This window comes from Enhydra lutris, unplaced genomic scaffold, assembly GCF_002288905.1.
Source record: "Enhydra lutris kenyoni isolate GAN:26980312 unplaced genomic scaffold, ASM228890v2 scaffoldscaffold66, whole genome shotgun sequence".
In the NCBI taxonomy this organism is placed as follows: domain Eukaryota; kingdom Metazoa; phylum Chordata; class Mammalia; order Carnivora; family Mustelidae; genus Enhydra; species Enhydra lutris.
In genome coordinates this window covers 11,634,876-11,779,054 of record NW_019154150.1, presented here as the reverse complement: position 1 = coordinate 11,779,054, position 144,179 = coordinate 11,634,876, and the positions used below count along the sequence as shown (strand labels likewise).

The 144,179-nt window shown below is 42.8% G+C and overlaps 1 protein-coding gene across 3 annotated transcripts; it reads left to right on the top strand.

Annotated features, from left to right (window-relative positions):
- Positions 1 to 39,231: 39,231 nt before the first annotated feature.
- Positions 39,232 to 134,864, top strand: LOC111159039 (sodium voltage-gated channel alpha subunit 10). 3 transcript variants are annotated; one of them, XM_022521408.1, is made up of 27 exons: positions 39,232 to 39,501; positions 41,134 to 41,261; positions 44,241 to 44,321; positions 67,184 to 67,312; positions 67,857 to 67,948; positions 70,046 to 70,237; positions 70,661 to 70,727; positions 74,408 to 74,549; positions 74,690 to 74,887; positions 75,602 to 75,772; positions 78,923 to 79,216; positions 81,720 to 81,831; positions 91,394 to 91,632; positions 93,819 to 93,992; positions 106,128 to 106,487; positions 108,024 to 108,470; positions 109,822 to 109,959; positions 111,617 to 111,740; positions 112,792 to 112,946; positions 116,080 to 116,253; positions 120,362 to 120,484; positions 121,721 to 122,005; positions 122,720 to 122,773; positions 123,614 to 123,751; positions 126,048 to 126,152; positions 130,616 to 130,886; positions 133,651 to 134,864. In XM_022521408.1, the coding sequence occupies exons 1-27, from the start codon at positions 39,232 to 39,234 to the stop codon at positions 134,862 to 134,864; spliced, it is 5,877 nt and encodes a 1,958-aa protein (XP_022377116.1). The 3 variants fall into 3 exon arrangements, with proteins under 3 accessions (XP_022377116.1, XP_022377115.1, XP_022377117.1); XM_022521407.1 differs by having other exon boundaries at positions 109,819 to 109,959; XM_022521409.1 differs by lacking the exon at positions 78,923 to 79,216 and having other exon boundaries at positions 109,819 to 109,959.
- Positions 134,865 to 144,179: the final 9,315 nt, after the last annotated feature.

Genomic DNA, 144,179 nt, shown 5'->3' with positions numbered 1-144,179 from the left:
GTCTCAGTGAGATACCACCTCGCATTTATTAGAAAAATGAAAAGAGAAAGGAATGGGGAAAGTCAAATGTCCATTCATAGGCGAATGGATAAATAAATTGTGGTACATCCATCCAAAGCTGTACTACTCGATTCAAAGGAGTGAACTATTTATACAAGTGAGGACATGAATGATGCTCCAAGGATTATTCTAGGCAAAAGAAACTGGATAAAAGCAGATATGCACTGTATGTGTCCATTTATATAAAACTCTAAGAAACGGAAACTGAACAGTGGTGACAGAAAGTAAATCAGTAGCGACCTGGGACTGGGGAAAGGAAGGGTTGGTAAAAGGGTGGATAAAGGCGCATGAGGAAACTTTTGGGGGATCATAGATATGTTCACTATCTTGATTGTGGTGATGGTTGTACAAGTGAATAATACATATCAAATTTATCAAATTGTACACTCTAAAAATGCAATTCATGGTATGTCAATGATATGTCAATAAGTCTGTTTTAAAAAAAAACACAGCTGAGTTTTTTTAATCTAAGTGGAAATAAATCTCCACCGGCCTCTGGATCTTTATTTTAGCACTAAAGCCTGAAGGGAGTGGCTGCTGCTCTTCCAGCGGTGGCTGCTAAGCCTTGGCGCCCGCCCATCGGAAGTGACACCCTGACTGCAGGGGTATGAGCGGCTGCCTCAATACCTGGAAAGAAGCTCTTGGGATAAGAGCAGGGATAACCCCTCGTTAAGGAATGACAAAGCTCAAAAAACTTCTGGACATCATCTTGACCAATTGGTCATTACTGTGTGTAGATCAGAAAAGGTCATTATCCTGAGATTGGTAGTGATCCAACTCAAGGTCCATGACTGATGGTGGGACAGGTTTAGGGAAGAAATGGTGGGTGAGCATGGTCGGGGAGGGAGGGATTCTCCCCATGAGCAGGAGCTGAGTTACCGGTTTCTTCTCCCCTACCCCTGCTGTAGGCACCCATTGCACAGGCACGACTGTTGGAGGGCTGTTGGGTGGACACTTAGCTCCCATCCTCCCTTCCGCCCCTGGAGTTAATGAGAACCAGTTGGCCACTGAACCCTGTATCCTGGGTCCTCACCCCTTTTCTCCCTCCCAGGGGACGGCTCCATACTGCAGCCCTGAGCATGAGCTTTTCTGCACCCCAGACGCTGCCCCAAGAGGCAGGAAATGCCAGGCACTTTCCTTCTCCCTAAAGACCTTGTGAGATCATTCTGGTAAAAATTTAATGCCTAAAAGTCAATTACACTTAAGAATGCTCTGATGAGCCCCACGGCAGCCTTTTCTCAGAGCCACTGGGGCCTGCAGCTGCTTTCCCGCTCCCTCTACACGATGCTGAGAAAACCTCCCTGCCCTTCCTCACAATGCAGCAGGGTCCTGACCTCTGCTTTGCCTCCAAATCGCTACGTGAACTTGAGCAAGTAACTTTGTGGGCCTAACTTTGATGTGAGTAAAAACGAAGGGCTGCCTTGGATGCTCTCTGAGGCGTGTGCTCACCTGGTCATTCTCACAGTCCCCCATCACTGGGTGAGCAGAGAAGAACGGGAAGACACATCTGGTTAGAGATCGGGAAGGGAATGGCGAGGGGCAGAAATGCCACAAAACAGAAGTGTTGGGAAATGGGGAGAAATTCTGGATGGGTTTCTGTTCTTTTTGAGGATAAACACATTACAACTAATATGCAGAGATGTATGCAAAGCACAGTCCAGGTTACAGTGACCTGGCCACCTTTCCTCTATGGCATTCAACTCCCTGTGCCATCCCAGACATCTCATCAGCTGGCCCCAGGTGTGCCACAGCTGGTTTCAGGCACTGGCTACTCTCAGGCAGTCCCCAGGGCCTGGGTCTTCCTGTGCAGACCATGATGAGGAATTTACCTCTCATCTACCCACTCATTACGTCCTGTTTGTGCCCTGCCATCCCTCAGCTGGCCTTTTCATAATCCTGGTGGTTCCTGCCCCACACATCCTCTTCCCCTTCATCCTCTGCACTGGAATACCCTCCCCTTCTTGTTCCCTTCCAAAGCAGCTCTGGGCTCCACCTCAGAAAACTCTCTGTCTAACTTCAAGATGCCTTAGAAGATTCCTATCCTTACACTCTATATATGTCAACACTCTGCAGGGAACAGCTCGGACACAGTGTGGAGGAGGCTCTGTCCAGAAGCAGAGGCTTTTTCTGCTCTTCCATCACATCTCTGGGGCCCCACAATGGGTAAAATGCCCTGGTGGTCCTGAGAGATTCACTCCATGTGTTTAAAGCAGCTCTTTTGAGCCAGGGGAGCCCTTCCCCATGGGATTTGACAGCCTGATTCTGCTCTGGGTTCAGGCTGCTTCAGAAATGTGGGATAGTATGTGAACCGGAGGCTCCCCCTCCTCTAGACAGAACTCCCTCATTGAACTCTCCTTGGGCCATCATTCTCTGCTTTGGTTCCAGTTATTTCCTTTGCTGTCTGTTCTGATCAGAGGCGGTATTCAAAATATTTACACCAGTAAGACTTGGGCACTGACCAGACAGAGTGGATGTCACGAAGTCCTAGAGGGTCCTTGAGAATGGTCAGTGTGCGGGCAGTGAGTGTAGGGATTAGAGGTTTGGCCAACATAACCCTTGAACTGTTGGATCACAGGACATAACTGGGGTTGGGGGTCACAGGGAAGAAGCTGGGGCAGAGGCGGTAGCCAGAAAACACTTGGGGGGTGATGCTTAGAATCCATTTATCCACATGCTAACCTTAGATCACTCTCTGCCATCTTCTTTGGTCCTTTCAGGATGCATCAGCTGGACTCACTTGCCGCCTGACTTCCAGCTGGGTTCACTTCATCAAAGGTACCTGAAGGAGGCGAAGGGAAGGGAGAGGAAGAAGGCTATTTCCCCTGCTTCCTGCTTGCTCCAGGCTACGTTGCCAGCAGCGGCTGTGTCCTGCTATATGCTCCTTTCCACAGGTCTAGCTCCCCTTTACCCCTTTGGGTCTGGGGGTGGAAAAGCTTCCTGCCGTTGCGGGGCTCTGAGTGCTTCAACATCGTTAATGCCTGCAGACCCAGCCTCCAGGATGGCCCCATGGACCTTTCCCTTCTGGGACTCATTGCCTTGAGTACCCCCCACCCACCCTGTGCCATGTTTGTGTTGTATGGGCAATGGAATAAGCAGAAGTGATGTTATGCCTCTTTGGGGAATAGACCATGAAAGACTGCAGCCTTCTGTCTTGGGTACCCTCTGGCTTGCACTCTTTTGGTCACTCATTCGGGGGGTGGTAGGCCACCAGGTCATGAGCAACCCCAGGGAGAGGCCCACATCTAACTAATAGCCAGCAAGGAACTGTGGCTTGGCGACAGACAATCCCATGAGGTAGCCTAGCCATGGGCCCTGCAGCCCCAGACAAGTGTTGAGATGACATAGGCCTTGCAAACAGCTTGACTGCCCTCTCATGGGACACCCTGAGCCAGAACCTCCCAGCTAAGCCACTCCCAGGTTCTCACCCTTCAGAGACTCTGTGAGATCATGAATGTTCATTAGCTTAAGCTGCAAAATGTTGGGGTAATTTGTTACACAGCAGTAGATAACTAATACAAAGGCATCCATACCTCCATAAATGGTTGCTCTAATCATGTTTCCTGAACCATCTGAGGTGGATTCTGCTTTCTGGATAATAGAGAGGCTCAAGCCAGTAGCCACTTAACAACTGGCATGGAAAAAATTCAGTATCTTTTTTTTTTAGATTTTATTTATTTATTTGACAGGCAGAGATCACAAGTAGGCAGAGAGGCAGGCAGAGTGAGAGGGGGGAAGCAGGCTCCCCGCCGAGCAGAGAGCCCTATACGGGGCTCGATCCCAGGACCCTGAGATCATGATCTGAGCTGAAGGCAGAGGCTTTAACCCACTGAGCCACCCAGGTGCCCCAAAATTCAATATCTTAACAATGCTGTTGTTGTACCAGCATGTTCCATCTGAATATCTTCCTCTCCACCCACCACCTGAGACCCAGAAGTCTGGGGTGGAGCCGTGGTCCTCAGTGAGGATGTTGGACAAGGCAAGCCTAGGGATTGAGGCAGCAATAGGACAAGGGCAAGAAAGAATGATGAGGGAGGGGTAGATGACAGAATAGAAGATTCAGGCCTGAGTTAGTCCACAAGAAACCAGGAGAGTCATCTCCCTGTCTCCACCTGCTCATCAAATAGGATCAAGGTGACAGCCAAAGAGAGTCTACTACAGATAAGAGTGTGGGCTGGCAGCTTGATGTGGTTATTACAGCATTATTTCTAGGTGAGTTTTCTTGAACCAACAAATGCTGTGTGTGGGGGCTGTCAGCCTCACACGCTGCTCTGTCTCTGTGGACCAGCATGCCAGCAGTTCCCAGGTGCCACAGACAGACACAGCCTACAGAAGACAGCATGGGCATGGACACACACACACACACACACCCGTGGGCGGGCGGGGCACCTTCTTCCTGCAGCTGCCAGCAGCCTCACATTACTGCGCAGGGGGCCCCTTTGTAGAGTGGAGCTGCCTCGGGGTGCCCTCTGTGAGTCATTTCCTGTTATTCTCCTCGGAGAAGTCCTGCCATTCTTTAAAGCAAGATTTGACATTTTTACAGGACTAACTTCTGGGGCCTTCTGGTCGAGAAAAAAAGCAGGGATCCTTTCTTTTATATTTACAAAGCCATTAATCGGCTTCTTTATAAAATTAGACTCCATTATAAGCTCAATTGGAGTGGGAGCACAGCTTTATTTAGTCCCAAACACCAAACAGCCCTAAAGGATTCTTTTTAATAACCAAGTGTTGAGTGGCAAGAAGACTGGCAAGGTAGGCTCCACTTCCTTCTGCTGCTGAAAGCCAGTGGCGTTGACTCAGTGGTGTGCACGCTGCACACCCACGCCCTTTGGCTGTGCCCACCTGCCCTGGAAGAGAAAGGGAAGAGGGAGTCATGGTTCAGCGCCATCTCCAGAGCCCTACCTGCAGCTCCTGCCACAATCTCCAGGTACCCATCCAGCTCCAGAGGAGAAGTGCCAGATGAGGAACCCCCGGCTGAGCCTGCTCCTGACATAGCCTAGGAATCTATCTACAGTACCAGTGGTGGGGCTCCCTACACTCCCTGACCCTGTGATCTGCTGGTCACTGAGCTTTCAGAGAGAGTTTATCTGTGCTCAGCCCAAAATGTGGATGACCCACTTTGGCGTGGGACCAGAGATTCTGCATTCTGCATAGCGAAGGTGATGCTCTTGGTACAAGACCACGCCTCACAGAGCAAAGGTCTGATGTGTACTGCTGTTAAAACAGGCAGGAGGACTGAGCTCAGATATCTCTCAAGATAGTTAACTAGGCTTGAGGAAGTGTCCTGGGCGAGCTGACTTGTCTCTGGTCACCTGGCCTCCCTTAGGAGACAAACACTCAGCTCTTCAGAGAAGTGCTTCTTAAGCTTAAATATGCACCTGGATCACCTGGAACCTTGTTAAAATGCAAATTCTGGCCATTAGGGCTGGCATGGCGCTGAAAATTTTCATTTCTGGCAAGCTCTTGGTGGTGCCAATGCTGTTGGTTCTTAGACCCCATTTAGTAGTGCAGTCCTGGACAATGGCAGTACCATATTCTATGAGGTGCTGTTATGTGCATTAGTTCCCCTTAGACTCATAGCAGACAGGACTTAGCCAAACCAAACATATTTTTTCTTTTTTTTAAGATTTTTATTTATTTATTTGGCAGGGGAGAGAACATGAGTGTGTAGGAGGAGCAGAGGGAGAAGCAGACTCTGATGAGCTGGGAGCCTGATGCAGGGCTCATTTTTGGGACTCCAGGATCATGACCTTAGCCGAAGGCAGATGCTTAACCGACTGAGCCACCCAGGTGCCCCCCAAACATATTTTTCCCCCAAACCTAGGTGCTTTCCTACCTGAGGCCAGGCCACAGACAGCCTATGCTATTGAGGACGCTGCTAGAAAGAGTTTAGAACTGGCCACGCTCATCTCAAAGTTTCTGATGGTCAAGTCACTTAAAGTTTAATCTCTATAAAAAGGCTTCTGACGGCTGTCCTTAACCATTGTGACCTGAATCAGGCCAAGACAAAGTAAAGTTATAGCCGATGGTGTAAGGGGCTCACCCAATGTCCACTCTCTCCTTTCCTTAGTAAAATAAATCAGATCTTATTACTGGCACCGAACTGCCCACCTTAAAACAAATACAGTTCCAACCCACCCTTAAGCTAAGAGTGGACTTGCACTAAGTTCTGGCCACTGAGGTATAAGTGACCAATACTGGATGAGGCTTTTAGAAAAGCTCCTTTAAAAGGGGGTTAACTCAGTTGATATGTAATTTTTTTATCCTTTCCCACTTCCTCCTTCTTCCTGCCTGGAATACAGATGTGATGGTGTGGCTCTAATAGCCATCTTGTGACCTTGAGGCATGCTAAAGAATGGAACCCTAAGGATGGTAGAGCAGAAAGATGCAAAAAATGTGAGGCCCAATGGACTCATGCGTCTGCTGTGCTGGCTCAGAATCACCTACTTCTGCACATCACATTACAATAGAAAAAAAGATCCACACATTCTTCAAACCGCTCTTTAGTGAATCTCTGCTTCAAGCAATTGTGGGAATTTTCTAACTGATACAATGGTTCTGTCATCAGCCTTGAAGGGTAATACAACATTTCCTATGTATTCCATTCCCAGAACAAAATAATGGAGTTTAAATTGGATTTAAAATGACCAGATCCTGAAGCAAGGGAAACAAAAGCAAAAATAAACTATTGGGGCTACATCACAATAAAAAGCTCCTGCACAGTGAAGGAAATAACCAACAAAACTAAAAGGCAACCTACGGAATGGGAGAAGATATTTGCAAATGACATATCTGACAAGGGGTTGATATCTAAAATATACAAAGAGCTTATAAAACTCAACGCCCAAAAAGCAAATACTGCAATTAAAAAATGGTCAGGTGGTGGGTATTGGAGAGGGCACGGATTGCATGGAGCACTGGGTGTGGTGAAAAAACAATGAATACTGTTACGCTGAAAATAAATTTTAAAAATTTTAAAAAAAAGAAATTAACATCCCAAAAGATAGTATAAAACTGTATTCAAAGTACTAAAAGAAAAAAAAATGGTCAGAAGACATGAACAGACACTTCTCCAAAAAAAAAAATCCACGTGGTCAACAGGTACATGAAAGGATGCTCAACATCACTCATCATCAGGGAAACACAAATCCAAACTACAATGAGATACCACCTCACACCTGTCAGAATGGCTAAAGTCAAAAACACAAGAAATAACAAGTGTTGGCAAGGATGTGGAGAAAAAGGAACCCTCTTGTACTGTTGGTGGGAAAGCAAACTAGTGTAGCCACTGTGGAAAACAGTAGGGAGTTTCCTCAAGAAGTTAAAAATAGAACTTTATAATCCAGCAATTTCACTACTAGGTAGTTACCCAAAGAATACAAGAACTCTAATTCAAAGGTGTACACACATCCCTCTGTTTAGAGCAGCATTATTTACAATAGCAAGATATGGAAACAGCTCAAGTGTCCATTGATAGATGAATGGATAAAGAAAATGAATGGATAAAATACATACAGCGGAGTATTACTCAGCCATAAAAAAATAATGAAATCTTGCCATTTGCAACAACATGGATGGAGATGGAGAGCATAACGCTAAGCAAAATGCCAGTCAGAGAGGGACAAATGCCATATGATCTCACTCATATGTGGAATTTAAGAAACAAAACCAACAAACAGAGGAAAAAAAATAGAGACAAATCAAGAAACAGACTCTTAATTATAGAGAACAAACTGATGGTCAGCGGAGAGGGGAGCCTGGGGGACGGGGGAAGTCTGTGATGGAGTCTAAGGAGCGCACTTATTATGATGAGCACTGCTAATGAACTGGAATTAAAACAAAAACTTAAGGGCACCTGGGTGGCTCAGTGGGTTAAGCCTCTGCCTTCAGCTCAGGTCATGATCTCAGGGTCTTGGGATCGAGTCCTGCATCAGGCTCTCTGCTCAGCAGGGAGCCTGCTTCCCCCTCTCACTCTGCCTGCTGCTCTGCCTACTTGTGATCTCTCTCTCTGTCAAATGAATAAATAAAATATTTTTAAAAAATAAAAAATAAAATGACCACAAATGGTTAAATGTAGGTGGTGGGAGATAGAGAGGGTGCCACTGGGTCTGCAAGTGCAGTCTTCCCCCAACCCTACGCCATCCTCATTGCGAGGACTCTGTTTTCTCTTTGGCCCCAAACATGGCAGACCATGGAGGCTGCTTGGGTCTCATATCCACGCACCAAATAGCTGGGGTGAGCTTGGATCCATTCTACAATCTCTTTGAGGCTGCAATCATCTAAAAAATGGGGCTGATAATGACCACACCTACTTAGTGAGATATTTGTGATCCTTAGATGGGTATGGCTCAATTTTTATTATTATTACTACATATTATATTCATTGCATGTATATTTGCTAGATTTTAAAGAGTCAGAATGGGGGTACAAAGGTGACAAAAGGGTAGTCCCGTTTCCCTCAAGGAATTCCCAATCTCATGCCTTGAAGAGAATTGTTGTACGTTTTTGATTGTTAAGAAATCATTCAGATGCTGCCCAAGAGGTGACCCCCTGGGGGAACCTGTATCCTGGCGCCTGGTCCCCCAAGCCTCCAGACTCCCAGAATTCTGTAGCCAGCAGTCCCTTGGGACTCTGAAGGGTGAGTTCTAAATGGGTTTCTCCACTGCCCCGACAGTGCAGAGATCTTCAAGGAAGTGGCCACCTTAGTTATCCTGCCTGAACTCTCTCTTTGTGACTTGGAAAAATTTGCCCCTAACTCAGCCAGGTTGAGTGAGTGGCATTAAAATGGGAAAGATGAAACCTTTAGGCTCTCAGGCTACTGTCAGAGCTCAATGAGACTTGTAGGTGAGGAGGTTGGTCTGTGTCCATCGTCCCTCTGTGGAGTGTGGCCCCACTCGGATCTCCTTCTCTATTCCTCTCTATCTGAAGGGTCCGCCTGCCAGCCCCACCGGCTGCTTCCCTGCAGGCTGGCCATGGAGAACTGGAGTAGGCCCCTGGTGCTGGACCAGAGTTCAGGGGGAGCACGAGGAGGGGGAGCTGCCTAAGTAATTATAACAAACGGACACTGACACCACTAAGGGAGTTTATGCTCTGCAAGGCAGCGAAGGCAGCGGCTGCCTCTGACATCTGAGTCTCCTAGGTCTGTCTGACTAATACGAGCTGTACTCCAGAGAAACAACCGGACAGAGTGAGCCTTTCTTCCCCTCTTCTCCGAGAGCTGCCTCCTTCTGTCTCCTGCCTCCCACAGGCGGCCTTTCCTGGCAGCAGCTGGTCAGAAAGAAGCCAGTGGATACCAGGAGGAGGGAGAACATGGTTCCAGGGGCCAGAATTAGACAGGGTGGGGGTCCCAAGAACAGCGCCCTTTGCTTGCTCCCTTTCCACGCTTGCTGCAGAGCTGTGACTGGAAGGACACGGACGCACTTGCTTTCTCTACCAGGGGTCACTCCCAGGTAGTGGCTGAAGAGTTCAGGGCCAAGTTCAGGGGAAGACCCAGAACTCACTTAGCATATTTTATCAGAGGGGCTTTGGATCCTCCCTCTCCCTTCTGCTCTACTTGATCCCACAGCAAGCCCTGGCAATCCAGCCTTCCCAAAGGCACTCATCTAGTCCCCTCTCTTCATCTGCTGCTCCCCCACCTTGTCCACACTCATTCTGGGACTGAACTGAGATGATCCGTATGAGGCCCTTAATAAGCACCAGCAAGGGTCAGCCCATGGCATTGCTATAGTGTTAGTGCGGACCTCCCTTGCTCTCACCTTCCTTCATAGTCAGAACAGCTTGCTGCAGAGGGTCAGTGCTGATTAAGGAATGCGGAGCTGCACCCAGGCCCCCTTCCCACCCTGCCACAGTGGCAGCATGCCCAGATCAGGATCTCAAAGGCAGTAAGGGGCTCCCCACTTTCCTGATGGCTCATGGACTCTAGGCCAAGCATAGTGGGTTCTGCACTCCTCAAAGGGAGTCTCCGGATCTTCTCCCCGCCCTCTGTGGTCTGGTGGCCTTTTACAGACCATGTCCGTAGGGACCGTGTCCCTTTACAGACACCCATTCCCATTCTGAGCTCAGTGAAATCTGGCTGCAACCTCCACACTTCATTAGCGTGGGGAGCAAATGTGAAAGCTCTCTCCCCTAGCTGCCTGCCAGAGCTCTGAGCTGGGTGTTTTGCCCTTGTTCTGGGAAAACAAGTGTTCTTGTGCTAACGGGGATTACCTTGGAGCATGGAGAGTATGTGTATGTGAGTGCATGTTACATATGTGCCTGCATGGGCATGAATGCATGTGTCCCTAGGATTTCTAGAAGTACGACGGGTTTTCTGATGAAGTCCCTGGCAATGTTATGGTTAGCAGAACTATGTAAATTGTAAGACTAAGCTGGAGCAGAGGAATCAGGCCCACACCAGATGAGAAGAAGAGCTGGGCCAGAGTGAAGGTGGTCTCAGGGATCTGCTCCTTCCCTGGAACTTAGGCAGGTCCCTTCCCTTCTTTGGATCTCTGTTACTCGTTTGCAAAACAAGGAGACTGATGAGGCGAGCTCTCAGTCCTCTCTGGGCACTGATGTTCTATGATGTGCTCACTCTTGGGGAGACATTCTTGTGGATCTCTTTTGGCCACATTACTTTTCAGACAGGAGATATACCCCCTGATCTTCCCTGTCTTCCAGGCCTGGCTGATCTGCATATTGTGCTCCAGATTCCAGACACCCTGAACTCTCCAAGGAATCTGCTAGGGATGGGCCATTAAACACTGCAGAGTACCAAGTCATCAGCTTTCCCCTGTTCTTCCCTGCCCAATTCCAAAAGGAGGATCAGCTTTGCTCCATCTCAGGCCTGCTGGGCCTCTCCCACAGCAGGAAGGCATAGGGCGGTACACCCACTGCCTGGGTCTAGGGATGAAGTGGGCATTGCTTGGAACTAGGATGAGGATTTTCTTGCCTGCCAGAAACTCAACACTTTGGGCCTTTTAATTCAGTTTGGCTAGGGAGAAGGGTTTTATTTGACAGAGAAAGGGAGAGGTCAAAAGTAGGCAGAGTAGTAGGCAGAGAGAGAGAGGGGAAGCAGGCTCCCTGCTGAGCAGAGAGAGCCTGATGCGGGTCTTGATCTCAGGATCCCAAGACCATGACTTGAGCCGAAAGCAGAGGCTTTAACCCACTGAACCACCCAGGCGCCCCGTAGGGAGAAGTTTTGAGCTAGGAATAGTGTTGGTGTCCAGGAAAGATGACAGAACCAGAGCAAACTAGCCATGATACCACAGGGAAGCTGCATTCCAAGCCCTGGGTGCCTCAGCCCTGGCAGAAGATGTCCCAACAGGCAGAGCACCAAGCAACCACCTCTCACCTCTAAGAGACCATGCAGGTTTAGATGATAAGCATGGCTGCTGTGACAGGCGTGTCATCAAGGCTGGAGCACGTTCCCCAGGTGTTTCAGACATTGTAAGGAGGCCTGGAGAACTTCACTCTGTCCTGGAAGGATGTAGAGAGAGAGGAAGAGCCCCAGGGATGACTGAGATGGGGTTCTCATTTCCTGGATGGATAGGGGCTCACAGGGCATTGAATCCTAGAAAATTCTAGAAAACTAAATTAATGTAGCATTACTTGTCCCAAGCATTGTGGCGCACTAAGAGCCCTGCCTGCTGCACACAGTTTTTCTGGTGATCTGAGACAGGAAGCCTTGGCATTGGTCTCTCGCCTGCACAAGATCCTTCGCCAGAGTCTTGGCCCCTGTTACTGAGTGTCCTCCACCACCCTCTACCAGGTAGTCAGGCCCCACTATTCTATGGAGTGGCATCTGCTATGGACCAAATCGTGCCCTACCCCACCCTCTGATTCATAGTCTGAAACTCTGACTTCCCATGTGACTGTGTTTAGAGATAGAAGGTAATTAAGAAGATAATTAAAGTTAAATGAGGTCATAAGGATGGGGCCCTCACCTGATAGGACTGGATCTTTATAAGAAGAGCATAGGGCACCAGAGATTGTGTGTAGAGCGGAAAGGCCGTGTAAAGACACTGTGACAAGGTGGCTGAGGAAAAGCCAGGAAGAGAGGTCTCACCAGCAGCTCAACCCTGCCAGACGTAATCTGGGACCTACCAGCCTCCAGAACCACAAGAAAATACATTTCTGTTGTTTATGCCACCCGGTCTGTGGTATTTTATGACAGCCCACACTAATACACTACCCGAGATGTAATGTCCACATCCTGCTCCAGAATCATCCAGAGAATTTGGGGAAAATGCAGATTCTTGGAATCTACTCCAAACCTACAAAGAAAAGAAAAGAAAGAGAAAGGGAGAAAGGGAGAAAAAAGGAAAAAGAAAGGAAAAGAAAATATCTCTAGGAATGGGGTTCTGGACTATGCATTTAGGATCACCCAAAGCAATTCCTAAGGTTGACAGGGGCTTCTGGATAGGATTCTCCTGCCACTGACACTTGGCCACCCTCTGCCCAAACATTGTTGGGTCTTCGTCTGCTCTGCTCCCATCCTACCTGTCCACCCTCTCTGTATGGAGGAGCCCTGCCCCTTCCAGGTAGGCTCCAGCCCACCCTGACCCACCTCCAGTGAAATGCTCAGATGAAGTTTCTGCTCTGAGTGCCAGGAAGCATAGCCTTGGGAGACCTAAAATGGTTTACCATGTTGTAGTCTTTTCTGACCAGAGAAAGAAGTCATGGGCCAGGATGCACACTTCTCCTTTGCATTAATAGTAGTTTCTGAGTACACACAGTCTCTACCCACCTGCTAGGCGTCCTTCTTCAGCTTCAGACGGCACTGCCATCTTTAGTGGCCCCAAGCACAGATTGTTCTAGAATTACATGTGCCCAGTGCATGAACCTCCACAGCTCAAACCGTGGGCTTACTGAGGGACGGGCCATCTGAGTGTCCTCCCCTGAAATGCCAATTCTGTGCACAACTCCTGACACACACAGATTCGGGCCCAGCTGGTTCACTGCCCCAGTCTCGCTGCCCAGTGTCTGCGTTCATCTTTCACCCCGTGTTGGTTCATGGGAGAGAAGGGCCTGGCAGGGCAGACATCCCCCCAACCCTCTCAGGAAACTCTTACCTGAGAGAACAGGCTCTTGACCAGCCTCCCATCCCCGATTCTACCCTTATTCTAATGATCAAGCTAATATCTTTTCACTGTAGAAATCTTGGAAAGCACAGGAAATTAACTGCATTATTATAGTTCATTTTCAAGAACCTCTGACAATTTCGACTTCATTCATTCATTTAATCAATCCTTCATTCAGCCAATACTTGAGCTAAGTGTTCTCGCCCAAAATAAGCATTTGAGAGGGAGAAAATAAAGGTCACAGAGCAATTCCTATTCTGCGTGGAATTGCTAACATCATTTTGATTTAAGATATGTAGTTCATTTCAATTAAATATATATCATATTTAAATGCTCCTTGGACTCCTATTTCGTCTTGGATTGAGATCTCCATTAACAGCCATTCCATATTTCCTTTGTCCATTTAGATGAGGTTGTATTCCAAGCTCCTGATTCTCCTGGGCATGGCATAGCTCTTAGAGTGCACCCTGCTCCTTCCAGCCCATCTCTGAATTTTTCCTCCAGTCAAGGGCTAAGATAGTTGAGATCCCACATGTTTTCTCTTCTTCTAAATATCTCTTTGGCCAACTTCTCCTGAACCCACACCAGGCAATGCATTTCCCTTTGAAAGGCACTCTGTCCAATGAGATGCTATCATCTCACCATGGCACCTTCGGGTCTCTCTGCCACTGCTGATTTAGGCAACTTTTCTTCCATCTTTTTTTTTCTCTCACTTTGAAGTTATGAATACGGGTATCAATTATGACTCTAAAACAATTGTCATTTAAACAAATGTGCATCTATTTCAAAGATAATGTGAGTAATAGTGCCTCTCTCCTGCACCACCCCCATTCAGTCCTATTGTAACAAGGAGCTTGAGGTAGAAAATAAAAATCACATCTCTTTTAATATTCAAATTCATATAACTCTGCAAGCCCCATTCTGTTTCCTATAAGAATGTCATTCTTCCCTAGTGCTGCCTGTTCATGCACAGTTCCATGATGTTTATTATACTTGGTCCATCCGTGTCCTGGTGAGTTGGAACCACAAGGAGGAAAAGCCATGGTATCACTCCATCTCTTTCCAGATGGCCCCTTGACCACTGTGCAGAGTTCCTTTTTCACTCTAGTGACCTTCCTGTCTCAGGAGTTTGGGGTGGGAGGTGGTTCAATGAATCTCATGCCTAAAGAGCCCCAGGCCTCTAGAACAAATGTCTTTTTATATCCTTCCTGAGTGCAATGGGCATTCTAAGTCATGGTAGGTCTCGGATGAGTCCCTGTAGTGTCTATGCCTTATGCCCTCAGGTCTCGGCTAAGCTCCAGGATTTAATATTGGCTCTAACACTTGCAGGCTATGTAAACTCTGGGATCACCTCTCTGAACTCCAGGCTTACTACCTGTAAGTCGGCATCAAAAGCATCTACTCAATAGCAGCCACTCTCAATCATGACTCCTGAAGCAACAGGGGCCCCTTCTTCCCTGCCTGAGGCAGCAGCGGCCATCCTTAGGGAGAGGGAAGCTACTGGGGAAGCTCATTGCAGAGTTTTAGGAAGCTGGGAAGGCAGAGTTAACAGGACCCCACAGAGGCCACCACACCTGTGTTCCTCACAGTAGAGTCAGGATCTGCAGCATCAGCATCTGCTGCACTTGTTAGGAATGGGGACCCTCACCCAGCCCCCCCCCTTCCAATGTCTGGAGACAGGATCACTGCGTGGGTCCAGGAATCTGTTTTAACAAGCTCTCCAGGTGACGCTAATGCACACTGAAGTCTGAGCACCACTGTTCTAAACCATCCTATCTCATCTTTCCCCACCCTTCCTACCCTTCTGGTATTTTTGCATCAAGAAACCCAGAGACCCAGATGCGAGAGACCAGACACTCTACTTCCTGTGTGGAATGCCTCCTCTTTCACCACAGGACACAACCCAACCTCTGCAGCCTTCCACAGGGGAGGTCTGCACATTCCTCCAGCCCCACCTCCACCTTCCCCTCTTTCTACAGCATGCAAATTTTGTTATCCCATAGAGCATATTCTTTCTGTGCTTGGAATGCCTACTGCTTCTCCTCTGAAACTTCCCCAGAGTTGATCAGTCCCTCCTGTCTCTTGTTCCTAGTTCCACTGTTGCCGGGCCAAGATGCATTGTACTCACCAACCCCATGGGCCATTGTCCTTCCTTCCTAAAGGTGAGGACTGCGCCACTGCCATCTTAGTGCCCCTAGGTCCTGGCATGGGGGAATGCCCCATGCGTGACAGAGAAAGCCCCATTGTGTCATCTTCTTAAGTCTATCTACCTGTGGTTGGGGGACAAGGGCACCTGAAACTCAGTCTTTCTTCCAAAGGCTCTGAGCAGGAGCTGCTTGAACTGCAAGGCAGTTTTGATCTGGGGATCTGACCACAGGCAGCATGTGCCCACAGCCGTCCCCATGGGAACCATGTCAGGCAAAGCTCCAGCTCAGAATGAACAGCCTGCCTGGGGCCTGAACCCAGTGGGGGCTGATGTGGGCACAGGGCTTGCCTGGGCCACCCACAGCCCCCACCTCAAGGGCTGGAGAGGGGCTGCAGCTGCAGGGACCGGGTGGGCAGGTTGCCATGGAAACCAAGCTGCTCGCCTTTCCTGGTGCCTGGAGTTCTGACAAGGAGGCCAGACTCCACAGAGCACCCTCGCCCCAGGCTCCCCCTCGCCCACACAACCTGTGTCCAGGGCACATCACAGGCACAGAGATGGATGACAGGAGCTCAGAGGAGCAGGGAAAGCAGAGGAACCAAGAGCTTGGCAATGATTCTCTCCCTTCCACTCATCTGACCACTGCCATGATTCCAGGGGACAGTTACTGCCTGAAAAGAGTTGGCTTGCCCCAGGAGTAGTAATCAAAGGAGACAAGAGTCACATCGGGGATATCTATGTTGCCAAGAGCCTTGGAGCAGGAGACTTTGAGTTCTCCTCCTTGTCTTCATACTGCATGGCTGGGTGCTGCTCCTGAAGCTTCTCAACCACTCTCAGCCCAGTTTCCCCACATAATATAAAATGAGGACCATTTGCCCCACCAGACATTATCAGGTATCATTATGCAAAAGTGAAGTGTAAGCTTTAAAGCCCTTTTACAGATAAGGGATGGTTGCTACAGCAGTCTAAGACCATAACCTGTATTCAAGAGAATGAGATAAATGCATTCATGGCAAATAGTTGATGGATTAAAAAGAGCAATTCCTTTTAAGTGTTAGCTTGGTGCCTCTCTAGACAAGCATGGTGCCAGGTGCTGGTGACCCAGGTAAGTCATGGGTCCTTCCTGGGAGGAAGTCCCAGCAGCACAGGTTTCCTTCTTGGTGCACTGTGTACCTAGCACTATGAGGTGTGCCAGAATAGGCATAGACACGCTTTTCTCAAGAAGCACGAAAAGAACTTCTAAGGGAGATGAACACAAGACATATACCTACAAGACACAGAGGGCAGTTGTAACTTACTGGGGAGAAGACTTTCAGGGGTGTCTTTACTAGGGACAGGAAAGTCCCTAGGCTGAAGCACAGGTAGAGAAGTTTGGGTAAAAGGAAGTAAAATGGGTCTGCATCACCAAATAATTCTTTGTTGTCTGGGGCAGAAGAAATCTTCTCAAAATATGTTGCTTTCTGGAAAATTACTCTCTTCCTTTAATACGTTAAGGGTGTCCTGAGCTCCCGATTCCAACAACTGGGTGTGGGTGTGTTGGGGGGCTCCCTCACGTCCAAAAGGCAAGCCTCCAACACTAGCTGGGTGTCCCACAGTTCAGCTCAGTTCAACAGTAGCTGGGGTTGGCAGCAGATTCCACGGCTCAGGGGTCAGACCTCCAAGACTGATTTTAAAGGACAAAAGTTCAACTGAGTCAATTTAAAGATCTAATTGGCTTTATTCAACAGTTCATGAGTGTTATGCCCCAATAACGGGTCCGTGATTAAAGGAGTGAGACTGATATAAAGCGAAGGTCAAGCAAAGCTTTATTTCGCGCCAAGCATCAAGAATCTAACCGAACGTTCGGGGACGCACCTCTTACAAGAGAGTGCGACCCTTCTCTGTTTCATAGACTGGCTTTTAAGGGCAAAGGCCATGTGGTCGGGCCTGGCCACGCACAGGTGACCAATGAGATTGTAACATACACAAGAAACTCCACAGTGATGCTAGGTGACCAATTGAGTTACAATTTACCCTAGTAGACATTTGATTTAGTCTATCATACCTTGGTTAGGATTGGTGTCCAAAAGGCTCCCAAAGGGCGGGGCCCATACTCCTTGGTAACCAAGGAGATAGTATGCATCCCCCCACTGATCGGATGTCTCCACCTGGCCTGACCCATACTTGTATCTGGGCTTTGTTGCCTGGAGCTGGTTTCCGGGACAGTTTAACTTTAATGAAAGCCTCTTGCTAAGTAGGTCCTTACAATGAGTACTGCGGCATCCCATCTCACAAACAGAAAGGATCTCCACTGCCCTATCCTGCCACTTCCTCCACCGGAAAGGTTTTTAAAGGTAACAAGGGGCACAGGAAATGGAAATTATTAGCAAAGAATGCATTGCTTCAGGCAAGGTCAATTTCCTAAGGGGAACAGAGAGGTTCTACTTGGCAAATTCCTTACTAGTGCTGACCAGGTAACTCCATGTTGACTGGCTAAAGGTTGCACTCCCGAGGGGTTGAAGCTGCAGCGAGGTCAGGTGGTAAGTCTCGGCTTGCTGATGTGGGGTTTAACAAAAATGACCCATTGTGGACCTCCCTTCTCCTTATTAACACTGTCTTCTGCTTCAGATGCCAATCGTGAGCCCAGGTTGTCATCTGTCCTTCTGATGGACCAGCTATAAATCCAAGGTTCCTACAAACCCCTTCTTTTTAGAGTGGCTCACAGAACTCAGGAAAACTGTTTACTTTTTAGATTACCAGCTTATTATAAAAGGCTATTACTCAGGAACAGCCAGAAGGAAGAAGTGCCTGGGCAGAGTACATGGAAGCAGAAAAAAGCATGGAGCTCCCATATGCTCTCCTAGCACACCACTCTCCCCAAATCTCTACATGTTTGCCAATCCAAAAGGCTTTCAACCTCACCCCTTGGGTTTTATGGAGACTTCATTACACAGACATGACTGATCAAATCACTGGCCATTAAATCACTGGCAACTGGTTCGACCTCCAGATCCACCACCACCTCCCCAGAGGTCAGGGACAGAAATTGCCACCCTCCACTCATTGGCAAGTTCTCCCAGCAACCAGCTCCCACCCTTGGGGAGTTCCAAAAGACATGGTAACAGCTCATCACTGGAAACTCCAAGCCTTTCAGGAGCTCTGTGCCAGAAACAGGGGAAGGCCATGTATGTATTTCTTCTAAACCACATCATGCATGTGTTCAATTAATTTTTTTCTGAATACAATTTTTAATTTTTTTGAGCCTCCTGTTAATGATTGAAATAACTGTGGTAGTTGTCTGACACAAACACCGTAGTGTTTTGACTCTGCATTCGTTAATTTTTAAATTGCTTATTTTCTACTTCCCTTTCTAGAATGTAAGCTGCATGAGAGGGAAACTTCATCCTTTCCTTTTAGTATACTCAGCACTCAGCATAGACATGGAGTAGATTCTCCTAAGCCCTGGTTAAGTAAGTAAATAGTAGGGAAGATAGATATTAAACAAATGGCTTGAAGAAGAGTTTTATATCCTCAGTCGTTTAAGCAGCTTGTTCCCTTGGCTTTTTCCTATTACAACTGGTTGCACAGTAGAATCCCACCGTAATGACTTAAGTGAGGCCTCAAAAGTCCATTCGGGTCAGATGTGTGATGCATTATCATGAGGCTCATGAGCCAGCTGCTAAGAATGAGAGCCAACCCCTCATTGCTGTCTGAATTTGCATAATTATGGATATGTCATCACAGGACGCATTGTCATGGTCATTATCAGAACTATTTGTTCAATATCTCTTTCCCACACTGGACTGGGGGCTCTTGGCACACATAGATGGTTCTCAATAAAAATGTGTTGAATGACTGAAAGAATGAATTCATGGGAAGGTACAAGATGAGTATCTACTTATGAGTACCGACTTTGGAGGATCAGGCAATGTATCCTCCAGAGATGGATGTCTAGTCTAAGGACTGAAGGATAACCAGATATTGGTAAGTGAAGGAAAGGGGAGGAAATTAAATGCAAGGAAACAAGAGAGAACAACATCAGCTGGGACTCCTGAGTTCAAAGGCAGTGTTGTGTTCAAGCATCTAAGGGCAACCCAGCATCACTGGGGCACGGAGATGCGGTGGGCGGGCCACTTAGTTGTTGCCACTAAGCCAAGAGAATGCTAAAGAGCTCACAAGCTATGTCTGGGATCTGCGACTTCATTGTAACAGCCGTGGCCTGCCTTCAGGGGTTTCCTGCGGAGGTGATTTCTGATCAGATGTCTATTACAGAGAATGTTCTAGCTACTGTGTGGAGAGTGTACTGGAGGATGGGAAGAAGTAGTGGAGAAAATGAGGCCCAGAGAAATCGGGTGACTTGTCTAAGGACACAAAACATCCCTGACATCAACCCCAGGGCTGTTTCCCTTAAAGATGACACCCTTGAGAGTGCTGAAGATGCTCTCCCATAGTGATGACAGGGTTTAACAAACACCCTGGGGTGCTCAGGGAACACCCCCTAAGTGCAAGGACCTCCTTCTTCCAGCCAGCGTTCCCAGCAGCCCCTCCCTCCTACCCGCCAGACCAGGACTTGCAGAATAGAGACCCTGGGAGCTGGAACCCTAACCATGTTCTTTAAATATTGTCTTTAATTACCATATTCATTGTGGAAAAATTATACAAAGAGAGGTTTAAAAAAGGAAAAACTTAAATCACTCCTAATTCCACTGTGTGTGTGTGTGTGTGTGTGTGTGTGTGTGTATGTGTATACATATATCCAAATAAATAAACTTTTGTGTCTTTCCTTCCAGACAATATTTTTTGCAGATAGCTAGAGTATTTGTTCATAAAGTTTAGGATCACTATAGTATCATAATCCACTTTTCACATAGAAGCTTAGAGTTAATGCCTTTGCATGAGCATTGGCTTTAAAACCTTTTTTTTTTTTTTGTAAGGGTGCCTGGGTGGCTCAGTGGGTTAAGCCTCTGCCTTCGGCTCAGGTCATGGTCTCAGGGTCCTGGGATCAGGTCTGGGATCGGGTCCCGTATCAGGCTCTCTGCTGTGGGGGGAGCCTGCTTCCCCCTCTCTCTCTGCCTGCCACTCTGCCTACTTGTGATCTCTGTCTGTCAAATAAATAAATAAATAAAATCTTTAAAAAAAAACAAAAAACTTTTTTTTTGTAGAAATTCAAATACATACCAAACTGGTGAGAATAGTGTGGTAAGTCCCTACCTACTCCATTTCCCAATTATTTACACATGGCCAATCTTGTTTCCTTTTCACCCCACTATACCCACTCCCCTTAGATTATTTTGCAGCAAATCCCAGATAGCATTTCATTCCTTCCATAAATACAGGTGACACTTGATCAACACAGGTTTGAACTGCATGTGTCCCCTTATACACAGAATTTTTTTTAAAAAGAAATACAGTATAGTACTATAAATGTATTTTTCTTTTCCTTATGGCTTTCTTAATAAAATTTGCTTTTCTCTAGATTACTTTATTGTAAGAATATAGTATAGGACACATATAACTATGAAATATGTGTTAATGATCTGTTTATGCTATTGGGAAGGCTTCAAGTCAGGCTATTAATAGTTAAGTTTTGGGGGAGTCAAAATTTGCACCTAGCTTTCCACTTCAAGAGGGGTTGTCAAGCACCTTTAACCCTTTGCGTTGTTCAAGGATAACTGTATTTCAGAAGCATCCTCTTTGGGGGCACTGCAGATTCCATTGCTTGGGTGGACCACATGAAGAGGTGTCTTGAGGTTATTGCACTGAGCAGGTGGTAAGGGAGCACCATCGTCCTTCCTCTCCCTCCCATGATGTTGTCCCAGTGCCCAAACCCTCCAGCCTCCACCCTTTCTACCGAGCTCTGCCTTGGAGTAGGCGTGCTGGCTCTCCTTGGCCTGACCCTTTGAAAGTTGTGGTCCCTGCAGAGAGAGGTCAACATTTCATATGATCTGAATCCTGAACTGAAGAAGCTGCTTTTGGTTTGATTTGGGAGATTTTGAATAAATAAAGTTGTAATACAATAAAGCATCCATCGAGTTAGCATTCTGTGATACAAACGCATTGAGGGACACTCCCTGTGCCAGCCCACATTGTCTCACGCAGACACAGAGGGTCAGGACAGGCGGTGACCCTTTGCAGACCTTCCCTCCCTCCTGGTCCCATGGCCATGTGTACAGGTCATTTTCCTCTGCTCTTTTCTTCTATCAGATCTGGGGTTTGAGACCTTTTCTATAATTTCATTTCAAACTATTGTTTCATATGACCTGGTTTATTACTGAGTATGCATGAAGAATATGAAAATTACTCAAACTTTTTTAAATTAAATTTTTCCAAAATGCAAAAAAATGTATTTTTTTCAGGTTTCTGTTGGGGAAAGGGAAAAACAGTTTTAATAGACATGAGTGTTTGGAACAAGGACCCAGAGACAAGGAAGGCACTGTATGAATGGGTGCAGCTCTGTGCTCTCTCGGGTCAATGGTGGGAAACAGCCCATCCAGCTCTCTTAGGCAGCCCTGCTCTGGGCTGGTAGTCTATTGTGCATGCTGGAGGCATCCTTATCTAAGTGCAGCCTCTTTGCTTCCTCGGGTTTCAGCGTTTCCCACGAGACCATTTAAAATCACATTTGTTACTTTACCATCTAATTACACATAAGCTTCTCCCCACACCCCCTCCCCCACCCCCGCCCTGCTTCCGTCCAAGGAGTGCACTTTTGTGGAGCACCAGCAGCCAGGGTGGGACTCGTGACGGGAAATGGGAATGGCACCCAAGGAAGCATGAGTCTTTGCAGTTCCCTGAACACCAGGGAGGTTCTTATCAGACAGGCCGGAGCGCGTTCACTGAAGGCACAAACAAGTGTAAGTCTTTGCAGAGCTGCGGTGGGGGGGTCTCCGACTGACCTCCCCTACCAGAGCTACTCACTAGCCTCTCCGGCAGAAGAGGGGACAGACGGAGTTTCTTCTTGCTCTGCCTGAATGTTAAGCTGAATGTGTGTTCCAGGAGCTCATGGATTCCAGTAGAGGAGAGCTGGGATAGAAGAGAGGATCTCTTACCTAGAAGACAAGCAAGATTGAGCCAGCAAAGGTTTGGCTGTGGGACTTGGGGGCCAATCTATGGCTAATGGTGTAAAGACATATGCTTGGGGTTATATGGGAAGAATTAGAGGTTTTACCTGTGAGCCAAAGCACGGTTGTGGGCTGTTTTGAATATATGACCTTCCCGAAACACCCACAGTTCTTAGAAAACTAGTATTGTTAATCTATTTTTATAGAAGACTCCCATTATTTCCCATCCTCTGAAAGATAAGGGGGAAAATTATAGTCAAATCCAAAAACTAGCAATCTCTACATGCCAAATCAATGTCAAGTTTATGTTCTTCAAAGAGTCATATTGATACAAAGAAATGTTTTATTAGCAGTTGCTATTTCAGATAGTTTACCAAAGCTGTGGTAACAGAGGCCAAATATCCTAAAAGTATTGACGAAAATGTTATATCTAAGTAAAAATGGACATAGAAAGCACAGGTATGGTCTGTGGTAGTCCTCATAGTCTGCAGGTAGGAGGTGATACACTCCTTCAGAGATAAGTTTTGCTTCAAACTCAAGGCAAAAGTACTCTCATTAGAAAAGTGTGGATAAGAGTGAGTGCAGTGGTTCCCACTCTGGATTACACATTAGAATATATTGGAGAAGCTTTTAGAGACCCAGACTCTTGGACCCTACTCTAGGTCTCAACCTAAATCTAAATGTCCAGAGCTGACAGCCAAGAACTTATGTTTTATCAATGGTTTCCCAAAAACTCCAATGGGCAACAAGCTTGAGGGACACCTATTTAAAGATATTGTGATGAAACAAGAGAAATCCAGGTGACCAAGGGTATTTTCATCCTGCAGGGAGCATTGATACATGTCCAGAAAGGTGACAACAGGTAGGGCCAAAGTCATCTGTCCTTTGTTTTTAGCCTGACTCTGAAATCCAAAAGAATGATTGGTTGAGAGATGAGATTTCTGTGGTTCTGGCTTTTCCCCCATAACTCAAGTGCACTTAGTAGAAATTGATTCCTGATCATGATTTTGCTCTTTGAGATTACCTGACTGGATCAGTGCCAGAAAAAGAAAAGTATGCTATGATTTTTTAAATGTAGATTTAGTCACCTTCCCTGGACTTGCAAAATGAAGCAGGAAGAGTCAACTGCACTTATGTATTTTTGCGCAGTAGATGCCAAAAGTTGGGCTTTCTAGCCACATGGTGTGGAAAGAAGGTGGAAATGACGCAGAGAAATGAATTGCTTTTAGTCTGATGGAAAAATTTGTTTTGAAATGGCATAAACTTGGTTTGAAATGTTAGGAAGATTTTAGAGTGGTCTTAAAAAGCAATTTCCTAGTTTCCTGTTCACTCACTTAGCAGTCAGCTAATATTGATAATAATAATAATAAAAATAATGAATGGGCACTGAAAGTAAGCACCGTCACATGAAAGAACATACATGCAAAAAGATGGTTTTGAGAAAATCTTCATCAGAAGGAAATGGAAAAAGACCCTGAGGATATTCTGTAATCATAAATGGTGGAGAAAGAGTCTTTCATAATTAAATATTGCCAAGGTAATGCAGTTCTAGGAGGAGGAAAACCAGTGACCACTGACTCGAGGCAGGTGTCCGGCCATGCATTCCCTTATATCAGAAGCCTATCAGGTCCAAAAGATTCCTAGGACCATAGCTCCTTCAAGAGCAGCAGCCCCATGCTTCACATTCTCTCTCCTTCCCTCCCAGAGTCCCTGAGCCCAGGGTCCCATATACAAACAAATACCATGAGCTTAGAGTCCATGCCTCTTGAACCCATGAAAGACACACTTTCCCATCACCCTCTGGGGCTGCTGTATCCTTTTCCATACATCCTTCATCCACTGGGCTCACCTTTTCTGCATAGTCATTTCCTGCCCAGACCTTACCTGTCCTTCAAAGTCCTGAAGAGACCTCATTCTTCCACAAGACCTCATGCCCCCTCTCCCTTCTTTGCCCTGGCATCACTTTTTCATCTATGTTTGTGTGTATGAGCACGTCTCCAATTAGAGTGGTGTTTCTGCTGGTGTCTGCCCCCACCAAACTGAATTTATGAGTGACAGAGTCCCAGCCTCCTTGATTTTTATACCTCCATCAAAACTTTGTACATATTAGCAGTTCACTACATGCTTCCTAAGTAAAAATCATGGTTTTTTGTCCTGGATCATATGGGAAAGAGTTTCAGATATGACAAACAACACCTTCTTTCACCTCCCCTTCTTTCACCTCTCTTCCTCACTGGCAACAATTTTGGGAGGCTCATCTGAGTCAAGATGTCACTCTGGTTCATTTTGCTCATTAGAGCCCATGGTCATTCTTTTTACCTTGCTCCTAGCTGTTGAAGATGCCTTGTTCACATTCTGTAGGGAGGGGCCAAGACACAGAAGCCCTGCACGAATGTGTCAGCTATGAACTTGACCTTGCATTGGACACAATCCTAGGTGAAAGCAGGTGGAGTGAATTGTGATATTAGGATTATTATTAATTATCATGATTACTTTGAGGTCGTTTCAGAGATGACCAATAGGACAAATCAGAGGATCCTTCAGGGAAGACTTGAGCATGGGCTTTAGAGAGATGGAGAAGACAGGGGAGGTTGTTGTGCCCTGGGTGTGGTGACATGGGCAAAGGCTCAGAGACACCTAGAAAGTGCTGACTCTGTCGGCAGCAGTCACGATAATGATCATCTCAGGCAGGGCCAGAGCAGCCACTGGAAAGGCATCAAACTCCAAATTTCAGATTAGTGCACCTCATTTATTTTGTAGACATATATTCTCCCTTTATTTAAAAAAATCAGCAATAATTCTACTCCCCAAGAGTAATCTGTGTTAATATTTATATTGCTTACCTCTGGACAGAAGAGATAAGAATAATGACTTAGGCTATGACCTTGGCTAAGCCAGCCTCAAGGCTTTAGTGCTTAGTCTGTGGAAATGGGTTAATAATAGGGTAGACTATCTATGATCCTGTGAGGATTAAATGACACAATGTATGTGAAATACCCAGCACTGAGCCCCACATATACAAAGTAAACAAGAAAACATGTTTATTAATAAGACCATCATTTTTTTGTTCAATTTTTGAACAAATGAAGTTGTGATTAAGTTTTTTTTAAGTACTGGCTGGCTCAGTGGGTGATCACAGGTCAGGTGTGGGTCAGCGTCATTCAGAGGCTGCATTCAGAGTGCCTCAGAGCTTGTTGGCAGGCAGGCATGCACAGATCAGGGCGCTCAGAAAATATTAGCTGATTCTTGGCTCAGTGCCCAGCTGTAACCGAGTGAGGGGAGAGGAGGGACCCACCATGTCCTGCTTGGCCCACTGGCTCAGTGCTCATCCAGACACTGCACTGTCTGTCCTGCTCCAATGGATTCTGTTCCAGCTTTGTGGGAAATCAGGATGAGGGCAGGAGAAAGGGAATCTTGAGACAACTGATAGCATTGATATCGGAATATGGAAAGCACTAGGAAATCTGGGTTGTTGTCCCAACTCCGCCTTTTTCTAGCTGAAGTCCTTGAATAAGATCCATTATCCACCTGGGTCATAGATTCTTTATTGGTGGAGATGGTTGTAGTCCAGGAAGACTGTATGATGTGAAATCAGCCTGATTGTGTGATACCTCTGTGTCAGCTTCTTAAAACTATCACATTCCCTTGGGGAAAAATAACATTAGCAGCAAAATTAATATAACGTTTATAAAGTTGTAGGCATTGTTCAAAGCACTCATTTCTTTCTGATGACCACCTCATAGTACTATTATTATGCCTATTTTATGGATGAGAAGATCGAGGACAGAGAAGTTACATAAACTTCCCAATGTCCCACAGCTAGTAATGTGCACAGTGGTGATTTAAGCCCAGATCCAGAATCCAAGAACTTAACCATTACACTCTGTTGCCACTATACATTTTGATTTCTTAGCCAGTGGAAAGTAGTTTGTTATATTGGGTTAGAGATACGATAAGTGTAAAAATGTGTAAAAAAAAAATGTAGAGGACGCAAATATTAGATGCAATCACACAACGCATTTTGAAAGGTCTGAAACACAAGCATAGGCTACATGATCATGAAACATTTCACTGAGACCCCACTTTTACCTAAAGACATTTCATGCCGTACATGGTGCCAAACACTGGGGACACAGATTTATGGGCAGAAGAAAGTTGTTTCTGCCCTCACAGAACTGACAGTCTAGTGGTGCACACACATATTAAATAAACACACAAATAAATATAATTTAAACTGTGACAAGGGTCAGGAAAGACCAGGATTCTTTGGGAGATCATCTTAAAGGCTCCTAATTTAGAAAGGCAAGATCAAGGAAGGCCTCTCTGAGGAAGTGACATTTACGTGGCAGCCTAAAACGAGCTAAACTATTTTTGTCAGAATTTGCCATTTGGAAGCAGCAATTGAGGACCAAATCACAATGTGATTTGTGGACAAAAGACGAATTCCTTCAATGTCAGGAGCTGGGCAGCAGCAACGGATTTTCTGAGTACCCTTTGCTTCCCTGGAATAAACTGATGGGCTGCATTATATTGGTTGGCATTTACATAATATTCACAGTGCTCTTGCCTTAGAACTTTGTCCAAAACCCATTTCTACCTGTCAGAATTTGCATATTTTTTCTTTAGAAACTTAGCAAAGAAAAAGGAGGATTATTGTTCATGAGAAACATATTTGGCTCTAAAATAATTAATGTTTAAGAAGATTAACAGCCATAGAATTTCCTCATGAAAAGAAGTCTCATACAGGTGCCTCTGCTTTTAAAAGGTGTTTAGCCAAGGCCAGAAAGTGCCCCAGAGGGAGCATTCAGCACACCCAGTGGGTAAGCAGTTGCATATTCTTCAGGATTCCAGACCCAGCGCATACTTAACGCCTCTCAAGCTAGACATGGAGATTCATATTGTGAAACATATGAGCAACATAAAGATGATCTACAAATAACTTCCTCCAGGAAGACTTCACTGAGCTTCTCTTGCCTATTTTGGCACCTCCCTTCTTTAAAACTTTGAGACATTTGTCTATCTTTTTAAAACCCCATGGCCAGAACCACCCATTGGAACCCTTATTTATTTTTCTAATTATTTCCTTTTCTTTTTTTTTTTTTTTGAGAGAGAGAGAGAGCATGCACAGGCATGCATGGGCATGGTGGAGGGACAGTGAGAGCAGGAGAGAGAATCTCAAGCAGGCTTCATGCCCAGCACAGAGCCCAACATGGGGCTCAATCTCATCTCATCTCATGACCCTGAGATGATGATCTGAGCTGAAATCAAGAGTTGGACATTTAACCGACTGCCTCTCTCATAAAGGCAGCTCTCTCAAGGTTTCTTTTCTCCCTGAGAAGACTCAAAGGCCTCCAAAACAAGAAACTTGGTTTCTTGTCAAAATGAAAGGAACTCAATATACTGCTAGACCAATCCCCTCCTTGGGCAGATGAACAAACTGAAGTCCAGAGATGGAAAATACCCAAAGACTAAACATGGTTTATTACAGGCTGGTGACTAGGACTCCAGTCTTGTGACTTCTGTCCACTGCTCTTCTTTCTACACCACACCATCTTCCACAATATCTAGTAGTGCTAAATTCACAGTAAGCCCTCAACAATTACTGAGAATGAAAGAATTTGTGACTATTTGACAAAATGAGGGAGAGCTAAGTGTTCCTGACTCACCCCGCAACCTCTGGCAGCTCAACTGGACACTTCCAGGCTGTGGCAGTTTGAAAAGAGAAGCCTCTGAAACTTATAGGCATATATTTGAATGTAGCTAAGAGAACACTGTTCTGTTGCTTCTCCTTTCCTAGGCAGTCAAGAATTGAAATAAAGATGAAGGACAATTCTCTTATCCCTCTAGGAGTTGCAACAAGAAGGCAACTGAAGGGACCAATCCTGTGAGGGAGAAATACTTGTGCCAGGTCATGATCAAACCCAGTCCTGCTGCTAGGAAGTTAATTTGTCTTCTTCTTTTTTTTTTTTTTTTAAGATTTTATTTATTTGACAGAGAGAGATCACAAGTAGGCAGAGAGGCAGGCAGAGAGAGAGGGAAGCATGGCCCCTGCTAAGCAGAGAGCCCGATGTGGGGCTCGATCCCAGGACCCTGAGACCATGACCGGAGCCAAAGGCAGAGGCTTTAACCCACTGAGCCACCCAGGCGCCCCTTAATCTGTCTTCTTGAAAACTACCTAGTCCTTCATCAAGCAAAATCTTAGTTTCCTCACAAAATCAGAACCAGAACAAATCAAAGCCAGAGCATTACTTCCATGTTCATAAGGTACCAGATATCACAAAGGAAGCGTCCGAGCACTTCCTCATCTTCCTGTATGGTAATTGCTTCTCAAATACAAACAAACAAAACATATTCAACATGAGAAAGCAAATCAATAGAAGGACCAAGGGTGAACCCGGTTCTCCTCACTCCCCAGTCATAGTTCTTCCCATTGCATCACAAGGACTCCCTCTTAGTACATTCACTGAATTCTCCTTCAGTCATCTTCTCCCCCATTTCAGTTTTCTTGCATCCATGGACAGCTCCAGGATTATTTTTCCTACACCAGAGAAGCTTAGTCACTGGAGGACAATGAGAAAAATCTCTTTACTCTAAGGTCAAATCAGGTACACTGACAACAGAAACATTAGACTGAACAATCATAGATCATATTCATGATGCTCTTCTAACATAGTTTGTCTCTGAGAGCCACCACCATTCATTCATCTATTCCTTTACTCAACAAATATTTATCGAACACTTACATGTGTCATAAAGGAAAGTAAAGGCTTCTGTGCAAATGAACAACAAAGCAAACTCGTCTAGTCCAGAGGGTCAGGAAAGACTGCTCCGAGAAAGTGATATTTAAAATAAACTGATGGAAAAATGGAAGCCAATCAGGGGAAAAGGATAGAAAAGGCATTAATGAGAGGAAAAAATGCATGTGTGAAGCTACCAAAGCAGAAAGGAATATGGTGAATTTGAGAAACTGAAAGAAAACCAGGGTAACTACTGGGGGAAAAGCTAGGGAAAGTGAGATATAGATGGAGGAGATGGGCATGGACCAGATCCTGCCAAGACTTATGTGCCACAGGAATGAATTTAGACATTGTCTGAAGGACTTGGGAAACCATTGAAAAGTATAATCAGAGGAATGATATGAGATTTACATTTTAAAAAGATTGTGTTGGTTGGTATGTGTATAGAGAAAACAGAATGTACAGAGAGACCTGTTAATGAACAAGCACAGAAGCCAGATAAGAGATGGCTGAGGCTTGGTGTTTGAGGCACATGTGAACAGTGAAGGAGAGGGAGGGTCTATGGGTTTATGATGGCAGTAGCCATAAAGGTGTTTGATGGTGCCATTTAACAAAAGAGGGAACTGGAAATAAGCTAGTTTAGATGAAGGAAATTAAAAAAACAACAGCAACAGGCAGGTAGTCAGGTCTGGCGCAGAAGAGAGGTTTGAGTGGAAGTTAAAACCATGGGAAAGGATTAGATTTCCATGAGTGGGGATGTAGAACAGAGTTAGGACAGAATCCAAAGAAGCTCAGTATTTAGCAGCCATATAGAAAAGAAGCCTTCGATAATGTCTCAGATGTGACAAAGAGAGAGGATTTCAAGAAAAATGGAAGGGTCAACTGTGTCGAATCCTGCTAAGAAGTCAAGTAAGTAGAAATCTAAAAGTTTGTATGAATTTGGCATCCCAGAGGTCATTTACAACTAAGTAAAAACTTTTATGAAAGGGGCTGGAAGAGACATATTAGAGTGTGTTGAGGTGTAATGACATGTAGTAAAGAATGCATCTGTTATGCATGTCTTTTGTGATATTATGTCATCTAGCTAAATCTAATGCTAGGAATTTCCAGAATCCCTAAAAATATTAAGCAATTATAAAATTCACTGTCCAGGACGCCTGCGTGGCTCAGTTGGTTGGACGACTGCCTTCGGCTCAGGTCATGATCCCGGAATCCCAGGATCGAGTCCCACATCAGGCTCCTAGCTCCACGGGGAGTCTACTTCTCCCTCTGACCTTCTCCTTGCTCATGCTCTCTCTCACTGTCTCTCTCTCAAATAAATAAATAAAATCTAAAATAAAATAAAATAAAATAAAATAAAATAAAATTCACTGTCCAAATTCTACTGTCCACCAGGATTTTGCAATGGCAAAAAATTGTCTTTATGGTGATTTCCATATTCTTGTTAAATCAAGCTTGGACTTTATCCTTAGAATACATTGGATTATTTAAATATGCTTGGGCACAGTTAAGACACAGTTTTAAAAATTATAAGAAACTCACTTGCCAGACACCCTTCTTTAAAAAAAAAAAAAAGATTTTATTTATTTATTTGACAGAGAGAGATCACAAGTAGGCAGAGAGGCAGACAGAGAGAGAGGGGGAAGCAGGCTCCCCTCTGAGCAGAGAGCCTGATATGGGGCTCGATCCCAGGACCCTGAGATCATGACCTGAGCCGAAGGCAGAGGCTTTAACCCACTGAGCCACCTAGGGGCCCCACCAGACACCCTTCTGCAAGAATTCTGAAGGTTTGTTAGTGATATATTCCGATAGGGTCCTTTTGAATAGGACAGGAATTCTGTTAGGGAAGAGAATTAAGAATGGGGGAAAGAAGTAGATTTTATATGTTTTACATAAAAAATTATATCCACATCATAAATCCCCTTCAAATTCTTGAGTCTATTGTAATTTGTATTACCCCCATTAAATAAACACTTTTATTTAGGGCAGCAGAACTATATTCAAAATATTCACACATTAAAGTTGGGAGATAGAGAAATAAAGTGGCAACATTATGAGTTCTTTATACCGCTTAATTGTAAATGATCCAACATGTTTATTTCATTTATATGCTGAGAGCTAGTGGTGTCGAATTGAAAGAGGCTAAGTGGCTACTGGCCATTAAATAGCATGTGTAATGGGAAATATTAAAGTCTATATTGTGCATTTGTACAGCACTTAGCTTACAAAATGCTTTCACATACATTATTTGATTCTCCCAACAACAGTGTCAAATTAGCAGAGCAGATGTTATCATCACCAGTTTACAAATCATAGAAATGAGAGAGATAATTCAGAAGACCTACTCAGTATCAGAACTAAAGTTTTCTGTTTCCAAGCCCAGTGTTGTTGTGACAAAACCACACCACTTCTCTGGGTTTCTTGAGTAATTATAGCTCGAAGTCTCTAAAGCTGACTCAACTCACCATCCTGAGTTTCGAAGTCCGCAACACTGCCAGGAACTTGTGATGTGATAAGAAATTTGTTTTCTTCCTTAGTGATGAAAATATTTTTCCTCCTTTCAATCTCATTTTCAGTGGGTTGGGGGAAATGGTAAGGAAGCAAAGACCATTCATAAAATAATATTTTCCTCCTCTCAAACTTCATTTGGATATCAATTTTGTTGAGTAGAGATGTTATTACTTAAATGCCTTTTGGGCACTTTCTTCCTGAAACTCCCAGCTTTCTTTCTTCCTTTAATTATTCCTTTCTTCTATTTTAGCCCCCACAGAAACTCACTTATTCTCAGCACTTCAGCCTGGCACACTGATTCAGCATTACAAACATATCAGTTATTCACCACACCTCACAGAAAACCATTCCCACTCAGCTCTTACCCATCCCCAGAGTTCTTCTTCAGAACCATGGACAGCTCAAGACCACAGCAGACAGGCTTGCTCTTTCAGAACCATGGATAGTGCATGCCCCCCCCCCCCCCCCCCCGCCCGCCCAAAATACTCCATCCCTGGACAACAGATTAGCTAGCTATTATCTCGAATTATTTGGAGGTAAATTACATTCAGCAAGGATTTCCATAACTCCATTCATTTAGCACCAGGGGCAACTCAGGACTATTCAACTTCAAAGATGTCTTAGTGATATTTTCCTGGGCCACAGATAGCTGAGGCTCAATTTTTGACTACTGGGCAGGATCACAGATAATGTGGTCTCACTTTCTTCATTGAGAACAGCTTATTACACTTTCCCAGTGGCATAGCTACTTCAAATTCTATCTCTTCCCTGGCCAACTTGCTCCCCTGTCCAGTGCCCTGTTGCTCCAATTAGGTGCCTAGTGATTAAAATTTTCAGGGAAATGGGTAGCTTAGATAGGCACATGTCAGCATCACTGATGATCTAAAATTCTGACATCTCAGGAACATTTCTAAGTCTTGACTACTCTGGCCACATCTTCCCAAAAAGGGACATTTAATTCTATGCTCCCATTAGCTTAGAGAGTCCAGAGATAGCACCAATGCCAAAGCTAAGTTGTTTGCTCATTCCATGAGCTAGAGAGCTTAACCACACTCTGAGCACCATGTGTGACACCACGTGCAACACAGTTTCACTCAAATGTGTCAGTAGAGTGGTTACTATTTCTCACCACCAATTCATCTTTCTCTCAATCTAGTGGTATGAAAGGTCCAACTATAATCTCAGTCTTAGTGACATCCTGACAACATGCTTGCTGTTCCATCAGGCAGCCAAATCATGGCATCAGAACATGGAGCAGTTCATTTTCATGTTCCTGTTCTTTGGGTAATGTAATTAGTTTATTCAACTTTGCAGTTATTCCCATACCCAAATCTGTCTCTTTCAACAACTCAAACGATCTAGTCATATCCTCTCCACTCCATGGTACTTATTCACACTCTCCCTGACTAAAAACCATTGCCACTATTAGAACAAAGCTCAGCAGTTTTTAAAACTTGTCTTCCTACTATTTCTATGACACCAAGATTTCCCTATTTTTCTTCCTTTTTGGGTACAGCATCTCTATAATGTTCAGTGCTTCTCTGCTTCCCACAGCCCTCCAGGTTCCCACCTTAATTTCTCTCCTCTCACCTTAGTGATCAAATTTTATTCAAATCAGGGTGGGTTTTAGGAATCTTAAACCTTAAGTTGTTATTGAACAGACAACCTTTGATCTTTTTTCCCTGCAACATGGGAAATGGTTAGTTTCTACCCACTCTGGTCTCATGGTTTAAGTACTTGTGTTTGTTTCCCCCAAACCCAATTCTGCTTGCAGATAAAAATTTAGCAATATTCTGTAAGTATCTGATACCCATTCAGGATCCCTCGAGTTTATTCACTCATGTAACCCACAAATGTTTGTTATCATCTAGTATGTGCTGAGCATTGTTCTGAGTGTTAAGGATTCAACAGTTAAACAAACAGAAAAATCCAAACTTTCATGAAAGGAAAAGTACTAGTTTAAGGAGATAATAAATAAATAAGTGTTAATTAGTTAAAAGTGCTTTGAGGAAAAGTGAAGGGAGGTAAAAGTGTAGAGACTGGCCAAAGGCCTTCATTTGGAATGGTCAGGCGAGGCTTCCCTAACAGGTGATATTCAAATGAGCCCTGTGGTTATAAATGGGAAGAGAATAGTATGCAGAAAGAATAACAAGTTCAAACACCTTGAGGCAAGAGTGTACTTGTTGTGTCCAATAAACATCTAGGTGGTCTGTGGGCCTGGGTTTCAGTGAGTAAGGAAGAGAATGATATGAGTTGAGCTCAGAGATGAAGTTTACGGCAATACACTTCAAAGGATCATTCCTGTTGCTTCTAGAAGTGTAGGCTGCAAAGACTTGAAACAATCCTAGCAGTGAGACATTTTGAAAAGACGGATTAGTGACACAAGCAGGACGTGACAATGCTTTGGTCTATGGAGGTAGCAGCAGTTCAGTGACAGTAGTTTAGACCGTAACAGGAGCAGTAGAGGAGGATAGTAGTGATTTGGGCCATCGATGTAGCAGTGGATAAGTGTGCCAGTGGTTGGACCAGGGGAGTAGCAGTGGAGGTAGGTGGTAGTGGTTTGAACTATGGAGGTGGTGGCAGATGATAGTGATTTGGGCTATAGAAGTAGCATTGAAAGTGGGTCACAGTGGTTGGACCATGGCAGTAGCCATGGAGGTAGATGATAGTGGTTTGAGCTATGCAGGTAGCAGTGGCTGTGATAAGAAGTAGACAGCTGAACTTCCAATGCAAGGTAATTAGAGTTTTCTGGTCATCTAAATGTGAGATTTGGGAGAGAGAAAGTGAAGTAATGGATAATTCCAAAGTTTCAAGACTCAGGGTTTGAGCCCTTGGAAGGATGATGTCTCAATTTATTGAAATGATCATGACAAAGGGAAAAGCATATTTATTTAGGGTAAGGATGTCAGTAGTTAGGCTTTATACATCTATCAGGCATCTTTATGAAGGATAATCAATGGTTAGCTAAATATAATTTGGAATGTAGGTGAAAGGTCTTGACTAGAGATATAAATTTAGATTTATGTTTCAAATGTGACTCCAGACTTCCAATGATGTCATCATAATTTCAATATTTTCTGGAAAGTCTCTCTCTAGGAAGCTGGCCTAAGTTGGCTGAGACCCAGAGCTACATTTAAGCTCCCAAAGTCTATAGTTTTTTTCATTGCTGTATCTGAGGAGTTGAAAACATAAGGGAGGAAGACTTGTGGGAGAAAGACACAAAGAGGAGCCCCTAAGCCTCCATTTTCAAAAATGGTTATGTAATTTACTGATATAGGGAACAAGGAGGCAGAAAAGTTGGGGTGGAGAGAGGATAGAGAGATCATGGAGGACAATGACTTTGAGGTGTCTATGGAGTATTCAAAGAGCTATATGTCAAAGATATTGGATTAGTGGGTCCAGAGTTCAGAAGAAAGTTTCCAGATTTAGGACTCACATGCAAGAAAATGATCATTTTCATTGTACGTAAATGGATAAGAACAACCATAAGATGCATGAGAAGATGCAATCCTACGTGGGATGGGGGCTGATATATTCACCTACTAATCAGGTCCTGGAAAAATTATAATTATCTGTTTGCTTACATCATAACTGCCTTACAGAGGCAAAAAGCTACATTAGTGGGGAAAATCCTCCATCGATTTCTTAACAGCATTAATGAACAATATAACACAAAGAGGCTGTTCTGAGACCCCTTGAAACTTCATCAAATCTGAATGCATTCAGATCAATCCATACCTTTCAAGTCCTAGAGAGCCCTTCGATAATACCCCAGTCAGTAGGATTCCAGAACTGCTCCAGCAAGTGGGACCCATCCCAGAAATGAGAGCACTGGGTATGGAGTCAAAAAACTCAGAGACGATCTTGTTTAGTTCAATAATATCTTTATAACCTATAATAATCACTGATTATTAATTCTCTTATATGTAAGAAAATGCCTTCTACCTACTCTATAGGATTTCTTTGGGGATTAAAAGAGATCATTGTGGGTGTGACTGGGTGGCTCAGTCAGTTAAGCATTGGACTCTTGATTTCAGCTCAGGTCATGATCTTGGGGTCATGAGATGCAGCCCCATTTTGCTGAAGATTCTTTCTCCCCCTCTCCTTCTGCCTCTCTCCCCACCATGCATGTGCTCACGCTCTCTCTTTCTCTCCCCAAAAAGGGAGAGAGATAATTGTGCCCACTCTTGTTGTCACTGTGGATTGATAATTTAAGTAAGTCTTCTCATGATGCTCAGCCATCTTTGTGAGCAACTCAGACTTGCTGCAAGACCATAGAAACATTTGTTCCACTAATAACAACAGAGGCTAAAAGAAAGAACCCTTTGTCCTGCTAAGATGTTCTAATTATCAATTCTAATGCGTGTGTGGGGGGGGGGTTCCCACGCCACCAAGGTGCAATTTTCCAGACACAAGCTGGGTGTTCAATAGTTCAATTAGCATCAGGTCCCACAGGTTAAGGGCTCAGTTTTACAAGACTGACCCTTGCCCACATATACAAAACTTCAGATGCCAATTGCAAGCCCAGATTTTTCCCTGTGCTTCTGAACAATTTAGAAACCTCTAAACTAGAGGTTTCCATGACCTCCTCCTTGGGTTTGATTAATTTGCTAGGATGACTCACAGAACTTAGAGAAACATTTTACTTACTAGATTACAGGTCTTTATAAAAAGATATAACTCAGGGACAGCGAGATGGAAGAGATGCATAGGCAGAATATGGGGAAAGGAGTGCAGAATTTTCATATCCTCTCTGAGGTGATCTCTCTCCCCAATCTCGATGTATTCAACAACCCAGAAGCTCTCCAAATTCTGTCCTTTTGGATTCTTATGAAGGCTTTATGACATAAGCATGATTGATTAAACCATTGACCGTTGGTTATTGAATTCAACTTCCAGCCTCTTTCCTCTCCCTGGAGGTCAGAGGTGAGATGGGGAACCTAAAGTTTCAATCTTCTAATAGTTGGTTCTGCTGGCAATCAGTCCCCATCCTTAGGTGACTTTCAAAATATACCTCAATATCATACAAAACACATCACTTAGGAAATTCCAAGGGTTTTAAGAGCTCTGTGCCAGAAATGGGGACAAAAACTAAACATATATTTCTTAAAATAAATCACAATATCACACCTGCCCTGTCCACTGTCATTTCAAGGAAACCTTCCTTTGTACCCTTATTTACATCCACCTCCATTTAGCAACCCTGAGTCAGCTGGCTTGCCTAGATTATAAATCTTGATTAAAGACCAACCAGTTATTTCCATCACAAGTGAAATGACAAATGTGAAACTCTTGTTATCTATTCAATCACCTTCGGTCCTTCTTAGAAACTGCCTACTACCAGAGCTCAGAAATCTAAGTTAAGACGCCTGCCTTTATGGTCCATCCAGAGGAGATCCAGTAGGTCCTTTTGTAGCCCAGAAATTCCAGATACAGGGCAAATACCTACAGAAACTTAATCCTCAGAAACAACCAAATTTCACTCTTTGTTCCAATCCCCTGAGTATAAGCTCCCTGAGGTTTCTGGCCAAAAGTTGCCCTAATTCTGATTGCAGAAGGGAGGAGGTCCCAAAGTCTGCCCCACCAAAATCTCTGAGGAGTAGGTTTCTTAGGATGGTCACTCAACAAGAGTGACCACTTGATGCCAGGTCTCTTCTCTAATCCAACCAACACTGGCTTCTGACTTCCCTTTAGAATCCAGGAAGACTTTCCTCCAGATTCTAGAGCTGTGGGAGCAGGCCGCCAGATCCTACTTTGATTTTATAACCCTAATCTTCACTCCATCTCACATCCACAGTTGCAGTAGCTTCCGCTGCCTCTCAAAGATAGAACACTTCAACAGTTCAGCTATGAACCTGTAAAATGCAGCTTCCTAGATCTCACCTTAGACCTATTGATTGAGAATCTTTGTAGGCAGAGGTCCAGCAATCTGTATCTTAACTCACACCCCCAGTGAAAATGACACAGTTGGTGTAGCACCACATTGTGCACTGGCATTTGAAGATCTCTGCACTAGAGTAGGTGGGAAAACTACATTATCCACAGATCCAGTGTTGACTGCAGAGAACTAAGAGGATGGATGCCTGTTGCAGGGCTTCAGATGTAGCTTCCCTAGAGTAAGTCAGGAGAATGCCACATAGATAATGCTCTATCCTTCTGTGATAGCAAGCCATCTTATTTGCTTCTAGGCTAGTGCTAGGGGTGATAAACTTCCTGAGAATATTGTAGCTCATATAAAACCTAGTCATAAGCCATAAGAGACTCTTAATCTCAGGAAACGTACTGAGGGTTGCTGGGGGGGTACGGGGTAGGGATGGGGGGCTGGGTGATGGACTTTGGGGAGGGTATGTGCTATGATGAGTGCTGTGGATTGTGTAAGACTGATGATTCACAGACCTGTACCCCTGGGGCTAATAATACATTATGTGTTAATTTAAAAAAAAAAAAAAGAAGGGAAATCTAGTCATTGGAGTGCCTTCCAGGCTTTTTATGGACCATGGTGGACCCAGAGTCCCAAAGACCGAGTCTGACAGTATTAGAGACCATGAATTAGATCAGGATTTTATAAACTTATGAACAATTTTTAAATCATCATGGTGTGTTAAATCATCGATACACTGTCAGGAAATGTGGGTGCACTTAGATTAAAATAAATAGCAAAAATGGGCTCATGAATCAATCATTTGAAGAAAGAATCAAAATCTTATTCATATGATTTTTTAAAGAAAAACTTTACATTAGAAGAAAAAAACAACGCAATAGGAAAATTAAATAATGTACCTTATTAAGAATAAAAAATGTGGGGCACCTGGGTGGCTCAGTGGGTTAAGCCTCTGCCTTCGGCTCAGGTCATGATCTCAGGGTCCTGGGATCGAGTTCCGCATCGGGCTCTCTGCTCAGTGGAGAACCTGCTTCCTCCTCTATCTCTCTCTCTGCCTGCCTCTCTGCCTACTTGTGATCTCTCTCTGTGAAATAAATAAATAAAATCTTTAAAAAAAAAAGAATAAAAAATGCAAATATGCTGCCAAGCTTAGAGCATTAGGCACACAGCACACTCTTGGCTGGCAAGTGCAGCCATGTGCTCAAGGTCGTGGGCCTCCTCCTCTCTCTTGTCATGTCCAGGAACGGCTGTCACTTCTTAAAAGCATATCATTGCATAATAAAAGAACAACAAAAAATGTTAATGCCTTCCATGCTTTTTAACAAATGCTTTTCAATGGGGAAAATTTTACTAGCATTGTTTTTGCCACAGACCACATGAACCAGTATTTGATGAATGCAGGTGAGAACCTGTTGCTCAGTGGTCATAGAATTGAGAAGAGAGGGCAGTGTGGCTAAATCTGGTGGTAGTGGTGGTGGTGGTGGTGGTGAAGGAGCAACGGATGAAGGAGCCATGTCTTAGAAGCTCATGGAGAACATAGCTCAACCCCGAGGTGCCTGGAGGAGGATTGAATAAACACCCTCCCCAGAGAATGCCACAGGGACAATGAGACTCTGGGGAAAGCTCTGGAGAGAGCTCAGTGTGAGTTAAGGAAGGAACTGAGTTGGGGCGGGGGGTTGCTGTTCCAACGAGGAAGTGTGAGTTAAGGAAAGAAATGGAGGGAGAGGGCCAATGGGCAAGCTGTTACCTCTCTGTTGTGATGTCCACTCTCATAAGAGTATAATTCTTCCTGAAGAAGAATGAGAAGATGGCATTCCCCTTTGGGTCCCTGGAAACTACCAACTTCCGTCGATTCACTCCGGAGTCCCTGGTGGAGATTGAAAAGCGAATTGCTGCCACGCAGGCAGCAAAGAAAGCCAAAGATAAGCACAGGGAGCAGAAGGACCAAGAAGAGAAGCCTCGGCCCCAGCTAGACTTGAAAGCTTGCAACCAGCTGCCCAAGTTCTATGGTGAGCTCCCAGCAGAGCTGATTGGGGAGCCCCTGGAGGATCTGGACCCTTTCTACAGCACACACCGGGTAAGGGTGATTGACTGGGAGGCTGTTCTCAGCTCTGGGAGAGGAAGCCTCTGCTCCACCCAGCCTAGGGAGTTCTCCTGACCTGGGTGATGTGGCTGTGAGCTAGACTCAGTTAATGACAAATGTATCCAACTCCCTCTTTGGTACTGTCTTCGCATTTTTATTTTTATGGTGGAGACTAATTAAACTCAAATCCTCAAAAGCAACAACAGCTGCTATGAAATTTTAAGAGGAAGTTGGCTGTTCTCTTGGATGACCACTGCCCTAGGATCTCCCATGATGTTGGCTGTCTTTGCAAATGGGAGCAGGAATCCTGAGTCTTGGGTTGGGGGTAGAGTAGAGAAGGGGATCAGAAATCAGGATGATTTAATGAGTGGTCCTCAAAGTTTGATCTCAGAATCCCTGGGGTTCCTTAAACCCTTTTAGTGGGTTCAGGAGGTCTTATATACTCTCTCTGTCTCACACACACAGTATAAGCAAAAGGGCATAAATAGTAACAAAAACTCTCTGGGGTCCTCAATAATTTTTTTTAACTTTATTTTTTCAGTGTTCCAAGATTCATTGTTTATGCACCACATCCAGTGCTCCGTGCAATACGTGCCCTCCTTAATACCCGCCACCAGGTTCACCCATCCTCTCACCCCTACCCCTCTAAAACCCTCAGTTTGTTTCTCAGAGTCCACGGTCTCTCATGGTTTGTCTCCCCCTCCAATTTCCCCCAAAGACCTTCTTTCTCCTCTCCTTCACCCAATGTCCTCCATGTTATTCCTTATGCTCCACAAGTAAGTGAAACCATATGATAATTGACTCTCTCTGCTGAATTTATTCACTCAGCATAATCTCCTCCAGTCCCAGTCCACGTTGATACAAAAGTTGCATATTCATCCTTTCTGATGGAGGCATAATAGTCCATAGAGTATAAAAGTCTCCTGAAATCAAAACATTTGAGAACCACTAGTTTAAATGAGAGCTGCCTCATGACAATTCCCCTCTTTGTATTGTGTCTTAGATGTTCCACACAGCAACCTCCCGCCCCAAAAATGATGTGTGCATGTTTGGGAGTTGGAAAGGACAGGAATCAGCCATCTCAAATATGGTTTATAGAGAAAATAAAAAGACACTAAAATGTCTTTCTCCCTCCTCTCACAGGCCAAGAACCCTCACCTTCCTAGATGCTCAGAGGCAAGCAGTAGAGAGAGGGCTTTACAGGGGAGACCTAGGAGGCAGAGAGCAGGGGGAGCATCCCCGCACCAGGGATGATCCGCTAATCAGTAGAGGAATTTAATGCAGCCAGAACCATATCCTCCAGTTGCCAGAATCCTGGCCCTGGGGCTGAAGCATCCCACCAGCCCCAGGTCAGACTCCTGCCCACTGGGCACTCTCCGTGGGCTCATCTTGATGCACAGTCACTGACAGGGCCTGAGGTCTTGCTAGGAGGGTGAGAATGTGGCCCTCAGTCCTTGATCCCCACTACCTCTGTCCCTCCACTTGGCTCTCCACTAATGGATGCATGGTTCCCAGACCTCGTCTTGCTCATAAGCCTGAAATGATACCATTCGTGCTCCAAACCATGATTGTGTGAGGATGCATACTTCTCACTTCAGGTCCACCTTCTGCTTTGTTTTGTTGTAGACGTTTATGGTGCTCAACAAAGGGAGGACCATTTCACGGTTTAGTGCCACTCGGGCCCTGTGGTTATTCAGTCCTTTCAACCTGATCAGAAGAACAGCCATCAAAGTGTCTGTCCACTCATATCCTTTGCACTGTTGTTTCTTCCACATGACTCCTTTAAAATCAGGCTTTGCCCACTGTGTCCAGCACCTTCTTTAGAGGTTAGCAATATGGGTGTCCTCTAATTGAATCCTGAAACAACAAAATCATTGCATTGAGAGAAAAATGTCTGTGGCTTTAATATGTCCAACACCTGAAAGCTGTCCCAAGACAGAGGAGGTGCTCGTGCAAGCCACAGGTGGGTTTAGACTAGTCTGGACACACCTGGGCATGTACCACCTAAAAAAATGTCCTACTTATGAATGAGCTTTGCTGATATACAGAGCACATTCTTACCATGTGAGACGGTCTCATCTCACAATATAATAACCAATAAGAGGGCCCCAAAGCTTCTTTGGCTTTTGAAATAGGCATGGGTTGTTACTCTGTGCCCTAGCCATGGTGAGGACCGGCTGTTCATTGGGCAAAAGAGCAGCACCTGCCAGAGGACAAAGAGGACAGACCACAATGGGCAGAGCATAGATTGTCTCAGTGGGACCACACCGGTCACAGACACTGCCAATATCCCAAGTTACCCCCAAACTACTAGCAGGCTACTAAGTTCCGTAGTCCAAAAAAATGTTAATAGTTCAAGGTTCATGCCATTGGGGGATATAGTAATGATTAGAGAAAAATCGGTCAAATGTCTGTATTATAATAACAGCTTTAGGTACCTTCAGAATCTGCCTCCAGTTTTTGTTTTGTTTTGTTTTGTTTTTCAAGGCAAGCCAAACTAGGACAAAAAAGAGACTTTGGCTTCGTTTCCAAGGATCTTCCCTGGTGACTGTCCAAATTGCAAGTTCCTAATGACAAATTCAGCCCTGGCTTCCAGGAGGTTGATTTGCAAGAACAGCCTTGCCTCAGCTGCCTGACAGATGGTAGCCAGCCTCTTCTTGGGAGGCTCCAGTAAAAGGATCTCTCTCCCCTCACTCTGGGGCAGCTTGCTGGATTGCTGGACAGCATTCAGTGAGCTGATAGCTCTGGCCAAGAGTCATCTCAAAAATGAAACTGCACTGCTCCATGCAGTTGCACTACATTTTCCTTTTACATGTTTTAGCTTTATGGCCAAGCAGTGGGAGTTATATTTTCTTAATTCAATCTTGAATTTTCTGATCTTATAGAAAGATATTTAGTGGTAATAGTAGGCTACCATTCGCTAAATACCTCCTAAATGCCATCACTGTCATAGGTACAGAAAACTTTGAAGACGAGATTTGCGTCCCCATCTTACAGATGATGAAACTGTTACTCAAAGGAATTAAATAAATTGTCCAAAGTCACAAATTCAGTTAAGAGGCCCAGCCTGTACCCCGCTTAGAACAGTATCAGCAATAAGGAAATAGGCAGTTAAGGGAAATGAACTGAGGTAATTCATTCTCTCAGTATGTCATCTCTACTTGGGTTTTTTTTTTAATATATCCAATTACATAAAAATTACCAATAAAGAAAAACAGCAAATATACAAACTCCTCTCCACACATCCTGGTTCAGTTACATCTTAATTATCTGTAAGAAACAGCTAATTAGAAATGAAATCCCTTTGAAGAATCAAGTGACCGGTGAATATTCTTTTCATCTTGAGATTTGATGAATCATAATTGCTGGATGGAGTCATAGCTGGACAGAAAAGCTCTTAGGTGTCTCCTTCTCACAAAGCCTGTATTTATATATTTAAATCTTATGAACTTGGTAGCTCCGCTCCAAAAGATATTCTTCAAGGTATGGAATTCTAAGTGTCCTATTATTAATATTTCACCAAAATTATAATTCTAATCAAATTTGCTATGAATGTTTCCACAAGTAATAGTGTATGTAATACATTACCTTTAAAGGTTTGTGAAGTTGGAGATATGATTTTAATTTAATCCTTGGTTTAGCATTTTCCCCCATGTGAACACATTTCTTAATTTAATTGCAAGTCAACAGGAAAATGTGGTTTAATTAGCAGAATTTCCCTTTTCAAAATAGATGTGTTCCTAAGTAACTGTAAAACAGGGCACACTAAAGACATTTACAGAAAACTAAAATAGATTTAAATACTTCTGCTCAAACTGAAATTATGAAAAATGAGTGGTTCACTCTTCTCTGTAGGTCAAGCTTATCTTCAGGCTTTGTTTTTCTTTAGGACGTAATTGTTAGGAACCCAAGCTGGTCCTGAGAAAAATGTCCTATGGGGGAAATTTTTCTTTGGGTTTTCTCCGCCAACATTTCTTCCCATCAGGTTTCCACTCACCTTCTTCAGTGTCACCTTCCCCTTGTGGTAATCCCGTGGTTCAACCTTGAATATTCTCATCTCTGGTTAGAAAGAATTCTCCATCCCAGCCTAATTCTATCTGGAATTTTCTCCTTGAAGCAGCATTTTACATCCCTGTGCCTGCCCCCACCATTTCTAGCCAGGGGCCCATTTCCTCAGTGCAACTGATCTCAGCTAAATGGGGAAAACCATCTGACTCAACTAATTCCCATGACAGCTGGTAACCCTCCCTTTACCTCTAACTTCCTAGAAGTAGTCTCTTTGTCTTTTAGGAAAAAAGAGACACTTCCTGGACAAAATTTCAGGCTACATTGTATCAGAAAGTGAAGGTGTCAGGGCAGAAGGACATTTTGGAGAAAGGATTCTTGTTTTCTTCCATCTTGCTGAGGGTTCTGTTGGTAAAGGGGGTCACATCTCAGCACCATATAGCTAACTAACTTGTATGGCCTTGGAAAAATTATTTAAGTTTTCCAGCCTGTTTTACAAAGTATAGATAAAATATTTACATACAAGTTCGGTTGTATTAGAAATAATGTGAATGAAGTAACCAGCCCGGCATAGGCACTCAGTAAATGTTAGCAGCTGTTATGTGATAAGATCGAAAAGCTGATCCTAGGTAAAAGCTAGGAATTTAATCATTCAGCATCAAGGTGATTAGAGGTGACATCAGAGAAACATGGCAACTCTCAGCTTTTCCTTAACACAGTCTGCTCAGGTGGTTCAGTCTATTTATTACCATCACTATTTTGGTCAACTGTGTGGGCATGACCCAAACTGAGCTTCCAGAAAGAATCGAGTAAGTAGACTTGCTGTCGCTGTCATACCTGGGCCTCCTCTTTCTGTCCTTCTCTTCCTTCACTTAACTGCTTTTTTCTTTTATTTTTCCTGCCGGTCTCATTTGAGTATTGCACGCTTTGGGGTGGTTAGATATTTCCTTTTCTGTGGACTTTGGTGCATAAACACACATGTGATTTTCAACTGCGGAGAACTGTCAGTTGTCAGTTCTCAACCTTGGAATCCCCTGGGGAGATTTTAAAAACATTAATGCCTGGGTCTCAGTCCCAGAGAGTCTGATTTCATGGGTCTGGGGTGGTCTGAGCAAACGAGCTTCCCCATTAGCCTGCTGCATTCGCCTGCTAGGTGCACACATGAACCAAGTTTAGAGATGGCCTACTCTGAGAGGCAGGCGCAAAACCGAGACAGAAAGAAGAACAAATGGTTCTGGAACATATTCAGAAAATTACCCATGAATAAAGCTGTTTATGTTATCATGGCTCATATACTTCAAAGTGACCTTAATATTCCTGAGAGTATTCTCTTTCCCTGGGTTTGCAGATGGAACCTCTGCAGTTTGGGAACATAGGAACTTTCCATAAACTCCTGCACCAACAAATCCGGGAGGGGTGCCCCCAGCTCAGCATAAGACTGACGTACATTTGCCTCAATAATAAAAGTTTTTTAAACTCAAAATTTGCCTCAAAAAATAAAAGTTTTTGAACTTCTAAATTTTTTTAAAAAATTTTTGCTGGTCATAACATTAATACATGCCACAATAGAAAATACACTTGACCCTTGGGCAATATAGGTTTACACTGTGTGGATCCACTTTTACATGAATTTTATAAAAATAAGTTTACTACAGTACTATCAATGTATTTTCTCTTCCTTGGAATTTTCTTAGTAACATTTTCTTTTTCTAGCTTATTTTACTGTAAGAAGACAGTATATAATACATATAACATACAAAATATGTGCTAATTGACTGTTGATGTTATTGAAAGGCTTCCTGTCAACAGTATGCTGTTAATAGTTAAGTTTTGGGGGAGGCAAAACTTATATGTGGGTTTTTACTGTATGGGAGGTGTCAGTACCTTTAACCTCTAAGTTGTTCAAGGGTCCACCATATGTTGTATTTCTATTAATAGATTAAAGAAGGCTAATCAGGTGGTCACCTTAACTGATGCTAACAAATCATTTGATAAAGTTTAATATCTGCTTATAATTAGAAATACCAAGAAAAGAAGGAATAGAAGGGAATTGCTGCACTCTGATAAAGGGTAATTACTTTGAAGGAAGTAACAAACAGCATGCTTAATTGTGAAACATGGCCAGCTTTCCCTTTGAGATCAGAAACAAAAAGAAAGAAAGGGAAGATGTCAATTTCATCAGTCCTATTTAACTTTGTAAATGAGAGCCCAGCCAGCATAGTAAGGGAAGGAAAAGAAAAAAATATATATAAGAATAAGAAAAGTAGCAAAGATGCCATGATCTACAGATAATACAACTGCATGATACAACAGCCAATATAATCTAGAGATAAACTATTAAAGTTAACAAGACAGTATAGAAAGGTAGCTGGGTACAAGTTAATATACATAAATTAATTACATATTTATATACTAGCAACAAACAGAAAATAACCAGGTTTTTAAAAATATCAGTTACACTGCTGTTTTAAAATATCAAGTATCTAGAAAGAGGATTATCAAAGTATGAATAAGATCTCTACAAAGAAAATTACGAAAAATATTGAGTAATATTACAGAAAACCCAATAAATGGAGAGATGTATTATATTCCTGGATTTGAAGTCACAATATTTTAAGACTCCCCAAAATAGCTAATAAATTTAATATGAGCCCAATCAAAATCCCAATAGGCTTTTTTTTTTTGTATTACTCAACAACCTGACTCAAAGATTTATATAAAATTGCAAAGAGCAAATTATAACCAAGATACTTCTGAGGAAGAAAAACAAGGTGGGAAAAGAGAACTGGCCCTCAGGATGTTAGAATGTATTGTAAAGGTCTAATCATTGAAAATGTGTGTGACTGGGGTTGGATTAGTCAGACTAGCGGGACAGAATTGTTGGCTCATCAACAGGCCAGTGCATATACAGACATTGAATTTGTGCTGAAGGTGGCACTGTGGAACAGTGGGGAAAAGGCAGTTCTCAATAAATGATGCTGAAGAATTAGGAATCTTAATAGAAAAATTACTTTGCTCATCACAGCAAGTGTCCTCTTTAATGCCCATAACCCATTAAGCCCTTCTCCCCATGCACCTCCCCTCCAGCAACCCTCAGTTTGTTTCCTAGAGTTCAGCATCTCTTATGGTTTGCCTCCCTCTCATTTTTTATCTTATTTTATTTTTCCTTCCCTTCCCCCTTGTTCATCTGTTTTGTTTCTTAAATTCCACATATGAATGAAACCATATGATATTTGTCTTCCTGTGACTGACTTATTGCTTAACATAATACCCTCTAGTTCCAGCCATATTGTTTCAAATGGCAAGATTTCTTTCTTTTTGATGGCTGAGTAATATTCCATTATATATATGTGTGTGTGTGTGTGGTGTGTGCAATTAACACACACACCACACACACACACACATATCTCGTCTTCTTTATCCATTCATCTGTCACTGGACATCTGGGCTCTTTCCATATTTTGGCTATTGTGGACGTTGCTGTTATAAACATTGGGGTGCCTGTGCCTATTTGAATCACTATTTTTGTATCCTTTGGATAAATACCTAATAATGCAATTGTTGGGTCATAAGGTAACTTTATTTGCAACTTTTTTGAGGAAACTCTATGCTGTTTTCCACAGTGGCTACACCAGTTTGCATTCCCACCAACAGTGTAAGAAGGTTTGTCCTTTTTCTGCATCCTCACCAACATCTGTTGTTTCCTGAGTTGTTAGTTTTAGCCCTTCTGACCAGTGTGAGGCAGTATCTTATTGTGATTTTGATTTGTATTTCCCTGATACAAGTGATGTTGAACTTTTTTTTGTGTGTCTGTTAGTCATTTTTATGTCTTCTTTGGAGAAACATCTGATGAATCACTAAATTCTATCCCCAAAACTAATAATATACTATATGTTAATTAAATTGAATTTAAATTTTTTAAAAAAGAAAAATTACTTTGAACATCCAACTTTATGCCACATACAAGAATCAATTCTAGGTAGATTAAAATCTAAGTTTCTTTGTGAAAGATGAAAACATAAATATTTTAGGGGAAAAATGAGAATTTCTGATGACCTCAGTTTAGAGAGAGATTTATTACATGTGGCACAAGAAGCAGTAACCATAGAGGAAAAAACTGATACATTTTTGCACACTAAAATTAAGTACTTACGTTCATCAGGAGACAACTTTGTAAGAGCGAGAAAGCAAGCCTACTGAGGAGGAGATATTTGCAACACGTGTACCTAAAAATTGTTTATATCCAGAAGACAATCCCTACAAATCAGTTAGAAACACATCAGAGCAACCAATTTTGAAACAAGCAAAAAATTTGTATAGATATTTCACAAAAGCAGAAACCCAAATGGTCAATTAACATAAAAATTTTCTTAATCTTTTTCTTAATCAAGGAAATGTGATTTAAAATTACACAGAGAGATTATTTTAAATGCATCAGATGAGGGAAATTTAAAATTTTGACAATATCAAGTATTAAGAAAGATATGAAATAACAGAAACTCATATACTGCTGGTGGGAATGTAAATTTGTCCAACCTCTTTGGAGATCAATGGATATCATCAAATACAGGTGCAGACACACATAGACTGTGATTATTAATTAAACTCTTAGATACATAAAATGCTCAACAGAAATATGTGTGGGCACCAAGATAGAGTTATGAGAAAGTTTATGAACACTGCCCATAGAAAGCCCCAATTGGAAACAACCTAAATGTCCAAAAATTTTGGAAAATGTTAAACATCTCTCTTACATTCTTAAAATGGGGTAATGTACAGCAATGAAAATGAATAAACTATAGTTCCACAAAACAGAGATGAAAAAGGCCAGACACAAAAGAGTGCATAAGTATGACTCCATTTATGCAAAATTCAAAAACAAGCAGAAATTAACTATTCTGTTTAGACATGCTTACTTAGAAGCTCAAAAATATAAATAAAACCTCTAAGGCAGAGGAAGGAGGACATAATTGGGAAGGGGCTTGTGGGGTGTTTACAATGTTCCATTTAGTGACATGAGTAGTTATCTCACGGCCACTGTGGACTGGATTATGTCTACCTGAATCCACACTTGGAAGGCCTAACCCACGTGATATACTGGAGAAAGGGCCTTTAAGGACAGTGCTATGGTTCAAAGAGGTCAGGAGGGTAGAGCCATGACCCAGTAGAACTGGTGTCCTTGTGTGAAGGGGAATGGAGCCCAGAACTCTCTCTGCCATATGAGGACACAGTAAGAAATCAATCCTTAGCAAGCCAAGAAGAGGGTTCTCACCAGAGCCTCTCCAGGAGGCACCCTCATCTCCAATTTCCAGCCACTAGAATCGTGAGAAGTCAATTTCTGTACTTTAACCACTCTGTCTATGGTACATTGTTATGGTAGACCGAGCTAATACACAAGTGTTCATTTTATAATGAATTTATAATTCATGTGCATTTCTATTATGCACATTACATATCACAATAAATAGCTTAAAAACAAAATGATTTTTTTAAAAATGGCCATTGCATAAAATGCAGACTACTGAAAAATATAAATCAGAAGAGAGGAGGTAGAGAAATCACTGTCGGTATTTCAGGTTATTATCTTCTCTCCCTCTCTTAGTCTTTCTCTCTCTCTCTTTCTATTGTGTGTGTGTGTGTGTATACATATATATACATATATATATGTACATATATCTATTTGAAGATCTAATTGGCTTTATCAAATGATTCATGCACCAGGCAGCAGCCCATCTAGCAAGCAGAGAGGCACTGAGAGGAGTTGTACAAAATGGAAGTTTTCATAGGTAGGAGGGTGGAGGCAAGAAAGTTATTAGCAAAAGAAAAAGATTCTTCCAGAGGGGGCAGTTTGCTAGGGGGAAAAAACAAGGTGTCTTCTCATGCAGGATACCTCATCTTTCTTTGGGGGATGAAGAGGACCCGAGTGGCAGACTCTTAGATGCCAATGGAAAGAACAATTTCCTGATTGACCAGTCAAGGCCCTATTTCCAGGGGAGGCTGAAACTGCCAATAGATTGGGTTTTAAGCCCCCATTTGGGAACTCAGTCTAAGTGGCACCCTTTTGGGTCTGCAGTTTTCTTAACTATATATAGGCTGAGATTGTATAGCATGTAAAATCTCTATCCTTATTTTGAACTTTTAATGCAAAGCATTTTCTCTCAAAAGTAAGAGTTATTTGGGGATTATGGTTAAATATGGAAGATAGCATGCATATGTTTTACCCCAACCCTCTCAGAATGCCAATAAAATGACAGCATGGGAAAAGAACGGTATAAATATACAAGAACAAAGAGAAGGAGAAAGAAAAGCGCAGAGGACAAAGATGTCATAACAATCTCGGAGGGCCAAAAGTGGCCGGAGGCCTGGTAAATGACTCAGCACATCGGTGCTTGTTAACCAAGGTGACTACAAAGAGGGATAAAAATGACGACCAAGGCATTTTACCCCTAAAACCTCAGAGGCCCTGAAAATGTGAACATGATACAAATAGCAATAAGAGGAAAGAGGAAAGAACGTGGGAGCAGAGTATGTTCACTTACTGCTGCTTCTGTAATAGCAAGGAGTTAAAGAGTATTCTTTAAAGTAGATAAATCAAGGAATGAAAAATAATTATATTTGACAGTACAAAGGTTAGCACAAAAAAAAAATACAACTAAGTACAATCGGATGATGCATAAAACAGAGGGGAAAAGAAAATTGCCAAATGGAATGTAAAGAGATAGCATACTAAGGGTGATAGATCATACCCGTTTCAGTTATAATTATGAATTTACAAAGGCAACTGCTAGATTTAAAATAAAAACTGTTCTAAGTTTCGAATCACACACACAAAAAGCAAATAAAACATACCAGACAATGAAATATTTTTTAAAACTATTAAATACATAACTTAAAGTTACATAAACAAAGATCAAACAACTCTGTCATGTTAATAAATATAAATGGATTGGACTTATCTGTTGTCTTCACACATATTCATATACAACAAAGCAATAGCCAATTTTATGTTGAATAAAATATACTGCTCCAGGTGTTGCAGAAAGGTCAAAATTAATGAATGGACAAAGATATAAGCCAAGGCACACAAAAAGAGCAGGAAGTCAGATGTGAATATCAAAAAAGGTGGTATTTAGGCCCACAGTCATTAAACAGGATAAAAATGACACTTCGTAACGCTAAATAATCCAAAACAGTAACCTATACCTTTGCAATAAGTAATATGGCAACAATGTTCATAAATTGAAAATTATGACACTATAAGGGAAATAAAAACATTATAAGGCTTAGAAAGTATAATTAATTCTTTCAGCCCATGACACATCAAGTGTATAAAAAAGTATGTAAAGATCTAGATGACCTGAATAATTATTAAGACACATCTGATTCATATATATCAAGCTGTATTCCCTAAAAAATAGAGAATATACCTCCAAACAAATTGGCCAAATATTAAATCACAACAAAACCTCAAATAGCTCCAAAAAGTAAAAAGATTAGAAACATCCTCTGATGACACAGCAATAAAGTAAAAACAAAATTAGGGGAAAAAAAGACCTTTCCATTTAGAAATGTTAAAAACCTTTCAACTCTCAGGTTTAAAAAAAAATAGTACAAACTAAAGTTATAGAATTTCTAGGGAAGAAAAAATTTAAAAAGCACTTTATTTAGAACCTATAGAGTACAGTTAAAGATATTCAGGGGATAATCCATAGAATTAAAGCAGAGAATATTTATTTCAGTACAAAATGAAAAGAATTATTTAAGCACCTAATATAAAACCAGAAAAAGAACAATAAATGAAAGGAAAATTGGAAGAAAAATTAATAATTTCAAAGAAAAACTTAACGAGTTAAGAAATAGTAAAACAGGGGCACCTGGGTGGCTCCGTCAGTTATACATCTGTTTTTTTTATTTCAGCTCAGGTCATGATCTCAGGATCCTGGGATCAAACCCCACCTTGGCCTCCATGCTCATTATGGAGTCTGCTTGGGATTCTCTCTCAGCCTCTCCCTCTACCCCTCCCCCAGCTCATGCTCTCTCTCTCTATTTCTCTCTAAAATAAATAAATAAAATCTTTGGGGAAAAAAAAGAAATAGAAAAACAGTAGAAATAATGAATCCAAAAGCTGTTAAAAAATATGTGTGTGAGATCTTTATACTGAAGGATAACAAAACACAACTGAGAGAAATTTTAAAGTATCAAATAAATTTAGCAATATCTTATGTTCAAGGATTAGACAACTCACCAGCTGTTAAAATGCCAGTGTTGCCTAAATTAACCTATAGATCTATGATCCATAATCTATAGATTCCATAAAGTCCCAATGAAAATCCTAGCAGTTCTATAGGAACTGAATAGATTTTGCTTACATGGATGAAGCAAAATTTACTTAACTATTATCCTATTGATAGGCACTTATGTGACCCTAATCAACATAATCTCCATATTCTGCAATCTTGATTCTTCAGTGAGTATCCTTCCTTACACACACATCTTTGAACACATAACACTGGTACCTGTGAGAGATGAATTCTCAGAAGTGGAGTTGCTGGGTTAATTTTGAAATATTACCAAATTGTTTTTCAAAGCTGTGCCAATTTCCATTCCCACTATTATTAAATTCACTCTTTATCATATTTCGTATGAACTGCATTGTTGACAAAACTTCCTTTATAATCACACTTCGAAAAAAAGTCTCATTTCTAGAAATGTCTGCGGCAAGGATGGGATGATGTTCAGTATCTTTGGCCCCATTAAGATGATCAGATTCCAGATTTTATTTTTGAGAGGCAAACTGATAACAGCCACTGGTTGTTTACTATGTTGCTGGGAGCCCAAAGGAAAAGGGTAAATGTTCCTGGCATAGCCTGGGACTACAAAGATCGTGCTGTGTATTCTTGAGTAGAAATGAGATCATAGCCAGTGAGGAATCAGAAGTCGGTCCTATCACCATGTTCTTGATACAGTGTTTTGGACACAAGCAGTTCCCATCCCTTATCTCCCCTCCCAGCCATGATAGCTCCCTGAAACATTAGCTTTGCACTGCTACCTGCTGGTAAAGATAGGCTCCTGCCTCTCTGCCTGCCTGCCTGCCTATCTGTCTGCCTGTGGGAAGATTTCATATACATATTTCATTTTTAAATCCCTTCTTGGGCTCTGAAAGAAACTAGAGATTCACTGCAGCCAAAGAGGGGGAGGATATATCAGATTGGGCCCCAGATTGCTGGAGATAAAAAATGCAGAAGGATGTCCCACCATCTTCACCCTCTGAGCTCACGTAGAATCACTGAAGGGGTCCTTTGATAGCCCTGGGACACCCATCACTAACCATACTGAGAATCTGGAGAAACAGTTGACAAAATACAGCAATTTGGTTGCAGGAAAAAGCACAGTGGAAAGATAAATGTTTTCTCACCCAGAAAAAACACATGAAATGAAACGGAACCTGTGGTGAACAGGGGAAGTTACATGCGTGAAGTACAGTTTTGTGATTTTCAGGTGTACACGAATAACATCACATTGTATGCACACTCTAGTTGATACTTTTTAAATCAACCTTATGTTTTCGAGATGGGTTTAAGTGGATACATGTAGACCTAGTTCATTCATTTTTTACTGCTATATAATATTCCATAAAGGTTTTCTGTATTTTCTTCTAAAAGTCCTAGTATTTCTTTTTACATTTAGATATTTCATCCCCTGCTAGACTTTAATGTGTATGCACATGGCTTGAGATAGGCTTCTGAGATTTTTCTGTATGGATTATCCCAACACCATTTTTAATGGATCATCATTCCCTGAGTGATTCCTTTTACTCCCTCTGTCATGCACCAGATTCTTGTGCATGCTCAGGTCTGTTTCTCCTGGGCATTGATTTGTTACTCCATCAGGAGTAACCTGATTGATTTGTTACTCCCTCAGGAGACCACACAGGTCTAAATGTTTGATAATAAAATTTGACCTATTGATGAGAACTCCCCTCCTTTTTTACCTTCTTGAAAATTATTAGTCCTTCTCTTTACTTTTCTATAATTTAAGGGTCATATTTTCAAGCTTTTTCCTTACAAGTCTGTTGTAACTTTGATTGTAAATCCGCTGAATTTATTGATTACCACTGGAAGAACTGCCACATTTATGATATCAAGACTTCCCTCATATCAGCGTGGGGTATCTCCCAATTTACACAGGCCTTATTTTATATTCTTCTGTAACATGGTCTTATGTAAAGTTCTTACGTTTCTTATCCTTAGGTATATTATTATCACTTTGGTCATCCTTTTGAATATTTATTTTTATTTTAGCAATAAAATAATGTCTGCATACTGGTTTAATGTCTACATACTGGTTTTGCATCCAGCAACCTCGTTGAACTGAACAAGTTCAACATTTTTCTATAGATTAGCTTCAGTTTTCTATTTAAACAATTACATTATCTGCAAATAATGATGAACTTTTTTCTTTATGAGTCTTATATGACTTGTTTGTTTTTCCTATCTTTTCAAACTGGCTGCACATTCAGCACATTGCTGAACTGAAGCTACAATAGTGAGCATATTTCTTTTGCCATTGATTTTAAAGAGTATGCTTCTAATTTTCACTAATATCAGGGTGACTATAGGATTCTCATAATTAGCCTTTATCAAGTTAGGGGAATTTCTTTTCACTCTTGATTTCTTAAAAGTTTCTTTATGAATGGTTTCTATCAATATTTCTATTTCATTAAGATTATCTTTCATTTGTTAATATAGTAGGTTACATTAATAAATTTTCCAATCTAGTTTTAATAGTTCCAGCTTGATCATTGCTGGATTCAACTTGCCAGTATTTCATTTGATCTGTCTTGGTAAATGAGGCTGATTTATAATCTTCTCTCGTAAGTTGTCCCTTTGGGCTGCTTTTCCACATCTCCGCCTCACTATTTTCCTTCTGTATTGTCCCTGGGAACTCCAAAGTCTTCTCACTGTTTTGCATAGTAATTCAGGTATCTTCCTCCCCTACAATGTTCCTTAGCAAGTTACCCAAGGATCTCTGTTGGTCACTAGTCTCTCAGGAGCCTCTAAATCATTTCACAGATAAAAAGGAAAAGCAATGCAGTTCTTTCATGCATAATTTAAAAATCTGAAATGTATGTTAGATATAATTTTCATAGAATTTCTGACTTTTTTATGTTCTTAAAAGCAGTGTATGTGTTTCATAGACTGACAGTTCATGCTGGTTAACATGAAGTTAATCATGTGTAGTTTATCCCAACTAATGTGCTTTATTGTCACCCAACAGTTCCTGTTTACATTTGTTAAACTTGCATTTGTCACTGTTACCCTTGCATTGCATAATATCACAGTTCAAAAAAAAAATGAATCATTTCAAAAGTGGTTTGCAGAAATAAAACAGTGGTGATGAAAATAAAAAAGTACACCTCACAATATGAAGTAAGTTCACCGATATAAATTATGAATAGACTCTGTCATAAATACAAAGTTTGAATCTGAGGCAAGTCATGAGACAAGTGGACAGTTTTATTTTATTATTTACTAATAACATTTTCATCAAATAATAATACACTACTGAAAGTTCCATATTATTTTCCAAATTACTGAAAGTTCCATATTATTTTCCAACAAATCTTATCAACCTCACTTTTAAACCAGTTGACTATTCCTAGTACAAAAACAAAATTAGATGTGCTGTGGTAACTGCTGTGAATTGTATAAGACTGATGAGTCACAGACCTGTACCTCTGGAACAAATAATACATTATATGTTAATAAAAATAATAAATAAAATAATCACTAAGAAGAAAAAAAACCAAGAAACTAAATTAGGCTTTCCACTAAAAATGATCAACACTTGATGTTAAAGGTTGAAAAGACATGATAACTGTAGTGTCCTCATTCCTCCTTGCAGTAAAAACAAGTACAACTATAACCTTGCTGGTAAGACATGAAACCAGCTTCCAAATCAATGACAAATATTGTAGTTGGAAAGAAAGCAGCAAGCAATTGGTGGAATAGCTTTATCAGAACTACTGGGTTTCTTATAATGCGACTGGCATTTAAAATCAATGACTGTTACGTATATAAACAAGCAGACATTCCACTTTGTAGTTTTTTTTTTAAAAGATTTTATTTATTTATTTCACAGAGAAAGATCACAAGTAGGCAGAGAGAGGAAAGGAAGCAGGCTCCCCGCTGAGCAGAGAGCCCGATGCAGGGCTCGATCCTAGGACCCTGAGACCATGACCTGAGCCAAAGGCAGAGGCTTAACCCACTGAGCCACCCAGGTGCCCCTCCACTTTGTAGTTTAATGAAACTATGGATATACCAGTTTTCAGTATACATTCACCATATATGTGAGAAAGAAGTGATCAATGACCTTTGTCTTATTTATCATGCAGCTTATTTTAAAAGAGGAGATTTCTGGTTTAATTCATTAAAGATTAGCTTGTAAACTTAAAAACGCATGTTAGGGTGTGCACCAAAGTTCATAACAGCATTATTCACAAGAACCAAAAGATGGAAACTGTCTGAATGTCTGTCAATGGCTGAAAAGATAACAAAATGTGATAGATTTATTGATGGACAATGAAATATTATTCAGCATGAAAAATGAATGAGATTCACAGACCTGTACCCCTGAAACAAACAATACATTGTATGTTAATTTAAAAAAAAAGAATGAGATTCTGACACATGCTTCAACACGGATGGACCTTAAAAAACATTATGCTGAGTAAAATTAGCCAGATACAAAAGGACAAATTGTATGACTTGTCTGATTCCACTTATGTGAGTTACATAGAATAGGAATTTATGGAGATAGAAAGTAGAATCGAAGTTGCCAGGGACTAACCGGGGGAGGACTGAGGAGTTGTTTGATGAGTACTGAGTTTCCTTTTGGGATTCTAAAAAAGTTTTGGAGACGGATAGTGGCCGTGGTTGCTCAATGTTGTGAAGACACTTAATGCCACTGAATTGCATACTTAAAATGGTGATGGCAGTAAATTTTATGTTATGTATGTTTCACCACAGTTGCTTGGGGTGGGTGGGGGGTCAAGACCCACGGAACTTCTTTCTCAATACCCAGTGATTTTCTTCCTCCATTAGGAGTGTCTTTTGCATATTAAAAATCACATCCAAACATGGCAACAGAACATAAAGAAATACTTTGTGAGCCAAATGCCACCAGAAAGAGGGTGCGACTCTGTCAGCTACTGTCCCCCGAGTTGAGACCTTTAACCCTCCAGCTTCTGGTGGTGTTAAAGCCTCAGCTTGTGTCCTCTGGTGAAACACTGAAATTAGTCTTCAGAACTCTCTCCATAATTTCTGGATCTGCATTTGATCTGAAAAGCCAGAAATAATCGGTCAAAGCTTCCCAACAACCTATAATTCTGAGTTAAGATTTTCTAATTTAGAAAACATAAAGAGTTGGGGGCGGGGGACCAACAAGATATGAAAGCTGACAGCTCAAGCAGCCATCCAGCCAGATATAGATTTCTTCGTGAATAATTTCAAACACTATTTCCCTCTCACAGATATGAAAAGACATTACCGCTATTCTCTTTTTCATGTGATTTTTACTTTTACATAAAATACAGAGATTTACGGTTTAAAAGGTCACAGAGTTCTACAAAAATTCTAACAAAACAATAATTTCATGCTTCTCATCTCCTTGTCCCTAATCCTGTATTTCCAGAGGCGAGCGCTGTCAGCTTTTTTACCTTTTTATCCTGATACTTCCCTCTCTACGATAAGATACTTGTACTGTATTTTTTATTTTTCCACTTTAGATGTTATCTATTGGCTTTCTGTTATGGAAAAAAAAAAAAGAATTAAGTGTACGCACCCACACATAATTCCTCTCACGCTTATTTTCATATCGTAGTTAGGTTATCATCTGGGGTTAGGTAATCAGACGATACATACGTCACCTGACTACAGACGCGATTGTGTAATAGTATTGCCAAGCAAATGGCATGACAGCTGTGTCGTGCAGTGTCCTTTGATTACATGCTCCTTTTCGCTTTCTCTAGAGTTAACACAGATTTCATTACTTCATTTGCTCTGCTTTCTATGTCTTTACCCTAATTTTTTCCCAAACTCTTCTCCAGAGGTTTATTCATTGCTTCAATTTAGTCAAACGTATCAGGCTATCCATCAGTTTCCTGGAGTCCTCCATCTCCTGACTCAGTGTGGCCTAGGTGTTCTCAAGGCATGATGCACAGACCTTTTCTGGAGATTTTCCCTTCTCCATTTTCTTTTAGAATCTGTATTTCTCTCCCCTGCATCCCCAGATCTTCCTCTTTGTTGGTTACTTTCTTATTTGGGTGGAGCATCTTATGGTAGCTTTCTTAGAAGGGTAGATGAAAGTACATTTTCTGAGACTTGGTATATCTGTAATTATCTTTATTTTGCCCTAATAATAACAGTTCAGCTGGGGAAGAAATTCCATATCAGAAATTATTTTCCTAAAAATTTTGAATGTATTTGTTTCATTGTCTGATACCCTCCAAGGTTGCCATTGATAAATCTGATGATATTTTGATTCTTTTTTTTTTTAAAGATTTTATTTATTTATCAGAGAGAGAGAGGAAGAGAGAGCGAGCACAGGCATACAGAATGGCAGGCAGAGGCAGAGGGAGAAGCAGGCTCCCTGCCGAGCAAGGAGCCCGATGTGGGACTCGATCCCAGGACTCTGGGATCATGACCCGAGCCGAAGGCAGCTGTTTAACCAACTGAGCCACCCAGGCGTCCCGATATTTTGATTCTTAATCTTCTGGATGTAACCTGTGATTTTCACTCCCTCAAAAAAAGTTAGGGTCTTCTGTCTGTGTACGATGTTCTGAAATTTGGTGATGTTATGCCTTGACATTCATTCATTTTCCTGAGCACTTCTAGGTGTTTCCAACTGAATACTTAGATCCTTCAGTTTTCAGAAATATTCTTGAATTATTTCTTTGATAACTTTCTCTAGTCTCTTTGTCTATTTCTAGACCTCCTATTGGTCAACATTGTACTTACTGCTCTGACTCTAATTTTCATGCTTATAAACCACCTCTCGTCATTTCTTTTGGTCCTACTTCCTGTGAGATCTCTTTAATTTTATTTCCACCTCTTCTATTAATGTTTTACTTTTGCTATCATGTTTTTATTTTCAAGTTCTATTCTGTTCTTTGAATCATCTTTACAGCCTTCTGTTCTTGTTCTAAGTATCCCATATCTTTTAATCTCTTAACTCTCTAAAAATATTCATGATAACTTTTTCCTAACTTTTCTTCTGCTCCTGTATTGCCTCTCTTTATTTATTTATTTATTTATTTATTTATTTATTTTTAACATATAATGTATTATTTCCCCCAGGAGTACAGGTCTGTGAATCATCAGACCTTACACATTTCACAGCACTCACCATAGCACATACCCTCCCCAATGTCTATAACCCAGTCACCCCCTCCCTACCCCCCTACTCCCCAGCAACCCTCAGTTTGTTCCATGAGATTCAGAGTCTCTTATGGTTCGTCTCCCTCCTGATCCCATCTTGTTTCATTTTTTCCCTCCCTACCCGCCATAACCCCCTGCCCTACCTCTCATATTAGAGAGATCATATGATAATTGTCTTTCTCTGATTGACTTATTTCGCTCAGCATAATACCCTCTAGTTCCATCCATATTGGTGCAATTGGCAAGATTTCATTTCTCTTGATGGTTGCATAGTATTTCATCATATATATATACCACATCTTCTTTATCCATTCATCTGTTGATGGACATCTAGATTCTATCTGTAGTTTGCCTATTGTGGACATTGCTGCTATAAACATTTGGGAGCACATGCCCCTTCTGATCACTACATTTGTATCTTTGGGGTAAATACCCAGTAGTGCAAATGCTGGGTCATAGGGTAGCTCTATTTTCAACTTTTTGAGGAACCTCGGTACCATTTTCCAGAGTTGCTGCACTAGCTTGCATTCCCACCAACAGTGTAGGAGGGTTCCCCTTTCTCCACATCCTTGCCAACATCTGTCATTTCCTGACTTGTTAAATTTAGCCATTCTGACTGGTGTGAGGTGGTATCTCATTGTGGTTTTGATTTGTATTTCCCTGGTGGTGAGTGCTGTTGAGCACTTTTTCATGTGTCTATCAGCCATTTGGATGTCTTCTTTGCAGAAATGTCTGTTCATGACGTCTGTCCATTTCTTTTTTTTAGATTATTTATTTGTTTGACAGACAGAGATCACAAGTAGGCAGAGAGGCAGGCAGAGAGAGAGAGAGGAGAAAACAGGCTCCCCGCTGAGCAGAGAGCCCAATGTGGGGCTCGATCCCAGGACCCTGAGATCATGACCTGAGCCGAAGGCAGAGGCTTTAACCCACTGAGCCACCCAGGCGCCCCACTTCTGTCCATTTCTTAATTGGATTATTTGTTCTTTGGGTGTTGAGTTTGATAAGTTCTTTATAGATTTAGCCCTTTATCTGATAATGTCATTTGCAAACAATCTTCTCCCATTCTGACAGTTAGTTGTCTTTTGGTTTTGTTGACTGTTTCCTTTGCTGTGCAAAGGCTTTTGATCTTGAAGTCCTAGTAGTTCATTTTTGTCCTTGCTTCCCTTGCCTTTGGTGATGTTTCTAGGAAGGTGCTATAGCTGAGGTAGAAGAGGTTGCTGCCTGTGTTCTCCTCAAGGATTTTGATGGATTCCTTTCTCACATTGAGGTCTTTCATCCATTTTGAGTCTATTTTTCTGTGTGGTGTAAGGAAATGGTCCGGTTTCATTCTTCTGCATATGGCTGTCCAATTTTCCCAACACCATTTGTTGAAGAGACAGTCTTTTTTCCATTAGATATTCTTTCCTGTTTTGTCACAGATTAGTTGACCATAGAGTTGAGGGTCCATTTCTGGGCTCTCTATTCTGTTCCATTGATCTATGTGTCTGTTTTTGTGCCAGTACCATACCATCTTGATGACCACAGCTTTATAATAGAGCTTGAAGTCTGGAATTGTGATGCCACCAACTTTGGATTTCTTTTTCAACATTTCTCTGGCTATTCAGGGTCTTTTCTGGTTCCATATAAATTTTAGGATTATTTGTTCCATTTCTTTGAAAAAAATTGATGGTATTTTGATAGGGATTGCATTAAATGTGTAGATTGCTTTAGATAGCATAGACATTTTCACAATATTTGTTCTTCCAATCCATAAGCATGGAATGTTTTTCCATTTCTTTGTGTCTTCCTCAATTTCTTTCATAAGTACTTTATAGTTTTCTGAGTACAGATTCTTTGACTCTTTGGTTAGGTTTGTTCATAGGTATCTTATGGTTTGGGGTGCAATTGTAAATGGGATCAACTCCTTAATTTCTCTTTCTTCTGTATTGCTGTTGGTGTATAGAAATGCAACTGATTTCTGTGGATTGATTTTATATTCTGACACTTCACTGAATTTCTGTATGAGTTCTATCAGTTTTGGAGTGGAGTCTTTTGGGTTTTCCACATAAAGTATCATATCATCTGCAAAGAGTGAAAATTTTGCTTCTTCTTTGCTGATGCAGATGCCCTGTATTTCTTTTTGTTGTCTGATTGTTTAGGCTAGGACTTCTAGTACTGTGTTGAATAGCAGTGGAGATAGTGGACCTCCCTGCTGTGTTCCTGATCTTAGGGGAAAAGTTCTCAGTTTTTCCTCATTGAGAATGATATTCGCTGTGTGTTTTTCATAGATGGCTTTGATGATATTGAGGCATATACCCTCTATGCTTATACTGTGGAGAGTTTTGATTAAGAAAGAATGCTATATTTTGTCAAATGCTTTTTCAGCATCTATTGAGAGTATCATATGGTCCTTGTTCTTTCTTTCATTAATGTATTGTATCACATTGATTGATTTGCCGATGTTGGACCTACATTGTAGCCCAGGAATAAATCCCACTTGTTTGTGGTGAATAATCTTTTTAATGTACTGTTGGATCTTATTGGCTAGTATTTTGGTGAGAATTTTTGCATCTGTGTTCATCAAGGATATTGGTCTGTAATTCTCCATTTTGATGGGGTCTTTGTCTGGTTTTGGGATCAAGGTAATGCTGGCCTCATAAAATGAGTTTGGATGTTTTCTTTCCATTTCTATATTTTTGGAACAATTTTAGGAGAATAGGTATTAATTCTTCTTTAAATGTTTGGTAGAATTCCCCTGGGAAGCTCTCTGGCCCTGGGCTCTTGGGAGATTTTTGATGATTGCTTCAATCTCCTTACTGGTTATGGGTCAGTTCAGGTTTTCTATTTCTTCCTGGTTCAGTTTTGGTAGGTTATATGTGGGCAGGAATGCATGCATTTCTTCCAGATTGTCAAATTTGCTGGTATATAGCTGGTCATAATATGTTCTTATAATTGTTTGTATTTCTTTGGTGTTGGTTGTGATCTCTCTTCTTTCATTCATGATTTTATTAATTTGGGGCCTTTCTCTTTTCTTTTTGATAAGTCTGGCCAGGGGTTTATCAATCTTATTAATTCTTTCAAAGAACCAGCTCCTAGTTTCATTGATCTACTCTACTGCTCCTTTGGTTTCTATTTCATTGATTTCTGCTCTGATCTTTATGATTTCTCTTCTCCAGCTGGGTTTAGGCTTTCTTTGCTGTTTTTTCTCCAATTCCTTTAGGTATAGGGTTAGGTTGTGTACATGAGAACTTTCTTGTTTCTTGAGAAAGTCTTGTATTGCTATACTTTCCTCTCAGGACTGCCTTTGGTGTGTCCCAAAGATTTTGAATGGTTGTTTTCATTTTCATTTGTTTCCATGATTTTTTTCAATTCTTCTTTAATTTCCTGGTTGACCCATTTATTCTTTAGTAGGGTGCTCTTTAGCCTCCATGTACTTGAGTTCCCAACTTTCCTCTTGTGATTGAGTTCTAGCTTCAGAGCATTGTGGTCTGAAAATATTCAGGAATGATCCCAATCTTTTGGTACTAGTTGAAACCTGACTTGTGACCCAGGATGTGATCTATTCTGGAGAATGTTCCATGTGCACTAGAGAAGAATGTGTATTTTGTTGCTTTGGGATGGAATGTTCTGAATATATCTGTGATGTCCATCTGGTCCAGTGTGTTATTTAAAGCCTTTATTTCCTTGTTGATCCTTTGCTTGGATGATCTGTCCATTTCAGTAAGGGGGTTGTTAAAGTCCCCTACTATTATTGTATTATTTTTGATATGTTTCTTTGATTTTGCTATTAATTGTTTTATATAATTGGCTGCTCCCATATTAGGAGCATAGATATTTAAAATTGTTAGGTCTTGTGGGACAGACCCTTTAAGTATGATATAGTGTCCTTCCTCATCTCTTATTACAGTCTTTGGCTTAAAATGATATAAGGATTGCCACCCCAGCTTTCTTTTGATGTCCCTTAGCATGATAAATTGTTTTCCACCCCCTCACTTTAAATCTGGAGGTGTCTTTGGGTCTAAAATGCATTTCTTATAGATAGCATATGGATGGGTCTTGTTTTTTCATCCATTCTGATACCCTGTGTCTTTTGATTGGGGCATTTAGCCCATTTGCATTCAGGGTAACTAATGAAAAATAGGAATTTAGTGCCATTGTATTGCCTGTAAGGTGACTGTTACTGCATATTGTCTTTATTCCTTTCTGGTCTAGGTTACTTTGAAGCTCTCTCTTTGCTTAGAGGACCCCTTTCAATATTTTCTGTAGGGCTGGTTTGGTGTTTGCAAATTCTTTTAGCTTTTGTTTGTCCTGGAAACTTTTTATCTCTCCTATTTTCAATGACAACCTAGCTGGATATAATATTCTTGGCTGCATATTATTCTCATTTAGTGCTCTGAATATATCATGCCTGTCCTTTCTGGCCTGCCAGGTCTCTGTGGATAAGTCTGCTGCCAATCTAATATTTCTACCATTGTATGTTAAGGCCTCTTGTCCAGAGCTGCTTTCAGGATTTTCTCTTTGTCATAAGACTTGTAAGTTTTACTATTAGATGATGGGGTGTGGACCTATATTTGTTTATTTTGAGGGTGGTTCTCTGCCTCCTGGATTTTGATGTTGTTCCCTTCACCAAATTAGGGAAATTCTCTACTATAATTTGCTCAAATATACCTTCTGCCCCTCTCTCTCTTCTTCTGGGGTTCAAATTATTCTAATATTGTTTCATCTTATGGTATCACTTATCTCTCAAATTCTCCCCTCATGGCCTAGTAGTTGTTTGTCTCTCTTTTGCTCAGCCTCTTTATTCTCCATCATTTGGTCTTCTGTATCATTAATTCTCTCTTCTACTTCATTTATCCTAGCAACAAGAGTCTCCATTTTTGATTGCACCTCATTTATAGCTTTTTTTAATTTCAACTGGACTAGATTTTAGTTCTTTTATTTCTCCGGAAAGAGATTCTCTAATATCTTCCATGTTTTTTTGAGCCCAGCCAGAACCTTGATAATCATCATTCTGAACTCTAGTTTTGACATATTACTAATGTCGGTATTGATTAGATCCCTAGCTGTCGATGTTGCCTCTTGTTCTTTTTTTGTGGTGAGTTTTTCCACCTTGTCATTTTATCTAGATATGAATAGATGAATGAGAGAACAAAATACTAAAAGGGTAGCAATGACCCCAGAAAAATATACACTAACCAAATCAGAAGAGACCCAAAACTGGAGGGAGAAGAAAGGAGAAAAAAAAAGCATATATATATATATATATATATATATATATATATATATATGTGTGTGTGTGTGTGTGTGTGTGTGTGTGTGTGTGTGTGTGTGTGTAGATAAATACACACACGTACATATGACTGGTGAATAGAACAGAGACACACACTTGATTTTGAGTGTATTTTATACTGTTAGAAGAAACTACCTCCCAAAATTTTAAAGAAAGAAAAACATATATACAAAAATAAGGGTAAACATGATGAAGGGATGGAATACACTATAAAGATGAAAATTAAAAGAGATTCTAAAAAAGGAATTGATAAGAAGTTAACTGAAAAAAAAAAAGAAGAAAGAATGTAATCAGGCTGGAGACTAGAACAAAGCCTCTCTTCTGGGGGAGGGGCCTGTTGTAGTGATTCTCAAATGTCTTTGCCTGAGGCAGAATTGCACCACCCTTGCCAGGGGCCCAGCTAAGTAATCCGTTTGGGTTCACTCTCTGGGGCTTTTGTTCCCTGAACGCTTTCCACACCTCTTCGAAGGACGGGAATGAAGATGGTGGCCTCCCAATCTCCAGCCCTGTAGAAGCGGAGAGCTCGGGCCCCACTCCTCAGTGCGCCCTCAAAGAGAAGCAGTCACTCCCGTCTCCCTGGTCTCCAGCCACACTCTGAGCTCACTCAGCCTGTGACTGAGCATTTCTATCTCTGGTGCACAGCCCCGTTTGGAGTCTTCAAACCCAGCTGATTCCTGCAGTGCACTCCTGCGCTGCTCCTCCCAGAGGAGGAAGGAAGGGGGGGTCTCTCCAGATCTGCCACTTGTGGGGTCCTTGCTCAAAGAACAATGGTCTGAGTGTGCCTTGGATCATGGTTTAAGGTAACCCTGAGCTGAGAGCCCATTGCTTGGCTCCGTCTCTGTAGTTGGCTTTCCCACTCTGATACCTGGGAGCTCTGCCACCCTCAGACACCCCTGGTGTTTTTGTGTCCCCGCAGGCCCTGAGACTACACTGTCCCTGCAAGGGCTCTACACCCCCTCCCCACACTTAGCTTCTGGAATGACATCCCTCAGTGGAACCGACTTCTAAAAGTTCTGATTTTGTGCTCTGCTGCTTTCTCACTTGCTGGGAGCAGGGCCCACCCCTGGCGGTCTATCTTTCTGTCACTTTGGATTCACTTCTCCACACATCCTACCTTCTGGAAGGTGGTCGATTTTCTCTTCCTAGAATTGCTGCTCTTCTTCTTTTCTATCTCCTGTTAATTTTGTAGGTATTCAGAATGGTTTAATAACTATCTAGTTGAACTCCTGGGATCTGATGATATTTCAATCTCCTACTCCTCTGCCATCTTGCTCCTCCTCCTCTTGCTTTTCTTTCTTTCCTCTTTGGTCGCTTTAGTCTTTGATGTTAGAAGCATCCTTCAAATTCCTGATGCTTGTTCCCTAGTGGTTCACATTAAAAATATCATCTTCTTGGGCTATTAACCTGACTGCCAGGCTTCTAGAAACTAACTGAAAGGCAGAAGAGAGTAGGTGGGTGGGAGGGTTGCCTGATTTTCAGTGTATGAAGTGTCCTTTATCCTGTTTCAGCATGCAACTCTCTCTCCCTCTTGTTCAACTCTTGAAAGAATGAACATCCAATCTCTTTCTGGAACAGAGGAAGCAATTCTTCACTGAAGGGGTTCCTCACTGAATAGCTGTTTCTTATAAAGACTTTCAAGCTGTATCCAGCTCCACCTGACCACCTCTCCCCAAACCCTACTTTCAGAGGTATTTAGTGTCTCTAAGCCCTAAGCAGTCCTGCAGTGTGGTTTGGCTCACTTCTGGGAACTCCCCGCTTCCCAGCTCAGGTTTTAGCTTTCTTGAGTCTGCTCTGTCAGTTACTACCCATCCATCTGCTCCCTAGTTTCCAAAATGCTGTTGTTGTGTTCTCCATTATCTTCCTCCTACTGGGTTTATGCTTTAAAAAAAAAAAAAAAAAGGAAAGAAAAAAGAAAAATCCTTCTACTAACATTTAAGAAATGTTAGAATTTCTGAAAAAGAATTTCAGAAAGGATAGAGGTAAATACATATGTTCAATCTGTCATATGTAATCATGTCTTTCCATTTTTAATAACAGTGTTTATGTTTATCATTTTACAATTTAAAAAATTGACTGTACCCAAAATTTTGTGTGTATCTGAATCTCTTTGGTTCTGGAAGGGTAATTCTCTCTGGCTAGTAGCATTAGCATCAGCTGGGAATGTGTTAGAAATACACATTCTTAGGCCTTATGCTTGATTTACTAAATAAGAGACCCTGGAGGTAGAACCCAGAAATCTATGTTTGAACAAGCCCTCCAGGTGTTCAGATGCTTGCTAGAGTTTGAAAATGTCTGCCGTCAGTGACTGAGTGATTCTGAACATTTGAGAAACACTACCTTACTCTCAGCCTCAGCTCTAGATCCATCTCTTCACCTACAAACCCACAAAGTGCCCAGCAAACTCAAATGGCTATTTGATATGACTTCCCCAGGCAAGACCCAACCTCCAGAGAAAATGTTTATGTTAGGTGCTTTTCTTCCATGACACCTAGTTGTTTCCTGCCTTAAAAGGCTCTTTGGGATTCCTGGGCTGAGAAACACTTGCAGACCAAAGATTGTGGGAGAAGAAAAGACAGTTGGAAGTGGAGGAAATTTGGAGAGGAGAGACATAGAAGGGCCTCCACCTCTTCTACATGTCAGCCGACAACAGGTTGGGAGAGGAGCCTTGAGCTTCCCTCTGGACACCTCAACAAAGAGGAGCATCCTTGTTCTGAACCTTCTGGTGGTTCTGCACCTCCCATTGCCCTCTGCTCACCTTTCAAGCCAAAGATGCTGCCAACCTTCTCAGCTGCACACATCAGTCCCCATTTGTGTGACTTCTCTGAGTTCCCCAATCTTGCTTCCTTACCTTACTTCTTCCTTTTCCCCACCTTGCTGATGATTTTTGCACATTTCCCTATGGAGCCATCCTAATAGCTCCCTTCTGAGCTCTCTCTATGGCACTCCTTTCCACCTTCTCTCCCAGATATGTCTTCACTGTAATTTACACCTTTGAAGCCTTGATAAAGATACTGGCAAGAGGATTTTTTCTAAATGAGTTTGCTTACCTGCGAGATCCTTGGAACTGGCTGGATTTTAGCGTCATTACCCTGGCGTGAGTATTTCTCCGTGCTGATGTGTTTGTCTGCATGGGCTTCTGGGTAGCTCACACTCTGGGGATGTTTCCTTGTCTCTATCCAGCTTCCTCATATGAAACTGCATGGCCTGGGGTTTCCCTGCTTCTAAGTGTTATGCCGACAGTTACTTTAGGATTAGTCCCATACCTTCAGGTAGAAGTCAGAGACTTCAACTATGAGCTAATAACTGGCCTGTCAAAGTGAGCAGACAAGGCTCAGCCTTGTATCTACCTGACTTGAAGGACTTTGTCTGAGGAACCAGTATATGAGGTTGGCCAAGCCCACATGCTTGAATACCCACCCACACAGAGCCCTCAGAATCATAATACACCTTCTCAAAGGAGCCATTTTAAAGGCTATTGCAATAGTTAAGTCAGTCTATATGTGGAAATGCCATTAGATTTTTGTGTCCACTCTGGGTCCTTCTTAGACTCTTGTTACCCAAAATTGTCCTTATTTTTGCTACATACATTCCCAGGACCCTGTCTTTGCAGAGATACTGACCAACTTCTGGTCCTACAGATACATTGGTGAAGCAACAGATCTCCGAGGAATCTCAGGTCTACGGACATTCAGAGTTCTTAGAGCCTTAAAGACAGTTTCTGTGATCCCAGGTGAGTTGCTTTTTACCACTACCTATATTCATAGAGCATATGCTGGTTTACACAGTCTAATGTCCTACTTTGATTTTTGCAAGAGTCCTATAAAGCTCCAGGGCATGGACTGTTGTCCCCATTTAAAAGACCAAGAAACTGAGGACCAGAGAGTAGAAAACACAATACCAAGTCCCCACCACTAATGAGGCAAAGTGTGACCTGGAGACCTAGTATCCCAATTCCTAGGCCAATGCTCTGTGCATAATACCTCATAACATCGCCATCAATAAATGACCAAAAGGTCATGTCCTCATTTTATGTTCTTGTTGTGGGGTTCAGGCAAGCTTCCAATTGGAGCTTCTCCTTTCTACACTAAACTAAATGTATAAACTTGGAAATAGGGAGGAAGGGAGTAGGAAGTCCTAGGCTCTAGTGAGTGTCTTTGCCATTTCCATGTATCTGAAAGCTTGAGCCTCAGTCCTGTCTTTGGACCCAGAGAGGAGAAAATATTTGGGCATTCTTGATTACAGAGAATTCAGAAACAAAAGTGTTTCACTAGAGCTTATCTTATTGGGCCTTCAAGACTTCTGTTGTCACCAGTATCTCAAGGATACACCTTACCCCACAATGGGATGGTGGAAAGAATGGTGAGGCCAGAGACCAGGCAAACCATTGTGACTTCCACCTTGTGGCCTGATGGATTATCTCCCTTGCCTCACCCCTGAGAATCCATTCTCTCATCTGGAAAACAGAAACACTCAAGCCATGGAGGAAGTCCTTTCAACCATTCTATGTCTGGCTCTGCAGGGAAAGATTAGAAAGTCTTTGCCAACTTCCACTATATAAGCTTCCTCATGAAGAGAGTCATAGCAAGAAGGTAGTCAATGCTGCCATTTGATATCTCTTACCTAGTCTTAGCCAGGAAGACCCTGAGTCTTGTTTATAAGACCTGTCCAGTCTAGACTCCCTCTCCAATCTCATCTCTCTCCTCTACCTGTCTTGCATCATGTTCTAGAATCTACCTGTGATTCTACAAATAATTCCTGCCTTTTCTCATCTCCCAGCATTTGGCCAGGCTGCTTCTCTATCAAGAGAGTCCTTCCTCTCTTCATTCAACTCATACTCATTCTTCAGGGTTCTGCTAAGGTTTGACCTTCTCAAGGAGACTCCCTGTTCTCTCCCAACTTCCCCACACTCCACCCCATCCCATCCCCGCCCTAGGCTTCATTTAGGAGTTGCTCCTGTATACACCTACCTGCTCGATAATGCAATAGCATTTCCTCTCAGTTGTTAAACAACCCCACCACATGCCCTTGCCTTAGCCCCCTGCTCAGTTCCCAGCCCAGGGACCAACACAGCTAGTACTCAATAGGTTATTTGTTAACCAAAATGACAAGACAAGGATGGGTTCCACACTGCTTCCCTGTTTGGAACTCTTTCTGCTTATCTGTGAATCTGCTCTCTGAAAGAAGCTAATATCATTCTCCACAGCCACAAATCCTCTCTCCTTAAACAAGCAGAGACTGCCAGTTGTACTTGTCCCAGTGTCTCTCATGGTCTCATTCTATTGCTGTGTTTGTCTCTCCGTGTCTTTGTGTTTCTGTCTTTCTTTCTCTGTCTCATTGTATCTCCTTTGCATCTCTCTCTCTCTCTGTCTCTCAACACACACACTGAGGTCCATGTGTTTCCATCCTCAGGCTGCCTCCCAGGACTGAAGTAAGTATAGAAAAACAGATGTCAAATTACTAGAATCAAGTTAGTAGCCTTATATCTAACAAAGTGCCTGAAACATAACAGGTACTCAAGAATTATATTTTAAATTGAATTGCTACTATCAGAAGTTTATTAGCTTTACAATGATAAAAAAAAAATGCATCACCTGTGTCTCAGGTGTCTCATCCTTACAATGGAACAATAATTTCTGCCTCCATCTCAGGGTTTTTACAAGGTTCAAATGGGGAACTGCACTTGGAACTGCCCTAAAGTTTGTAAAGTACCTCACACCTATATGTAGTGAAAGGATAGGACAGTTAAGATGCAGGACATCAGGCATATGTGTGTGCTCTGTGGCTGGTACCTCATACACATGGGAGTGTTGCTGTCATCTTCCCACAGGACTGAAGGTCATTGTGGGAGCTCTGATCCACTCAGTGAGGAAACTGGCAGATGTGACCATCCTCACTGTCTTCTGCTTGAGTGTCTTTGCCTTGGTGGGTCTACAGCTCTTCAAGGGCAACCTCAAGAACAAATGTGTCAAGAATTGTGCAGCTCTCAATGAAACGGGCAACTATTCCTTTTACAGAAAGCAAGAGTGGAATTACTGCCATAGTGACACAGGTCTGGTTGGCCAGGGATGTAAAGCCCCCGCATACCTATATGGAAATATATTTTCATTCCTCTTTCCTGCGAAAATGCTTCTCCTGATCTATGTTTTATTTTGGGTCCCCATTTTCTGTTGTCCAATATCCCTTTTACAAGGAAATGAGCTATAAATCTAGGGGCAAGTCATCCTGCTGGGGGAGGCTCAGAGTTAAAGTCACTGCTTGGCTTTTCTCTTCCCAGATGGGACTTCACCCTTCCAAAAGTCCCAGCATGCCTACTGAGAGCACATAGCTAAAAGAACACGCCTTGCTCAGGCAGAAGACTGAGGAGGTGATGCCTCCACTGCATAAAGCTTGAGCTAGAGGGTTCAGAGCTATATTCATGGCTTTAATTTCTTCCTTTCTCCTGCAGATTTCTACTATTATAAGCCAGGCACTTCAGATCCCTTACTGTGTGGCAATGGATCTGATGCAGGGTGAGTGCCCAACCCATGACGATGCACCAATGCCCAGCCGTCCTTTCTCTTTTGCCATTATCATTTTCTGGGTAGCGACTGGTTTGCAGACCCCAAGGGATGATGTAGAAATGAATTAGTCATAGCTTTAGCCATCCCCAGGCTCATGGGGAAGGAGTGTAGGAGTTAGTTTTTGTTATGTAACCAACAGCCCCAGGATTTTGTGGCTTAAAACACTAGCCGTTTATTTAGCTCAGGATTCTGCACATTAGCATATTGAACTGAGATCAGCCTGGTGTTCTGGTATTGCCTGAGCTTATTCATACATCTGCAAACAATGGACAGATTAGCAAGGGGCCAGCTAATCTAGGACAGTCTCAGCTGGGGCAGCTTTTCTGTTCCATGTGGTATCATCTCCCAGCAGGCTAGCCTGGTCTTGTTCTCAAGGGCAGAGAGAGGGTTCCAAGAGAAAGAGTGAAAGTGTGTAAGATCTCTTGAGACCTAGGTTCAGAACTGGCACAATGTCACTTCTACTGCATTCTATTGACAAAAGCCAAGTCACAGACCAGTGCAAATCTAAGGAACTTGGAGATAAACTCTACCTCTTGACTGGAGGAGCTATGGCAATTTTATGGCAAATGGGTATTATGGATACAGGTAGAACAGTTGTGGCCATTTTGGCAATCTACCCCAGGAAGGAACTAATATATATTAAATATGTTCCATGTCAAATGTTCTACATTTGATCACCACAACTCCGTCACATGGGTTTTGTTATCCACACATGACATAGGAAGAAACACGTGCATCCGTCTTTGCCATTTCAAATTCTTACAGAGGCTTGATACATAACAAATGAGAGGATTAGGCTGGGGGGGCAACTGGGTGATGGCAGTTTGTACCCCCATTTAAAAGGGCCAGTCCACTGCTCAGCCTAGCTTTTGGTTGCCACATGGAAATGTGAGTCCACTGCTTCCAGCTCTTCTAACTTTTAAAAAAAGAAAGATAAGAATTCAGATTTTTATGTGAAATCTCCCAACTACAAACATTGGCTACCAATTCTAAAAAATGTCTACATATTGTGGGCCAAACAAAATGTTTCTGCAAGCCAAATTCAGCCTGCAAGCTGCCAGTTTGTGAGCTCGGATGCATATACATAAAGATGCTTCCCTGTAAAGAAGAAGTGCTCTGCTAGAGGCTCCATGGGCTGAGAAGACACAGTGAGGTGATGGTGGGAGACAGGGCAGGAGGTCAGGGAAGGTTCCTGGAGGTGGTGGTTGAGGTGAGCATTGAAGGACAGGCAGGATGTCACCAGTTTTGTTGAATAAGAGATGGTTTGGATGGGGGCCATCCCAGGGGGCAGAACAGAATGTGAGACAAAGCAAAGGGGTAGCTGTCTCCTCAAGCTTGCCTGCTGCTTTGACCACTGGAGCAGGCATGAACAGAAAGTTCAGGCAACAGATCAGCAAGGCTCATCTTTCCAATCTCCATGTTTGGGGATCTGGAACCCCAAACCCATATGACCTCATTCCCTGAATGGCTAACAACCCCAGATTACCCAAGTGGAGCTGGGTGGGACCTGTATGGAGCTTTGCCTTAATCAGCTCATTAGCCAGACAATCTCAGATAGAGCTGAGAATTTGATCAACATGGGCTCCTTTTCCTCTTTCTTCACAAATGCACTTGGCATTTGGTTCTTTGGTTCAGAGATAGGACTGTTCTGATGTCAGTTTGTCTTTGACTTAAATCTAAACCAAAGGCCCCCTCAATGTCTTTTTTCCTATCTGGATAATGGCATTTCTCATGGCAATGGCTCCAGAGTAGCTTAAGGACTATCTGTGGTAAAGTTATGGTGTCCACCCATGGCCCCACAACCCACAACCCAGCTGTAAAAGAGGTCAGACATCCTACTGGGCAGGTCTTGGCCAGAAAATAAAGAAGTGGGTAGGGCTGGGATGGCAAGAGAGGCCAACTCAGGATGATGGGCAGAGTAAGTCCTGAAGGGCATACTGTGAAGATGAAAACTGGGTCCTGTGCTGGGCCACAGAGAATCCAGAGACCTGAGACCCTCACTGACCAGTGGCACTATAGTAGGAAAGTCCAGGGTCTCAAGGTAGAAAACAAGTACTAGGAAACACGTAATGATTTTCAGCATTCTTTCACATGTACTCTTCTAGTCCATTCTTTTGGTCACTTCAGGTTAAAAACAGCAGAAATTTTAATTTACAATTTACATATAATATTTACTATGCTGAAGGCACCATGCAAGAAGTGTTGTAGTGTGATCTCATTTAATTCTTAGAGCAATTCATTATTGATGTGTAGCAACTGTAGTGGGATTTAATGGAAGACATGGAAATTAGGCTACCCTTGGAGTTAACTAGAAAACCTATGGGTTAACTAGCTCCTTTGGCAAGCAAATCAAAAGATTGTCTGTCTTTAAATGTGGGTCTAGAGAGGCTAGGAACTCACAACTCTCCAATCAAGATTGAAGATAGAATTAGGATTAATTATAGTCAAGTTGCTGGCACCCTAATCAATTGTATGGGTCCCAGAATTGTGTGTTTCCATGGATGTCTGGAATAAGGACAGCCCCAGAGATTGGTGTTAGTGGAGGTGTGCTGGAGTAGTAGAATCCTAGACTACAAATAAGATATTAATGTTTTCTCAGCAAAGCCATCCCACTGAGGTAAGTGAGAACACCTCGTGCTTTTAGCTTAGAGATACTTCTTGACATCAACTTATTCCCTTATTATGAGAAAGTGAAGAGTCAGTCCTGCACTGCCCACCCCAATGCTCACCATGTGTGGTCATCTTCAATTTGGCCTTCCATCATAAGTCAGTCTTCACAGGCTATTTGACATTTATATTTCTCCTTTTGAATAAATACATTGACATCTGTATGGTTTTAGCAACTGACCTCTTTTCCCTGAACCTCAGCTTCCACATCTGTAAGAAAGGATGGGTCAAATGATTAATTTATAGCATTTATAAAGTGCTTAGGAAGAGAGAGGCACACATAAGTGCCCAGTAAGTGGAAAGTGTTGTTTTTATTGTTATATATAATTGGTGAGTGAAGTTGACTAATGTGAGTCCTCCTTTGATGGACAGGTTGGCAGATGTCGCCAAAAGCCTCGGGTTTTCAGTCTGCATTATTGATACTGACTCTCCTTCCCCTGGTATGAACCTGCAAAGAGTTTGCCACCTTATGGAATCTTGTCTGGACAGTCAGCTGTCAGGCCACCCCCTCTGCATGAAACTCTGAAGTGAAAGTATTATCATCTCCATTTAAATGGGCAAGAGAGGGGCGCCTGGGTGGCTCAGTCGGTTAAGTGTCTGCCTTCTGCTTGGGTCATGATCCCAGAGCCCTGTATTGAGCCCCTTGTAAGGCTCCCCACTCAATGGGGAGTCCGTTTCTCCCTCTAACCCTCCTCCCTCTCATTCTCTCTCTCTCTCTCTCTCTCTCTCTCTCTCTCTCAAATAAATAAATAAAATATTTAGAAAAATAAAATAAAAAATAAATGGGCAAGAAGAACTGAACCTTAAAGGAATGAAGATCATCCAGTTAACAAGAGGGAGGCCAGGTCTTAAACTCTAATCTTTGACTTCAAACCCTATGGTCTTCCTATAGCCCTGGGCTGTCTTGCCCCCAAGGAGCAGAGAGACTATGCAATTGATGACCTTCTCTATTCTTGCTGCAGCCACTGCCCTCAAGGTTATCTCTGTCTTAAGACATCTGACAACCCAGATTTTAACTACACCAGCTTTGATTCCTTTGCTTGGGCTTTCCTGTCACTGTTCCGCCTGATGACACAGGATTCCTGGGAACGCCTCTACCAGCAGGTATTGATCTGCATGTCTCCCTACAGACTGGTTTGGAAGCTAGGGAGTCAGATGCATGCCTACCTTTTCCCTAGAGGAAGCTGGCAACATCAGGGGCCCTCAAACTCTGGATACAGATGTCCTTTCTCTTGAATCTGCAGACCCTGAGGGCTTCTGGGAAAATGTATATGGTCTTTTTCGTGCTTGTCATCTTCTTGGGGTCTTTCTACCTGGTCAACTTGATCTTGGCTGTGGTCACCATGGCATATGAGGAGCAGAACCAGGCAACCATTGATGAAATTGAAGCCAAGGAGAAGAAGTTCCAAGAGGCCCTTGAGATGGTCCGGAAGGAGCAGGAGGTCTGTGAGGGGTGGATGCTTTGTGAAGTCCATTACAAGCTGCACATTCTTGGGCAGAGTTCTGGATGAGCCACTTAGATTAAGTCTGTCATTCCAGGGAACTGTAAGAAGATTCACTGTACCTTAAGGACAATTTTAGGTCAGGTGTTCTTAAAAAAGAACCTGATGAAGATCTTGTGCCAGTGATTTATTGAGGGGTGCTCTCAGGAAAATGAAAGAGAAGGAAGTAGGATGGGACAGGAGAAGAATTAAACAAGAAGGTGGCCTCAGCTAGAGATGACCTTCACCCTGATCCCATGGGGAGCTCTGTGGTATGCTTGTATCACAAAGTTAACTGTGCCTCAAGGCAAGAGGGCTGGCCTTCTACACCCCCATACCGGCCCCAGCCAAATGTACAGTCAAAGGAAATACTCACAGAATAGTGTAGCTGTGATCCATTAGCAGCTAACACTCAAGCAGCTGAAGATGAGTATACTGACCTGGAAAATGGATTTGGGCAGGACATCAGCAGGTCATACTAAGGGGTGTGAATGAAAGGGATGACCCAGAGCTGGCTCTTCCTGCCATGCCTCAATCCCACTACCACCCAGGTTCTAATCCTGACCTCCTTTGTTTTAGATACCATCACCTCTGTGACACCGCATGGGTAAGGGACACATTCATGCTAAGCTCAATCACATGTTGTTGGCTGCAGCTGCTGTTCTCTCTCTTCAGGTGCTGGCAGCACTGGGGATTGACACAGCATCTCTCCAGTCCCACAATGGATCACCTTTAGCTTCCAAAACTGCCAGTGAGAGAAAGCACAGAATGAAACCAAAGGTGTCAGAGGGCTCTACAGATGACAACAAATCACCCCAATCTGATCCTTACAACCAACGCAGAATGGTAAAGTGCTCAAGTTCTATAAGAATTAGCCACCTTTGCAGCCGCCATGAACAATGATTGGAGTAGGAAGACATTTGTAGCAGGGAGACAGCTAGAGGCACAAAGATTAGGAGGATGTTATAGTAATCCAGACAACACACCACCCCGCCCCCAACCAAATAGTGGCCTAAACTAGGACAGGGGCATTGTGGACATGAAAAGGGAGTGAATTGTGACTTTTATTGGGGGTAGGGGACAATAAGACTGGAACTTCAGAATGTGGAAAAAGGAGATAGGAGTCCAAAATGACTCCCAGTTTCCAGAATTGCATAGTTAGATGGGTGATGATTCTAAGGCAGGAACACTGGAGGAAGAACTAAGTTTGTAGGGGAAAGTGGTGAGCCCATATTGGATGCTGACCTTGAGTTGTCCAAGGACCTGTGGACATCGAGGGTTAGCTTCCTTATAACTTTTTGATCTGTAATTCTGTCCGAGGTGCTGAAATCATTTATAAGCTTCTTTCTGACCTTGGAAAGGATTCCAGACCCATCTCTGTGATGCAGTCCAGCCTAAGAATAACTTCAGTACCTCACTTCAGACCCTGTAACAATTCCGTTCACCACCAAACCTTCTACATCCCACTCCAAGATTCCCTATACTCACCAAGTTTCCTCCCACCACTTCACTCTCCCTTGAAAGTCCTGTGTACCCCAAATATGCCCTTTCCAGAGACCTAAGAGATAATAACCCCTTTGTGGAAGAGCAGCTCCCACATTAACAGTATGAGAAAGGGGATAAACACGGCTATTTTTCAGGCCTCTTGAACTTCACTTCCCTCTCAGTCTCTCTTCCTGTGTTCATCTGAAGGATGTTCTACTTCTTATAACACAGTCTCTATAGTCCCCAGACTTATGGTGTGCCTATATGTACATAGACATGCTCACACGCACACTGGTCTCAGGGACATACACACCTCAGCGTTGATCAGATTCTGGGCCCTTCCCTTCCTTGCTCTGCCTCTTTTGAGCAGCATGCACAAAGTACAGATCAGAAGATGTTTGAGAGGGGATTTGACCAGGATGAATCACAGCTTCCATGGAAATGTCAGTGATACTGTGCATGGGGCTTTAATTCCCCTCATTCAGTCAGCCCCACGTAGATTAGCACCTGGATGTCCAGTAATTGTTTGGTGTGTATGTGCTCATCTCTCCAAATTGATTTACCTTCAGATGGACAAAAGAGGAACTCATCTTGGTAATGCAATAATACTAAGTAGAGTGGTGTAAAGAGATGACTAAAACGTGGTCCATTTCCCAAGGACATCTATTTGGTGGAGGAGACAAATAGAAAAACAGCTTATGTGCTACATACTATATTAGGGAAACACACATGTTGTTTTGGGGATATTAGAGGCACCCTCTCTTATGGGGGTAGAGGTGTATTAGGAAAGGCTTCATGGAGGAGGAGATATTTGAAATGAATTGAAAATAGTAAGTACGGGTTCCTCCAGTAATTGAAGACTGCAGAGGAGGGGAAGATGAGTATTTTTCAGGCCTAAAAGAGAACATGTATGTGCAAGGGCAGGGAAGCACTATTTGGATACTTCTTTACTGTTCACTAATGGATTGGAATTCGCTCAAGAGGGCTTCCTCTTCCTCTTTTCCCAGGTGTGCTCTTGTAGTAAAGCGACTATAAGCAGTTTTTACATAAAGCCATTTTCTAACTAGCAACTGTGAGTGAGAGGTTGAGGGTAGCAATGAGGAGAGACACAGCAAGGGTTTCAGGGAAACCACAGGACTCCAGCTGGTCTGCTTGGGTGATGCATTTTAAGGCAACTCTAGCTCTTAGATTCAGAGGTCATTGCCCACCATTTGTCAAATAAGTCAATTCTGAAATATTAACTGGTGGCCAGGGAAGCACTACATGTCCAATATGGGACCAAAATCTTCTTAGTTTCTTCATTGGTTTGCTTAGTGCCCAACCGCAAGTAACTCAGTCATCCCATTTTTAATAAAGATTTGCCAGATCTGCTCCTTTACTTCAAAAGTGGGAAGGATTTGTGGATTTTTTTTTATGAGTTCCATAATCCTTGGACATATATTCTAGGTAAAGAGTGCCCTGTTTAAATTACTGAGATTACAGTGATAGTTGCTGAACAGAACTGGGCTCCAAATAATCCAGAAAGGAAACTTCAGTTCTGTGGTATAGGGGAGTAAGTAAGGAGGACTCTAATGGACAAGATGTCCCAACTTCAGTAGTTTTATTACCAGAAGGAATTAAGGATAGGGGAAACATGCAGAAGTATGATCAGAGTTTACTGGGAAGTCAGTGTGTAGATCTTCAGAAATACTTCAGACGGTCTAGGACAGAACTGATAACTTGTTATGGTCAAGTTCCGACGGGGTCAAGGGTACTACCCAACCCAGGCTCCAGGGGCTCTGGGCCTGTGAATTAGCTCCTTTCTTGGGCAACTCTAAGCCTCACAGTTCCCTCAGTGGTAGATTTTGATGGAAAATGTTTATTGATTTGGAGGAATGGCATTATTCTTCCAGGAAATTAGGCTGTAACTCTCCCTTCAATCTCCCCATTGTAGACTATTCAAAGTTAGCCTCAAGGGATCCTTGAAACTCATTACATTACAAAGCTCTTGTCTCCTTTGCAACACAAACTCTCAGGTTTATATATGCTGGATCTAATGAATTGCAGAACCTAATTTTCAGACAATAAAGTGCCCTTGTTCATTCAACAGCCATTTACCAGGCTTGCATAATAGTCTCCTCAGGTCTCAGCTTTACATGTGGAATAAGGAATTTAAGACAGCTTTGTCCAGCCCCATGGCAAATGCTGGTAAAGACTAATCCCTTTGGGTGACAAGGTTGTCTTCTGACATTCTTGGCTGTCATGACCTATTTGCTGGTCTTAAGCAGCCTATAATCTCTCATCTCTCCTGGCCTTTTCCCAGGCTATGTCAAAAATATTCTTCTCCCTCATTCTCTTCCCATGTTTACCTTGACTATGCCTTAGATCTGTGTCTTTAGTTTTCTTCTGGAAGTTCATGAGAATAAGGGCAGGGGAATGGGAGTGGGTGGAGGAAGTGTTGGGCTCCAGATTTGCCAGCAAGCTGAGCTTCCAGCCTGCCTTTATTTCTTGCTCCTTTGGGGCAATACCCAGTCTTTCCTAGGCCTCACCTCTGGGAGACGCCGGGCTAGCCATGGGAGTGTGTTCCATTTCCGTGCCCCTTGCCCAGATACCTCATTCCCTGATGGGATCACAGAAGATGGAGTTTTTCCTGGAGACCGTGAAAGTCATCGGGGCTCCCTGCTGCTGGGTGGGGGTGTTGGCCAGCAAGGCCCCCTCCTTAGGAGTCCACTGCCTCAACCCTCTAACCCTGGGCCAGGACATGGAGAAGACGGACACTCCACACTGTCCACTGGTGAGCTTGCCCCAGGGGGCATCGAAGTCTCGGTAAGTTTGTCAATGCTCCAGACTCTTGGGCTGCCCTCCAGGTAGAGGCCAAGAAACCCTGAGTGTCACCCATGGAAGGGTCCCTTAGGCAACACTCTGTCCAACATTTCCCAGCTACCCTCATTTTACAGGCAGGGCAGGTGAGAGCCAGAGGGGTTGGGTTTACCTGAGGTCAAACAGGTTCTCTGGTTTACTCAGCTGTACATAAATACAAATTACTTCCCGATTGATACCCCCCTTTTTTTTTCAGTGTTCCTCTGCCCCCACTCACTATCACTGCTTTAGAGACATGAATATGAGAAAAATGGAAAGTTCTCTTTCTGCCTGTATTACTATGCTGGGCTTAGCACATGGGATCCAGTGAAATTCTGGGAGGTTCCCTGCACAGATATTAGCAAAAGCAAAGTATCCCTTGCTTTACTCAGAGAAACAATAACTTGCCAAAATGTCCAAACTAGGCAACAGCGACTAACTGGCAAGCACTCTTAATAGAATGATGGCAGAGTAAAATAGCAAACCAGGGACTCCTTATTAAATTGAGAGCTGTGATTTAATTTGAACTCTCCCTTTAGTTTCAGTAATGATGCTTCTAGTGTTTTTCATTTGCCCTCCCTGTCTAGCCAGAGACACAGAGAAGTCTGCAAATAGACTTGTAAACTGACCATGTATGGCTCTGCAACTTGGATAAGTCCTACCAGGTTACCTTAGCTCCATCTCTGACTGGATGCCATGTGATCCCAGCTAGAAACAGATGAACCATTCCAATGGGCAAGTGGGGAGAGTTTATTGAAGCATTTACAGAGGTGTGTGCTGGGCTCAGAACTAAGGAGGGACAGGGAAACACCTAGAGATGAGCAATAAGGGGGAGCTGTTACATGCTCAGGCTGAAGAGGTGAGATGAAGGACCAGCAAGAGCTGGGTGGCCCAGCAAAACTTGTGAACCAGGTGGAAGATCACAGCCACTACCCAGCCACAGCTCAGCAAGGAAGAAGCCAGGTGACAGCCTACTCCTCTCTCCTTCCAAACTCTGATCTTCTGTGTGTGCCTCCCATTGGACAAGCCTGACCAGAACAGGAGGGCCAGGGTGATGCTGCTTGTACAGAAAGCACCTCATTAAAGAATTTCTCCCTAGATTACTAACTCTCTGAGATATTCTAGCTTTTGATTCATTTTAATTAAATTGCTTGGCTAGTGCAAGATTAACTCTTTAGGCTCTTCTGTGTCACATGGATGTGGGTTTCAATGACAGGTGTGCCACTTACCAGCTGAGACACCTGTAACAAGTCCCTTAAATTCTTCAATCCCCCATGTCTCCCATTTAAAAAGTTTCTAAGTAGCTGAAGGGTTAAATAGAATCATAAAGTGCCTGCATTGGTACACAGGTGTCTGACAAATAACAATAGTTTTAACATCTCTTATTGAGCTTTCATCATTGAAAACTTTCTGAACGTTCTTTATATGTATTAAGGCACTTTCTACTGTATACCTATGAGCTTCATCTATGGGAGGTGCTCAATAAATGCTTGTCAGATTTGGATTCAGAATGGGTGTGCAGCGCTGAATCAGCTGCTGTGGGCACAGGATTCCCCATATCCAGGGTAGTGTGCGACTAAACTCAGGGGCACAGAACCCAGATGGAACTTCCAGTGAAGACCCGAAGAGGAAAGGCTCAAAGGATTGTGTCAGACAAGGAACACTGAAGAATCAAGACACACAAATGTTCCCTTAGAAAGAAAAGGACTGGGGACGCCTGGGTGGCTCAGTGGGTTAAGCCGCTGCCTTCGGCTCGGGTCATGATCCCAGGGTACTGGGATCGAGTCCCACATCGGGCTCCTTGCTCAGCAGGGAGCCTGCCTCTCTCTCTGCCTCTGCCTGCCTCTCTGCCTGCTTGTGTGCTTTCTCTCTCTAAAAAAAAAAAAGAAAAGAAAAGAAAAGAAAGAAAGAAAAGGACTGTGTGGAGTTTGGAACTGGGTTGTATGCTGGGAGAGTAATGAGCCTATTAGAAAGGAGGTCAAGAAAGCCTGTCCTGGAGAGGAATTCTTTGTGAACCGCATATGCACAGCAGAGACTAAGTCTTGGAATGACTGCCCGGTCCACCACTCAGGCAGCTCTCACTTACCTTGGGTAGATACCTCAGAGACACTTGAGACAACCCTATCTCCCACTCTGGCGCCCAAGGACCTGTCCTCAGGCAGGAGTTTGCAGAGCCTCAGGTGAGCCCATGTTATAGTGTTAGTTAAAAACCCAGACTCTGCTTGCACCTAGCTTCAGGTGAGCCCATATTATAGTGTTAGCTACAAACCTAGACTCTGATCTTCATGCCTAAGCTCTTATCCCAAGTTCAAGAAGCAGCCCCATTTCCCAAAGCATAACTGTAGAGGATCATAGCTTCACCAGGCAACTTGTGACCACAAAAGACTGGCCAGTAAGAGGCTGAGTGACCTATCTTTGCCACTGATGACTTCAGGTTGGGGGAGTATCCTGACTGTTTGTGTCCCAGCAGGCATTTGATGCAGGACAGAAGAAGACTTTCTTATCAGCAGAATACTTGGATGAACCTTTCAGAGCCAAAAGGGCAATGAGTGTTGTCAGCATCATGACCTCTGTCCTCGAGGGTAAGTATCACTCATTGGAACATCCATCCATGGTGCTACAGTGAGTCTGCATTTGAGCAGCAGAGGAGATGTTCCAAACCTGTGTCAAAGATATCACGCATCTGTGTCCTGGGATCCTAAATACTATTCCTTTTCATGCCCTTCATCCCATCATCTTTTATCAATGTGTGTTTTTTTAAAAATATGGACAATTTTTTCAAAAACAATAGAATCCAATGAGTTTTTAATGCCCTAGTTTCAACTCTTGTTCAAATTTACATCTGCTTCATTTGCATTCACAAAACTAAATTTGAGAAAGTGATCTGGCAGGCACCAGAGAATTTCAAGCTACCTCAGGTATGCAAGAAAATTTACAGTCCTTAATTTTTAAATACAGCAAAATTATCCTGTCATTTTTCATGGTTGTAACTTTTATGGTTATAACTTAATTTTTATCTCAAACCCCCATTATGCTAAGCATTGGAAGATGACTTAAGTAAATTAATCAGTCAATTTAACTAAATTCTTGTTAATTCAGGGCTCCATCAATCAGATGGGAATCCACTTAGCCTCCTCAGGGTTATATTCCAATTGCTTACACCAAAACAGAAGCTGGAGGAAAAGTGGCACTTGTTCACGACCACCTGACGCTCAAGTTCTCAAAAAGCATGACTGCATCCTCCTGACCCTGACTATAAGGCCTGTCTTCTTATCCACCCTTTATTTTGCCTCAGGGTATGGAAAATATGGCCTTCGTCCTGTCCAGTTACTTGCCTCCCCTAGACAAATTTAACATGTACTGGGCTGAAGGAGGGAGAGGAAGCTTGGATGCTGGTGTGTTTCTGAGAAAGGGCTCTCTGTGTGCTCCCCTTCCAGTCCTAGACTGAATCCTAACTGTGAGGAAGGGCATGATGAAACAAAAAAAGAAACAAAACAAAAGTTTGAGGGATTTGAAAAACAGAACCAATCTATACCTTACCTTCTAGGTGAAGCGAGGAGTGGCAAGTCTTAGGAAAAGACCCACATACCCAGCATGGCATAGAAACTGTACAGTAGAACAGGCAGATAACCCACTTGGGTAGAGAGGGCCTGAGGCAGCCCCAGAGAATGCTCTGTGGCCTGCATGGCAGGAGAGTGGCTGGAGGGCTGGAGAAAGAGGTGAGCGAGAGGCAAAGAAGGAACGGCCATCTTGGTGACTCTCCCACCAGAGACCACATGGGAACTACAATGACTTGTAAAATACACCTGGCAATGACCAAGGACCAGCTCAGCAGTTCCGCTTCTGGTGAACCCTGGGCCCTCCAGAACTCAGACACAACTTCAGATAGTGAAGTAGTAGCAGATATTGAATTAACTAAAACAAGATTCCCAGGTTGGGGACTTGCAGTATATACTGAATTCAGTTATGAAGGGGGAACCTTTAAGTTACATTTCTTGAATACATGAGTTTGTGTTTTGGGAAATGTGTACATATTTCAGTAAAAACCATGTGTACATATTGTACATATTCTTTCTTGTTCTTTTCCCTCATAGATCATTATTTTAAAATCACTTTTCTTTTTTTTTAATTTTTATTTATTTTTTAAATTTGTTTTCAGTGTTCCAGAATTCATTGTTTATGCACCACACCTAGTGCTCCATGCAATATGTGCCCTCCTTAATACCTACTACCAGGTTCACCCAACCTCCCACCTCCTGCCCCTCCAAAATCACTTTTCACTGTAATAGTGTCTGTATGCCTAGCATTTTTCATGGCTGTGTAGAATGTTAACATGCTGCTATGCCTGTGATTTTTTGTTGGCCTGGTGAGTTGCTTCGATTCTTTTTTCTTTTTGCTATTAGCCATCAAACAGTTAATGTTAAATACAAACAGCTTGCTTTTTCATTTATTTCCCAGAAATTTCAAGCTTCCTCTTCCTCTTTTTTTTTTTTTTTTCATTTATTTACTCTTCAACGAGCATTTGTTCAGCACCTGCTTTATGTCTGGCATTATTCTGGTGCTGGGAAATCAGTGGTGAACGAGATAGAAGCCAGCGCACATGGAATTTACATTCTGGGAGCCAGAGCATACAGAAAATTAAAAAAAAAATAGATTTTCAGGTAATGATAAGAAGTAGGGGAAAAAATAAAGTAGGGAAGGAGATGGGAAAGACAGGACTACAGAGGGGCTATTTCAGATAAGGTGGACGCAAAAAGCTATTCTCCCTAAGGAGACCAGAAATCTGAATGAAGTAAGGGATTCAGACTTAAGAAAAAGTAGGGGAGAGAGTTCCAGACAGATGAATGGCACATGCAATGTATTTTGCAGGAAAGAGACAAGAATTAACAAAAAAAGTGTTCCAAACACATCCCAACCCAGGTTAGAACAAAAGAGGTCTCAGAATTGATGAGAAGCAACAGAGCATGATAGTTCAGAACACAGACCCTGGAGCTAGACTGCCTGGGTTTGCTTCCTGGCTCTGCCATGCACGGTAGGCTGTGCAACTTTGGATCTCCATTAACTGTTCTATGCTTCAATTGCCTCACTTGTAAAATAGTGAAAATGTACTTATCTTGTAATGTTTTTTGAGGATTAAGTGAGTTAGCATAAGTAAAGGGTCTAGATCCACAACTGGCACTTAGTAAATGTTCAGCAGATGTTGGCTATTCTTATTTACTCCGTAGTAAACGAGGGCAGAGATGTACCTGTTTCATTCATGGTTAGATTCCAGAACCTGAAAGAGCAGTGCTTGGCATATGGTAGACATTCAACAAACAGTTGTTGAATGAATGGTGAATGAGAGTGACACACAAAGGTGACATTTGGGGGTGATGCTTATTATAATGACCTGAACTGATAGATAGGAAGAGAATAAGGAATGATCAGATATCCTGAGGTAGGACAGACTTCCTCTAGAGGAAGAATAGACTAGGAAAAGCAGGAGACACACTGATATTTTTAAGACAATCTGGGTAAAGACAACTTCAGATTAGGGCAAAGAGGTCAAAGTTGTTTGAGCATAGGGAAGATGACTTCTAATCTTCTCTGGTTGGACATTATATCCACAACACAGTATATGAAGGGTACTTGGCATTGTCCAAGTTGTGTTGGAATTTACAGAGGCCACCTCTTTGGGAGTGATTGTGCCTGAGAAAGTTTGGCCCAACCCAATAAGAACTTGGCAATTCACTGAGCTCAGGGCACACGAACCATCTATGCTTAGCACACAAGCTAAGATTGGACAGTTGTCCAGACCAGACCAAAAGCAAGGGCATAGCAGTCAACACAACCCAGTCTCTACCCTCATGCTGAGTAGGAGACAGGGACTTGGAATAAGTTATTACCAGTGTGCTCAGTGTCTTGAAGGAGAAGTACAGGATGCTAAAGGAAATATGGTAAGTTTAGCCTGGAGTTAGGGAAGTATTCCAAGCAGAAAGGACAGCAAAATCTCTGAAGCAGAAGAGAGCTTAGTATTTAAAGAAATGAAAAAGCCTGATGTGGTTGGTGGGAGCACAGAGAGCAAGGAGGAGAGGGGCTCAAAATAAGGCTGGAGAGATGGACTGGGGCCAAACCCACAGAATTTCCTATACCAAATTAAGGATTTGGGGCTTCATCTTAAGAGCAGTAAGGTGCCATTAAAGGATTGGAGGCAAGGGAGCTACATTTGCATTTTGTAAAGATTACTCTGAATTCGTGTAGGGAATGGAATTAAAAGGGGAAGAGTGTTGGCAAGGAAACCAGTTGGGAGGAAACCAGCTGAGAGATGGCAGTGCCTGGACTCTGTGGTGGTAACAGTAAGAGTGGTAGGAATTGGGAGGATTAAGAGCTATCCCAGGGACCTAAGATTCAGGACTTGGTGGCTCACATGGTTCTGGCATAAGCAACTGAAGGGATACTGGTGCAACAGCTTGTAAAAGGAATACTTTAGTGGGATTCACTGGGGAAAGATGAGAGGGAAGATCATGAGTTGAGTCTGGGACATAGCAGGTTTCAGGTATCCTTGGGGCATTCAGGTAAGAATTTCCAGGAGGAAGTCAGATTTGCAATAAATGGGTCTAGAACTTAGAAGATGAGGACGACCTAGAAATACATATTTGAAAGCTGTTTGAATGTAGATGATAATTTTGGAAAGGTGCAGGTGGATAAGATGACAGGGGAATTGAGTAAGAAGAGAAGACCTGGGACAGAGTTCTAAGGAAACTATAATGTTTAGTGATTGAGCAGAAGAGACAAAGTCAGCAGACGAAGCTGAGAAGGAATGTCCAGAAATAGGAGAAGACCCAGAAGAATACAACACAGACCTGGGGTCTGAATTCCTTCAGGAAGAATAGAAAAGACAAAAGCAGCAAAAGATGCTGTAGAAAAATCGAGTAAGATTAAGTCTGAGAAGAGTCCAGGGGCTTTAGTTATAGGGATGTCTTCGGTGATCTAAGAAGTGAGGATTTGCAGAGTACAGGAGGAGGTTGAAGAAGGGAGGTGTGGTGGGAGGAGAAGGATATATTGTATATAGACAACGTTTTCAGAAGTTTGCCTGCGAAAGGGAGGAGATAGTAAAACATCACCAGGGTGTAAGTAGCATTGTTTATTTATTTTCTTGTATGGAGTTTTTAAAAAGTATATTTACATGCTAATGGGGAGGATCTGTGAGAATGGGAAAGACTGAAGATAAAGGAAAGAGAGAATATTCAATAGATTCCTGAAGTGACAGGAAAGGATGCACAAGTGAAGAATGTTAATAGGAGAAATGGCATTGTGAATTGTAGCCGAAGGAAGGGAAGGACGTTCCTTCTGGCTTAAATTTCTGTAGGAGCCTTTCAGGGAAAGAGCTGTAATCATGTTCCAAGCTAGCAAGTGCATGATTCGCTTAGACTCTGGGTCTCCCCAGACATTCAAGATCAGCAACAGTTAAGGCTGTTTACAAGGCAGAGTTTTTTCCTGTCTTGCCTCACAGACATGCACTTCCTGACACAATGGCGCATCTGCAAGATTTTTAATGCAACACGGCTTCCTGTGCTTTTTAGTGCCGGAATAGGTCCAGGGAAGTGCTTGCTTTTGTTTCAGCTAGAGATCATTGATTTTGCCTCCAGGGTATGCAAACTGCTTTAGAAAACATATTTTGCCAGTTTATATTGCTGCCATTCCAAGTGTCCTTTCAGAGCATTCTCCTGTACTCTGATTGACCTATGCTGTATTTGCTAGCCTTTGCACATAACTTATGATTTGATTTTTACAAATGTTTCCTAGTTTCATTAAAAATAGAGTTTGCATTTCTGTCTCTCAGGTTTGATGCCTTTAGTGGTTTCTGGAAGTAGAGGGGCAACACATCCTTTTTTTTTATATTATCTTTATTTTGGAAGATTTTTTTCAGTTTTCGAGGTATAATTGACAGAACTGTAAAATATTGAAAGTGTACATTGTGATGATTTGATACATGTATACATTGTGAAAGGCTTTCCCTATCTAGGTTATGAATACATCCCTCACACCTCACACGTTCATCTCTTTTTTTTAAATATTCCACATAGAAGTGATACTGTGTAGCATCAGTATTTACCTTGCTCTGACTTACTTCACTTGGCATAATGTCCTCAAGTTTAAGGGTAAACACCAATATTTCCTTCTTTCTTGTGGCTGAATAATATTCCTGTTTTTGGAGGAGGGTGTATGGGCAGGTGGATGTGTCTCACATCGTCTGTATCCATCCATCTATTGATGGACACTTAGATTGTTCCATATCTTGGCTATTGTGAATAGTGCATCAATAAATATGGGGAGAACAGATGTCTCTTTGAGATACTGATTTCATGTCCTTTGGAACTAACATAGTAATTTTATTTTTAAATAAAAATATTTTAATGAATATATTCTGAAAATATTGAGGAATCTCCATACTGTTTTCCACAGTGGCTGCACTAATTTACATCCCCACCAGCAGTACACTAGGGTTCCCTTTTCTCCACATCCTTGCCAACACTTATTGTCTCTTATCTTCTTGATGATAGCCATTCTATCAGGTGTGAGGTGGTATCTCATTGCGTTTTTAATTGCATTTCCCTGCTGATTTGTGATATAAGCACCTTTTCATGTACCTGTTGGCCATTTGTACATCTTCTTTGGAAAAAAAAAGTCTACTTAGTTCCTCTGCCCACTTAAAATCAAATTATTTGGGGGGTTTTTTGCTACTGATATGTAGGAGTTTTTTATATATTTTGAATATTAATTCCTTATCAGATGAATGGCTTGCAATTTTCTCTCATTCCATAAGTTGCCTTTTCCTTTTGTTGATGGTTTCCTTTGCAGAAGCTTTTTAGTTGATGTCATCTTGTGTCTTTACTTTTGCTTTAGTGGACTTTGCTTTTGGTATCAAATCCACAAAATCATTGCCAAGAATTTGCATTTCTATTTCTCAGTCTCCTGGATGCTTTCATTGATTTCTGGAAGTGGAAAGAGCAACACATTCTTTGCTCCATTATTTTAAATAAAATCTGTTTATCAAATTTTTATTTAGAACATTTTTGTTTGAATGGGCAATATGTTATACAGGATTTAAAACACGCCAAAGGGCATATTTAAAAAAAGAGAAATATTTCTGTCTACCCATCTCTCCTTTCCAGAAAAAATGTCCAAACCAGTTGTCCTGTGTTTCCTCCCAAAAATATTTTGTTATGCTCAATTAAAAATATATAGTCCTTCTTCTCCCTTGAAAATGGTAGCATATCACATACGTTATTCTGTGTCATAATTTTTTAATGAATATATTCTGAAAATCATTCCATGTAAGTACTCTTACATTTTCCAATAACTGTTAGTATTACGTTATATAGAAGTGCCATAATTTAATTAGCCATTCCCTTCTTGATGGGAAGTAAATTCTGCGATCACTACATCACTTTCTACATGCACTATAGGTTAAATGCCTCAAAGTGAAATTGCTTTGTCATGGGGTAAGCATTTTTAGTTTTGAACAACAAAGGAGGCTCTGTTTTAAATATATCAACTTGCACCCACCCAAGCAATGGATGATACTGGCTTTCAACCCACACCCTCCAAAACATAATTATCAAACTGTCTTATCTTTGCAAATCTGATCCGTGAAATAATATTTTAGTATACCTTTATTTTGCATTTCTTTCATTTTGAGGATTATTGGATATCTTTTCAAATATTTATAAACCACTTGAATTTTCCTTTTAGAAACTGTCTAATCATTTTTCTATTGGTTTGGTCTTTTTCTCATTGATTTTTAAGAGTTCGTACATATTAATGAAATGAGCATTTTGTCTATGATATGAAGCACAATTATTTTTCTCAGTTTTTTTTTATTTTATTTGACAAAATGTTTGGAAGATTTTAAAGGCTTACAAGGATTATAAGTCATTACAACAACATGGTAGTGAAAATAGTTTGATCTATGGAACAGAAATGGACACTTGCATATGAAAGTATATGGGCATAGATAGAAATAATTTATGACCAAAATGAAATTTCAAATCCTTTGGAAAATTAGATATTATGCAATAAACAGTGTTTTTATAAATAGCCAGAGGTTGGAAAAAATAAACTGGATTAATATCTTAATCCTTACTCAAAATAAACTCCAAATGCACTAAAATTTTAAGGGAAAGGTAAAGCTACAAAAGAACTAGGAGAAAATGTGAATAAGTGTTTTTTTAATCTTGTGATGAGAATGGCTTATAATGCAAGGCATGAAAACAAGTAAACATAAAGACCAACACGGCTAAATTTGACTACACATAATTTTTTAATTTATGTATAGGAAAATGAAACTTAGTAAAATTTGGGAGCATATATTATTTCTATAAGTTCCTTTCTTTTGAAAAATATATATAGCAAAAAAATTCAAATACTACAGATGCATATACAAAGAAAACTATGTCTTTCTCATGCTAAAGAGACTTGATGCTCTCCAGTGTCCCAGTGCACTCTCTCAGTTTCTCATGTATCCTTCAGGCTACATTCCATGCATTCACACACACACACACACACACACACACACTCACACAGGTCACATATATATGAAGTTTTTTTTTTTTTTCATCTCTGTAGGTAAATCTAACTCACTGTTTTTCAAAATGGATTTTATCAGTTGTTTCTAATAGTAGTAGTAGTAGTAGTAGTAGTAGTAATATAATCAATGGACAGCATCTTTCCTTGCCATGTGGGCTGGCATTTCTGCAGAGTGTGTATCTTACAGGAGAATTTATAGATAGACCTCTAGAGTTGCTCTCTGTTGAAGTGGCCCAGTTGCACATCCACATGGAGATTTAATGGAAGCAGCTAGAGATGAGCCTGTTGCTTAAGGAAAAGATCAGAAACTCAACATATAATCTGGGGGAAGATAACATAGCGATGGTTTTTTAAGACCATGGGGCTCAGGGAGATTACCTAGAGAGGGGAAAAAAGAAATATCAAGGAGAGAATGCTTGAGATCTCCAACATTCAGAGGCAGGAAATGGAGAGACAGGAACTAAAGTTGAGAAGAAGTCACTGACAAGGGAGAAAAACCAAGAAGTTATGATGTCCTGGAAGGGATTTCGAGGAGAACATTACAAATTCTGTCAAATGCTGTGAGAGGCAGAGTAAGGGGATAACTAGAAATTGATTATTTGAATGTGGAAGAGGTAAAAGCCTGATTCCAGGGGTCAGGGAGGAAATAGAAGTGAGATATTAGAGAAAGTTAAATGCAGAAAACTCTTACAAGGAATTTTGTTGCTAAGGGGACAGTAGATGAAGAATTACAAGGGCCCCAGGGATATCTTTTGAAAAGTGTAGATACACTTAAAGCATGTTCACATGCTGATGGGAATAGTCTGGAGGGCAGAGAAAGGGGATGACACAGGCCTTGAGCAGGTAGACAAATAGGAGTAGAGTGAGCTCGTGTGCTGGATAGGGTACAGAACATGGTGATAAACTTGTAGATTCCTTGGAAACTCAGTGAAAAGGGAAGAAGGGGAAGTTCTTTTGTGAGTGATTTTATATTCTGAGGGAAATCAAAAGATGCTGGTCAGCAACGAATAAGTAGCCAAGGGAAGGTTGGAGGAGAGAGGGGAAGTGAGAAATGTTAGCCTGGAAGACTGAGGGAGTAGACTGAAATGGAGAAACATGGCAGGATTTCTGGACTGTGACAAACTGGGACTCATGACTCTTTAGTGGGACCAGTCAGCATACTTGTATAGTTTTTCTAACCAGGTTTACCTGGTTGGTATAGATGCAGAAGAATCTGCATGTTCAGGGAAAGAGAGGAGTGGAGAAGGGGAAGAGAACTAAGGGTGTCTGCAAGGGGGTTTATAGAGGGCTGGACATGAAATCTAAGCTAGGTAAATGGAGAACCAAGAACATGACTTGGGGCTTGGGCAATTAAAAAGTGTAGGGTCCATGCTCTGGGGGACTGAATGGGGACAGAGATTGGACTGCATTTCCTGGACTGAAGGAGTTCAGAAAACAGGAGAAGGTCATCAGCAGGGTGCTGAGGCAGAAACTGCCAGTGGTATTAGTATTGACAAGGTCTAGGGGATGACCAGGGGATGGGAGTATGAGAGGATACATGGCTGACAGCTGTCACTGACCACACCTGTGATACAGAATTGGAGGAATCCGAACGGAGGTGCCCACCCTGCTTGACCACTTTGGCTCAGAAGTATTTGATCTGGGAGTGCTGCCCCATGTGGGTGAAGCTCAAGACACTTCTCTTTGGGATTGTGACAGACCCCTTTGCAGAGCTCACCATCACCTTGTGCATTGTGGTGAACACAGTCTTCATGGCCATGGAGCACCACGGAATGAGTGCCACCTTCGAAGCCATGCTCCAGATAGGCAACATTGTGAGTGTGCTGGCAGCCTTTGCCCAGATGTCGTGGTGGGGGGCTTTGGGTGGGATGGCAGCATGTCTTCGTTCAATGGAGTGTTGATGGAGAGAGGGGAGGTGTTGGAGATGTGGTGGCACTGAGAGAGGAAGTCAAGCCTGGAGAGCCAGGCTGAGCTGGTGCAAATTTCTTTCAGATAAACCAGCACAGGGAAACAGACCTGGAGAGTCCTGACCAAAAGGCAGCTAGCTCCCTGTTTATAGAACTTAGGTCAGGCGCTTGAATTCTCTGGATCACAGCTGCCATCTCCATTGAAGTTAAGATAAATGTCACTTTCACATCTAAAGACAGCCTATGGACTTGCAAAGTTTCCTCCTACTTCTGTTGCTTTTATGACTGCAAAACACAGTGGTGGTGGATTTTCAGTGGCATTGTTTAAGGGCAGACAGAGTGGGGGAGGAGCGGGGAAGGCAATGGGAGGGAGGGAACATAGAAATGTGGTTGCTGTTGTAACCAAAGCACCAGGGAATCAGAACTTTCCTTTTGTATCTGGTTTGGACAGGATGTTACTTTGAGTTGTCCTCCATTATTTCTTTTTAGTATTATTTGCTTTTAACAAGATAAAATCCATACTGGACTTCACTACACGGTAAGCAGAAGGTAAGAAGCTCAGGATCCTGCCTCCATGTTCACTGCAATATCTACCCCACTAGAGGTAGCCTATTTGGTCTGCCGGGATCGTCCCGCTCCTCCAACTCCTCATGGGCTGCAGACTTAAGTAGAAAGGAAGAGTCTCTGGGAAATGTGACTACTCTTCCTTAGAAACCTCCCCTTCTCCCAGAATCCAGTGATGTGAAAAGGATTCCAGCAGGTTCTGGGATGCTATGGAACCAGCATGGCTTGCCATTATATTTTGACAGCACCTGGGTTGAGAAGCCACAGTCTACTTAAGGTTGATATGAAGAGGGGAAGTGGAAAGAGAAGGAAAATCCTATTTCCGAGAAGTCAGCACAAACCACAGAAGGTCTTTCAGAAGAGACCTCAGAGCCCACACTCTCATTTTGCAGCTGGAGAAGTTGTAACAAGAAATGAAAAAGGTCTTCACCATTGGGACAGAGCATAGTGCCATGTTTTAAAAAGAAAGCAAGAGAGGCAGGCAGAGTTTGGTGCTTTGTCAGTGTTATCTCTACAACACAACAATGCTGTGAGGCTATCACCACCCTCACAGCCCCAAAGAAGGTACTGAGACTAAGAGAGATTGAGTATACTGCCCAAGATGGCACAGCCCGTGAGGATGGAACCCATTGACCCAGTCTCAGTAGGACACAGGACCTTAGCCCACCCCACCATGCCTCACTTGTCTGCAAAATGCACTCAGTGCATGCGCTTTGAATTACAGAGTTGCAGTCTATGGTATCAGGCAGATCACTTAAACTCCCAGACTTTCCTTCTGTGTAAAGACGATGCAAACACCTCTTTCCCAGGCCAGTGAGAGGCTTTGCTAAGAGCAAATGAGAGAATAGCACCCGATCTTTCTTCCCTACTTATCTCCCTTTCCTGCTGCTTTTCCCATGACCTGAGCCTGGGCTTGACCTTTCTCAGTGTCAGAATACTGCCCTTTTTATGACAACTAAAGAAACCCAGAGCTGAAAGACTTTTAGGACTTATTATTATTGCTCTAGTTTAACAGCTATTATTTATTAATGAGGTAATATTGGCCAGGACCTTTGCTGAGAATTGTGTATGTATTTTCTCATTTTATGCCCATTATACAGATGAGGAAATTGACTCTGTCTGCTTTCACAAGCTGGGACATGGCTAAGTTGGATTTTTCTCTGGGTCTGTGTTGCTCCACAATCCCAGCTTTTAACTAACTGAACCAGATTGACTTCTCATTTAGATAATTATATAATAATTATTATCCTAATGATCCTCCTCCTCTACCATCATTCATATGAAAACACTAAAGCCTAGGTTCTAATGCATATCTCCTGAGCACTGGTCCAGAGTCTCTCTGTGCTGTCACACTGAGTGTTTCCATCCCCAGTCGTTCAAGAGCCCACAGAGTATTAGGAACCTAAATGAAAACAAAGTCAAGTAATTTGTTACTTTATTTTAAACTAGACATTTCCCTGTTGCCCTACTTGTCATTGCCCCCTAACTCCACAGACTCTGCTGAGATGGATTCTTCTTTCCAACCACAGGTCTTTACTGTGTTTTTTACTGCTGAAATGGTCTTCAAAATCATTGCCTTTGACCCCTACTACTACTTCCAGAAGAGGTGGAACATCTTTGACTGCATCATTGTCACTGTGAGCCTGATAGAGCTGGGTGCGGCCAAGAAGGGGAGCCTGTCAGTGCTGCGGACCTTCCGCTTGGTAATGTTCTCTCTTGGCGACTTGGGGAGACTCCCTCCACATTCAGGGAGCCACACCTCTGGGAACAGATGCTGTCATTCGGGGACCTCAGCAACCAGCAATCTCTTTCTCTCCTGTCCCTGTGTGGAGGACGCAGGGCATGGTTCCAGGGAGCTGAAGACTTGGTCCTTTCTATTTACTCAAAAGTGGGGCATGACTTCTCATCTCTGGGCCTGGGCCCCCTCAACTGTACCCTCTTGCTCTCTTATCAAATAACAATAACAGTGATAATCATAGCAGCTACTGTTTCTTGAGCACTGATAATGTGTCAGGCACAGAGCTAACCCCTTGACATAACATGGCATGTTAGCATGGGCTAATTACCATCCTCAGTATTCTCTTAGAGCCAACTAGGGTCCAGTATCCATCTTTGGAGAGAAGGAGGACAGAGTGAAAGAGAGAATGTCCAGCAATCTCACAACATCCACTTCTAGGACAGAAGGTCTGCTTGGGGCCTTAGCATGGGAGCCAGCAAAGCAGCACTGAGCTCCCTGCCTTGGTTTATCTGCAGTGGGACGGCAAACTCAAAGGCCTGCAGGAATCAAGCAGATGATGACATAAAGGTGGCCAAGCAAGAGATCTTGGCACTGAATAGTTGTCCCACATACACAGGTAGGCAGACCCAACACAGTGCTTGACTCCAGGGAGGGACATTTACATAGGAGTCAGGGAGATTTATGCCAAGGAAGTGTCCCTATCCATTATTGTCCTAGTCTGCAGCTTTTCATAAGAAACAAGAAATCCATACTCTAATGTGGGCTACTAATCCACTTTTTAAAAAGGCACTCTAAAAGTCAAATGAAGCATATCCTGGGACACATTTGTGTCATATACCACCAGTTAGTGACATCTGTCTGAAATGACGTCTTTCATTGTCCTATGGAAAGAAGGGCATAGTGGGCCTACAGAGCCCTGTACTCATAATGTGGAAACTTGAGAAGTTAGGAATTAAAACAATTTTTTTAGTGATTTAGAAGGACAGATTTTTTAGAAGGACAGATTTTTTAGAAAGATGGAATTTTAGAAGGACAGATTTCTCTAAGTACCTAGAAAATGATGTCAAGAGGCAGGCACCCATTAATGGTCCATGTAAGATCCCCCATGTACAAACATTGAGGGAGCAAGAGTCCATACTCCCTATGCCCTGGGAGGGCCTGAAGTTAGTTTTCTACTAAAATATGAACATTTTTGGCACACTTGGGGGAATGTAAGCTTGGTATTTTCAAATCTACGTGCTTCTTTTGCTGACTCCATGAAGCCTATATTCTCAAACAACCAAAAATAGGCAGGTTTATTCCATAGCCTTGGCCTACAGAATTCTCCAGGAACCAGCCTCTCTGGTCCCATCTTCCTCCTGATCCTGACATGCTGCTCACCTCACCATTCCCTAACCACGGCCACCACCCCCATGCTTTTCTGGGGGCCATTAGTCCTCCTCCTCCACCACCTTCCCATTCCTCATTAAATGACTGATACCATGGTCCATCAGTATTATGATACGCTTGAAAGAAACTCAAACACCTTTTGGCTCTAGCCCTTCACATTTTTGTATTTGGCAAAACCCTATCAAATATTGAAGCTGAAACCAAATATTCCCTCTGCTGTGCCTAACCCTGAGCTGTGGACATTACCGTAGAAAATTCACACAGCCCATATCATCAGTTTCATCATTTTTATTAATAGATTTTATTTCTTAGAAAAGTTTTAGATTGTTCATAAAAATTGAACAGACGGCACACAGAGTTCCTATATACCTCCCCTGGCCAACCACAGGCACACAGTTTATCCTAGTATTATCATCTTTTGTTGCTTACAAGTAAGTCTTCAGTGGTTTCCCATTGCTCTGAGGACAAAATCCAGAGTCCTTTCGATGGTCTCCGAAGTTGGCAAAATCAAGACTTGCTTACCTCTGCAAACAATCTCCTTTTGCCCACTTTGCTCCAGCCAGAGAGACCTCCTCTCCCTTTGTCACACTTAACAGAACTATTCCTGCCTCCGGTCCTTTGCACGTTCACTCCCTCGGCCCAGGATGCTTTCCCCTGTCTTTACTTAGATCATTCATTCTCCTTTCTCCTGGCTCAACCCACACATCACGTCCTCAGAGAGGTTCTTCCTGACCACATTATCTTAGGTTGGATTCTCCCAGCAAATTAATCTGTTTTACACAGTTTGCAATCATCTGTGAGACAAAAACCAGGGTTTCCTTGTCTACTATTCTATCACAACATCCATCACATAGTAGGAACTCAATAAACACTTGTTGATTGAAAGAAAGGAGGCAAATAAGGACAGAAGGAAGAAATGAAAATGCTGTGTCTTCCTTTTTGCTTTTTGCTCCCTCTCAAAGTAGCATTGCCTCCCTTCCCATCACTGATATCCTGGCTCCATGCATCCACTGGTCTGTCCTTGTAGCAATACCACATGGCTTAAGTCCTGCAGTTGCCTTGAGCATGTCTGTGTCTATAAGGCAAGTCACCTACCTCGTCTTATTTCTTCAAGAATATCTCAGCCCCTGCACCTCTGTATTCATTTTAGAATCAACTTGCCAAATTACATCCCCACATACACACAAAACTGTTGTTTTTTTCTACTGGGACCGTAATAATTTATACATCAATTTGGGAAGAAATGCAACCTTTACATTATGTAGTCTTCTGACCTATGAAAACAGTACACTCTCCATTTTTTTCAATCTTTCAATAGTTGTATAATCTCTCCCTAGAGTTTTATAATTTTTTTCCATTAGGAATTTTCTCCATCTTTTGTTAGATTTATTCCTAGATATTCCCTAGTTCATTATGCTATTATAAATGAAATCTCTTTTTAAATGTCTTTTTCTGAGTGTTTTTTTTTATTAATATTTTGCTATATAGTACTTTTGTATCCAGGAATTTCTTATTAATTCTGATTTATCTATACAGTCTTTCAAATTTTTTAACACAATCATATCATATGCAAATAATGAGTTTTGTTTCTTTTTTTCTAATGCTGATACCATTTGGTTCTTTTTTTTTTCTTTTTTTAAAATTTTTTCTTTCTTTTCAGCATAACAGTATTCATTGTTTTTGCACCACACCCAGTGCCCCATGCAATCCATGCCCTCCTAATACCCGCCACCTGGTTCCCCCAACCTCGCACCCCCCGCCCTCAGATTGTTTTTTTTTAATTGTTTTAAAACCCTCAGATTGTTTTTCAGAGTCCATAGTCTCTCATGGTTCACCTCCCCTTCCAATTTCCCTCAATTCCCTTCTCCTCTCCATCTCCCCTTGTCCTCCATGTTATTTGTTATGCTCCACAAATAAGTGAAACCATATGATAACTGACTCTCTCTGCTTGACTTATTTCACTCAGCATAATCTCTTCCAGTCCAGTCCATGTTGCTACAAAAGTTGGGTATTTATCCTTTCTGATGGAGGCATAATACTCCATCGTTTATATGGACCACATCTTCTTTATCCATTCGTCCGTTGAAGGGCATCTTGGTTTTTTCCACAGTTTGGCGACCATGGCCATTGCTGCTATAAACATTGGGGTACAGATGGCCCTTCTTTTCACTACATCTGTATCTTTGGGGTAAATACCCAGTAGTGCAATTGCAAGGTCATAGGGAAGCTTTATTTTTAATTTCTTGAGGAATCTCCACACTGTTCTCCAAAGTGGCTACACCAACTTGCATTCCCACTAACAGTGTAAGAGGGTTCCCCTTTCTCCACATCCTCTCCATTTAGTTCTTTTAACTACACTATTGTGATGATTAAGATGCCCCATATACTGTTGAAAGGACGTGTTAATAGCAGACATCCTTGCTGTTTTCCTGATCTCAAAGAGATTGCTTTCAATATTTCACCAAGTGTAATGTTTATTTTTTTTTAAAGATAAAGAAGAAACTTTTATGGGTTTAGGAAGTTCTCTTTTGTTAAGTATACTTATCATGAATGGATGTTTAATTTTATCAGACAACTGTCCTCCATGTATTAAGATAATCAAATGATTTTTATCCTTTAATGCATTGAAGTGGTGAATTATATTAATTGATTTTCTGCTGTAAAATCAACATTGCCTTCCTTGGATGAATGCAACTTGATTATGATACATTTTTCAGTACAATGGAAATTTCAGTTTGCTTATAATTTGCTTAAAATTTTTGCATCCTTATTGATGAGTAATATTTGGTCTGTAATTTTCCTTCCTACATTGCACTTGCCAGATGTTAGCAACTAGCTATCAAGGTTGCACTAATTTCCATAAAAAGAGGTGAGAAATAGTCCTCTTCCTCTATACCCAGTCTTTGGATAATATTGAAATTACTTACTCCTTATAGGGTTGGTAGAATTCACCAATGAGGCCATTTGAGGTCAAAATTTTTCATGACTGACTTAATTTTCTTACTGGCTGTGCGACTACTCAGGTTTTCTGTTTCTCAAATTGGTTTTGGTAAGTTATAGTTTTCTAAAAATTTCCCTTATCTAAATTTTCAAGTTTTTTGGCATAAAGTCGTGTGTGCTATGCCATTATATTTTAAGGGTCTATATTTTAAAGGTCTCACCTGCACTTATGTTACCTTTTTCTTTCTTTAAAAATGGTGATTTGTGCTTTCTCTCATCTGTTATATATTAGCCTTGCCAAAGGTCCTCAATTTAATTAGTCTTTTCAAAGAACCAACTTTTAGCTCATTGGTCTCTTCTCCTTCATTGATGTTTTCTATTTCAAGTAATCCTGCATCTTATCTTAATTACATCCTCCGTCCTACATGTTTTACACTTTTCTAACTTCTTAAGATGGAATTTTCAACCTATTTTCCTTTCCAATATATTCAATGAAGACTTCATTTCCTTCTAAGAACTGCTTTAATATATAGAATTTTCCTTATTATTTGGCTTTCAATATTTTCTAATTTCAAATTTGATTTCTTCTTTGACTCAAAGGTTAATTAGAAGCACAGTTCTTAATTTCTAGTTATCTTCATGCCATCAAGTTTTAGCTCAATTGTATTACACTTAAGAGAACATACACGGCTTGTTCAATGCTTTGAAATTTATTGTAATTTTCTTTTGGCCCAGCATGTTGAAAATGTTCCTTATTCACTTGAAAAGGTGTCTTCTGCGGTTGTAGGGTACAATACTCTGCATATATCCATTGGGTAGAGAAAGTTCATTGTGTGGTCCAAATATTCTACATCCCTGCTTATTTTTGTCTGCCTGTTCTAGCAATTACTGAGATGGTAGTGTATAAAAATATCTCCCACTATGATTATGGAATGGTCTGTTTCTCCTTATGGTTCTATCTTGAAGCTGTGTTATTAAATGCATACATATTTTAAGTTGTTATATCTTCCCTGTAAAGTGAAACTTTTATCAGTAAGAATTGACCTTCTTTCTCCCTAAAAAATGTTTTTTGCCTAAGAAAAAAACACCTCATCTGCCTCATATTAAAATTAAAAGACTCTGTTTTCCTTTGATATAGAATTTGCATGATGTATCTTTACCCATCCTTTTTTCTACGACTTTTGTATACCTTTAGGGTTTTTGTATGAGTCTCATAAATAGAATACAGTTGGATTTTGGATTCTTATTTACCTCTGACAATCCAATCTTTGTCTTTTAACCAAAACATTTAGCCCACTTACTTTATCGTGCATACTGATATGTTTGAATTTGTGCTTATCATATTTTGGGTTTTCTGTTTGCTTCATCTGTCCTAGTATTTTTGTTCCCCGTATTCCTCAATTCTTTCTTTAAGATTTTATTTATTTATTTGAGAGAGAGCACATGAGCCGTGGGGGAGGGAGGGACAGAGAGATGGGGAGAAGCAGGCTCCTTGCTGGGCTTGGTCCCAAGAACACAGAATCATGAAATGAACCAAAGGCAGACACTTAACCAACTGAGTCACCCAGGCACACCCTCTCTTCCTCAATTTTTTATTTATTTTGGACTGTTTATTTTTTCCTGTTCCATTTTCCTCCTTCATTAGTTTGCAAACCTCTCTGTTTTTATTCTTTGAGTGGTTACCTTAGGAATTATTTAATTAAAGTCAAAAGTTAGCTAAAACCTCTACTTTCCAAGACCACTTTTCACTCCATATACCCCTTCCCAACTTACCACTGTGCTAAGCATTTTATCTTGTTTTTAAAAAGCTATATGATTCAATCAATCATAAATAATTCCCAACTTACTATTATTATTTATTTTAGTTTTATCTTGTTTAAAAAGAAGCTATGTGACTTAATCAATGATAAATAATTCTATCTATTGTACAAACAATCCCCAAAACCCCATAGCTTAACCCAGTCAAGGTTCGTTTCTCACTCATGTCATCTTCTGATGCAAGCCAGTCAGCTCCAGGTGGGACTCCTTCAAGAAGTGACGTTACCACATCCAAGGAAGGTCAGTACAATCTTCAAAACTTGCCTCCTATTTGTGGAAACATGGCCAAGCCTTTTTTTCAGCTTTAAACAGTCAAAGGTTTTTCAATCAGGGTTCATGGCTTCTTTTACAATGCAATTCCTTCAAAAGTTAGGTGGCTTCAAACCTCTCTGTGGCCTGTGGCGAAGTTCTCAATTCCCCTTTATTTCTTTCTTTCTCACCCCCATGCCTTTCTCTCTCAAATGGTGGCTCTCAAACGGTGGCCACAGCATTTGGAGAATCTTTGCGGAGATTTGCTTCATTTCATTGAAAAATTTAACTGGTCTTCAATACTTAAAAGACTTGATCCTATTGCTTAACTGATTAGGATCTAAAACAGTGTACTTTCCTGAAACTTCAAGGTTCTAAATTTCTGGATTCTATTTCCTTTTACTTCTTTTTAATCAGCCCGATATTCTCCAAGCTCATCCCTTTCCTATAATAGCTTGACAGATGCAACCTTCTACATCTGACCCACAATACTAAGGTTTTGTTTTATAAACCTTTCCCCTAGGGCTACTGGCCATGAGGCTCATGATCTGCCCCACCCACATTATTGCAGGCAATGTTTCTGCCATTGCCACACAGATCAGGACCTTTGGAGCCTTCTCATATCAGTTTTCTTGTTGTCCTCAACATGACCACTAAGCTAGTGCCACACATTTGCTATCTTGAAATGGCAAGAGCTCTTTTCAGTGTACCAGTTTCTACATAACTCAAGGTAGTACATCTAGTTACTGTGACAATCTCTACATCTGTGAGTTAACATAACAGAAGTTTCTGTATCACAACATATTCAGTGCTGTTTGGGAAGTTCTCCTGGCGTGTCTGCTTTGAGGAGTTACTCAGGTATCCAGTATGATATGATGTCACCATCTTCAATGGGTGACCTCTACAGTGGCCATGGGAGAGGATGAGAAAGTGCGTTGGTGTTTTATGGTTATGCCTGAAAGTAGCATACACTACTTCTGTCTCCATCTGCATTCCATTAGCCAGAATCCAATAACATGATGTCAACTATTTGCAATTGAAGTTGGAAAGCAGTCTTCCTTTGTGTCTGAGAGGAGCAGAAGTGCGTGGTGACTATATAGCCAGTCTCTGTCATGCCCCATAAGACTTTATTATTGTATCGACTCAATGCTCATTTAGATTCACCCTCAGGCTTAGCACATCCTTGTTCTTTTTACATTCTTGCATATGATACTTTCCTTCTGCCTGAAGATTTTTTAGAATTTCTTTAAGTGGATGTCTTCTGGCAAGAACTTCTCTCAGTTTTATTTATCTGAAATTTGCCATTCAGTTTACCCTTGTCTTTAAGTGCAATTTTTAATGAATGTAAAGAAAGTTGATAATTAATAGTTACTTTTTCTCAGTTCATTGAAGATTTATTTATTCCATAGTGTGAGTAGTTCCTCAGTGATGAGTAGTAAGCTTTCAATTTTAACTGTTGTTCCTTTCTCTCTGGGTACTTTTAAAATATTCTCTTTGTCTTTGCTGTTCTGTAATCTCATTAGTATGTGTTTAGCTATGCATTTATTTATTTTTTCATTTATAATGCTTAAGATTCTTTGATTTCGTGAATCTACAGATTTGTGATTTTCTTCAGTTCCAGAAAGTTCCAAGACAATATATGGGCAAATCTAGCCTCCACACCACTCTTTCTTCTCTTGGACTTTTATTAGATGTATTAAACTCTCCCACTCTATTCCCTGTGTTCTTATGGCTTTTTGAAATTTTCCATCTATGTCTTTCTGACTACTTCTAGATAATTTCTTCTGTATATCTGCAATTAATTAATTCTTTTCTAAACTGTATTACATCTTATGTGAAACTCCTCCATAGATTTTTTTTTAAAGATTTTTACTTATTTATTTGACAGAGAGAGATCACAAGTAGGCAGAGAGGCAGGCAGAGAGAGAGAGAGGGAGAAGCAGGCTCCCCACTGAGCAGAGAGCCCGAAGCGGGACTCGAGCCCAGGACCCTGGGATTGTGACCTGAGCAAAAGGCAGAGTCTTAACCCACTGAACCACCCAGGTGCCCACCCTTCTAGAGTTTTTTTTTTTTTAAAGATTTTATCTATTTATTTGTTAGAGAGAGAGAGAAAGAGAGAGAGCACGAGCACAGGCAGAGTGGCAGGCAGAGGCAGAGGGAGAAGCAGGCTCCCCGCCAAGCAAGGAGCCCGATGTGGGACTCGATCCCAGGACGCTGGGACCATGACCCGAGCCGAAGGCAGCCGCTTAACCAACTGAGCCACCCAGGCGTCCCCCTTCTAGAGTTTTTTAATGTTGTGTTATATTTTTCATTTCTAGAAGTTCCATGTGGTTATTTTTCAAAACTTATTATTTATAATTTATTGTTCTATTCCCATATCTTCCAGTTTGTGTTTTATTTCTTTAAGCATATTATATCTACTTATACTGTTATCTCTGGCTAATAATTTTATTACCTAAGGAAATTGAGCGGCAGTTTCCACATACACATCCTGGATCTCTCTCCCTCATGATGCCTCATTATTATGTATTTGTTTGTTTTACTGCAACTCTTAGACACTTTTGGATGGGGATGCTTTGAGACCTGGGATGCAGGCTGGTTTCTTCAGAAAGTATTTGCATTCACTTTGTAGGTTTTGTAGGTTTTTTGTAGGTTTTCTCTAAATTAAATTCTCAGGTTGAATCAACTTAGTAATGTGAATTCTAGCCAAAATCCTGTGTGAGCACCACTTTGGGGATCTAAATTCTCAGTGTCAGTTTCCCTCTCTCTACCTGGACTAGACATTTAATTTCCCTGGCATTCTCCTGGGTTTATTTCTGGTTTGTCCTTACATGGAAGTTAGAGCTCTTTGGGATCTAGTCTTAAAAGGGGGAAGAAATGCCTGTTAGACCTTCTACATTAGACAGGCTCTGAGATAAGTTTTCTGCTCTCCATGCTTCATTAGACCATTAAAACCTATGCTAGATTCACTCGGTTTTGCAAAATCTTCAGAGAAAAAGCTAACTTCAACAATCTGTTTCTATATCTGAATTCCCATATTTATTTAATTTTTGGCTAAAGAATTTACTTACATTACTGATAGACCATCAACACAATTTAGATTTTATTATCCAGCATTTTTAAAGATTTTATTTATTCATTTGAGAGAGAGAAAACCAGAGATAGAGCAGGAGCAGAGGGGGAGGGGCAAAAAGAGAGAGAGAAGCAGACTCCCTGCTGAGCAGGGAGCCTGATGCGGGACTCCATCCCAGGACCTTGGAATCATCACCCAAACCAAAAGTAGACACTTAACTGACTGAGCCACCCAGGCATCCCTATCCAGCATACTAAAGAACTTTTTGATGGAAAGGAAAACCCAAGGGGGATCCAGTGTAGTCTACCATATTACCTTGTCTATTGATATTTGTCATAAGGTCCACTTTATCACCAAGTGGTGACCTCCCCAGTAGAGGACAGACTTACCTTTAGACTTACTTTTCATTCTATTCTAAAAGTAAAGCATCCTAATTAAAGTAAATTGAAAATATAGAGAAAAATTTAACTCTAAGATCCAAGATATTTGGATATATTTCCATACAAATATGCCTATGTTACCAACTTGGTTTATTTCCTTCTTGTCTTTTCCCCTCTAAATAGATGTTTTTATATTATGAGATTAACTAGAGAATTGGTTAATTAAATGTGAAGCAATATTCAGCAGCATTTAAAAGCAATAATTTATAAATCTTATGTGATATTATAAAGAAATTCTTTTTGAGGGACACCTGTATGGCTCAGTCAATTAAGTGTCTGCCTTCGGCTCAGGCCATGATCCCAGGGTCCTGGGATGGAGCTCTGCCTCAGGGTTCCTGCTCAGCAGGGAGTCTGCTTCTTCCTCTCTCTCAAATAAAGAAAATCTTTAAAAAAAAATTCTTTTTGATGTATTGCTAAGCTGGGCAAAGTGCAGAGAAAGCATTTGCATGGAGGTAGAGGTGAGATTCTTGGGAATCGTGGACACATGTGGGGCTGCTTTCCTGGACCCCTCACTCTAGACACCAGCAAGAGCCAGCCAGCTCATTCAGGGGCTCTACAGCAGGCACTCTGTAAATGTGTGTTGACTGATAGCTAACACTAGGGGCCCCCAAGCTCAGATATCTCTAGAACAGCAAGTAAAGGGCTCTTGTTCTCTTGCCTTCCATAAAGACAATAAAAGAATTCATAGAGGACCACTCGATTCATGCCCCCTAATTACAATTACACACGATTTGCTTGCAGTTTAACAAAAGGTTAATTATGGACAACAAATTGCTACCTAACAGGATTCTAATATTAATTTCTAAACTCCCTACCCCCACCGCAACTAACTAAGGAACCAGTGGAAACTTCTATTAGATTAAGGCAAGAGTCATGTCTGGTCCTTAGCTTATGGCCAGTGAGCATACCCGTGTGTCCCTCACTGTCCCCAGTCGTGCCCCACAAGGGCCCTACTCCAGTCTCTGCCTTTGCACTTGTCCAGAGTTTACTGTGAGAGTAGAGATCTGTGGCAATGATGTTGCTAAGGAAACTTGGCATTCTCCCAATACCCTCTGCAAAACGGCTCCATCTAGTTTCCAGTGCTCAATGTTTGTTTGAGCTTATATGCTGCCTCTGTGTTTAGTCTACAAAACTGGTGTTTTAGGCTCTGCTTCCAGTATGAGGAGCATAACTTTCAGGTTGGGTCTAAGGTGAACATAGGCCATTGCACGCCCCTCCCCCATAGGAATGGAACTTCCTGCATAAGAGGATTAAACCTCCCTTGGGCCTTACTGCTGTGTGGCTGCTGAAATTATTGTTGCACTGTTCTGATTGGCATTGCATCTTAACCCCTACGCCAGAGTCCGACTTTTACTAGGTGCTCCATAAATACCTATGACAGTAGAACCCAAATATTTCTTTCTAACAAATTAAAGAAACACACAAATATATTTTTTAAAAGTCTACATATCTATATTCATAGTGTTTATGCTCCCTTGTGGGACTTAGCATGTTTGGGTTTACAATGAAATCTTTTTGGGTCTTTGCCTATTTTTCATAACTAAGCCACTAGTTCCATGAGGGCAAGAGCGCACATACCTCTCTCTGTATACCCCACAAGTTCACACAGCGCCATGCACACGCATGGCTAGCATTCAATGATGTGAAACAAGCAAACATGTAAATGCTGGGTCCATGAAATCACATACTTGCCATTTCAGAGCTGGTGGTGGTAGCAGATGCTGTCCGTGGCCCCAAGATGAGAACTGCCCTAAGATATGATTCACCAGTACTTCTCAAATACAGTGGGTCCTGACCTCCCTGCAAAAGGCTAAGCTTACATCAGGTCGGAAATGGGTCATTATCACTTATTTGTGAGCTCCATCGTGCCACATAGAATAGGTCAACATTCAGGAAGCCTGTGGCTACAGAATAGAATACGTATGATAAGACCATCGCCTCAGTATAAAACTCCTAACTGCCACAGTTGCTGAAGCATGTTGATACATAAGGACCCATGGAAGGCTGGTCATATTTTTAAGTAACTGATGACAGAAAGAACGGTCTCTAAAAGCAGCTTCCTGGGAGCACCCCCATCTTAATGAAATGAGCTGCCTTGCGCTTTTCCCTGACCTTTGGTTTCAGGTCAAAGCTTGAGATGAAAAGGGATGAGAACAGTAGCCTGGACCTGACAGTCTCTGTTTCTCTGCAGCTTCGGGTCTTCAAACTGGCCAAGTCCTGGCCAACCCTAAATACACTCATCAAGATCATCGGGAACTCGGTGGGGGCACTGGGGAATCTCACCATCATCCTGGCCATCATTGTCTTTGTCTTCGCTTTGGTTGGCAAGCAGCTACTGGGGGATAATTACCGCGACAATCGGCATAATATCTCTGCGCCCAATGAAGAATGGCCACGCTGGCACATGTATGACTTCTTCCACTCCTTCCTCATCGTCTTCCGGATCCTGTGTGGGGAGTGGATCGAGAACATGTGGGCCTGCATGGAAGTTGGCCAGAAATCCATATGCCTCATCCTTTTCTTGACAGTGATGGTGCTGGGGAACCTGGTGGTAAGTGCTGAGCCTCCCTGGGGGCACTGTCTTGGGGACAATGGAGAAGACTTCTGGGTTATCCTAAGAAGCTTTGAAGTTGCCCATTTTTATGCCCCCATCATACCTCCCTGACTGTAAGTCTTCAAACTTTGCAAAGTCATGTGGGGCATGTTCTCAGAACTGTCCACAGGAAGGTAATCTGACTTACTGGCATGAGCACATAGGAGAGGGATGGAAAGACCTGTTTAGAATCCCAGCTCTATGACTAGTAAAGCTGGATGACCCAGCACAAGAGACAATCTCCTCAAGCTTTAATTTCCTTCAAATCAAGAAGATAGTGCTTATTCATAGGCTTACCCAGGGAATTAAACTACAGGAGATGACATATGCAAATTGCCTAGTGCAGTGTCTAGGCCACAACAAGAACTCAGTAATTGTTAGCTGTTTGTTGAAGAAAAATTTCCTTCTCCACTCTAGTGGGTCTCAGGAGATATTTTTCTCTAGGGCCATGAGAGCTGACTGATTTCTCTGAGCTACACTGATCCTAGCTATGAGCAGGAGGGCGGGCACGATGAGACAAGGGGAAAGGGAGAAGCTGGGTCATGGACAACAACCAATGCCATAATGTCAATAACAAAATCCACTCCCACATTTGGGAGCACCTCACTGAAGACCTTTCTGCCAATTGCCCCCCCCCTTCTTTATCCTAGTTGGCCCCATGACCTCAGCTTATCCCCACCCACTGTGGTTCTGGGCACCCTTGCTGTACCAGTGCTGGCTGTTGTAGGGGGACATGTGAACACTCAGAAGCCCCTTTCTTACTGCCCTGAAAGTCAACCAATTTGGATTCTTTTCTATGAGGGTCTTACAGACACAAGAAAGCTAAACCAGAAGAGATGAAACAACAAACCCAAACTTTTCAGTCTTTCCCACCTGGGTCCTGGAGCCAAAGATGTCTTCCCCCCCAGTTCCCAAGATAGGGGGTTGGCTGAAGATCCTTTCTTCCAGGCTGAGCTCAGCATGCCTGCAGAGCTACAGGGGCCCTAACCCTCAGGCAGGAATTTTCTCTTTCTGAGCACTCTTAGAGCTCTCAAGTAGTTTCCTCTTCACGACCATTCCAGAAGGATGGGAGTCCCCACTCTCTGCTCATGGGAGAAGAACATGAAGTTAGAAACAGCAAGGAGATTACCCAGGACCCCAAGGCAAGGAAAAGAACCCAGGGCTTTGGCAGATGACAGTAGTCCCAGGGCAGACCCATACGTGTTCCTTTCTGCTATGCCTGAATGTCCCTTGGTTCAGCAGGGCTGATCCTTCTCCATGGCAGACAATGTGTTTCCAAGCCTTGTCCACATGAGGCAGGTTGCTTGGGACATCCCCAGGACTCCCCTCAATGGCTCTCAAACTGTCCATCCCCCCAGAAGGAAAGCACATTGGGTGGGCAGAGAGAGGCCCAGGTGTGGCTGTCTTGCCCTCTGGCTGGTTGCCAACCTGGCAGACTATGGAGGAACTCAGCTTGTTGGTCAAGCCATCATTGCTTCCACTCCTACTCTCCAGGTGCTCAACTTGTTCATCGCCCTGCTGCTGAACTCCTTCAGTGCTGACAACCTTGCAGCTCCAGATGAAGATGGGGAGGTGAACAATCTACAGGTTGCTCTGGCACGGATCCAGGCATTTGGCCATCGTACCAGGAAGGCCATCTGCAGCTTCTGCACCAGGCCCTGCCTGCTGCCCTGGCCCAAGACAGAGCCCCAGCTGGTGGTGAAACTCCCACTCTCCAGCTCCAAAGCTGAGAACCACATCACTGCTGATGCAGCTGTGGGGAGCCCCAGAGGGCTTCCAGTGTCCAGAGGCCCCAAAGATGACTACAACGACTTCATCACCAACCCCAACATATGGGTCTCTGTGCCTATTGCTGAAGGAGAATCTGACCTTGATGACCTGGAGGAGGATGGTGAGGAGGATGCTCGGAGCTCCCAGCAGGAAGTGATCCCTCAAGGGCAGGTGAGAGTCCTCCCACGGGACAGCCTGAGGGCCGGAGTGACGGGGCAGAAGGGAAATTTGAATAAGGAGGTTGTCCAACATCAGGACTGGCACAGACTTGATGAGCCCCGGGCAAATCAAGTCTATGGGCACCCAACGTCAGGAAGCAAATACCATGCCAAGTTTCTGAAGGAGGTGGCCTTTGAGCAGAGCCTGGAAAAAAGGGTCAGAATTCCCCAGGCAAGTGAGAGCAGGGGCAGGACCTTAGTCTCAGACCACTTTCAGGTTCTTGGGATTATCTTTTGCACAACTGCCCCTCTTAACTTTGCCCAACTCAGGCTCTGTGCCTAAGACGCTAATGAGACTTCTCTAAGAACTAACAAGACTCCCCAAAGAACAGATGTTGTCCAAGAGCGAGAATCATCTGATCTTCATCAGATAGGAGTCCTGATCATCATGGGACTCATTTATCCAGATTTATCCAGATTTTCCAAACAAAGGATGTCACAGGGAAATGACACCTTTTCTTTTTGGCCCCAAAGAATTCAAAGCACATTTAAGCCTTTTGGCAATGTATATAATTTTAAATACTTTGCACAGTTCCCTACTACCTTAAGCTGATGTATCAACCCTCGTTGACCTCTTCTCAGTGACTTTGGCACGGTATGGAAGGCAGGGGTCCCTGTGGGGTCTGGAGGCAGGCAGGGCGGCTGGCCAGGCCACTAAGTGGCCTCAGACAGCTGTGCTTTGAGTCTGTAGCTCTACCACAGCCTTCTTCCCCTGCAGCTGTCACTTCTCTTGTGTTCCAGCAGCTGCTATTATCAGCTGCCATATTTTACATGCCTTTGTGTGGGTGACAGCCGAGGGCAGGGCATCACCATCCCCGGAATAAAGGACATGAACTTCATGATGACTGTGTCCACTCAGAGGCATTTTCAGATACTTTGGGGTCCTTGGGGGACTTCAGATGGCCAAGGTCTCGATCTCTCTGACTTCTGGACAAGTAGTAATGGTCGTGGTTAACATCTATTGAGCCAAACGCTTCATGCCAAGTGTTTTCCAAGCATTCACAGATTTAGTCAGTAAAATCACTGAATAAAGTAGATCTTGCCTTCTCAATTTTGCAGGTGGGAGAAATGGAGATCAGGTTGATACATGGCTTGTAAGTAATGGAGCCAAGAGTTTAAAAGATCTGGTTATAGAGACTCCAGGCTGACTTCACACAAGCGTGTGTGTAAGAATGCTGGTATTTTTGCTACAGAGATTAGGTCCTTATCTCTGGCAGACTATGAGGGAGAGATCTCTTCAAACTGAGAAGCAATCAGCTGAGGGTGGACCCAGGTGCCCAGATGGGACCCTCTCTCACTAGCAGGAGCAGTTGCAGCAAGTCGGGAGATGCAAGGGTCACATAGCACCCGGGAGCCCAGGCTCTGGAATGTCCTCTGAGGACCTGGCTTCCCATGAGGGTGAGAAGTGGAAAGACAAGGCTGCTACCCAGGTCCCTGCAGAGGTAGGTATGTGAACTTCCGGGAGGTTGAACAGCCCGCCAGACACTGACCGGTGGGATGGTAGGGGCCAGAGGATGGGGCAGCTCGGGAAGTGGTGTTTCAGACTGCAGTCAGCACATAACCTCACGTCTCAACGTGAGAATTCTTAAGGTCTGTCCTCACCTCCAGGCTGGTCGGCATGATTTCAGTGGAAAGAAGGGGGGTTCCACAGTTAGGAGGTAGGCGGTGATGAGGATGAGATCTTCAACCTCTCTGAGTCTTCTTGTCTTCCTCTCTGAAATGGAATGGTAATGCCTACCTGAGAGGATTCTTTTGAAGCTTAAATGAGATGCCGCTTGTCAAGTGTTTAGTTCCTGCCTGAGATGGAATAAGTGCCCAGAAAATGACAGCCAAGAGAAAAGGGAACAAAAGACAATGCACAGAGAAAGTGTCTTTCTGAGCCAGCAGATGAAAGTCAGAGTCACTCGTGGGTGAGGAAGTCTTTCCTGTGACTCCCCCCACCCCCAATCTCTTTTGTCCACATCATTTTTTCCAGCCAAAAACATTCTGGTGCTCTGTAGAGGCTGTCCGTAGCGAGTAGTGTACTGACAGCCTTACGCAGCCTGAGCAGGAAGCAAAATTGGGGTTTGGGAATGTCATATAAGAGGTAAAAGGAAACTTGGTGGTTTCATTACAAATCTTTGATGAAAATAAGCTACAGGGAAGAGGCATCTAGAAAGATTTAGTGTCGTTCGTACCATGGCATTAAATTCAGGAATTTAACTTGACACCTAGCCTCTGAGAGCTGACGCCATGACAGGCTCCGGGCTGGGCAAAGATGAGGAAGACATCATTTGTGCCCAAAGTTATCGTGTCCTTCAGTCTGAGGAATGTCAGCCACTGGTTGTGTGCCCCTGGGCAGGGATGACCACAGCAGGGTGAGAGGAGAAGGTGGGCTGAGCTGGGGGTGGGGGACCAGGGCCGAACAGAAGCCACTTGGTTCCTGCTGGATGAGGTTGCCACCTTCTACATGTGGACATCATTGTTTCCTTCAGAACATTCTCAGGATTCCCCTGGCTAGTCATCTCTACTCAGTGTTTTCAGCACACAGCTGCTGGGTATCGGTTTTGGTTTGGTTTGGTTTGGTTTGGTTTGGTTTTTTCTGTCCATGACCCCAGCCAGGCAGAGAAGGGCCTGACAGTGACAGATGGGGACCCACCCCACCATTTGGGTCCATTAGCCAAGCTATCAGGTTTACTAATATGAGAGCAGCTTCAACTCCTAATTGAATTCATCTGGAGACATTATAGGGCTGGAGCTGCCAGGAGGGCAGCAGGGCCCCTGCAGCATTGCTCCCTGATTAAATATTCAAGCCCAGTGAATGCCACGAGTCTTTATGGGTGTAATTACAGTGTCTCGGGCCCTCGCCAGCACTCCATCAGGGGCCTGGAGGTTTAAAGCCTCGCACAGCTAAACCTCTGGGGCTCCGTAGAGAGCATCACTGTTCTGGCCTCAGCTGGCGAGGCCCCAAACACACGAAGATCACTGCGGTGGGTCCAGCCCCAAGGGGCTCTCCCTGCCTCTCGGAGCCCTTGGCCGGACAGACCTGCAGTAACCATGTGCAGACTCACTGGGGCCCTCAGAGAGCTGAGTTTGCTGCCCTGGGCTTCTGCCCTGCAGGGAGAGGACGACACGAGCTCCTCAGAAGGCAGCACGGTGGACTGCCTGGATCCTGAAGAGATCCTGAGGAAAATCCCTGAGCTGGCAGACGACCTTGAGGAGCCAGATGACTGCTTCACAGAAGGTAAAGCAGCGGCCACAGAACTCCCATGCTGACATTCATTTGGGCCAGAATCTCATTCAACAAGCTCTCATCTGGGCACCTGTGTGTCCGGGGCCCTGGCCTGGGGTCCATGGAAGACAGACACACAGGGCCGCTTGCTGCCTCCTCCCCCAGTCAGGGTGGGGGGCCAGCATCTGACACAAGCACCACGGTCACAGCAGCCTAGTGGGCCCACGTCAGACCCGGCCACCTCAACACGGGCCTTCCTCCTCACCCTCAAAAACACCTCAGAGTAATAAACCAGGCCTCTTGAGGTTAAACAGGGAAAAGGTAAACACTCTTGTTTGGGGACATAAAGGACCAGAGGAGGGTCAGGCTATGTCTATGTCCCTCAGTCTTTGGTGTAGCTCTGAAAGGCAGAACAAATGTCCACAGCCATAGCTCTCTGAATGCACCACATCTTGTCCTAAAGGTATAAAACACATCTTACTCTTTGTTTCCCTCCATGTCTAGAATAGAGAGGCACATTGTGTTCTCACTAGATATGCTGGCAATAAGGGGATAGACATATAGGTCACACTATGAAAGTCATTGTGGCTTCAACAATACAAAAAAATCTATAAACTAAAAAACAACACTTCCTTGAGTTTTCAGTTCCACACAGCCCTGCGCTGGACTGGACCCAGGCTCCATATTGGCCATGTGGTGGCCTCTCAGGTGAGCAAGGGCTCAGGCATAGCCCCTCAGACAGCATTGACTCAGGCCCCACAACTTGCCAGGCTTCCAGAAATGGGTGTGCATAGGACAGGGGCCACACGTATCCTCTCCAAGAAGGACGATAATTGGAGAGGACTTGTGAGTGGGTGACCTCAGTGGTAGGGAGGAACACCCAAAGGGCAGGATTGAGAGGCTGCCTGAGAGGGGTGCAGCTTCTCTCATATTCCGGAGAATTCCTTCCCTACAGGGTGGCAAGTGGGTTTCCCAGCAGAGTGCTTTCCCAGCGGGTCCAGACCAAAAGTGCTCCTCCCTCCCCAGGGGGAAATCCCTCTCCATCAGTCACCTCTCCCCACAGGCTGCCTTCGCCACTGTCCCTGCTGTAAAGTGGACACCAGCAAGTTTCCGTGGGCCATGGGCTGGCAGGTGCGCAAGGCCTGCTACCGCATCGTGGAGCACAGCTGGTTTGAGAGCTTCATCATTTTCATGATCCTGCTCAGCAGTGGGTCTCTGGTAAGGGGAGGCGGGGTCCCTGCCCCAAAGCTCTCCAGATCGGGTCTCCCCAAAGCTCTCCAGATCGGGTCTCCCGCAATCCCAAGTGCCTGGAGCTGGAGCAGGCAGCTCCCCCTGATTCCTAGCCTGAAAGTCCCCAACCGATGGCAGAAGAAGCTGCAGCCCACCACACGGGCTCCTCTTAGGAGCAGGGGAGGGTGGATGTTTGTGGTCCACATGTCCTGGCCTGCAAAGCCTGGCTGCAAGTATTTCAAGCAGTGAGAGTATGCATCCACTTTATAGACCAGGAAATAGACACTCAAGGGGCCTGAGGCACTTGTTCATGTTACCCAGCTTGTCAGTAGCAAAACCTACCTCTACCCTCATCTGATCCCAAAGCCCTGGCTTTCTACCCCTTGGCCTCCCAAACACCAGCCTTCTCCAAAGGCCCAGTGCAAAGATTGCCATCCTCCTGTCTTATCAAGCCACTTGCAAATACTATTATTCATTCTAGGCTCACAGCACATCATTATATCTGCACTTTTCATAAAGTAATTACCTGGGGAGCTTGCTAAAAGGCAGATTCTGAATCAGAGCTGGGGTGGGGCCTGAGAATTGGCATTTCGAACAAGCTCCAGGGGATGCTGAGGCCGCGGGCCAAAGACCACACTTTAAATAACACAGCCTTACAGGCATAGGGATGCTGACTCAGGAGCCACTTCCTTAGCCCCTTGCTGAATGGCCAAGGAGGACAAGGAAGGAGGCTCTGATTGCTCCCTGCACAATCTCAACTCATCTTCCCAGTGGACCGAAGTAGCTGTAGACACGGGAGAGGACTCGCCATCCCCAGGTGTCTCCCTCTTACGGATGAGGAAGGCACAGCCCAAAGACATGAAGAGGCCTGCCTGGGGTCCCAGCTAATTAGTTAAAGGAGGACAAGAAGCCCGCTTTCCTGACTCATGGCTCCAAGTGTCTTCACTTGGTTTGTTCTTTCTGTGTCATTTACTCCCTAAAAACAATCTATTGGATATCTGGGCACCTACTTAAACACCAGATATCCCAGGAAGGGTGCCAAAGCCACACTGTGTACTGGTTCAGCCTCGGGGAAGAGCAGGTGAGAAGACATGATCTGGGGTAGGGGGTCAGGTGTGCAATGGCACTACACCGAGGGCAAAGAGAGTCTCTGGAACCAGGGCTGCTCTGGCATTGGAGAAGGGGAGGGTGTGGCAACATCTGAAGGGGTCACAGCTGGGTACAGGGTGGTGACTGTCCGTGGCCCCAGCTGGCTCCGTACAGCTCTGGTACACTGGCCACATAGCTGGGCAAGAGGGGGCTGGGTGATTTCTCCCCACCCTCCCCTCTTTCCTGTCCTCCTTGACGAGGACAATAGTCACATTTGCTGTTGACAAGGTGCTTTCCTCATTACCTCCTCCACTCCTGTCTTTCCCCATGGGCCTCCTCTCCTCATTTCTCTTCTCCATGCTCTCCTGCTCCTTCCTTTCTTTCTGTTCCCCTACTCCACTCACTCCAGCTGCTCCCCTCCCTCCCAGCAGGGAGTGCAGATCCTGCACCAGCTGCTGGGCCCTCACCTCCCCATCTCCTTCCCCAAGGGACTGAACAGGCTGGCACCAAATTTAGTCTTCCTTATGCTTTTACTTTGAGTACTTTAAAAAAAAATAAATAAATAACATGAGTTTTCATCTGACAAAGTAAAGTGCAAAAAAAAAAAAAACTTGGAAATCATGGGAAGATGCAAAGAAAAAATATCACCCATTTTCCTATCACTCAAAGAGAATCTCACTTTGAAAACATTTTGGTATACTTCCTTCCCATCTCTCTTATGCATATAATACATAAATATTACAAAGCTGAAACCACATTTATGCATTCTGTAATTTCTCAGTAAATTCTCACAGTAAATACACTCCTACTAGCTGACTTAGTGGCTGCAGTGCTTTCCATTACGGGAATGCACCACCATTTATGTAAATAATCCCACTGTTTACTTCTAATAAGCACTGAACAGCGTATGTCGACTCCTTTGAGGACATTGGCTTCTTCCCCATCTTGGGTCCAGTTAGAAGCAGAATCCGCAGCAAGGATTCCTGTGCAAGCAGCTTATGGAAGGCGTGCTCTGAGGGGAAGCCCGTGAGGGAGGCAGGACCAGGAGAGGAGGTAGAAGACACAGCTCCCACACAGTCCACCTCAGCTTGATCCCACGGGAGCTATGAAGCAAAAAAGGTGTCACAGAGCTGTGCCACCTTGAAGCAAAGGGGGTAGTCACTGGCTGTGGCTGCCCCCAGACCAGGCATTTGGCCTCCCAGGCATTTCTGCAGGAGGAGGCAGTTCGCCTCAGCCCAGGGAGGTCCTTAGGAAAAGGGGGCATCCACCAGCTGTTAGCAGCCAACCTCACAGCTGCTGGGGGATGGCTGCCCTGGCCCCTCCACGGGCATCTGGGTGGGGCACCAAGAACATCAAGTGTCCTTAGGCTAAATCCGTGAAGGCAGAATTGCTGGGCTCCCGAAACCTTTGAGCCCTCATGCCAGATTGGTCTCCCAGAAGACTGAACTGGTTTGCAGCCCCCAGTTAGGCAGGAGAGGAGGGACGTCCCCACGGCCATAGCAACCCTGGCCTTACCCTCGTTCTTTTCTCTCTCCACCAATCTCTTAAGAGAAAAATGACATCTTCTTTCCATTTGAATTTCCTTAATTACCAGTGAGCTAGAACATTCTTTTTCAGAGGTTCATGGACAATTCTTACTTTCAGTTTTGTGAACTGCCTGTGAACATCCTTTGATGCTTTTATTTTTAAACCAAGTCGCTGTTAGGATCCCTTTGGTTCACTTCCAAGCCCCAATTTGAGAAGGTTTCTTTTCTCCCTTGCTTTCAGCTCCCCTGCAAAGAGTAAGCCAGGCTGCGGGCCCGTTGGCTCCAGGGGGTCCTGGTTTGTATCACACAGTGCCTCTTCCATTGGCCCTCGGAACCCCACCCCACACACATGTACCCTAAGCAGAAAAACAAAATGATACAGGCAAGCTGGTTCCCAAAGTCCTCCCAGGGGCTGAGGGCAGGGCTGGTGGGGTCCTTCCTTATCACTGGGCGCCAGTGCTGTGGGTCCAGGCAGCCTACCATTCTGCTCCCTTTCTTCCCTCCAGGCCTTTGAAGACTATCACCTTGACCAGAAGCCCACTGTGAAGGCCTTGCTGGAATATACTGACAGGGTGTTTACATTTATCTTTGTATTCGAGATGCTGCTCAAGTGGGTGGCCTATGGCTTTAAAAATTACTTCACCAATGCCTGGTGCTGGCTGGACTTTCTCATCGTGAATGTGAGTGGCTCATGGGCACTCATGGGGTTTGGGGTCCTCACCTCTAAGGGATAGCTGTTGCTAGCACCAAGGAAGTGGTGGCCTCGCCTCGTGGGCCGCTCCATAGTCTTGAGCTCTTAGCAAGAACTCTGAGAATAGCCTGCACACTGGGGAATGGTAAGATCAGACAGTACACGACTCTGGCACAGTGGGGATGCTCAGCTGAGTCCTCAGTTCCTAGGCCTCCACCCACAAGACCACTGACTGCCCTTCGTATTTGACATCCAAAGCAAGATGACACAGGAGGATCTCAAGGGTCTTAGGACCTTGCATCCCTTGACAGGGCTTCTGGGCAAATGGGAGCCAAGGACTGCACTACCCAGAGAATCTTCCCACCTTCTGCTTCAGTGGTCCTCAGCCCTGGCTATACTTTAGAATCACCTGGGAACTCTTAAAAATACAGTGAACCAATACTGCTACTCCCAGAGATTCAGATCTCTCCAGTCCTAGGTGAAGCTCAGGCATCAACATCTTATAGGAGCTCCTAGGCATTGTCCAATATGTATGCAGCCAGGTGGAGAATCACCGAGCTTGCTCCACCAGCTTCTCCCCAGTGGCACTAAAAGGGACAGAGGGTCCTTTGGAGAGATGCTGAGTTGAAGCACATGTGTTCAGACTCACATTAACCTGGGGCCACTTACCACTGCACGAGGGGATTGACTAAGTGCCTCCCACATGCTAGACCTAGGATTCCTCACTTCTGTGAGGAGACCATTCTCAGTGAAATCTCCAAAGAGCCTTCCTTGCCCCCAAAAGCCAGGAGTGGTCGCTCTCTCTCATCCTACCCACAACGATCCTCTATCTCTGTCCAGGTCTTTGCCCTCTTGGCTTTGCAGGATGGCTGCCCGAGTTATTTGCTTACTGTGGTACAGCTGAGGGTCCCCACTGGCAGGGGGAGGCTCATGCTGTGTTTGTCTCTGCCTCCCACACTCCAGCAGCCACCAGGACCAAGGGCTGCACATCAGAGGTGTCAGGAAATGTGTCTGTATTCAGTGCTCGCCTCCTGAAGCTGGATGGGGTCCAGTACAGAACATTCTGTCCAGCCTCCTGTGCTGGCAGGTCCCCCACAGCAGGTCTGTGTACTCAGTTCTCTTCTTGCCTGATACCAACACGCTGGCAGCATCAGGACACTCTACCACAGGGATTAGCTGTGAGGCCTGAAATCTGAGTCACAGGTGATAACTTTGTGCATATAAAATAATTATTCATAAATGAAGGAAAAGTGTTTTCTTCTGGCTTCACACCCCTATTAGGGGCACAGTCACTCTTACCTACATACGTCTCACTCATTGAAGTCCTGATCACCTTCAATGCTCACCCTCTCATTCCATCCATCCTCCTAATTCTTCCTTTTGATCATCCATCCTTCCATCCACATATCCCTCCTTCCATCTACCCAGCCATTCACCCTTCCTTTTTCTCTTCTTCTAAACATCCGTTCATCATTACTTCTTCCATTTATCCTGTCAGTCCGTCCTGTCCTTCCTTCCATCCATTCTCATTCTTCTTTCTCTCTTCTCTTCCACTTATCCATTCATCCTAACCTTCCTTTCATCTATCTATCAACTGGTTATTAATCCTTCTGTCTTTCTATCTTTTGGTTCATCTCTCTGACTATTCAGTCATCTAACCTTCTACTCATTCATTCATGCATCTTTAATCCAAGCATCATCCTAGCCATTCATTCTTCCATCTTCCTATGTTTCCTTTAACCATCTACTTATCCTTCCTTCTTTTTTAAAAGATTTATTTATTTTATTTATTTATTTATTTATTTATTTGAGAGAGAGAGCCCATGCACAAAAGGGGGAAGGACAGAGGGAGAGGGAGGGGCAGACTCCCTGCTGAGCAGGGAGCCCAACTTGAGGCTCAATCCTAGGACCCCAGGATAACCTGAGCTAAAGGCAGACCCATAACTGACTGAGCCACCCATATGCCCCCATCCTTCCTTCTTTCCACCCATCTATCCATTCATCCATTTTCCTTTCACTCCTCCTCTCAACCAATCAACCTTCCATCCATTCTCTAATCTCTTCTATTTATTTATTCTATCTAACTCTCTTTCCATTCATCTATCAGTCATTTCACTCAGCCATCTGTTCTTCTCCCTTTCATCCATCCCATCCATCCAGTGTGCTATACTTCCATATTTTGTCCTTCTTTCTTTCATCCTTCCTTTCAACTGCCTGTCCTCTCCATCTTTGTTTCTTTTAATCCATTATTCTATCCAAATACTCTTCCCGTCCATCTTCCTTCTTTCTCTTCTTCCTCTCATCCATCGCAACATGCCTCTATATTTTCTTCAATTTATCAAATGTTTATTTATGACTACTGAACATAGGATTGTCTTATGCAGTGCTGTGGGATGGGCAGAAGCCAAGAAGTAAAAACTCCCTATCTCTAAGAGTTTGTGCTGTAATCTCTCAGCAGATAAGACACACAGAGAAAAATAAACCTATTATAAGGGCGGTATGTGGTGAGCACTGCCGGAAATAATTATTGTCTTAGGGACACAGAGACAAGAGCCTGTGGGGGTGGGGTAGTTGGGAAGGCATCCTATAGGAACTGACATTAAATGTGGGGTTTAAAATGAGCAGGAGCATTGAAATGCAAAGAGGACTGTGGGATGGGGGGGCAATTTTATTTAAAAGCTGATCCTGAGCAAAAGTACAGATACAGGTAAATTTAGGAAACAATTTTACTTAGGAAGAATATATGAGTGAAATACGGCTGAAAAAGTAGTATGCAGCTAAATAATACAGGCTAAGAAATCTAGGACTTAACCTGAGGATGATAAAACACCAGTGAATTCTGGGAGTAAGAGACACACATGATTATAATCAAATTTGCAGTGGAGAATGGATGCAATACTACAGAGCAGTTGGGGGGCTAACAGCCTGAGCAGTGGGAGTGGAGCTGGGCTTGGGTGGAGGACTTTGACCCCAGACCCTGATTCCTCCAGCTATAGATTTTACACATGAGGCAGCCTTCCCAGGAGGCTGAGCAAAAGACTGAATAGGGTCCAGCATAAAATTGGCCCCAAACCTCTCCTCCCTCTGTCAGCCAGACAGCTGGGTGCCACCTACTGGTGTCTGGAGCCCTGCATGGATGAAGAAAGGGTATTTTTTCCATTCCCTGTCTTTGTCCTGATGGAATAAGCATTTAGAGAATAGGCATTGTTTGAGGCTCTAGCAACCAAATGGAGACCCCTTCCTGGTGTATCTCCCAACCTAGCTGCCAGGAGAAGCTAAGCCTGAATTCAGCCCACCAGTCATGGTGCAGTTGGGGTCTTCCAAGATTAGGTCACAGTATCTAGCAAGCTGAAGCCTATGCATATGGTACCACACTGGGACCTTCAAAGCTCCTGGAAGGTGTGGCCATTTGTCCATGTCAATTTGTGTCCTTTACAGTTCTTGGTCCAACACTTAAAAAAAAAAAACCCAACAGGGAATCACACAACCTAGTCTTTATATCTCAGCCACCTGTGAAAGCTGGATTTCATAGATCCATGCCACTCACTCTAACTTTGACTCCCTCATTTTATACAGGGGGAATATGTGACCTGGACTAGAAAAGTACTGACCCAAAGCCCCCCCCCCCAAAAAAAAAATCAGGGGTTGAGAAGGGAAAGAGACCAGGACTCTTTGCCCTCTACTTTTCTGGGCAAATACAGTTGAGACTCACTTTGCATTCTTCAAAATAGACTTTCAGCATGACCTCCACAAAGGAAATCATCTCTCCAAGTCTCTGAAAGTCAGAGTTTCAAGGCTGTTGAAGTCTGGCTGGTGCCTCTGGAGGGGAAAAGGAAGGTTGATATAATACACTGGGAGCTTGACCACCCACACACCACAGCATGGTACTGTGGAGGACTGAGGTTCAAGAAGTGGTGAATGAAATCTTTAATAAGGGAAAGAAATGGAACTGTCTCGAGAACTTTCACTGGAGTTCAAAATAAGATGGGAGCCAGGATGATGGCTTGGACAGAGTGTAGTATGGGAGGGATTTCCTGTCTCCTTCTACCAGGACCTCTGGAACCTAGAGTAATGCTTTTGCTCTCTGCCTGCATCAGATCTCCCTGACAAGCCTTATAGCAAAAATCCTGCAGTATTCTGACATGGCATCCATCAAAGCCCTTCGGACCCTCCGTGCCCTGAGGCCCCTGCGGGCTCTGTCTCGATTTGAAGGCATGCGGGTAAGACCTATCTCCAAACTGCTCTGGTCTGCAGCATTTGGTACCCCTTCCCCACTTCCCATGCCCCCCTGTCCCTGAACCTGAGCTCTAGGCCTACCCCAACAGGTGGGCTCTTGGTACTCGTTTCCCACTGGGATTTTGGTAGCGCTGCCATATCCTAATGCTCTGGTTTTCCTTTGTGTCCCTTTGTGAGCACTCTCCCCTTCTCAACTCAAATATCATGTCTATCAGCACTCAGACACACTTTCCTGCTTATAGTGAAGTATGCTTTAACATCTCTTACCTCGATCTCCCTAACCTGCCTAATGTCCTTTTTGCCAAGATCTCCAGAACACCCCAAACCCTTCATTTTTCCAAGACAAATGAACCTTTCCTCTGACACTCCATTTGAATGTGGTGGCACCATCAGCTCAGCACCATGGCTGCCATCCACTGGAAAGCATCCTCCCCAACACAATGTAGTCATGGATTCTTCCCTTTCATCTAAACCTTTCCTTGCCCATCACTGTCACCTCCACCTTGCCCTCACTGTCTTCCTCACGATGGAATGCTCACAAGCCAGGCCCTTGAATTACTGGGGGGACAAAGGATTGCTAATTTGTCCCCCTCCCCTTCCTCCTAATTATAAAAGGCTACAGGTACTGAAAGTAAGGTTTTGCTTTCTTCCCCCCTTGACTCAAAGAAGACATCGTATCTTCAAAAACAAAAGTGGACTTTAAAAACTCACTTGTACCTTCACAAACACTAGGAACTTATGATTGAAATAGTTTGAAATTTGTTTTATTTTATTTCTAGGTTGCTGCTTTACAAATAAGCATGTTTGTGAATAAGGATTTTGATTTTCACTGATTCTTGACCAAGGCACACCTTGAACTATATTTTTTAAAGCCCTTTTAAAATAACATTTAAGAAGAATAAAGCAAGTTCCTAGAAGTCTGTATATACAAGCACAACACACCCACTCACACCCCTAAAAGAGCATGTGTGTACTGTAAGTTCATCCATCTCCTTAATCCTGGAGAAAGACCCTAAAACCTGCCCAGAATGTTTAGGGAGAAGATCTAAACCCATCTTCAGCTACCCAGTACCTCTCAGTCTTCTCAGTCTGAATTATTGCTCTAATTAACCCACTTCCCGTACTGGATCCAAAGACCACTGGTTCATGAAGCAGAGTGAGTGTAGACAGAAGTAGGATTCAGCAAGAAGGGTTCCAGATCCTTTTGCATTTCCCCCCAGGTGGTGGTAGATGCCCTTGTGGGTGCCATCCCGTCCATCATGAATGTTCTCCTCGTCTGCCTCATCTTCTGGCTCATCTTCAGCATCATGGGTGTGAACTTCTTTGCGGGGAAGTTTGGGCGGTGCATCAACAAAACCAATGAACACCTTTCTCTTGTGCCTTTGTCTATTGTGAATAACATATCTGACTGCAAAGATCAGAACCACACTGGCAGCTTCTTCTGGGTCAATGTGAAAGTCAACTTTGATAATGTTGCAATGGGTTACCTAGCACTTCTGCAGGTGGTAAGTTCTGAGATCAACCATGTCTCTTCCTTTGGCTATTTTATAATGTGGAGGGTCTGAGGTCTTTCAGAAGTTGCTATGTAGAGACTTTGCAAGAGGTAGCAATCAGTGTGAGCTGAAGTCACTACCCATTCCTATAGACTAGCATAAGGCTGCAGGGCCTCACCCATGAAAGCGATGTCACAGTGGTGCAATTAGACAAGCGTGGGCTGGCAGCCTAGAATAAAGGGATGAGCCTGCAATGCAACTGTATCAGGTGATGACTTAGAATTTACTCTTTGTACAAAATAGTCATGATATAGCCACCTGTTCAGTCTTCTACTGAAGATCCTCTCCTAGACAGTAATAAATTGTATTCCAGGTCTGTTATAATGATAGAAAGTGCTGGTGGCGATGACAGGCAAAAACATCCACACTGTCATTCATTCATTCATACCTTGCCTTCATCCATCAGGTGTTGATGCAATTGCTTATACACTTGTCATGCAGTAACCCACACCTTCCTACATCCCACTGTTTGTTCATGCATTGGTTCAACAAATAATCCCTGAATGGCTGTGGTGGGCCAGGTGCTGTTCTTAGCCCCAGCAGATATAGAAAACTGCCTCCAGGGGGCCCGTGCTCTATGAGAAAAACAGACAAATAAGTGAATCAAAACAAAGTTCAGCATAGACAATGGTCAGACACTGAGTGGCCTCTGCTCCTTGTTTCCAGGCAACCTTTAAAGGCTGGATGGACATCATGTATGCAGCTGTTGATGCCCGAGATGTGAGTCTCAGCCCGCCATGCCTACTGCCTTCCCTTTGGTCCATCCCACTCACATCAGTCGGTTTGAAATGGAATGAAGGTGGCTTTGGTACCAAAAAGGGCAGTCCCCCAATAGGCTGGCCTTATCCTTCCCTGGAGCAGTGTCCAGCTGTGCCTCTCTTGAATGTTTAAGCTAACCTCACCTGTTCCCCTACCGGGCACACTCCCTAGGCTTTTCAAGTTCTCCTGCTCGCCACTGAGGAAAATATCAGATAACCTCTCCAGGACTATGTGTGAGAGCACTCCCTGGGCAGAGGCAGGAGTGGGGTGCTGGCCACAACAAGGATATTGTCATGGCAGCAGGGGAAGGAGATGGGTGCTGCTGAGGAAAGATACTTTGCTGCTGGGGCAGAGCTGATGCCCTGCCCCAATCCCCTCATTCCAACTCTTGAGTTCACTCCCAAGCCGTGCTTCTAATTCTCTGAGACTTGACTTTCTTCAATGCCTCAGAGTCCCTCCCCCAAGGGTAAGGGATTGAATGTCCACAGGGGCAATCTTCACAGATAAGTTTGGGGAATCTGCAGATAAATGCTCCAGCTTCCCAGTCCCTTAGAGGTACAATTCTGAGGTTCATTCTACTCAGTTCACTAGAGAACCCCAACAGGATAGAGCACCAGTTGCCCCCTAGTGATGGCCTGCTTAACAACACCTCATTTGGCTTTTCTCCTGTTTACCCTCCCCATCCCTCAGTCCTGGTTCCTGACTCTCAAATAAACCACCCACCCACACCCAGGTCCTTGTCTCAGGGATCAACACAAACATACCCACCTGCTCCCCATGCCTCCCCTTGTCTGTTCACAGGTGAACTTGCAGCCTAAGTGGGAGGACAATGTGTACATGTACTTGTACTTCGTCATCTTCATCATTTTTGGTGGCTTCTTCACACTCAATCTGTTTGTTGGGGTCATAATTGACAACTTCAATCAACAGAAAAAAAAGATAAGTGGGGCTCGGGTGTTTCCATGAATCTTTCCCTCCCTGTCACCTGACTTCATGACTAAAGCCAACACTCCCTAGCCTTCATGTCTGACCAGAAGCCCAGTTTTGGCCTTTTACACCAACATCCATGTTTGCACCCCGATTGTAGCACTCACCCCTGCCTGGTGTCCTGGGGTTGCTGCTGGAAGAGCTGCATTTCTCTGTGTCAACAACATCCCCACTTCTGTCCGGGTCCCCTTCCTCTTTCCCAGAGTGCCCGGGTCTTCCCATTTGGAACCTGGTATGCTGAGTGTGCCCTAGGTAACCCTTGGGAAACATCAACAGGTAAAGAAAGGGCTCCAGAACTTGTTGCCTCTGTCTGGAGCTCTGACCTCCAGAAGCACTAAGTCAGGAGGCCTCTGCAAGGGCCAGAGATTCAGTGTTGGCTGAATCCCAATCCTCCTTGGGATGGGGAGGAAGACCCTTGCCTCCATGGATGCTGACTCTGATGAATAGGAACTGAATCCCACATGACCTCTTATATTTACATTAAAATGTTAGGGCATTAAAAGTGTAAGATGCTTTCTTGTTACCCTCTATTTACCCTTTCATTTAACACCCTCCATTCCCTTGAGGTAGATAAAGCACCACGTTAGACCAAAGTAAGCTGAGATCAAGAGGAAAAAACAGGGTCCTATGGATAAGTCACATAGTATAGCACCAAGAGCCCAGCATTAGTTTTGGCATCATACAAACCTGGGCTTGCATTCCCAGTTCAACCACTCGCTAGATGGCTGATCCTGGCAATTACTGAAAATTCTCTGAGCCTCAGCTTTCTTATCTATTCAGTGGAGTTAATAATACCTGCTCATAAGATTCTGGTGAGGGGAAAGTAAAAGCCTGTACAAGAAGGTAGGTTAAGTGTCTGCCTTTCTTCTCAGGTCATGATCCTAAGGTCCTGGGATCAGGCCACCGGTTTGGGCTCCCCACTCAGTGGAGAGTCTTCTCCTTCTCCCTCTGCCCCTCCCCCCATGCTCATCCTCTCTTGCTCACTTGTTTTCTCTCTCTCTCTCAGATAAATAAATCAAATCCCAAAAAAAAAAAAAAAAAGAAGAAGTACCTAGTTTAGGACTGAGCTACAGTACTATTATATTTTAGAATGAAAGTCTAATGGCATAGCCTTCCCACCTATAGGAAGTCCTTGCCAGAGTTCTGGGCATAAGAAGTGGGCAGCCCTTCTCCACCCCAGAGGGGCTCAGCAAGACAGCTATGAAGTGCTGATCAATGTCATCAGCACCCTTGAGGGCTTTGAGACCATTCAAACAATCCATTCTCCCATTTTATAGGTGAGGAAACTAAGTGAGACCTTGACAGGGTCATGTTAGGTAATAGAATGAGATAAACCAGTGATGAAGTTGGGGGTGGGGGCTATATATGCTGACTCCTTGCCCAGAATTTTCAGTGCTCCACCCAGTGCTCCCAATCCTCTGCCCCTGCCCCACTCAGAGATCTCTCCCTGAAGGCTCTCTGTATCCATAGATTTTCTAAAATATCCTCAAATCCCAGAGATCTCAACCCATTTCCCAAGCATTTGCAGTGAACTACTTTACATGGTATGGAAATGGGAAGAATTCAAATTAGTTCAGGAATTCGAGGGATTAAATGCAGGAGGTCTAGAGGGTCCTCAAAGAAAACCCAAAACTAAGGGAGGAAGGCATTTTTGATGGTGAAAATTTTGGCACTGTAAAGCAGAAGTCAATGCAAATGGTGGGACTCAAGAGAACCAATAAAGAGTTCTCCAAGGACCCTTGGATAAGGCAGTAACTGTCCTTAGCTCCTCCTCTCCAGGAAGGAGTTAAGGGGCTGGATCTCAAGGTCTTTGCTGCAGAAGGCCCTGAGAGAAGATCTTGTCCTAGGCAGGAACTAAGATTCCAGAAGCCCAGTAGATTTGACTAATATTGTCAGGCTGGATGCAAGGCTCAGATTTTAAACAATATTTATTTTCTCCTTAGGTTCTGCCTCCAAATTCTTCCCACCCTCTTATCAAGCATCCCCTCTGGGTTCTTATGGAAGAGAAACAAACAGGTTTTGTTCCAGAGACTCAGGCAGGGAGACAGAGCTGGGGCTCTGTCCCACCCACTCTGTCACCAATTGTGGCACCTAGGCAGGTCACTGCTTGATTCGGGCCTTGACATTGTCTTTCTGCAGAGAAGGAAGAATGTGGAGATGTTGTTCTTCTCCAGCATGCTCTGATTTTGGTATCCCTGGGAGTTCCTGTAACTTTAGTAACAGTGGTGTTTGTTATCCTCTCCTGTACTTAGGGGGCCAGGACATCTTCATGACAGAGGAACAAAAGAAGTACTACAATGCCATGAAGAAGCTGGGCTCCAAGAAGCCCCAGAAGCCCATCCCACGGCCCCTGGTGAGCTCCAGAGAAGAATGTTTCTGGAAGTCCAACCAATAGCTTAAGCCTATGGTGGGTGGGTAGGGGTTGGCCAGTGCTCTCTGTGAAGGGGGAAAACTAGGTTGAGTTTGGGGATGATGTAATGAGAGTTCCCTGGCCCAAGGAATGAGAAGTGTTAAAGAAGGAACTCTGGTCTTCTGGAGAGAGTATATCTCCCACAGATACTCCAAATAGATCTATTTAAGGAAGTACTGAGTTCCCCAACCAGTTTAGGGTTCAATCACAAGATTGGGAGCAGGTTAGGCTAAATGATACTAAAGATGGTAAGAGCCCTGAGATGAAGTGTGTTTGTGGTTATGCTTCTTGATCTAGGTGGCAATGAATCTCCAGCCTTACCCTACATCCCACCCCATGCCTACAGTACATAGATAGGAAATGGCCAAAAACCCAAGCCTGTAAGATCCTGGCCCCAGTCATGGTCAATAGGAGCCAAAAGTTATCCCATCCTTGTATTTAAAGATTGACCAAAACTTAGAGCTCTACTCCACTTTGATTTCTTTATTCACAAAAACCTTAAGAGACATGCCCTCTATTACCCCATGAAACACAACACCCAAACCATACATATTATCACCTAAGTTCTTCTCAGTCCTCCACTAGAAGATGGAAAATGTCAAACCTCTAGTTAGCCTCTGCTGAGAGTAGATAAACAGGTTCGTCAGGGGGAGTATTATTATGTAGGGAATGTTCAGTGAAACCTCTTCCAAGAGTTTCTGAGCCATCAGAATGGAATTGACATCTTGTTCACTTACATAACCTTTCTGTGGATAAGATGCAGTGTCTGTTAAGAGAACTACAGGTGTGTCTAGGACACTATGCCATCAGCACCCCCCCAACCACCACTACCAGGGCAAAGCCTAAAGACCTACAACAAAGGAGAGGACCTCTCCCTAGAATTAGGGAGACATATTCTGTTGGCCAAGGCATTAAGATTTCTAAGTCAAGGTATGGGGTTTATATAAATTGCTAAAAACTTCATGAGCACATAGTCTTGAAAACATTTGCAGGGGGAAAAAATTCTATGACCTTTGGATATACTTTACTTGGAAACAGTGGTCATGAATGTATTGGTATGCTCAGTTCCAATAAGAAGTGTTATAATGAAGGGTGATAGGATGTTCAGACCTCTGTAGGGGCAGAGGTTTCCTTCCAAATCCCTATCAAATCAAGATAGCTTAAGTCTCAGGGAGTACCCCTCAGTCAGCCAGTCCAATGAGCAGGAACAGGCTCAGAATGAAAAGATGTAGGTAAGTGGCTGAGCCCAGCCAATCAGCATCAATTCAGGGGAGAAAGATCCTGTGACTTACAGAGAAACAAGCAGGTGAGTCCCTGTTGGCCTTCCCTGGTGGCTGGACTGATGCTGAATCTACAGTTGAACCAGACACTAAGGAGTCTGTGCTATGGACATCCCTTGGCAAAATCATGACAGTCACCATTTCTCCTAATCAAACCATAACCAAGACCCTCCAAGGTTGACAATGGGAGAGGCCCACCACACAGATAAGGGAAGTGAGACCTCACAGCCTAACTGTGTTTCTGAGAGTCATCATCCCTTTGGATGGGAAGGGGGTATATTACTAATTAACTATCAGTACTGTCCTAGCTTTAGTGGAGGAACATGGCTCTCTCCTTAATAATGTGTTCGAAGCATAGCCAACACTTTTTTCCCTTTGTTCCCCTATCATAGCCAAGGCAAGGCTGGAACATTTAAACAAGACTTTGAAGTCTTAGGGGTCCCAAAGAAAAAACTAGCAGATCAGGGGCCCAAGCAGCAACTGCATATGGCTGCTCTCCAGGGCCCACAAGTCTCGGCCCATCCTTGCTCCTGGACAGCAACCATATGGCAGGCCACATCTTGGCACCCACCACCCTGTCAGATAAGCCTGATCATCTGCCTTCCTCAAAGTCCAGAGCCGAGAAAGAAACACCAGCAAAAAGAGAAATTCCCACTCCTACCTAAGATTCACCCTCCCAGATCCAGCTCTCTTTTCACTAGATTATTGGTACTGGAATACTCACCTTCTTCCCTTAGCAGCCCCAACAGGTTGAGCTGGTCAGATAAACAGCACTGACACAAGAGTTCTGCCCCACAGGAGCATGGGTGCCATTTCACAGGAGGGCCAACTTGGTATACACACACATACATGCGTGCGCACACACACACACACACACACACACACTCACTCACTCCACCTCACCACTGGCAAAGCTCAAGTTCTAAATTGTATGCTTCATCCATAGCAAAGACTACAGCTTCCACAAGACTGGGAAGTTTTATTCTATAACATTCCCTGCTATAGAAATTACTAAAAGCAGGTTTCACGTACTTCACTATATAGGAAAATAATAGGCTCACATTATCAGTCACCCACTTCAACATCTCTGAGAGCACTGAGAGTTGCAAAGGAGTGAACCCTGCTCACAGGTTAAGCCAAGAGCAGCCAGCAAGCTGCTCCATTCCCCAGCATCCAAATATCCAGGATAATCTCAATGCCCGCAACTTAGTAATGTTGTCACCTGCTCTGTTTAATTAGAAATTGTGTGGTCATGAAAGGGCTTTATTTTTTCACCATTTTCAGTGATGAAATTGAAGTTATTAGTGGCTCTTCAATCCCCCTCCTACTCCGGAAAAGACATGGGCCATCAGTTATCCCCAGATCCAGGCCTACCTGTGTCTGATTCTTTGCTCTAACCCCACAGTGTAACAACCTCTCCTCACCAGGAAGAATAAAGCAAGACCCAGCCTCTGTCTCAGCCCTTCTGCCCATGTCTGCTTTGCAGCTCCTGTGAGCTCCCTGATGAGACACATGACAGGGTCCTCTCTGCCTCCACTCATGCAGAGCCCAGCACATAGTATACATTCAGTAAGTGCCTGTTGTATACAATAGAGTGGTCTTCTAATTTTATATGAGGTGTGGGTAATTCAGAGCTGTCCATTCTGTCATCCGTTCATTCATCCATTTATTGAACATCCATTGCATGCCAGGTACTCTGCAGACACTGAGGATAGAGCAGTGAGTAACACATACAAAATTCCTCCCCTCAAAGAGACTATAGTCCTGTGACATAGAAATAAAATTAGCAAAAATCACACAGATACCAATTCACAGGTTGGAGAGATTCCTAAGAGAGAAAGAATGGAATGAAGAGCAAAGGGTGCCTAGGACTGAGCCTTGAGGTGCTCCAACATCTAAGGGTTGCATAAAGAAGACTCAAAAAAGAATAGATAGAAAGACAAGAAAAGAACCAAGGAAGTATGGCATGCTGGAGACTAAGAAAGGAGAGTTTCAAGGTGGCAGGTGTGGCAAGCAATGCCAAACAGGTATCCTTGTACTTACATTCTGGAGGTCATTGGTGATCTTAACTAGAACCATCTCAGTAACAGAATGTGGACAAAAGCCGTGTGGGGGGTGAATTGAGGAATGAGTGGGAACAGTGATTACACAAAATGCCTTCAAGAATTCGGCTGTGAAAGTGGGGGGAGTAGTAGGGAGAAAGTAAGGTGGTAGCTGGAGGGAGATGTAAGGTTCAGGAAGATTTTTTTTTTCTTTAAGCTAGGAAGAGCTAGGTCATTAGAGATTTACCTAAGGAACCAAGAGTAAGTAACCACAAGAGTCTGGTTAAAGTCTGGCTAAAAGCCTCATTCCTCAGTAATGAAGCCAGAGGATCAGGAGGTTGGTAAGTGGCAGCAATGAAGAAGAGGTGAAGGTAAACCACCTAGATGACACAAGCTTCAAAGGAGGAAGGGTTTTGCAAGATGCAGGAGGAGCAAAGGTCTGAAAGTTATAGTGGGAAACAAGAAGGACTCCAGGCCTACCCTCCTTCCCTAGAATACCTAGGGTAGGGGAGAATGAGCAGCCACTTGGTTTGCAGTTCTTGAACTCATGCTATGTAGGAACTATGGGAACACAATGTTAAATAAGACATGGTCCCATCCTCAAAGAGCCCACTCTCTAGAAGAGAAGAAGAGAAACACACACGAAATGCTAGAACTCAAGTCTGACCAAAGGCTGTGGGAGAGAGGAAATGGGCAATGTAGTGCGATGTGATTAGGAAATTAGGGAGATCTCCCTGGAAGGAGTGGGGCTTAAGAAAAATAGATACTCAAGACTATTGGAATTTAGATAGCCAAGTGATGGGATGGGAAGTGCTTGCAAATGGTCCACCAATGAGGAAAAAGTGCCTGGTGACTTCAAGGGGGTGGGAAAGGCAATGAGGACTTGAATTGAAGCATTGAAGTAAAATCAACTAAGAATAAGATTTTGGAAGGCGCAAGGACAGGACTTGACTTCTGTTTGGATGTGGTGTGAGGAAGATAAGAGACGGGTTTCAGAAAGCCTTCTATGGAGAATGCAGCCTCTCCAGATGCCCCTTGTATATTGGCCAGAAAGGCCCTGATGGACCATCTCTTGTTTTCCCAGAACAAGTACCAGGGCTTTGTCTTTGACATTGTGACCAGACAAGCTTTCGACATTGTCATCATGGTCCTCATCTGCCTCAACATGATCACCATGATGGTGGAGACTGATGAGCAGAGTGAAGAAAAGACGAAAATCCTTAACAAAATCAATCAGTTCTTTGTGGCTGTCTTCACGGGCGAGTGTGTCATGAAGATGTTTGCCTTGCGGCATTACTACTTCACCAATGGCTGGAATGTGTTTGACTTCATTGTCGTGGTCCTCTCCATTGGGAGTAAGTGGGCTTACAGGTGGTGGGGAAACCCAAACTCTGCTTGGGGTTGTTTGGGTTGGTTTTTGTTTTTTTTTTTTCAAAACCAAGAGGACAACCAACAAACTTTTTCAATATACATTATATGTTAGAGGAGCCCAGTATTTGCTGCTTTCCAAGAGCAGCAGATTTAAAAATGTCCCTATCCTCTCTGTAAAATGGAGAGTTTCCATTGGCCTTCTCCATGCTGTCACAAAGTGTTTTTAAGCACCTACTGTGTGCATAGCCCATTGCCTGAACTTTGGGGCTGATAGGGAAAATCACTCCTCCAGATGATATATGATGGAATTTCCAGTGGGCCTTATCTTGATGGTCTTTAAAGAGGAGAATGGGTGGTATGATTTGAGGTGAGTCATTAAATGCTTTCTGGAAAAGGAGGTGGTTGCCAGAAGAGTGAGCAAAAACTAAGAGTATTCAAAGGAGATTCTTAAGTCAAGAATCTGCAATTAAATCTTTATATAACTATCTACTTAGGGAATGTGAGTGTTAGACAAGTCAAAGAATCAATGCCAAAAGGTCAGTGCTCTTAGAGCCTAGTCTGGGTGTTGAATAGACCCAGTATTCGGGGGGCCAATGGGCATTCAGAGAAAACTCATAAAGTCAGATGTTAAAGTGGGGAATGGAGCCACCACAATTGAGAGCTTGCTGACTTCTGAGGACCAGACTGGGTTCCTTGGGTCTTCACAACAGCTCTCTGAAGGAATGTCATTATCCTCATTTTATACATTTTAAAATTGAGCCTTACAGATTAAGAAAGTTATGTAAGGTCATATAGTTTGTAAAGGAGAGAGCTGAATTTAGACCTAGCTAATGTTCTTCTAATGAATTAGTTGCCTTCTACCAACAACCAAAAGAGTGTCCTTAGCCCTCTTGTGGTTTTGGCAAAGTCTGGCCCTACAAAGGCCTAATCCCAGTGCACCAGATTTACTTGGCATTATAAATATATCCTGACCTATTATATCATGACGTGCTTACTTTTCTGTCAAAACATAGCTATAGATTTAATTTTCCATTGATTTACCATCAAGAGCTAACAGCATCTAAATACAACTTGGCAGAACTTAATCAATCTCCCCTCCCTGGTGCTGAAATACAGCCTTGGACTGTTTGTTTGGGAAGTTTACATTTATTTTTGTTTTCTGTTTTGTTTTGTTTTCCTGTTGCTGCTGTTTTTTGTGGGAGGTTTGTTTTGTGTGTTTGCTTTCCAAACTGAGAAACTCTAAAGATCATTTTGACTTTATAATAGAGAAAAGAGCCTGCTTATGTGACTTCCATATCAACACTATAGAAATAAAATACACTCAGAGTACTCCATTCTATGATGGGGACACCTTAACTACCAGTTCCAATGACCTACACAGCAACACAATCCACTGGTTAGAAATCAGTCATAGAGACCGCTGGAAAACAAGTGAAAGAACCCACCTCTTAATCCTTCTGCCCTCCCTCTCTCCCTTTCTCCCTTCCCACTAGCAAGACACGTATTGAGTAACAATTTATTACAAGTATGAAGACTCATACTCCCTTAAGGTATTATGTAGACTCATTGGCTGGCAGAATCTTAATAGATTATATAGACATATACATCCTAATTAAATATGCTTTAAGAGAGGGGCTTTCATAAAGTTTTTAATAATACAATATTATAATTACTTCCCAAATCTCTTCCCATTTCCTTCCTCTTTCCAACACAATACTATGACCATCCATATTCATATGATGAAAGGCAAGTAGGGGAAGAGGGTCAAGGGAACTCTGGCAAGGAGAGAGTTTGCCACCACGCTCCTCACCATTTGTCCTGAGAGGTTTTGCATCCTGTCTGACCTAACTTCACCTAATCTTTCGTGGTCCTTATAGGGATCCACAGCCCCAAGATCAAGCTTAACAAATCTTCAAGTTAGATATCATATAGAGAGACATATACATTCTTCATCTTTGTTCAAATTTGTTCATAGTTGGGGGTTGGGAGGACCATAACTGACCCTAAACAAGCCCATCTCCAGGCCCTAACATAGAGTTCAAACACAGCTGGAGATGAAAGAAACAAATAAAAGCCATTATGCAGACAGCTGGCCATTCAAAGCCAGTCAACTTTAGCTGTCAGCAAGTTGCCCAACTCTTCAGACCCCCTTGTAATTAACACCAAGCTCTGTACAATTATTCACAGGACCATGTGCCAGGAACTGAGTCAATCTTCACAGTAGGAAATGAGGAGATGAATCACAGGGGATGCTGGCCTTTGCAGAGCACAGGACCAGGAAAAGATGGAGGAAAAGTCATGTCCCAAGGCTGAGTTCTCAGGGAAGAGTAGGGCCTGTGTCATAGACAGAAGCAGACAAGGGCTGTATACATGCAGAATATGGTGTAGTCACCTCCAGTTAAACTAGGCTGCAGAAGGCAGGGCTTTGACCATAGACTGAGAAGAAAACATTCTGGGTGGAGGGAAAGAAAGATAAGAACATGGGGGGAAGCATGGGGCTTTTTTTTTTTTTTTTTTTTTTTTTAGCATGGGACTTATTTGAGAGAGAAAAAACTTATGCAATGAGCACATACTGAGCCCCCACTTTATGCCAGCCACCATGCAAGGCTCAGAAGGCCCAGAGTCCTTGAATATAGATGCTCACATGGGGATCCATACAGAGCAGAGATTGGAGAGTATGATTGCAACCAGCTTTGTCAGGGCTCAAGCTTGCAAGTACTAATTAGATCATTTCCCTCTCTTCTAAAGGCCTGGTATTTTCTGCAATTCTTACGTCACTTGAAAATTACTTCTCCCCAACACTCTTCCGAGTCATCCGCTTGGCCCGAATTGGTCGCATCCTCAGGCTGATACGAGCAGCCAAGGGAATCCGCACACTGCTCTTTGCCCTTATGATGTCCCTGCCTGCCCTCTTTAACATCGGGCTGCTGCTCTTCCTTGTCATGTTCATCTACTCCATCTTCGGCATGGCCAGCTTCCCCCATGTAAGTTGGGAGGCTGGTATCGATGACATGTTCAACTTCCAGACCTTCGCCAACAGCATGCTGTGCCTCTTCCAGATCACCACATCAGCTGGCTGGGATGGCCTCCTCAGCCCTATCCTCAACACAGGACCCCCTTACTGTGACCCCAATCTGCCCAACAGCAATGGCTCCCGGGGCAACTGTGGGAACCCAGCCGTGGGCATCCTCTTCTTTACCACATACATCATCATCTCCTTCCTCATTGTGGTCAACATGTACATTGCAGTGATTCTGGAGAACTTCAATGTGGCCACGCAGGAAAGCAGTGAACCTTTGAGTGAGGATGATTTTGACATGTTCTATGAGACCTGGGAGAAGTTCGACCCAGAGGCCACTCAATTTATTACCTTTTCTGCCCTCTCAGACTTTGCAAACACTCTTTCAGGCCCCCTGCGAATCCCAAAACCCAATCAGAATATATTAATCCAGATGGATCTACCCTTGGTCCCTGGAGATAAGATTCACTGTTTGGACATTCTTTTTGCCTTCACTAAGAATGTTCTGGGAGAATCTGGGGAGTTGGATTCTCTGAAGGCAAATATTGAAGAGAAGTTTATGGCAACTAATGTTTCAAAAACATCCTATGAACCAATAGCAACCACCCTCCGATGGAAGCAGGAAGACATTTCAGCTACTGTCATTCAAAAGGCCTATCGGAGCTATGTGTTACACCGCTCCATGACAATCTCCAACCCCCGAGGTGTGCCAAGGGCTGAGGAGGAGGCTATGTCTCCCCCAGATGAAGCCTTTGTTGTATTCATGGCAAATGAAAGTTGCACACTCCCAGACAAATCTGAAACTGCATCTACCACATCTTTCCCACCATCCTATGATAGTGTCACTAGAGGCCTTAGTGATCGAGTCAACATGAGCACATCTAGCTCAATGCAGAATGAAGAGGAAGCTACCAGTAAGAAAGTAACTGCCCCTGAGCCCTAGTGAGGACACTGCAGCATGGACTTAACCAGTTCTGGTGTGACCTTCTGCTCTGTGATAACTCTTTCCCACTAAAGGTGGCACTCAGTTACCACCTCACCAATGCATGCCACCAGTCACAGTGTCAGAACTGGGCAGAGAATGCATTTGGTGCCCACCTTTGGAGAAGCCCTCAAAACCAACAGGAGTCAGAAGCCAAGAACATCTCCACTGTGACAATCCTTTTGAATTTCAGTATCAGATGATGTATTCTCTTATTTTCCAGAAAATGTTCCCTGGTCCTTTTATTTTAAGTGTGCCCAGAGCTTACATTTACTGTGATAATCTTCTCAGGACCAGAACTACCAAAGATATATGGCAAGGATGTTACTGAAGGTCCAGGTTATTCCTCTGTGAAACACCACACTGAGAATGACAATGTTATTTAGGATTTTGCATGACTGCATGTTGACAGCTGCCAGACAATTGCTCCTGCCCAAGGTAATACCTGTGGTCTATGTCATGAAAGGCCTTTGAGATATCCATTAAAATTAATATTTTTAAAGGTATATCAAGACCAATGTTACATCTTAAAGCACCATTTTAAAATCTAATGTAATACTGACATGTGTCATAAATCACTTCTTCATTTTCAGTATTCCTATTATTATTTTGCAGTTTGAGCTTGAATCTGGGTGGAGCAGGAAGGAGCACTGTCCTGAAAGTTTGTTCTAATCCTAAGTATTCCACCAACACCATGCTACCTGAACCACATTCTTTCCCCTCTGAACCTGTTTCCCCACTTGTAAAAGTGGTGGGAGGTGGGAGACAAAGTGGACACTCTCTATGGCCCTTGCATTTCTTTTTGTAAAACTCAGTGGTGCTTTGCACCAATTTAGATAAGGAAAACACTCTCTCCTGAAGTTATAATGGCCAGACTTTTCTTTTGTGTAGCTAAAGTGGTAGCTTTGGATACATTCCAGAACCTGTTTCACATCTCATAGTCAGACCTTAATAAGGAAGGTTTTCACATTCCCCTTGGGCCACGATTCCATAATTAGTATAATCAAAAGAAAAGGGACATTTTGAAAAAGATGGTCTGAAAGATAAAAGGTATGGTCACTATTTTCTTAAATATATCCTACAAATGTTATTAAGTACCTATTATATGACAAGCACACTCTAAGCACAAGAGATAATGGAAACTAATGATTACGCCATATGATTACTTGGATTTATGCAGCAGGTGGAGAATTTGCTGACAGGAAAGAATATTCAGGCCAAAGAATGTGGTGGGTCTTAAGATGAAGGAGAGCAAGGAGTTTTGTGACAACGTAGGATATAAAGGATCATAATGACAGCCATGATCTTGTATTAGCCTTTGGGACATTTCCTGCCACAATGACAAGGATCAGGTCAATTTGACTGACATTTGGTCACTTCATAAGAGCTCCCATTTATATAATTACAAAGCCTAAAGACTAGTCCACCATACATGCCTCATTGGTACAGATTTTCTGAAATCTTGATTTCCTTTCTCTGTCACTGTTAGCCCATCAGAGGCTGAGGAGGCTGTCAAGATGTTTGTGGGGTTGGTCAGTACCCACAGATGTAGGTTAGTAAGGCAATGATGGAATATCTGAGGGCTGGGTTGTCTTCGTACAAATCAGTTGTTCTCCAGATGTACGGTTTGTATCTTAAGGATGAGTTCAACAAAATGGCTCTTCCTCACTGGTTCCACCAAACAAGGGAGAACAGATATTGACTGTGCCATTTCTTCAACATCTAAATCCCATGCAGTAAATGAAAATGCCTTCTAAGACAGCTAGATAGAGAGCTTGGAGACTGGCTTATTTTTATGTTATGTGGAAGAATTAAATGTATCCAATCATCAGACTAGTTCTATTAAGTAGACAATATTATTCTCGAAGATATTCTTGATACATTTTTTGCCCCAGGCTGTAAGTTGAATTGTGCACACACACTCCCTCTGCCAAAGAAAAGATATGTTGAAGTTCTAACTCATGGTACCTGCAAATGTGGTCTTATTTGGAAATAGAGTGCAGATGAATCAAATTAAAACACAGTCTTACTGGATTTAAGTGGGCCTTAATCCAATGATGAATGTCTTTAAAACATGAGGGAAATTTGGACATAAACACACACAGAGAAGAATGCCATGTGAAAACACACACACAGAGTGAGAAGGCAGCTTTGTGAAGACAGAGGCAGAAATTGGAGTTACATGGTTGCAAGCCAAGGAATGCGAAGTATTGCTGGCAAGTACCAAAACTAGAAAAGGGCAAGGAAGGATTCTTCTCAGGAACCTTCAGAGACAGCACAGCCCTATCAATATCTTGATTTCAGACTCTGGCCTCCAGAACTGGGATAGAACACATTCCAGTTATATAAAGCCACCTAGTTTGTAGTACTTTTTTACAGCAGCCCTAGCAAACTAACACACCCCACATTTAATGCCATACAGACACATATTCCAAATTATGATGGGAACTACTGGAAAAGTGATACAATATATACAGAGTGCATTGCACAGTTTTCAGAAATTTATTCAGTGCAAATTCAGGCTTAGCCTTCGAAAACTTCATGAGATCTAGTTTCAAAGTTCATCTGGTGGTCCAATTACAAGATAGGAGCAAATCTCAGAGATCCAGGGCAGATGGAGAGTCAGAGCTAGCTTCTCAGCATCACCCATAGGAGATGGCACTGGAATCTCTCTGATCCAGATTATGTGAGTATACCTAAGTGTTGAAGGGAAACAAGAGACAGAACAGTGGTGTTGACTGTATAAATATCCGGAACCCACAGGATCCTTAAAATGTCTCCACCATAAACACTACCTTGACTTTAAAAAAAAAAAAAAAGATTTTATTTATTTATTTGACAGAAAGCAAAAGAAAGAACATAAGCAAGGAGCGTGGCAGGCAGAGGGAAGAACAGGCTCCCTCAGTGTTCAATCCCAGGACCCTGAGATCATGACCTGAGCAGAAGGCAGACACTTAACTGACTGAGCCACCCAGACACCCCTACCCTGACTTTTTAATCCACTAAACTGTGTAACACACAGATATAGATGGCCAAGAGCATTCAGGAACATTCAGCCAACACATATGGGAAGACGTCAGCAGAAGTCACTCTGCTAGAGCATTTGCCTTAGGTGAGGTCACTTCCTTAAGCATTGGAGATGTAACAATTAGTAAGACACATCCTCAGCCTGGAGCTGAACATAGGCTGAGATTAATTTTTGAAAAAAATTTTTTAATCCCACGATTTCCAGCAGTTACAAGCTAAGTTTTTTGAACCACCCCTCCAATTGAAAACAATGAAAATGATAGATAAATACTAGATTACAATAATGTGTAAGTTGGGAAGATGTGAATTGAGTAAGGACTCTAAAGCTTTACTTTTATTCAAAAGGAAAATAAAAGTTCGCATTATTATTAGACTTTGATAAGTTAAGAATTCATGAATTAATTACTAGGATTGCCACAGGCAGAACAGAAACAGAATATATTCCAAACTAGGATGGGGGAAATATACTAATAAATAATCAGACAATCAAAAAAGTAAGATAATAAAGAAGATAAAAGAGAAATAAAGAGCAAGAGGAATGAGTTCAAAAGACAAAGAAATGTAGTATATTTGAACACAAATATATCAAGAATTGTATTAAATATATAAATGGACTATGTGCTTCAAAAAATCAGCAAAGATTGTAAGACAGAATTTTAAAATTCTAATAAGTAATGTTTATAGAAAGACACCACAAAAAAAAAAAAAGAAAGACACCACTAAAACCTAAGATTATCAAAAAGGTAAAAAGAGAGGAAAAGATATACCATGTAAATATTAAACACGTAGCTGCAAAATACATGGGTTTTTTTTTCAAGTTCTTAGGGATAATTTAAAAAAATAATTATTATAACTTGACATAGAATAAGATTTTTAAAGTTTTCAAGAAATTAAAAGCATATGGTGTGTTTTCTGACCATAATCTGATTTAGCTGAGAATCAATAACAAAAGGAAACAGACCAAAGCATATATGGACACTTAGTATATGACAAAGATGGCATAACATAGCAGTGAGGAAAAGATGACCTTCCTACAAATGGTAATAGGACAATAGTGTTTTCACAAGAAATAAAACAAAATTGGATCCCTACCAAAAACTGTACTTGAAAAATCAAATTCAAGTGTACATAAATGTGAAAGGCAAATCTATGAAGCTTTTAGAAGATAATACAGGAAAATATCTACATGATATGGAATAAGGAAAAGACTGATAAATTTAAACATTAAAATTTAGAACATCAGTTCATTAAAATAGATCATTAAAAGGTGAAAAAGCAAACTTTACAGTGGAAAAATATTTAAAATGTTTAGACCCAGCAAAAGTGTAATATTCAAAGGAGACTTTTATTAATTTCTACAAATCAATACACAACACAGTAGAAAAATGGCAAAAAAAAAAAATGGCAAAATGGTTTCTTCACAAAAGAAGAAACCTGAATAACCAAGAAACGTGAAGATGCACAACTTAATTAGTAATCAGAGAAATTCAAATGAAAACCATAGTGAAATACCACTACACATCTATCAGATCTGCAAAGCTTTTGGAGTCTAACAAATAACAACTGTTGGCAAAGATGTTGAGCAACAAGAACTGCACCACTGGAAAGTAATTAAATTGTCACAATCATCCTGAGAAACACTTTACTAGAAGACTTGAAGATACATATACCTATGACTTAGGTTTTCCACTCTAAGTGGAAACCTAGAGAAATCTATGCACACGTACTCTAGGAGACATGTACAAGAAAACCTCTTATCAACATTGTTCATAATGGACACAAATTAGACAGAACCTAATGTTCACCAGCAATAGAATAAGTCAATACGTTGTATGTTTTCACAAATGTAATTTTATGCAGTAATGAAAATGGTTAAGAGATAGCTACAGATTAATCTTAGAAGCACAATATTGAGTGAAAGAAGCCAGATGTAAAACTACATATATTATGTGATTAAAAGAGGTTCAAAAACAGGCAAAAGCAAATATATTGTTTAGGAATGACTTAAAAAACAGATTACCACATAAAAATTAGGGTAGGGATTCCCACCAGAGGGAAAGAGGCATTTGTGACTGGGTTTTCGGCAACATTCTAATTCGTCACGCAGGTGGTTCTCTTTATGAATGTTGCATTTATAACTAAATGTGAAGATAAACATACATGTCTAATGTACTTTTCTGTGTGTATATATCACAATTAAAAAATTAATGACTTAGCTTAGATTCCCCTCCCTTTCACAGAAGTAGTTACTATCTGCTGCTCTGAATTATGGTGATTCTATCTTGGGCTTGGATTATCTGAGCTGAATTATAAAAGGAGGAGTAGGAGTTCAATAGAAGCATACCATGTTTGTTGTGTGTCACTTTATTGCACTTCACAAATACCATTTTTTTACAAGTTGAAATTCTTTGACAACCCTATATCCAGCAAGTCTATTGGCACCATTTCCCCAATAGCATTTGCTTACTTCATGCCTCAGTGTCACATTTTGGTAATTCTCACAACATTTTAAACTTTCTCATTGTTATTATATTTGTTATAATGGTCTGTCATCAAGGATCATCGATGCTACTATTGTAATTGTTTCAAGGTGCCACAAACTATGCCCATATAAGATGACAAACTTAACTAATAAATGTTGCGTGTGTTCTGCCTGCTCCACCAACTGGCCATTTCCCCCACCTCTCTCCCACTCCTCAGGCCTCCTTATTCCCTGAAACAACAATATTGAAATTAATCCAATTAATAATGCTTAGTGGCCTCTGAACATTCAAATGAAAAGGAGAGAGAGTCACACATCTCTCACTTTGAGTCAAAAGCTAAAGATTATTAAGCTTAGTGAGGAAGGCATGTTGAAAACCAAGATGGGCTGAAAGCTAGGCCTCTTGCACCGATCTTTCAGCCAAGTGTGACAGCAAAGGAAAAGTTCTTGAAGGATATTAAAAGTGCTATTTCGGGGGCGCCTGGGATCACGACCTGCCTTTGGCTCAGGTCGTGATCCCGGGGTCCTGGGATCGAGCCCTGCATCTGGCTCTCTGCTCAGCGGGGAGCCTGCTTCCTCCTCCCTCTCTACCTGCTTCTCTGCCTACTTGTGATCTCTGTCTGTCAAATGAATGGATAAAATCTTTAAAAAAAAAAAGTGCTATTTCAGTAAACACAGGAATGATAAGAGAGCAAAACAGCCTTATTGCTGATATGGAGAAAGTTTTAGGAGTCTGGACAGAGGATCAAACCAGCCACAACATTCCATTAAGCCAAAGCCTCATCCAGAGTAAGGCCCTAACTCTCTTTAATTCTGTGAAGGCTGAGAGGGTGAGGAAACCACAGAAGAAGAGTTTGAAGCTAGCAAAGGTTGATTTGTGAAGTTTAAGGAAAGAAGCCATCTGCATAACATCAAAGTGCAAGGTGAAGCAGCTTCTGCTGGTGTAGAAGCTGCAGCAAGTTCTCCTGAAGATCTGGTTAAGATCATTAATGAAGGTGGCTACACTAAACGACAGATTTTCTATGTAGAGGAAACAGCCTTCTATGGAAGAAGATGCCACTGGGACTTCCAAGGTGAGAGAGAAGTCAGTGCCTGACTTCAAAGGACAGGGTGACTCTCTTTAGGGGCTGATGCAGCCAGTGATTTTTTTTTTTTTATTTTATTTTTTATAAACATATAATATATTTTTATCCCCAGGGGTACAGGTCTGTGAATCGCCCGGTTTACACACTTCATAGCACTCACCATAGCACATACCCTCCCTAATGTCCATAACCCTACCCCCCCTCTCCCAGCTCCCCTCCCCCCATCAACCCTCAGTTTGTTTTGTGAGATTAAGAGTCACTTATGGTTTGTCTCCCGCAGCCAGTGATTTTAAGTTGAAGCCAATGCTCATTTACCAATCCAAAAATGCCAGGGCCCTTAAGAATAAAGCTCAATCTCCTCTGCCTATGTGCTATAAACGGAACAACAAGCTTGAATGAGAGCACGTGTTTTTACAACACAGTTTACTGAATATCTTAAGCCCATTGTTGAGACCTACTGCTGAGACCTACTTAAAACTGTCTTTTTAAAATATTACTGCTTACTGACAATGCACTTGGTCACCCAAGAGCTCTGATGGAGATGGACAATGAGATTAATGTTGTCTTCATGTCTAATACAACATCCATTCTGCAGCTCATGGATCAAGGAGTAATTTTGACTTTCAAGTCTTATTATTTAAGAAATATATTTCATAAGATTATAGCTGCCATAGACAGTGATTCCCATGGTGGATGTGGGCAAAGTAAATTGAAAACCTTCTGGAAAGGATTTACCTATTCTAGATGCCATTAAGAGCATTTGTGATTCACAAGAGGAGATCAAAACACCAATATTAACAGGAATTTAAGAAGTTGATTCCAACCCTTATGGATGACTGAGGGGCTCAAGGCTTCAGTGGAGGCTGTACTTGCAGATGTGGTAGAAATAACAAGAGAACTGGAATTAGAAGTGGAGCCTGAAGATGAAACTGAATTGCTGCAATCTCATGGTAAAACTGGAATGGGTGAGATGTTTCTTATGGATGAGCAAAGAAAGTGGTTTCCTAAGATGAAATATACTCCTACAACTCTGTCTCTCTTTCTCTCTCTCTCAAATAAATAAATGAATCTTAAAAAAAAAAAATGGGGCACCTGGGTGTCTCGCTCGGTTAAGCATCTGACTTGTGATTTTGGCTTAGGTCATGATCTCATGGGTTGTGTGATCAAGCCCAGCATCAGGCCCTACACTCATTGGGGAGTCAAGGTTCCCCCCACTCTCCTCTCCCTTTTGCACTCTCTCTCTCTCTCTCTCTCTCTTTAAAATAAATAAATAAATCTTTTAAAATAAAGATGGAATATACTTCTGGTGAAGATGCTGTGAAAATTTATGAAATGACAACAAAGGATTTAGAATATTATATTTATTTAGTTGATAAAGCAGCAGCAAAGTTTGAGAGCACTGATCCCATTTTGAAAGAAGTTCCACTGTGGGTAAAATGCTATCAAACAGTATTTCATATTACAGAGAAACCATTCATGAAAAGAAGTCAATCAATGTAGCAAACTTCATTGTTGTTTTATTTTAAGAAATTACCACAGTCACCCCAGCCTTTGGTAATCACTACCCTGATCAGTCAGTGGCCATCAACATTGAGGCAAGGCCCTCCATCAACAAAAAGAGGACTCACTGGAAGCTGGAATGATGGTTAGCACTTTTTAGCAGTAAAGTATTTTTAATTAAAATATGTACTTTTTTTAAAACGATTTTTATTTATTTATTTCTTTATTTGACAGACAGATCACAAGTAGGCAGAGAGGCAGGCAGAGAGAGAGAGGAGGAAGCAGGTTCCCTGCTGAGCAGAGAGCCCGATGTGGGACTCGATCCCAGGACCCCAAGATCATGACCTGAGCCGAAGAAAGGCAGAGGCTTTAACCCACTGAGCCACCCAGGCACCCAAATATGTACACTTTTTAGACATAATCCCATTGCACACTTACTAGACTACAATATAGTGTAAACATAAGGTTTATATGCACTGGGAAACCAAAAAATTAATTTTACTCACTTTATTACTATATTCACTTCTTTGTGATGGTCTGGAACCAAACATGCAAAGTCTCTGAGTACTGCCTGTAATGAGTAATAAGAAAGGAAATTTTAGAGAAAAGGAATACCAAATGCAAAAGATGAAGGAAATGTGCGAGTGGATGAAGAGTTTGAGCAAATGTAACCAAACTATTGTGAACCAAGCACAGCAGGAAATGGAGGAGTGATATGATCATAATGGGAACAAAATTTTGTACCTCTATAAATTCTCTTTACAGTATCATGGGTGATATTAAAATACTTAACAACCTGTCTGGCATAGGGCACCAATCAGGACTGACCATATTGCTAAAGCAAGCTTCTGGCAGCAACTCTGCCCTCCCTCCCCCTGCCATTGTGCCAGGTACTAACCCTTCAGTTGTTGCATCTAGGAGAAGTCTAGAGGGAGGTCCCAAAAGAAGGCCAGGAAAGCCGGGGAAAAGGTAGGGAGCACCCAAGGCATCAGCTATTTACCAGTCAGTACAGAAATACTTTGTTTTACCTGTGCATACTGATGGAATATTATTAGCCCTGGTTGCAAGTGATAGAAATCCAACCCAAATTAGTTTATGGGGAAAAGAAAAAAAAATCTTTATCCATTTAACAGGAAGCCAAGAGATACAGTTGGATCCAGGCCTACCTGGATCTAGGAGTTC

What these genes read in the sequence shown, in the direction of transcription:
- LOC111159039 (XM_022521407.1), top strand. Translation starts at nt 39,232, where the DNA reads ATGGCATTCCCCTTTGGGTCCCTGGAAACTACCAACTTCCGTCGATTC. An exon ending in CTTTCTACAGCACACACCGG is followed by an intron (nt 39,502 to 41,133) that starts GTAAGGGTGATT and finishes GTTTTGTTGTAG; the next exon opens with ACGTTTATGGTGCTCAACAA. An exon ending in TGCTCAGCAGTGGGTCTCTG is followed by an intron (nt 112,947 to 116,079) that starts GTAAGGGGAGGC and finishes TCTTCCCTCCAG; the next exon opens with GCCTTTGAAGACTATCACCT.